Consider the following 144,179-nt stretch of genomic DNA (forward strand, 5'->3'; position numbering starts at 1 on the left):
TATATATATACCATACCCTGAGAAAAGACAAGTCGTGTTTTTCAGTCAGATATGTGATTTCCAGGTTTTCCAGAACCACGGTGCAGTTGCTGTACATTTTTACCAGGATCTGATAATGTTCATCCACTGTTCCCAGAAGGGCCAGTTTGATGTTCGTTCCCCGACACACTTAATCACACAGAGAGAAAGAAAGAACAATTCAATCCACTGGGGCCTTCATGGAAAAAAGCATAATAAAACTCAAATTCCAGTAGAAGCAAAAATGCTTTTGGTTTCTTTGTGCAATTTGTTTAAAACCTCCCAACCAAATTATTTTTGAACATATTTTCAAACACATTGGAATCAGTTTTATTCATTCAATAATACAGTAAGACTTGGGGTCAGTAAGATATTTTAAATTAAATTAAAGTAAAATAATTTTATTGAGCAAAGATGCATTAAATTGATCATAAGTGACTTTTATTAGGCTATGTTACAAAATATTTATATTTCAAAATAAATGCTGTTTTTTTTTAACTTTCTATTTATCAAAGAATTCTTTAGGGACCGTTCGGTATTTATGGAAGGGGCCACCGGAGGAAAATAGGGGAGGGTCTTTTTATTCTTTGTTGAGGGGAGGGTCATCCAACTTTTTTTAGTCTAGGGGGAGGGTCACCCAACTTTTGTGAAAACAGCAACATTTCAAAGTGGCTTGTTTGGTGCATATTTTTTTTACATGTAGCTCCATGTTGCTCTGGCGGTATCAGCCCCCCATCGCTATCAGATGGGTCTGACCCAACAAAAATCCAGTTTGGCGCTGTTTGACAGTGCGCGCGCACTAAAGTACGCGCTGCTCAGAAAAAGTGCATCATGTCAGAACAGAACGCCAATGAAATGTTTACCCGGCAAAGCTTTAAAGCACGAGCAAATAATGAACTTTTGTGATTGCGGATAATAAGTGCAGTGTCCTGTGAGTGTAAATCTACCGCTGCATTAACATGTGGATGTGAACGTACGTCGAGTTTTACAGTATTGGGACTGAGGCGCCAGAACTGCAGCTGATAGAATGTGCGCTGTAGCGCGATACTACCATATTTTAGTTTCCATTCTTATTTTGTTTCCACAATAATGTTAGTGAGTAAATCTACTGAAATTGCCACCATAACAGTGGAGTGTGATGTGTAAGATGTAGGGCCACCACATCTTTAAATTACTAAGGTAGGAATAAAATACGTAGACCTAGACCAAAAAACTAGTTGAGGATAAATTCGTTAAAATTGGGCAATTCTAGCGTTATATGGACGTGACATTTGCAGTCAAAACTTGAAATAATTCTAAGAAAATGCATTTAATACCAACATATTGAAACGTCTGTTTATATCATACTCCCTTAATAAAGGAGACAAGACATTAGAAAAATATCAGTCTACACATGCGTTTTATATTTAATATGAGGGAAATACACATGTGAGGTGACAAAAAATCTTTAACTTTTAGGTGTCAAAATATTCTTTAGTAGTTCTATGAGTTGCGCTGCGCAAACCAAAAGTAATATACCCACCGGATGAAGAAGGGTCAGCCTCCACAGAACATAAAATATTATTTTTATTAAATTTTTCGTGTTCGCTTTTATAAGGAAAAAAAACAATGTTATGGACGTGACAGTTCTCCGTTATGGACATGACCGCTCTGAGAGCGACTTTAAAACTTTCACAGAGACCTCAAACAGAAAGCACAAAGCCTTTCATTAAAGTGAATTTCGTTTTTTTATTAATTGTATCTTAATTTTAATCAATGTTTCATCATCCAAATGGCCTGGATTTAATAAATAAGAATTAAATGTAGAAAATAGATAATCATGATGACACAGAGGCGCCGGCAAGTGAACTGGAGCTCGTCTCATAAATGAACCGAAACTCAGCGTATGGTATAGCCTACTTGCCTCACAGACCTGAGAAATATATAGAAAGCTTGAAATGTCTACTTTCAAACAGAACAATTCAAATGGCACTTTAGTCCCGCTCAAAAGTTTCAGAAGATGCTGGGTCTCATGGCTTCAGCATCTTCAGTGCTTCAGCTGGGTCTGCTTCGCATGCACCGCTGCAGTACTGGTTGAAAGTGCACGTACCGCGCCGAGCGTGGACCTCCGGTCTCTTGCGCCTCAAGGTCGATCAGAAATGCATCTCAGCTCTGAAACCTTGGACAGCGACCAATTGGTACCGGTCAGGTGTAAACCTTGGGACTTCCTCAAGTGTGAAGGTAGTGTCTAACGACGCCTCAACCTCGGGATGGGGAGCGCTGCTCGAGGGCAGACCGTTCTTCGGCCAGTGGTCAGAACGGGAAAAGCTTCTACACATAAACTGCCTGGAAATGATGGCAGTCGACAACGCGCTGAGGCGCTTTTGTCCCCAGATAAAAGGACACCACGTCTTGGTCCGTTCGGACAACATGTCGGTGGTGGCTTATATAAAATCACCAAGGAGGTATCAGATCCAGAACCCTTCACTGGCTGACGGAACGCCTCCTGGTCTGGGCTCAGCACAATCTGCGCTCGCTGAGAGCAGCGCATGTGCCCGGCCACCTGAATGTGGGACCAGACAGACTGTCCAGGAACAACGTTCCGGCAGGAGAATGGTCTTTACACCCACAGACAGTCAAACTGCTATGGGAAACATTCGGCAGAGTGAAAATAGATTTGCGTCTCAAGTGAATGCTCACTGTCAGGAGTTTTTCTCCAAGAGCAGGGATGCGCTGGCCCACGTCTGGCCCCGCTGCCTGCCCTATGCGTTTCCCCCTGTCATGCTCCTACCCCAGGTGTTAGAGCGAATCAGGGAAAATGGATGCTCAGTGCTACTTGTGGCCCCATTATGGACGAACCAAGCCTGGTTTCCAGTCCTGATGCAGCTGATGAGTACCGCCCCGTGGCCGATACCGGTGAGGAGGGATCTCCTCTCGCAGGCCAACGGCTCGATCTGGCATCCTCGCACGGAGCTTTGGTCCCTACATGTGTGGGCCATCAACGGCTACCCATTAACCTCCCAGCGGGAGTGTTAAACACGATCACGCAGGCTAGAGCCCCATCTACTAGACGGCTCTATTCCTCAAAATGGTCTGTGTTCACTAGCTGGTGTACAGGTCGTGGTACTTCACCCTCAGACTGTGGGATGTCGGAGGTTCTTTTCTTTCTACAAGAGCTTCTGGATAAGGGCAGAGCCCCATCCACGCTCAAAGTTTATGTGGCGGCCATAGCAGCGTTCGCTGAACCAACGCTTGGTCAGTCACTAGGTAGGAACGATCTGGTCATTCGCTTCCTTAGAGGAGCTAAGAGGCTGAATCCTCCCAGACCTCCCTCGGTTCCCGTTTGGGACCTTTCCACGGTTCTGGAAGCCATGAAAGGTGCCCCATTTGAGCCAATCCAGTCAATAGACCTAAAACACTTGTCTCTCAAAACAGTGTTTCTTCTGGCTCTCGCGTCAGTGAAGCACATAGGGGACTTGCAAGCGCTCTCAGTGAGCGCGACGTGTATGGAGTTTGGACCTAATGACTCGAAAGTCATACTCAAACCAAAGCACGGATATGTTCCTAAATCCCTCAATACACCGTTTAGGGCACAGGTGATCTCCCTGTCGGCCCTGCTGAATCTGAAGAGGAAGGGGACGCAGGCTTTCGCAGGGGTCAGGGCGTTAAGAGCCTATGTGTCTTGCTCATCTGTTTTTAGACAAGACGGAGCAGCTCTTTGTTTTGTTCAGCGGCCGTTCTAATGGACTAGCTGCGTCAAAACAGAGTTTATCCAGATGGATAGTTGATGCTATAGCGCTAGCTTATACATCTAAGGGCCTGCAATGCCCGTTAGGTGTCAAAGCGCACTCCACGAGAGGCATGGCCTCGTCGTGGGCTTGGTCTAGTGGGATTGCCTTGCAAGATATCTGTATGGCGGCAGGCTGGGCCTCCCCGTCTACATTTATAAGGTTTTATAACCTTGAGGTTCCCGCTTTACAAGCTAAGTTGCTCTCGGTCTAATTTTTCAGTATTGCCTGCCCGATGCTATCGGCTCAGGATGCTGAAACTGCTAGAGCGTCGATCACTGATCGTCTGTATACTTCTGTGGGCAGTGCGTAAGTCCCCCATATTTATCAGTCCAGGCCGAGTTCGCCCTGGCTGTGTGGAACACTTGATATAACATGCTCTTATCAGAGCTCCATATTACAGGAATGATGCTATTCTAGCCCCCGGATTCTCTGTGAGTCCCTTGTGATTAGGCACTGTATGAGCCCCGGGCACCTGCCCTTGGGACCTTAGTGTTGAATCTCAGCACGCACAGCGTTTTACACTGTGTTCCCCTAGCGTAAGATATTACGCAAGTAGGAGAGAACCTCTCGTAAGAGAACGTACTCGGTTACTAATGTAACCTCGGTTCTCTCTAGAGAGGGAACGAGTACTTGCGTATCTTGCCGTGCATGCATCACGCTCTGGTTCGCTTCGGCGATGAAAAACTGACCAAACCAGCCTCTCGGGGCTGTATTTTTAGCCCAAGCCCCACCCGCTTTCGGCGGGACATGACGTAGTGGGCGCGAAGCACCCTCATTGGTTTTGACGTCATGAGGGGCCTCTCTCGATAGGCTGGTGCAGTTGCCGCAGAGCAGCCAATGGGCGCACGAGCTGTCTCGCCCATGTCTGCATGCTGCTGCAATGCGTTTTACATTATTGCAAAATTAAGGATAATTTTTTGGCTTCAATATCTCGTGGAAAAGAGGTTTTCCCCTAGCGTAAGATTTTACGCAAGTACTCGTTCCCTCTCTAGAGTACCGAGTACGTTTTTATGCCTTCTACATAGTTTTAATTATATCTTTTAAATTATATTAGAATACAGTTGTAAATGCAACTAAAACAAGACTAACTAGAAAAAATAGAGAGAGAAAACAAACAGACAAACAATCTTTCCACTAAAAAAAAAAAAAAACATCTTGTTGCCGACCTGACCGGCAGTCTCAACTGTACCTTTTGGACACAGGCCATCACACTTCTTACATTTCCAAACTCCACCCTCATCCACCTCATAGGTGCCAGGGCTGCATGTTCTCACACATGCCCCATGGTCTGTCACGGCATAGTTACCTGAGAAAAAAATCAAACCATCAGTCATTCCAGAGTCGTTAACCACAACCAACCAGCAACACAATCCTAATGCGTCAAATCATTCTGTCATAGTTATCCTGCTTTCTGAGATGTTATTCAGAAACCAGAGTTTGAGTTGCAGGCTCACGATCCACACCAGAGTGATTCTCTTTACCTGGATTGTGTTGTTTAGATTTTAACCCTGAACACCTAAAACATTAATCTCCAGAATGCAAGAATTCAAGACCTAACAGCTTTGAATTTGCATGAAAGATATAATTAGAATCTGATTGTGTGTTTCAAGTGAAAAAAAATAAATAAATAAATAGCAGGTTTCGAAGATTCGTGTCTCAGCCTGGCCTTACGTGGGCATTTCTTGACACAAGTTGCCCCAAAGCTGTACTTCCCGTCGGGGTTGAGAGCGAGCTGGTGGGTGTTAGGGTCGTAAAGCATGAGCGGTGGACATGCGTCCTTGCATGTCCCTTCATCCTGGAAGTCTTTACAAGCCTGCAGAAAACAAACAGCATTTCCCATGAGGCAACTAGTCTGAAATCATCTTCATTGCCCTTGAGGTTACATTTACTGCAGCTGTGCACTTCATTGGTAATGAATGTTTCACTGTAACAAATGTATATAGTACACTATAGTTCAAAAGTTTTTAACAAAAAAAATGAATATTTTGATTATTCAGCAAGGATGCTTTTTATCAAAAGCGATAGTAACAAGATTTAAATGTTACAAAATATGTGGTTACACTATATTTTACAGTATGTGTACTATAGTGTACTGGCAGTGTACTTCCCCAAGAAAGTTCTGGTAATTTAAGGTAACTATGGGTTAAGGTTAGGTTTAGGGGAAGGTTCAAGGTAAGAACCTATAGTTAAACCCAGTTATAGTTATTGCTATAAGAAGTACATAGTATGTACATGCGAAACAGGACTGTACCAAAGATTTCTATAGATTTCTATTTAAAAAAAATGCTGCTCCTTTAAATATATTAAATATCTCCTAAAATATCACGGTTTCTAAAAAAAAAATATATATATAGCAGCAGTATAGCAACTGTTTTCAACATTGATAATAACAAGAAATGTTTCTTGAGCAGCAAATCATTATATTTGAATGACTTCTGAAGGATCATGTGACACTGAAGACTGAAGAAATGATGCTGAGAAGTCAGCTTTGATCACAGGAATAAAATGCATTTTAATATATATTCAAATAGAAAACAGTTATTTTAGTTTTTATTAACACATTCAAGTGGCTGTGAATTTCTCACATGTTGAGTCATACTGCTATTGTTATTCACACTAGTTCAGTTCATAAATACCTAACCTAATTAACTAACTGTATTTACGCCCACATATAGCAGTATGTGGTAAACGAGCAAACAATGAATGGTTGGGAAATGAATCTAACGTATCTGCACATGTGTTTCTCACCAGGCAGTCGGTTGGTTTGGGTCCAGTGCAGCCAGCAGCACAATGTTCATTGCAGCAGTCCATAGGTGTGCGTCCCTTACACCTGCCCGAGCACTGCTCCGCACAGATCACCTTAGTCACTAGATTCAGAGAGAGAAGAAACTTCAGAGATGCTAACAGACAAGTAGGGGTCAAGTAGTGTTCTTCGGCAGTCGTGAAATATAAGTCAAGGATCAACTAAACAAACTAAAGAGGAGCATTTAAAAAAAAAAAAAACTACTCAAAAAGCAGAAATCCTTACAGAAATCGAAAAACTGTCAATTCACTGTATTTTGCAGTGGTATTGTGCATTACTAACCAGTACAGCATGAAACAAGATAACCCAAGTTTAAGATAACCGATAACCATAACCTCTTATTACTGAAAACATCCATAAATGTATCAGTTTTAGCCATATTCTCACAATAATTACAATTACCAAAAAAAAAAAAAAGTTTCTGACATGAGCTGTAAGTGACCAATCACAACAGACTGGGCCATCTGACCAATCAGAGCAGAGTAGACCAATCACAACAGACTGAGCTATCTGACCAATCAGAGCAGAGTAGACCAATCACAACTAGGGTGACCACCTGCTAATAAGCCCAAGGGGGGACAAGGGGTATGTTTCTGAGGGACAATGGGGGACACTGCCTGGCACGGCGGTGCCCCCACCCCACGGGCAGACTCACTGATAGTGGTTTACCCATTTCTAGCACATACCACCTTACATGGTATATTAATAATGCCCTATTCCCCTAAACATGTGTAATTGCTGATGTATGCTCATGGATAGGCCAACCAATGTGTATTTTTTTTCTAAATAAAGACTCATAATATTTTGAACATTCAATGAATTGACAGATGCACTTCCACTTACGATTTACTATTTAATTTTATTTATTTTTCATTACAATTTATTCACTTTAAATAAATTATAATATAAAATTATAGGATTAACAGGAATTGTAGTTAAACACCACAGGAACAGTTTAAAAAAAAAGTATTTAAAAAAAAATACGATTGACATCGTAGCCTATTCCCCTCCATGTCCGATTGAGAAGGACGTTTTGCAAAGGTCACAAAAAGCCCTCTCGGTATCCCCCTCAACACCTTTCAGCCACAAATATTCATTTTCCCAGTCTTTCTTGTACCCACACCTTCTCTTTATAATTGATGATGGCGGTGCCTCTCAGACTCAGTCTCTTTCTCCATTTTTCGAATTGGAAAGCGCGCATCTAAAAGTTTCTTCCCAGTGTGTCTGGTATGCGCGTGCGTGCGCTGTCATGACAACAACGAAAAAGTTGATGACAACCTAGTTAGCAGTTCAACTGAGGGGTTTGTGTGGCAACAGTAGCGTGCTGAAATGTCAAGTAATGTTCGTTTGGCTGCCTGGGGCTCGAGGATATAGAGCGACCAACCTTTTTTTTAGCAAGCATAGATTATGCGTGACACGGTCTCAATTTGCGGGACGCATGAATTGGGTTTCAAACGCTGTGCGCGCACGCGCTACGCGGGACGGGTGGTCACCCTAATCACAACAGACTGAGCTATCTGACCAATCAGAGGAGAGTAGACCAATCACAACAGACTGAGCTGTCTGGCCAATCAGAGCAGAGTAGACCAATCACAGCAGACTGAGCTATCTGACCAGTCAGAGCAGAGTAGACCAATCACAGCAGACTGAGCTGTCTGGCCAATCAGAGCAGAGTAGACCAATCACAACAGACTGAGCTATCTGACCAATCAGAGGAGAGTAGACCAATCACAACAGACTGAGCTATCTGACCAGTCAGAGCAGAGTAGACCAATCACAGCAGACTGAGCTGTCTGGCCAATCAGAGCAGAGTAGACCAATCAAGACAGACTGAGCTATCTGACCAATCAGAGGAGAGTAGACCAATCACAACAGACTGAGCTATCTGACCAGTCAGAGCAGAGTAGACCAATCACAGCAGACTGAGCTGTCTGGCCAATCAGAGCAGAGTAGACCAATCACAACAGACTGAGCTATCTGACCAGTCAGAGCAGAGTAGACCAATCACAGCAGACTGAGCTGTCTGGCCAATCAGAGCAGAGTAGACCAATCACAACAGACTGAGCTATCTGACCAATCAGAGGAGAGTAGACCAATCACAACAGACTGAGCTATCTGACCAGTCAGAGCAGAGTAGACCAATCACAGCAGACTGAGCTGTCTGGCCAATCAGAGGAGAGTAGACCAATCACAGCAGACTGAGCTGTCTGGCCAATCAGAGCAGAGTAGACCAATCAAGACAGACTGAGCTATCTGACCAATCAGAGCAGAGTAGACCAATCACAGCAGACTGAGCTGTCTGGCCAATCAGAGCAGAGTAGACCAATCACAACAGACTGAGCTATCTGACCAGTCAGAGCAGAGTAGACCAATCACAGCAGACTGAGCTGTCTGGCCAATCAGAGCAGAGTAGACCAATCAAGTCAGACTGAGCTATCTGACCAATCAGAGGAGAGTAGACCAATCACAGCAGACTGAGCTGTCTGGCCAATCAGAGCAGAGTAGACCAATCACAACAGACTGAGTCAACTGACCAATCAGAGCAGAGTAGACCAATCACAACAGACTGAGTCAACTGACCAATCAGAGCAGAGTAGACCAATCACAACAGACTGAGTCAACTGACCAATCAGAGCAGAGTAGACCAATCACAACAGACTGAGTCAACTGACCAATCAGAGCAGAGTAGACCAATCACAACAGACTGAGTCAACTGACCAATCAGAGCAGAGTAGACCAATCACAACAGACTGAGTCAACTGACCAATCAGAGCAGAGTAGACCAATCACAACAGACTGAGTCAACTGACCAATCAGAGCAGAGTAGACCAATCACAACAGACTGGGTCATCTGACCAATCAGAGCAGAGTAGGCTATCAGAAAGGCAGTGTTTATAGAGACTGAATCTTCAAATAAACTGTTTTCAGAGCCAAACTTTTGAATAGTAGTGTAAAGTATCTGTGTTCCCAGTCTCTAGCTTTTAAAAGGTTTCTGTGTTTTGATGTTGTTGTTGTGTTTTTTTAAACACTTCTACATAGAATGTTTTCACAAATTTACTAAAAAGCCTGAAAGTAGGAAAAACATTCAGATTCAGTTACTCGAGTAGTTTTTAGGACCACTGACTTGTTTGGCAGTTTTGAGGGCCAGGGCCCCAACAGGAACCATTGTGACAGCTCAGGTCACACTCCTCACCTGCGGGAGGTAGAGTAGAACATTCTTAATCAACGTGCAAAATTAATTAGTACCATTTAATATGCGTGTATATTTAAAAAAATTATAATAATCTTGAGGGACTTACAGTCTCTTGCCAAGTTGGGTGCCGGCTCTATGATTGTAGGCTGGGTCTCCATGTTCAGAATATCAGTCCACTGGATGGTCTCCACATTACATAAATAACGGTTTCTGGTAAATTGTATTCCACCCTTCAGTATTTCTAGGAGGGAAAATGACAGTGTTTGAACAATGCATTTATGTAATGCAAATATAACTTTCAGCACTAGGCATGGAGATTAATGAATGCTATTCCCTCTACAAAACAAATGTGCGAAAGACACACAGGTCAGTTAGAAGCGTTAAAGTTAAAGTGTTATTCTCATTTGGAAGAAAAAAAAAACTAGGACAAAGAACACTTTTATATAACCACATACCAGTTAAGCTAGTCAGTGGTAACTGGTTCACGCCTTGTCCGATGCTGTTGTCGGAGTTTAGTAGGACGGTCAAGGCATATCTGTCTTCATAAAGGGAGTGGCCACGAATGATGCGCAGATTCTCAAGGGGAATGCTGGGAGCTGAGTTCACCCCAATAAGAACATACCCACCAACTTCTTGGATGCTCTAAAAATCAGAAACATTACACATAAAGCTCACTAACATCCATCACTAATACTATATAAAGAGTTGTTATACTGCATAATTTAAATATTGTTGAGGCATCTGTCATGAAATACAAAATATAATAAAACATTGGTATATAGATGACTTACAATAACCAAACAGTAAGCTAACAGTAAAATAGCACTGAACGTAGTGTTTGTAAACAGATATATATATATATATATATACCATACCCTGAGAAAAGACAAGTCGTGTTTTTCAGTCAGATATGTGATTTCCAGGTTTTCCAGAACCACGGTGCAGTTGCTGTACATTTTTACCAGGATCTGATAATGATCATCCACTGTTCCCAGAAGGGCCAGTTTGATGTTCGTTCCCCGACACACTTAAACACACACAGAGAAAGAAAGAACAATTCAATCCACTGGGGCCTTCATGGAAAAAAGCATAATAAAACTCAAATTCCAGTAGAAGCAAAAATGCTTTTGGTTTCTTTGTGCAATTTGTTTAAAACCTCCCAACCAAATTATTTTTGAACATAATTTCAAACACATTGGAATCAGTTTTATTCATTCAATAATACAGTAAGACTTGGGGTCAGTAAGATATTTTAAATTAAAGTAAAATAATTTTATTGAGCAAAGATGCATTAAATTGATCATAAGTGACTTTTATTAGGCTATGTTACAAAATATTTCTATTTCAAAATAAATGCTGTTTTTTTTACTTTCTATTTATCAAAGAATTCTTTAAACACATCTATCACAGTTTCCTCAAATATATAAAAGTTTTTAATGTTGTTTATCTGTGACATTTTTAAACCATGTGCAAATTCATAAGTCAACACCATTGCTGAGTATAAAGACGGTCTCAAAATTATTAATTTTTTTTTTTAAACATTAACTGTTAAAAATAGTTATTTTATTTGTAATAATATTTCACAATATTACTGTTTTTTCCTGTATTTTTTTTTAATCAAATACAGTCTTGGTTGAGCATAAAAAGCTTTATACACAGCCCTTTAACATCAATCACAGTCTTGAGCCTTCTTGTTTATTTCACATTTGTGGAATTTTAGCCCATTTTGCAATGCAAATTTGTTCCAATTACACAAATTAGATGGAGTGTGTCTGTAGACTGCAATTTGCAGGTCAAACCACATGTTTTCACTTGAATTTAAGTCTAGGCTCTGGCCAAGCCATTTCCAAAATCTTTATTAAATACAAATAAAAGACTAAAATGATTGTAATAAATCATCTGTGAATGCAAATGCTAGAGCCGGAGCCAATCTGAGGCATGTAGGTGTCTTTTGCAGCTAATGAACCAATCAGAATTCAGTGAAGGTGGGCGTTTGTTTTAAGTGCTCTGAGCGGCAAAGGAAAGACTGCGGTGGGCCAAGATAAATAGTGCTTGTGGCAAAGAGAGAGCTCGTATGAATGCTACGAGAACTTACTCTTTCTCACACACTCATCTGGGAAAAAATAACTACTACATTTACTCATTCTGGTCTATATTGCTGCAGAGACACCATTATGAAAAAAGTAGCAATCAAAACAGATAAAAATGTGAGGCGTCAATTATTAATGACAATGACAATTAATGCAATGTCAGTGGTAGAAAGGGTTGTTGTGTGGGTGGCAATTCAGTTCTTTAATAGGCTTAGATAACAGAGGCCAAACAACTCAACTAGCCTCAGGTCAAAGTTGTTTCTAGTTTTAGGATAAGCTAGACTCCACTTTCAAGATAAATGTATGTTGAGACAGTTTATAGGAGCCAGCTTGAGACCAGGAGCTGAATAATGGAGCTTTATAGTCACACAAGTGCAAAAAGCCTCTCTCTATGAACACTGAATGGATGAACTGCACAACACATTTACAGAAACCCCTCCTTCAAGTCTTCTTAGCAAAACTAGTATTGTACCGTGAGATGAGGTGTTGACGTAGCAGGTGAGATTTATCATGGAGGATACTCGCTATTGTTGGGTTGTTGGGTCGCATTCTTTAACGTATCTGTTCTTGAGGGAAAAGCTAAAGCTTGTAAACAACTGAACGACAAAAGTCTCACATTTCATCTTGCTTAAAAAGGATTTAAAAGTGAAAGTTCACCCAAGCATAATTTTTTTTTTTTTGTAATTTACTCAACCTCATGTCATTCTTTCTTCTGCAGAACACAGACAGAAGAAATGTTTTTAAAAGAATGTTTGACCCTACAATGAAAGTAAGTGGGATCCAAAACAACATTGTGAACCCTTTGACTTTCATGGTATGTACAAAAAAAATTCTAAGGGTGCTCCAAACGCAGCGTCTACCAGGACATTTCCAGAGCACTTCATGCTTCCTTCAGCAGACCAGCTTTATGGAGATGCTGACTTCATTTCCCAGCAGGATTTGCACCGGCCCACACTGCCAAAAGAACCAAAACCTGCTTCAATGACCATGGTATCACTGTGTAATTACTGTGTGATTTCATGTAATATTCTAATTTTCTGGGATTTTGATTTTGTGGATTTTGTAAGCTGTAAGCTATAATCATCAAAATTATAACAAATAAAGGCTTGAAATATCTCACTTTGCATGTAATGAGTCTATATGATATATTAGTTTCACCTGTTAAGTTGAATTCTTGAAATAAATCAACTTTTTGATGATATTCTAATTTTATGACCAGCACCTGTATATATATATGATGAGGAATGATGTGGGATTTGCAGAAACGGCAGCTTCTCACATGAAGCCACACCCTACTGAGATGTCAAGAACGACAAGGAACGTTTATTTTTTCCAGCCTGGATTCCAAGGTCTCTTTCCATCACAGTGGCTCACTCAATAATGGAAATACTATAAACTCCATGACGTGCAGGTTCAGTGTTTCCAAACATAGACTTCCCGTGAGCTGGCAAACGGCACAGAATTAGCTTGAGAATTAACATGTGTGATAACATGCAGAGACAATAAGAAAGAAAGAAAGAAAGAAAGAAAGAAAGAAAGAAAGAAAGAAAGAAAGAAAGAAAGAGAAAGAAAGACTGTCACAGGTAATCACAGCGTTTATCTCTAAATAGATTCTGGCCATTTCAAGCTCAGTCGCTGTCATCGCAATCATCTCACAATCAAACTGTCAGAGCCGCCACACGACTGTGAACGACAAAGGAACTCAAAAACATGACACTTCTGTCACACAGCTCTTTCCTGTATAGCGGGCGTATGGAGAAACATTCAAACACTGCTTGAAGAAAACCCTCATTGTTCTCTGCCAAAGAGAGAGAGTCACTCCAGCAAAATGAGGCACTGACTTCTTCGCCAGTTTTAGGAAACTGCTCAACAGTTTATCAAAGCAGGAGGTCTGCTCGTTTGACTTTCTCCGCAGCTCTTGAAACTCCAACCGCTTCAGCAGATGTGATTCTGGGAAAAGCCAATCACCGGGGAGAGGCATCAAGACCCAGAAACAACCAGCCTTCACATGCCGAAGGCCCCTTAGTAACGGACAGTTTTTTACAATCGCCCTCCCGGGAACTCAATATGGAGCCGTGAGTGGGCTCTGGTAACTCTTGAAAGAGCGTTCAGGACGGATGATGAAAACTTAGCAGAGGTGGAGGGGGAAGTGTGCAGATATTAAAGACAGGAAATTGACGCTGGGCATTAGGTTTTGCTGAGAGAAATAACAGCCGGCCGTCTGCAAAACCGATCACTGGGTCATGCGAAGCGTGTGCAAACAATGTGGGAGCTCGGAGACAGATGAGGACAATCGGACAGCAAATCAGGATGGTGAAGAGATTGTGAGGTTTCAAGGCATTCTGCAACTCATTTTATAGTCTAAACAATAATGCGGAAATAGAATAAACATTATTGAGACAAAAAGTCATGGTGTCAGGCATGTGGAGTGAGTGGCCTATCAGTAGGTGGAGGCTTGTGTCAATGGATTGGCAAACATAAGCATTTGTAGGCAGCAAGCAAAGCTCTTGCAAATGAATCGAGAAATCAGATTGTCGCTGAGAAAAAAAACTGTCCATTTGACACTATATTTATGTAGAGATGTATAATCATTTAAAAAGTACAAATTATCCCATGGAATCTTTTTTTTTTAGATTTAAAAACCTTAAAGAGATAGTTCACCCAAAACTGAAAATTGTCATTTACTCACTCTCATGTCGTTCCAAACTTGACTTCCGTCAATCTTCAGAACACAAATTAAGATATTTTTTAATGAAATCTGAGAGATTCCTGTCCCTCCATTGAAATGCTATCACTTTGAAACTTCAAAAAGTTCATAAAGAGATTGTAAAACTAATCCACATGAAAAAGTGCTGTTGTCTAGCCGTCTGAGATTGTTAGACAATGGGACTAATTGTTGCTGAGTGCTCATGATGATGAAAACTGTCAAATGAAAAGTTTAAAAGTTTTCTCTTGTTCTTTTCTCAAAATTATGGAAAGCATTTTGAATTCGCCAAAACTACAGTTAACTCAACCTTTGGTGTCGCTAGCGCCACCAACCTGTTGAACTACAGAAAGGCTGCAGGCTCAAAGCATTCCTTTGCAATGATTTTTTATTTGCTGAGAAATTGTTAGAGTTAGAGACAGAGAGAAAGAGCTGTTATGATGTCAATTAACGGGACCAAGAAGTTCCAGCATGACAACGCGTTGAAATGATGGCTGACGGGCAGTTTAACGCAACGGTCCTCCATCTTGGAACGTCCTGAGGCGGGGGAGGAGGGTAATGGGAAAGAAGAGCAGTATCACATCTCAAATTCATCTCACAATTAGGGGAAAATACAGGGTTGATGTATTTCCAAAGATCACTGGTTAAACAATTCATGATCCCAACGGAGAACACTAATTGGCAGACCTGAGGAACAATCTGTGTTTTGAACATTAGGCGAGTCTATAATTATGCAAATGGTCTTTTTCTTTGTTAAATTTTATAAGATCTCAGCATTGGCAAGGATATCAGGGTGTTTTCCAGAGAAATCTGAATGGTTTGATGCCTGGGGCACAAGAGCGCAAAACAAATCCAGGTTGGACCTTCATGTTTAACAGTTCCAGGAGAAAAATCTGAATTTTCAGTAAATGAGAGAGACCTGAGATGAACAAATGGAGAGTTAAACCTGGATAAACGTAAAATAATTGATGAAATCTTGATGAAAAACACATCTTTATCTCTCTGTTTTGAACTTTCATCCACATAGTTTCTGTCCACGAAGACGTGGATACATTTACAAGCGACGTTTAGGCGTTGCAGTGTTGACTGTGAAAACGGCGGTATTTGAAAACGATGACACGTTTAGTCATGTGACACATATCGTACACAGATATATGGTTATACCGGCATTGTAATTGCTTGCTATATACTTTCATAGTGTTGCTAAAGAGAAATGCTCCTTTGTACAGTCTTCATATTCCTGCAAAGATGACTGAAAATTTACTCACAATTGCTGTCCTTCTGGCAAAACATGATGACAATTGTGTTTTAGACCATGTGATTTTAAGTGCAACCATGGACGTAACAGCGAGGGGTGGGATATTTTGCTAAAGTGATTGTGCCAGAAGAATAATGGGTAACACTTTACAATAAGTTTCATTTGTTAACATTAGTTAATGTATAAACATGAACTAGCCATGAGCAATACATTTGATACTGTATTTGTAAATCTTTTTTAATGTTAGATAATGTCTAGCCCAGAAATAGACGTAGAGGCTACATTTGTTGAAGTAGGCCTATACTATGAGTATAACTATATGATTTTAAACGATGCAATGGACAAAAAGCATAAATGTATCAATACAAGAATAATGTTTGAAAGGATTAATCATTGAAATAAGCAACTTGCAAATGATTAGATGAGGCCTGACTCAACAAGCTGACTCTTCGATGAAGACACACAATCGGACCGTCTCGTACATGTAATCGACACACTAAAAGTGTCAATCAAAAGATGCATTGCATGTTTTTGTGATTATATACTGTAAAACATTTATCTTGCAGACTTTTTAAATTCTGAATGTTGTTACAAGGAACTGAAAAAAGGACAGATCACACGAAAAAGAAATGTAAATGAAGTCACTTTTATATAGCGCTTTATTCAAAGCACCTTCATATATTTTTCACATTTTCAAAGCTTCACAGCTTCATATTAATAAACAGGAAATTTGTGTTAAAGTTGTTCAATTTCAACTATAAAGCAGCGGAAGAAAATTGTGTCATTATTCTGCTTAATACAGTTCAGTGTTGTTTCAATACAGTTCAATAACTGTCAGTGTTGCAAAGTTCATCAATTATGAAATTAGTTCAACTCAGCAATGATAGTGTCATTATTCAGCTCAAGTCTGTTCAAAGTTGATTCAATAACAGTGCTGTGTTGTGTTCAGACTTTAGGAATCAGATTTTTTCTCGAATCAGATCTGTTCAGGCAGAATGTCCACACTATAATTTGCAAGTGATCAAATAAGATTCACGAGTCCAGATATAACCAATCTACCGGTATCCGCATGGGTTGCTTTGGTAATGGCGTAGACATTCACACCTATGTGGCGAGGCTTTCAGAAAGAATACAGGAAAAATGGAGATTTTAAACCAAAATCTGCATGAAAAGGTAACGTCACTGATGACTGTCAAAACAGAACTAATAATGAAGGGAGGAGATTCCTCTCTTGGCACCGTGACTGTAAACCTGAATGAGTCCTAAAGAGGAAGCAGACTGTAATAAAGTGATTTGTGTCCCATCTGTCAGTATTGGCAGAGCCATGTGTTTACACACAGGACACCCCCGAGACCGTCTAAATTATATGCAGAGTGACACACACTTTAAACAAATCGAATAAATGTGACAAACTCTAACACTAACATCATAGATTAAATAAATGGCTTTAGTTAACTGGATTCACATCAAAGTAAATGTGGTGGACCAGCACATTAGCACGCATTTTAGATAACCTAATGAAGCTTCATGTAATATGAAGTCAAATATAATGTTTATTATGACTGAACTTACCTGACTACATTTTGTTAAACCGACAAAAGTCATTTTCAGGGTTGGATCAGGTAGAAATCCTTCAGTCAACACACTCAAATTAAAAACTAAATTTCATTCAAAATTCATATCCTGCTGCTGTTCACTGGAGTTTTTCAGCCACTTTGAATAAAAAAATAAAAAAAAAAGATGGAAAAGAAATAATGTAGTAAATGTTGAGATCAACATTAACTAATATTAATAAATTAGTCACGTTAACTAATGTAGTTAACTAATGTTAACCACCGAAACCTTATTGTAAGCGTCACCATATGTCATAACCGTCACCTTATGTTAATTTTTTTCATAAAAGTAATATTTTGACTTGAATAAAACCTGTCAATTTGCCACATGAAGCACATTTTAGAGTATTATTACAGCTGTTTAATCTATAGTGAAGAAGTAGTTCAAGGCAATATCCTCTTCTCTTCGCCTCAACTACCGTATATAAATCACGCCAGTTCACTAATGAACGCAAAGAAATCACAACCTTATTAAAAGTATGGGGTGGGGTTATAGAGCCTTAAAATTTGGGCTGATCCCTGTGTGAACTATGGACTCAACCTCAGGTTCCTCAAGAAGGAGTATTATTGTCTGTAAATGTCACGTTCAATAAAAACGTAATTTAAAAGACTAATCGAGTCCAAGAGTAAGTTCTCTGTGGGACAGTGAACACAAACTTCCACTGTTCCCACGCTGACTGACTGAGGTTCCTCTAAGCGCACGCACATCTCTGAAGGTATGTGCGACGATCCCATCTAGATCTACCGGAGAGCATTCAAAGATGAAGGTTTAATCTTACACAACAAGCAGTTTCATAATACTGAGTGTCTCCTACCTTTCTTTTCCGGCGTCGCACAGAGGCTCCCTGAGAGCAGAAAGGTAAAAATCAATCCCAGCTCAGTTGGTCCTGCCATTTCTTATGTTTCAAACCTCTCAGACTTCACTCCTTGCCTTCTCGTCTTCTTGAAAAAAGTCGCTCGACTTGGCTGTAAACTTTGACAGCTCCTCCTCCGCGCTCGCGAGCCTCGGCAGTCAGGGGCAGATTAAGGTGGTCAGGGGCCCCTAGGCTGCTCTTTGTGTGAGGCTCCCCCTAAAAATGTATTTAGTGCCATACATGGTCCACACGCAACTACGGTGAACTGGCATATACACATTGAGAGAGCCAACACTACAGTGTTTCCTTTACATTCCTTCAATGGCCAATTCACATCTACCCAATCACCTGCTTGTTTTTTTTTTTATTATTATTATGGGCCAATTAGGGTCTTTTTTTGTTCGCAGCGCGGTTCTGGGTTATCAACAGGCCCACCCAAAACTTTTCTAAAAAAAACAAAACAAAACCTTTTAATATATTTTAATTTTGTCAAGAGTTATAAAAAAATCGTCAATAAGCTCATAATTTGTGCTAAAATAGTCTAAATGTTTAGTTTTAAGAACAATTTAAAAAATCTGGTTATGTCCATTTTGATGTTTCTTGTGCAAGTTCAGCAGACAGTGAGGTTCGGGTTTGTTCCGATCAGAGCTCGTGAGCGGAGAGCGCATTTCTGAATATTCCGCTCCGCTCGCTCATTCCGCAGGGTCGCTCGCTCAACCCAGAAGAATAGCCTGCTGCCTGGCTCGAAAATATGTGGAATAAGGGCTGCTTCCGACTAAATGTTTTTCTAGTCGACTAGTAGTTGTTCATTTAAGCCATTCGTGGACAAATCGACCCTTTATATTAATTTAATTACAGGCTATATACCCTATGAGCGTTTACATATGAGCCGCATTCAAGCGCACGAACGCACGCATAAAGCTTGCCACAAACAACTGGTAAAAGTAATGATTATGAATGTGTCTAAAAAGCAAGGAGACATTTAATTATTTATTAATATACTGGTGTTTTCTGTGTCGCTGCAAAGATGAAGTTGACGATGCGGATTCGCCATGAACGCCAGAGAGAAATGCACATTTCAGATGACATATTCAGAGAATAGCCTATTTCTTTTGGTTTTGAATATTTTAGTTTGAAAGTAGACATTTCAAGCTTTCTATAATAGATAGCCTATATTTCTCAAATCTGTGAGGCACAATCTGAGTTTCGGCGCCCTCCAGTTCACGTGCAAAGCAAGTGATCATGTCGGCGCCTTATTGCATTGTCTGCTATATATTTGCTTCTTATTTAGTAAATACAGGCAATTGGTTGATAAAACATTGATCAAAATTAAGATACAATTTATACAAAACGAAAATATTTAAAAAAGAGACTTTCAACAAAACAAGACTCAATGAAGTGGTCAAAATCATGTTTTACCCACTCCATGTCTCTAGACATTGCGCATCTCATGATGTATAATATCTTTCTCATGCTGCATGCTCACTTTCATAATCAACATTGATTAAATAAAAAAACATAATGACGTCACATATTTTCTAACCCAGCCCTCGGCCCTGTTGCAACATTCGTTGTTCAGGTAGGCTACCTTAAAACTGTCTGAGGTGTGATTGCGATTGAAATTGCGAGATAAAGCGCCTGCTTTTATGACAAACATTTCAGTCACATGTGACCTTTCTCAATGCCAAATTCTATATAAAATTGGATCTTAAATTTCCAATAAAATAAAAGTTTAAATTTAATGTTTAAAATTTCCATCCATTTGGATTACACAGTTTTGACATAAACAAATGAATAGATTTAATGTGATACATATTTGTCAGTCATAAATGAATAATAATACTATAAGTAATAATACTATAATAACACTATAATAGTACTAATAAACCAAATGTGTTTTGGGGCAGTTTACACAAGCAGTTTTCAACTAAAACCGTATAACTTTTTATGCGTTTTGGCCGTTCATTTACACGACAACTGCGTTTTGGGCGCCTGAAAGCACAAATAAACAAGTTTTTGAAAACGATACTGTTATTGTCTCTGTGTAAACTACAGAAAAACAGGTTCGTGAAAACAGTGATGTCATGAGCATGTGTGTTACGTGTTCAGTCTATAAGTGCGTAGTGTATCTTTACAATGACATCGCCAACTACTGGCCTGGGAGCAGAATACACAGTTTTTAGTTGTTTTTCGCTGATCTGAGTGAACGAGGATCGTTTAGACAACGTTGTCGCCTGAACGCGAAAAACGCAAATGAAAAATGTTGATAATTGTAAACATGTAAACATACCCTTAAATAGCACTCAATTTTTATCATCAATAAATCCAATTTGTTTCAGTCTCATATATTTTAACTAACTGAATACTGCTTGTTCCACAGCTAGCCAGATTTCAACCATGAATTACTATTCAACCATGATTATTTAAATCAAATCAAATAGATGCAAATAATTAATAATAAACTGTCATGATTTTTTTAGTATTGATATGCATCAAATTAAGATTATTAGTTTATGTTAAAATGGTGTAATCCAAATGAATAAAATTTTTATATGCAATTCAAATACATAGGCCTAAATCTTGAATTTTAAGCCAAAGTATTTTTTGAGTGCACAGTCCTTACCTGCGTACAAGACGACTACGCATTTAAACTTCCTCACTGCTATCCATGCACACACATCACAATTGTCTGAAGCACCTACATCTCTTTTTAAAATGTTATTACATAATGTGAATCTGTCTATGTCATACTATACATAGTAATGTCCCTATGCCCTTAATGTCCTCTTGCACTGTTCCCGTTTGCACGGTTTGCCCTGAATGTTTCAGAGTATATGTATATGTTTAAATGTTTAGTTATGTTTAGATTACCTCTTTTTAGATAGGCTGTGTGTATTTATATGTGTTTATGTAACAGTATTCTTGTGAGGTACAACAATAAAACTTACTTAACTTGGATGGAGGGGAAGATGGACTGGCACATATACAAAATGTTGGACATAAGGTGATTTACATACATTTGCACAGCACAATGCACGGTAACACTTTAGAATACTGTTCATTCATTAATGAATAATTACACAGGAACAAACGAGTAACGAATTATTAACATTCTAGTAACTACTATTAACTAACAAGAAACTCTGATTAACAAATTAGTAAGTAATAGCGCTCAGATGAATGTAGTAGTTCATTATTAGCTAATCAATAACTACTATTAATCAAACTTCTGAGCGAATAGAGATAGACACGAGTGTACTGTATAAACACCTTCTGAGGGAATAGAGATAGACACGAGTGTACTGTATCAACACCTTCTTAGCGAATAGAGATAGACACGAGTGTACTGTATCAACACCTTCTTAGCGAATAGAGATAGACACGAGTGTACTGTATAAACACCTTCTTAGCGAATAGAGATAGACACGAGTGTACTGTATAAACACCTTCTGAGGGAATAGAGATAGACACGAGTGTACTGTATCAACACCTTCTTAGCGAATAGAGATAGACACGAGTGTACTGTATAAACACCTTCTTAGCGAATAGAGATAGACACGAGTGTACTGTATAAACACCTTCTTAGCGAATAGAGATAGACACGAGTGTACTGTATAAACACCTTCTGAGCGAATAGAGATAGACACGAGTGTACTGTATAAACACCTTCTGAGCGAATAGAGATAGACACGAGTGTACTGTATAAACACCTTCTTAGCGAACAGAGATAGACACGAGTGTACTGTATAAACACCTTCTTAGCGAATAGAGATAGACACGAGTGTTCTGTATAAACACCTTCTTAGCGAATAGAGATAGACACGAGTGTACTGTATAAACACCTTCTGAGCGAATAGAGATAGACACGAGTGTACTGTATAAACACCTTCTTAGCGAATAGAGATAGACACGAGTGTACTGTATAAACACCTTCTGAGCGAACAGAGATAGACACAAGTGTACTGTATAAACACCTTCTTAGCGAATAGAGATAGACACGAGTGTACTGTATAAACACCTTCTGAGCGGATAGAGATAGACACGAGTGTACTGTATAAACACCTTCTGAGCGAATAGAGATAGACACGAGTGTACTGTATAAACACCTTCTGAGCGAATAGAGATAGACACGAGTGTACTGTATAAACACCTTCTGAGCAAATAGAGATAGACACGAGTGTACTGTATAAACACCTTCTTAGCGAATAGAGATAGACACGAGTGTACTGTATCAACACCTTCTTAGCGAATAGAGATAGACACGAGTGTACTGTATAAACACCTTCTGAGCGAATAGAGATAGACACGAGTGTACTGTATAAACACCTTCTGAGCGAATAGAGATAGACACGAGTGTACTGTATAAACACCTTCTTAGCGAATAGAGATAGACACGAGTGTACTGTATAAACACCTTCTGAGCGAATAGAGATAGACACGAGTGTACTGTATAAACACCTTCTGAGCGAATAGAGATAGACACGAGTGTACTGTATAAACACCTTCTTAGCGAATAGAGATAGACACGAGTGTACTGTATAAACACCTTCTGAGCGAATAGAGATAGACACGAGTGTACTGTATAAACACCTTCTGAGCGAATAGAGATAGACACGAGTGTACTGTATAAACACCTTCTGAGCGAACAGAGATAGACACGAGTGTACTGTATAAACACCTTTTTAGCGAATAGAGATAGACACGAGTGTACTGTATAAACACCTTCTTAGCGAACAGAGATAGACACGAGTGTACTGTATAAACACCTTCTGAGCGAATAGAGATAGACACGAGTGTACTGTATCAACACCTTCTGAGCGAACAGAGATAGACACGAGTGTACTGTATAAACACCTTCTTAGCGAACAGAGATAGACACGAGTGTACTGTATAAACACCTTCTGAGCGAATAGAGATAGACACGAGTGTACTGTATCAACACCTTCTTAGCGAACAGAGATAGACACGAGTGTACTGTATAAACACCTTCTGAGCGAATAGAGATAGACACGAGTGTACTGTATAAACACCTTCTTAGCGAATAGAGATAGACACGAGTGTACTGTATAAACACCTTCTTAGCGAATAGAGATAGACACGAGTGTACTGTATAAACACCTTCTTAGCAAATAGAGATAGACACGAGTGTACTGTATAAACACCTTCTTAGCGAATAGAGATAGACACGAGTGTACTGTATAAACACCTTCTGAGCGAATAGAGATAGACACGAGTGTACTGTATAAACACCTTCTGAGCGAATAGAGATAGACACGAGTGTACTGTATAAACACCTTCTGAGCGAATAGAGATAGACACGAGTATACTGTATCAACACCTTCTGAGCGAATAGAGATAGACACGAGTGTACTGTATAAACACCTTCTGAGCGAATAGAGATAGACACGAGTGTACTGTATAAACACCTTCTGAGCGAATAGAGATAGACACGAGTGTACTGTATAAACACCTTCTGAGCGAATAGAGATAGACACGAGTGTACTGTATAAACACCTTCTTAGCGAATAGAGATAGACACGAGTGTACTGTATAAACACCTTCTGAGTGAATAGAGATAGACACGAGTGTACTGTATAAACACCTTCTTAGCGAATAGAGATAGACACGAGTGTACTGTATAAACACCTTCTGAGCGAATAGAGATAGACACGAGTGTACTGTATAAACACCTTCTGAGCGAATAGAGATAGACACGAGTGTACTGTATAAACACCTTCTTAGCGAACAGAGATAGACACGAGTGTACTGTATAAACACCTTCTGAGCGAATAGAGATAGACACGAGTGTACTGTATCAACACCTTCTTAGCGAACAGAGATAGACACGAGTGTACTGTATAAACACCTTCTGAGCGAATAGAGATAGACACGAGTGTACTGTATCAACACCTTCTTAGCGAACAGAGATAGACACGAGTGTACTGTATCAACACCTTCTTAGCGAACAGAGATAGACACGAGTGTACTGTATCAACACCTTCTTAGCGAACAGAGATAGACACGAGTGTACTGTATCAACACCTTCTGAGCGAATAGAGATAGACACGAGTGTACTGTATAAACACCTTCTGAGCGAACAGAGATAGACACGAGTGTACTGTATAAACACCTTCTTAGCGAATAGAGATAGACACGAGTGTACTGTATCAACACCTTCTGAGCGAATAGAGATAGACACGAGTGTACTGTATCAACACCTTCTTAGCGAATAGAGATAGACACGAGTGTACTGTATAAACACCTTCTGAGCGAATAGAGATAGACACGAGTGTACTGTATAAACACCTTCTTAGCGAATAGAGATAGACACGAGTGTACTGTATAAACACCTTCTTAGCGAATAGAGATAGACACGAGTGTACTGTATAAACACCTTCTTAGCAAATAGAGATAGACACGAGTGTACTGTATAAACACCTTCTTAGCGAATAGAGATAGACACGAGTGTACTGTATCAACACCTTCTGAGCGAATAGAGATAGACACGAGTGTACTGTATAAACACCTTCTGAGCGAATAGAATTAGACACGAGTGTACTGTATAAACACCTTCTGAGCGAATAGAGATAGACACGAGTGTACTGTATAAACACCTTCTGAGCGAATAGAGATAGACACGAGTGTACTGTATAAACACCTTCTTAGCGAATAGAGATAGACACGAGTGTACTGTATAAACACCTTCTGAGTGAATAGAGATAGACACGAGTGTACTGTATAAACACCTTCTTAGCGAATAGAGATAGACACGAGTGTACTGTATAAACACCTTCTTAGCAAATAGAGATAGACACGAGTGTACTGTATAAACACCTTCTGAGCGAATAGAGATAGACACGAGTGTACTGTATCAACACCTTCTTAGCGAATAGAGATAGACACGAGTGTACTGTATAAACACCTTCTGAGTGAATAGAGATAGACACGAGTGTACTGTATAAACACCTTCTTAGCGAATAGAGATAGACACGAGTGTACTGTATAAACACCTTCTTAGCAAATAGAGATAGACACGAGTGTACTGTATCAACACCTTCTTAGCGAATAGAGATAGACACGAGTGTACTGTATAAACACCTTCTGAGTGAATAGAGATAGACACGAGTGTACTGTATAAACACCTTCTTAGCGAATAGAGATAGACACGAGTGTACTGTATAAACACCTTCTTAGCAAATAGAGATAGACACGAGTGTACTGTATAAACACCTTCTGAGCGAATAGAGATAGACACGAGTGTACTGTATCAACACCTTCTTAGCGAACAGAGATAGACACGAGTGTACTGTATAAACACCTTCTGAGCGAATAGAGATAGACACGAGTGTACTGTATAAACACCTTCTTAGTGAATAGAGATAGACACGAGTGTACTGTATAAACACCTTCTGAGCGAATAGAGATAGACACGAGTATACTGTATCAACACCTTCTTAGCGAATAGAGATAGACACGAGTGTACTGTATAAACACCTTCTTAGCGAATAGAGATAGACACGAGTGTACTGTATAAACACCTTCTGAGCGAATAGAGATAGACACGAGTGTACTGTTTAAACACCTTCTTAGCGAATAGAGATAGACACGAGTGTACTGTATAAACACCTTCTTAGCGAATAGAGATAGACACGAGTGTACTGTATCAACACCTTCTTAGCGAATAGAGATAGACACGAGTGTACTGTTTAAACACCTTCTTAGCGAATAGAGATAGACACGAGTGTACTGTATAAACACCTTCTGAGCGAATAGAGATAGACACGAGTGTACTGTATAAACACCTTCTGAGCGAATAGAGATAGACACGAGTGTACTGTATCAACACCTTCTTAGCGAATAGAGATAGACACGAGTGTACTGTAACTCTATTCCCGCTGAAGCTGAGATTGGCCCTAACATTCTGCTAAACATCTCCTTTTGTGTTCCACTGAAGATAGAAAGTCATACATGTTTGAAACAACATGAGGGTGAGGAAATGCTGACAGAATTGTTATTTCTTTTGGTTAGAGTCCCTCATAAAAGTTTATCATGTGATAGCATCCATTGCATGTTCAGTAAGTTAAGCTTATACATTACAATGCCTGTTTAATAACATCGTTAAAATGTTCCTGTTTCAAAACGGGCAGTTTTGTCTGTTTTTTGGAAACGTTTTGAATGATTCCAATCTGGGAAAACTCATTAAGTTGTAATTAAAGTACTTTTTAAACACTTTGGTCCCTGTAATGTTAAGTTATTTTGTGTATTGTGTATTTGTGTAAGATCCTGTACTCTTTAATCACCTTAGTCTTGGTAATACACCGTGTTGTCATGTTTGTGTGTGTGTGTGTGTGTGTGTGTGTGTGTGTGTGTGTGTGTGTGTGTGTGTGTGTGTGTGTGTGTGTGTGTGTGTGTGTTCATGTACCATTAAACACACCGGTCCCTGTAATGTTGGATTGTGCAGTTGTGTATTGTGTTTAAGATCCAGTCCTCTTTAATCACCTTAGTCTTGGTAATACACCGTGTTGTCAGGTTTGTGTGTGTGTGTGGTCATGTACCAGTAAAACACATTTGTCCCTGTAATCCACTGAAATGACATATTTAGTGTATTGTAAAAAGAGTGTCCTCATAATCAGGTCGGGCCCCAAAAATCACAATTATGTCAGAGGCGGGAACATTTTAGGATGGGCGGGAATGTCCTTGTATACCACCAAAATATCATATGGTCATATTTTCTGTTCTGTTGTGTGTATAGAACATTTGAAGTCAGATTTGAGATCTGCAGGTTAAAACAAAATTTTTGATAGTTTTATCATCACTGTAGGGCATTGGGAAAGGGGTGTCCCCATATACCACCACCAAACTTGTTTGGGCATCAGTGTCCTTCTATACCACAAAAACAAGTATGTGTGTGTGTGTGTGTGTGTGTGTGTGTGTGTGTGTGTGTGTGTGTGTGTGTGTGTGTGTGTGTGTGTGTGTGTGTGTGTGTGTGTGTGATCTTTCAATCTGCTGTGTTTGCTGCAACATTCAATAAAGCTTCTCAACAAGTTCACTTTGTGTCTGACAACATCATTCAACTAACAGATGAAGATGCAGGTGCTTTTCAGAAGGTTGATGTAGCAGTAAATGTCAAATAAAGCTCTTGGGGTTTGAACATGGTCTCTGGAGACAGAGCTGCTCTATTCTGAGAGGATCACAATCACTCCACCCTGACAATGCAAATGGGGTTTCAGTCTCACTCTCTGATTGGTTACATGATCTGGACTGGAACACTTTCACTTCTGCTTTAGTGAAGCAGCGCAGACAAACTGATCATTTATAGGAGATTAAAAACTTTATTATATAAAAATATCATTAAAAAATATCAAGATCAAGAATCAGCCGTTCTGACACTAATTGTTACATAATCATTACATTTATAGGCGATGGTGTAAATATACTGTATATGAAAAATTATTAAAAATATAATACATGATCACAAATCAAGAATCAGCCGTTGTGACAGTAATTGTGTAAGAATGTAAAAGTTTGTGTGTCTCAAATGGAAAGCATCACGTCCAGACAGCAGAAGTGACTGAATGCAGTCTGTTCAGTTTGATTGACAGGATCATATATTACACCTAAAACATGATGATCATATTGAAACACTGACTCATTCTCTTCATAAACACAAGAGTGATGTTGATTGTAATGATATAGTGTTATTAGTGTTTGGATCAGAGGTTTGACAGTTGATGCTGGAAGGCCAAGAGAGCATTACAATAGTCCAGTCTGGAGAGAACAAGAGTTGTGTAGCTCTGATAGGAAGGGCCTGATCCTCCTAATGTTGTATAAGGCAGATCTGCAGGACCGGGCCGTTCTAGAAATGTGCTCTGTGAAGTTTAACTGATCGTCAGTCACAACTAATACTTAGTATACTAATACTATACAGTCTACAAATACTCTAATGAGAGTTAGTGGACATTGTTGTATAGTCACGTAAATCAAGAGATCACATTCAGGTAAGTCACATGTCTCTTTGCTAGCATTGCATGTACAAAAACAACTTTCTCTCCCTCTTACATGCATACCAGTTCCCCACATAATACAACAACTCAACAACTCGAGACTAAAGCCGGTGCACACTGTGCCATTTATAATAATCCTTTACGATTGTTGCTACAAACATGATCCTCGCTGTAAGCCATGTCACACTGTAAGATCTCAGTCGTCATTAATGTCAGACTGTACGACAGTCAAGACGCGTTAAAAGCGGATGCACGCAAGAAAACTTGTCCAGTCACCGTAGGTTTTCCACAGTCTGCTCGGGAACCGATGCTCTCGGGCCAGATATAGTTATTTCAGTGAGTAAACGGCTCGACGGCAGGAAGGAATAAACCAAACCATTTTTAACAACTTTTTTTTCAATAATAAAAGGTAGTTTGTCGATTCAGTTAATAATCCACATATCACATATTTTAAAACATTACATAATTCACTGAAGCCTGTTTGTCATGTATAATACACCGACCAATCGTCATCTGAACAAGAAGTTCAAATTTCATTGGACAATGTGAAGTGGAGCGGTAATTTTCCAGTCATTCATAAATCGAAATGGAGCCAAATGGAGACGTGAAAGGACTTCAACATGTTTGATAATTATGCAGCAATAGTATAATAGTACAATACTACTGGTCAAACATTTGCACACATGACTATTTTTATGTTTTTAAAGAAGTCTCTTATGCGCATCAAGCCTGCATTTATTTGATCAAAAGTACAGAAAAATATTATTACAAATTAAAATAATGGTTTTCTATTTCAATATACTTTAAAAAATATAATTTATTTCTGTGATGCAAAGCCGGATTTTCACCAGCCATAACTCCAGTCTTCAGTGTTACAAGATTTTTCAGAAATCATTCTAATATGCTGGTTTATTATCAATGTTAGAAACATTTTTTTTTTTTTTTACCTGTGATACTTTTTCAGGATTCATTGACGAATAAAAAGTTAAAAAGAATTAGTATTTAATTAAAATAGAGACAACGTTTTTATTGTCACTTTTGATCAATTTAGCACATCCTCGCTGAATAAAAATAGTCTATTAATTTATTTAAAAAAAAAATTACTGACCCCAAACTTTTGTGTAATGTGCCGGAGAAAGCAGGCGAAAGCAAGGATCTAAGCGCAAGGTTTTAATGAAATAAACATAGAACAAATAATAAAGAACTTCAGGGAAAAAGAAACAAAACCACGAGCATGACAAGACTAGAAGCAACCCTTACATGTACAACAACTGACAAAGTAACAAGTGAAACACAAGGGCTATAAATACACAGGGACAAACAAGCTAAACAAGATAACAAGGGGGTGTGGCTAATTAGAAACACCTGGGGAGACTAATCAACATGAAAAACTACATAGGACTACAAGACTGAGCACAAGACAGGAAATGACAAAAGAACACATAAAACAAGTGGAACACAAGACAAGAATCATGACAGAGCCCCCCCTTTAAGGAGTGGATTCCAGACACTCCACACAAAAAATAAATAAATAAAGGTCAAGGAGGGTGGTGGAGCAGAGGTGGAACGGGGGAGGGATGGAGGGATGGAGGGCCAGGTCTGTGGAATGGAACAGGACCTGGAGCCTGCGGCAAGACGGGAGGCCAGGGCGAAGCAGGCAGTGCAGGCGACCCGGGCGGAGCAGGCAGTGCAGGCGACCCTTCGGGCGGCCAGGGAGGAGACGACCCTTCGGGCGGCCAGGGAGGAGACGACCCTTCGGGCGGCCAGGGAGGAGACGACCCTTCGGGCGGCCAGGGAGGAGACGACCCTTCGGGCGGCCAGGGAGGAGACGACCCTTCGGGCGGCCAGGGAGGAGACGGACCTTCGGGCGGCCAGGGAGGAGACGGACCTTCGGGCGGCCAGGGCGGAGACGACCCTTCGGGCGGCCAGGGCGGAGACGACCCTTCGGGCGGCCAGGGCGGAGACGACCCTTCGGGCGGCCAGGGCGGAGACGACCCTTCGGGCGGCCACGGCGGAACAGGAGACCACCCCTCTGGCGGTCCTGGCGGATCAGACTGGTCCGGAGGTGTATTGCCCCCCCCCAAAATTTTCTTGGGGAGGCTCCCCGGTAAATAGTCCTGGACCAGCGATGAAGAGGGCCTTGAGGGCTTGGAGCTGGGCAGCAATAAGAGCTCTGAACTGGACGGAACCAGCGGCGAAGAGGGCTCTGAGCTGGACGGAACCAGCGATGAAGAGGGCTCTGTGCTGGACGGGACCAGCAGTGAAGACTCTGTGCTGGACGGGACCAGCGGTGAAGAGGGCTCGGTGCTGGACGGGACCAGCAGTGAAGACTCTGTGCTGGACGGAACCAGCGATGAAGAGGGCTCGGTGCTGGACGGGACCAGCGGTGAAGGCTCTGTATCGGCAGAAGTGACATGAACAGTCTCTGGATTGGCAGAAGCGACGTGAACAGTCTCTGGATCAGAAGAAGCGACGTGAACAGTCTCTGGATCAGCAGAAGCGACGTGAACAGTCTCTGGATCAGCAGAAGCGACGTGAACAGTCTCTGGATCAGCAGAAGCGACGTGAACAGTCTCTGGATCAGCAGAAGCGACGTGAACAGTCTCTGGATCAGCAGAAGCGACGTGAACAGTCTCTGTGGCGGCCATCTTGTCCGAAGACACAGGCTCGGCAGACGTGACGTGAACAGGCTCGGCGTCGGCCATCTTGTCTGAAGACACAGGCTCGGCAGATGTGACGTGAACAAACTCTGTGGCGGCCATCTTGTCCGAAGACACAGGCTCGGCAGACGTGACGTGAACCGGCTTGGCGTCGGCCATCTTGTCTGAAGAAACAGGCTCGGCAGACGTGGCGTGAACAGACTCTGTGGTGGCCATCTTGTCCGAAGACACAGGCTCGGCAGACGTGACGTGAACAGGCTCGGCGTCGGCCATCTTGTCCGAAGACACAGGCTCGGCAAGGTTTTAATGAAATAAACATAGAACAAATAATAAAGAACTTCAGGGAAAAAGAAACAAAACCACGAGCATGACAAGACTAGAAGCAACCCTTACATGTACAACAACTGACAAAGTAACAAGTGAAACACAAGGGCTATAAATACACAGGGACAAACAAGCTAAACAAGATAACAAGGGGGTGTGGCTAATTAGAAACACCTGGGGAGACTAATCAACATGAAAAACTACATAGGACTACAAGACTGAGCACAAGACAGGAAATGACAAAAGAACACATAAAACAAGTGGAACACAAGACAAGAATCATGACATTTTGAAAGGTAGTGTATCTTGGTACAAAATAGTTATATTTTAAATAAAGTATTAACTCTGAATCCTAAAAAAAGTATCAAAGGTTATATGTATATCTGTCACAAACTGCTCTGAGACACAAAGGTTGAGGATCCAAATGCAGTTTATCTGAGTAATCCAGAGTCGTAACCAAACACAGGTGAAGGTCATAATGGATGAAGAGTCCGGGCAGTGAGTTATGGGAAATGTAGTTTGTGAGGGAAGGACAATAGTCTGATGTGGAGTGTCCTCTGGTGTCTCTCAAGGGCACTCCAGCGGGTGACCGTTACAATATCATTATAGAAAACCATTATTTCAAAATGTAGTAATATTTCACAATATTATTTTTTTTTTCCTGTATTTTAGATGAGCATAAAGGGCTTCTTTCAAAAGCATTATAAATAGTAATGTCCAAACTTTTGTCCGGTACTATATATATATTTTTTTATTTTATTTATTTTTTTTTTATTAGGGGTGCACGATATTGACAAAATGGGATTTTGATATTTTTAAACATATGTAAAATTACAAAAGTTATGAGAAAACGCATCAAAATAGATTCATAACAAATAAAACAAGTTTTCTTACAACACACGGTTTATTTAAACTGACAGTCATACTGAACTTAAATAATAACCATGTCTGCAGAACAGGACATGTTTTACTGGTTGTATGTACACTACATTATAAAAAACAATAAATAAAGAGCAAGTCTACAGAACAGGACATGTTAGAAACAATACAAATAAATCTAAAACAAGTAAAAAGAAAATGTCATGAGAAACAGGGCCCATCAACAACCGTGTAACCTTTAGAAGGCAATTTGCACTTTCCCCGGTAACTCACAGGTAGAGACTACAGATTGCAAGTCAAAAAGACGAGCATGTCGGCCATAGCTGGTTTAAGCCGTGAACGATGAGCCGTCACAATATTTCCCCCTGTACTAAATATTCTCTGTGATGGTGAACTAGTTGCAGGGATACACAGATACTTTCTTGCCAGCTTGCGGGGGTGAAGTGGAGCTGTGACGGCATCTACCAGAACCTGTACAGCTGGTGTGGTGGTGCTGCTCTTCAGCAGACTCCCCAACGACCTCTGGGCCTTTTTTGGTGGAGGTGGAGGTGGGACTGTCTGATCCAGAAGACCACAGAATAAAAACAAATAGTACATTTGGCCCAGTAAATTTGAAATTAGATGGAATTTTTGTATCCACATTGCTCATAATTTACTTTCAAAAACATATTTTTTCAAAAAACATTTGCCTTTCTTGCGATTTCCTTCATCTCTGATTGTACCCTGGTCGTGAGAATTGGGACGCGCTTGTAAGAAAAAATGAAGTGGACGTCGAAGATCTCAAAAATGAAGTTTATTACAGTGGCAAGGTACACAAAGCACCTTGGATTCAGCGGAGTCAAACAGAATGAATCTCATCCTCTCAGCTCAAATATTTATCCTCTATTTCGTTTGTCTTCCCCCTCTACATGTAGATTAAGCACATCATCTTTCCCTTCAACATGTAAATGAAGCTCTGTTTTAAATGTAAATGAAATCAGAACAGCAAAAGGTTAAGGTGATAAAATCTATCTGAAGTGATCACATCTTTGATCTTCTGTTAAAACAGAATGGTCAAATGTTTAAGGTGACAAGCTATTTGAAGTCCCTGTAATCAAGATGGTTGTTGGTTGCCCTCTGTGATACTATTTACATATTACTGAGATTGGATGTAATTGTCTCTATATGATAATTAAGCTCTTTTAAGTGAAGGAACATTTTGATATATATATATATATATTGGAGTGGAAGTTGTTGGGAACAGACCATAATTTCTTATACACTCCTCACTGACACACTGTATTTGGTTTTGAATCTTGGATCCACAAAGGATGCCATGTCCAGCAGAACTTCTGTGGCCTGATCCCACTGGCATTCAGGTACTGGTTTATACAGTTTATACACCTAGTGTTGGAGATACCTGGTCTCCTTTGAATCTTAGCCCACAAGTTCCAGTAAGAACAAACTCCAAGTTAGGAGCAATGATATAGTCTAACATGCGTCGACCCGTGCCTTTCCTCAGACTCCCTACTTTAAACTTTAAATGAGTGCCAGAAAGGGGGGATGTTGTATTTAAAAAAAAAACATAACCATGTTATCTGTGACGTCCAAAGCTTCGTTTTCACACACAACCACGTGACTGCTTCATATTCTGATTCATAAATAGCACGAACCCCTTGTGCAGCTCCAGTGTCATTCACTTCTTTGATAAGAATAAATCATAATACGAATATTTACATATGTAGTTTTGTGTGCATGTTCAATTTCAGTATTAATCCACAGTTCACAAGCACTTCAACTGACCGTTCCACAATAACCTTCATTTATTTTGATCATATTCCTACACAATCCTTGACTATGAACTCATAAGACGTATCCCTAAATGAAGCGTATCCCTAAAAACTGTGACAGTCCCTCACTGTACAACACAACAGTGCAGAACACAATTAGCTTATTCATTTGTACATTTATTATTTTTCATACATATATTCACAGACTCATACATTTATTCACATTCATTAATACATCATGTAAGTAATGACACTATTATTAGATTAAATATTTGCATTTAGCACACGGGGAAAGATGTTGGCAGTTTATGTTAATGTCTAATGTTCAGTTCTGTTGGACATTTCGAGTTGTTTCTGTTATTGAATGTTGTGTTTGTGCTGAAGAGTAGCGCTTGTGCTCAGACTGTGGACTCTCAGTGTTTTATACTCACTAACATCTGACTTTATATAGCGATTCATTAAATACAGTGTGCATAATGATGAACAACACCGTTAATCCAACTAAACTCAGTTATTTTCAATAAACTCCATTAAGTTGTATAGATAATATTGGCAAGTTTTACAGGGACAAGCAACACTCGCGTTTTCTCCACATTTTAGTATTGTAAGAGATATTATATTATATTATTATATTACATGTTTACTTGCATCATAATGAATGAATAAAGTGTGTGAAAGGTTTGATATTGTGTAGTTTGTGATCCTCCATCAGCAGCTGCAGTTTCTCTCAGCTGTATCAGTGCAGTCACTGTGACGTCTGACTGACAGAGGTTTTTGTACGACTCTTTATCACTGTGTGAACACTCCACTGCTGTGATAACTCTGACAGTAATAATCTCCTGTATCTTCAGTCTGGACTCCACTGATGGTCAGAGTAAAATCAGTTCTGGATCCACTGCCACTGAATCTAGATGGAGTGTTTGACACTCTTTGGGTTGCAGAATGAATCAGGAGTTTAGGAGCTTCTCCAGGTTTCTGTGAGTACCAGGCCATACAAGTATATGTACCTACACAGGCATTGCTCACTATTGTGTTTGTTTTGCAGTTTATAGAGACTGATTCACCAGTTTGAACCGTTTTTTACAGAAGGAGTCTGAGTCACAGTCACCTGTCCACTGAAACCTGATAGAAATAGTGAGAGTTAGAAAAGCAGCATTCACTGTTGATGATATTATAATATTTGAATTTGACATTTTCTTGAAACATTTACCTTCAATGCACAGACAGAGAGTCCAGATGAAGATGTTGATTGTGTTCATTGCTGTAGTTTAGTCTTGTGTGATGATGAAGATTGTGTTCTGCTCTCAGTCATGAAGTGTTAAACTCACAGCACTATAAACACTCTCAGAGCACTGAAGCATGTGCTGACAATGCAAAGTGACTCTCTCTATTTAAATCATTATCCTGAAGACTGTAGATCAGTCACAAACACATTATCAAACAACTTCCTCATGTTGAGAAATGCTAAGCTATTATACACACATTTCTGAAGAGTCTATTGGCAGAATCATATATTATTGATTCAGTCATTATTAATATTTACATTGCACTTATTTAACAACTGACGAGGAAACTATTGATTTGAAGACATTGATATTAAATATTGATATATTAATTATATTAAGTTGTAAAACGTTGAATTTTAATATAGCTACCAGTCGTGCTTCATTAAGCACACACACTTCTCAAGATTTGTTAAACATCGTTTTCTTGACAGCATTGCTTTAACTGTGTACAAACATCTGTCATCTTCATTTATATAGCGCTTTTAACAATGTAGATTGTCTCAAAGCAGCTTTACAGAGATAAATGTATAATTTAACGTAAGATTGTTTTGGCTTCATAGCGGTTCTTTAATAAAGTTATTTTCCAGCTAAAGTTAGTTTTGATTGATTCGCTTCTGTCGCAACGATCATTTGTTTTTAAATTAGGGGCCGCCAAGATGACACCATTCTCTCTACACAGACTTTAAACGAGAACCTGTGAGAAACGCTGATGGCGTTTGATAGACGTTTGTTTAAAAAAAGTGTGGATTCATTCATAACCAAATGCAACATAGACATTTCCTAAATGTGTGTTTAATATTTGACGGGGGACATTTGACAGACGTACAGTATGGCAGATGAAACTCTTAAAAATACATCTTCCAGATGAAAACACATCAGATAGCCGTGTGTGTGTTGAATGTGTGTTATAATGTCATCCATTTGGCCTAAGCTTTTGTCAACACTTTACATTACACACATAAATGCGTATTTTACTAATTTACATAAAGATTTACATAACTGAAGATAATTTTTAGATTTTGTCTATGATGTAGTAGCCTTTTGATCACATAAATGACAGATCTAACATTAAATCTTGTTTGGATGTAACCGGGACCGATGAACACACACAGTCTTAGATGCAGCAATCAAAGGTTTTGAGTAAGTATGTTATGAAGGAAATATGATGCCTTGAAGAATCGCATGCGCAGGATAAGATCTGTGAAAGTGTGCATAACATTGCAAGCGTAAATTAAATTTGCATGTGCAAGAGAAGATTTGTAAAAGTGTAAATCGCATTTCAAGAGTAAGAAAAAAATGTGAAACATTTGACTAGTTTTCTTAAAGGTCCCATGACATGAAATTTTCACTTTCTGAGGTTTTTTAACATTAATATGAGTTCCCCTAGCCTGTATATGGTCCCCAAGTTTCTAGAAATTTCAGTCGGTGTAAATCGAGCTTTTGCTATCTTTCTCTGCCTTTGAGAAAATGGAGGCTTAATCAGGCTGATCTTGAATCTCCTCTTTATATCGTTATAAGGAGGAATGTTACCTCCCCTGTCTCTGCTTTGCCCGCCCAGAGAATATTTTTCGCCCATGAAAAAATAAGCTAGGAACTGTAGGAACGCGCGCGCGCGATTTTAGTTTGTCCACGAGAGATATTATGACTTTTGAGTGAGCGAAGCATAATAATTGCTCAATAATTGGATGTACAAATGAACACTGAAGGGTCAAAACAGAGCTGGGCTTGCTGAACGTCTGAAACTAAAGTCTGGATCTCTCTTTGGCTCAGCTAACGTACGCACCTCGGACAAGTAAGTCAACTAATGATATATAAGTGTGTTGCTTTACTGTTTATGGTTGCCTAGATTGTTACACGTAGAATGTGGCTGTAACATTAGCTATGCAGCTATGCAGTTTATGTGTGTGAATACACACACTGTAACGCGAGTGTTGTACATTTCTTTGTTATTTGGATAACCGTTTTCCTGTTGGTTATACGGCGCGCGCGATATCCGCATTTCAAGATCGCAGAGCTTGATGATGTAATTGTAATAAGATAAATTACAGATGTTACAGATCTCTCATGAAAAGGCAACAGTAGGTTAGCGTTAGCTACATGATAATAACTGTAAACCATCCGAATAAAGTACCGTATCCAGACATAATATTTTAAACTAACCATTCGGAAACGTCCTGCTGGAGCCACTGAGTTGCAGCTTCTCCATCTGGATCGGATTCTGGTTCGTAATGCTTGAACGACTGCGTGTTTTAGTGCCATTGCAATATATCCAACGTAAACATACATGATACCGTTGTTGCGCAGATGGTCAAGGCCACACCCACCCTACACCTTGCGCTGCCTTTCTCCTCCTCATTAACATTTAAAGCTACAGACACCGAAACGGCCCGTCTGAAGGAAGCTCATTCTGGGACTGGCTTATAGTGGCTATAATTCTGCACAGAGGCTGAATTTTTGGAAAGAGATTTCAGATACAGTACTAGGGACCACTAAGGCCTATATTAAAGCCTACAAAAGAAAGAATCCGGGCCTCCGTGCTCAGAGTCGACTGTGCAGGATCGTCTCCCGGCTGACACAGTTGGAATGTGTGGTTCGGTGAACATACTCTGTGCCTAGCCCAAGAGCACTGATGCACATTGATACTAATCATAAGCTCATTCGGTATGTGTATACTCATCCTAAATTAGTCAAAGAAATGTTATTAGCTGAGCCTTTTGTTTTCATTGTTTTTGACTTTTCTCCAAAACAGCTTCAACACTGTGATCTTTGGGGGCATCGATGGTTTCTCTAGAAAGGTATTTAAATGTGAACAAAGATATTCTGCACTGAAGTAAACCAGTTATTACTAGCAAACTTACAGTCATTGCTCAAGATCTATAACATTTATATTGCATATTGATGTCAGAATCACATATTGTAAAAACCTACTTTTTAACGCAGATCATGTATCTTGGTGTTGCAACCAACAATCTGGCTTCAACAACCCTTTACTTCTTCCAGTGCTCATGTGGCACAAAAGGGGTGGGTTTCGTTATTTTGGACTCAATGATAATTACAACACCGACTACGCCACCCTGGGAATTTCACCCAGTGAAATAATGGTCCAATAAGGACACACAGGTTCGTTCCCACAAAGATACAGCAGAGACGTGAATATAAAGAAAATAAAAGGTAACATGTCAGATGGCAGGGAGAAAACACACACACACACACACACACACACACACACACACACATTCCTGCAAACCCCACAAAGTGAGGTCTCAGTTAAAAACCTCCAAACTGAGGACATGCCTTTCCAAGGGTTTCAAGAAGAAAACAATACACTTTCTAGACACTAGTTGGCGCTGCAGAGCTATACACTCCATTAAAATATCTTTAGGAGCAAGATTTAAGAAAAAGTTTTTAACCATCATACTGAGGACCCATCACACTATGAACTATAAATTGAATATGTAGAACAGTGGTTCACAAAGTGCAGTCCTGGGCCTTCTGGGGGGCATCAGAGGCAGTTGAGTGTAATCGAGTTACAAATGTTTTGTTTGAATGAGTATTTATCTTAGAATAATTGTTTCACGATTTTAATGTAAATTTGTGAAAAAGGTCATTCTTATCAATACTGTTCATTAGCATTTTTGGGAGGTCTGTGGTGGAATTAGGTGAATTAAACACCACAAACTAGACCAACATGTTTTAAGCATATTTGCCTTTATATTCCTTGCAGAACAAAACCAAATTATTTGAGGCCTTACAATAAAACAGTTATAGCAGCTTTGATCATCAATAAAATAAAAAGATTAATATCTGGCAGCTTGCAAATAAAAAATAAATAAAATATTGGTCTTTAACCAAGGCAACAGTACATTGTGTCTCATCTCATAAGTGCAACATGTTTGGCTCACAGAATGTAAATCTATTTCATCCACAACTGAAAAGTGCTTAACAGGCATAAAACCTGACCAAGACGGCTTTGTCCCAACACAGGGAAATCCAAGGAAAGTATATATGTCCTTTACAGTGCACAGTGTGCATGGGTGAATGAACAACTTTTAAATGCTACAACTAACTGGTGCCGAACACTGACAGAACCACAGCAGAAAATCAAACTTCTCCTCCTCTCTGAAGCCGCGACCAACTTTAGCAGCATCCTTAAACATTTTGCAACAGCCTTTTCTTCTTTAATTATCTCATTGTAAACATAATACTTGACATCCTTCCAGGTGCGGTTCTTCAGTGCTGGGGACTCATGTGTGATGCACAACATGCAGGCTTCTTTCCCAGGCACTCGTCTCACAGCTATGAATTTGCCCATCCTTCTCTCCACGGCACTCTTTTCCTCCTCACTCTACGGTCTCTTGGTTACACTGGTTTTTGAGCATCTGAAAAAGGAGTGTTTCATTGAAGTTAAACGTCATATTTGCACAAATCTCTTACATTTAAGTCTCTCAATGTCAAATATTGGACTAAACTTATTTGTATACACCCCTGTAGAAACATTATGATGTCCAGGGTCTAAATTATTTGTAACTGAAATCAGGCTAACTTTGATGATAACAGTATCAAAGAAATCTGTCATGAGGTATTCTTTCATTGATTATACATGTTCCAAATATAAAATGCTAAGGCTAATATGAATAGGTATTTTTAGTTTACAAACCAAAATGTGTTAAATTGTGCGTAAACTGTGCTGTTATAGCTGACGCATCCAAAGCCCTAGCCATCATCTCTAATTAATAATAAGAAAATAGGCATATTTTGCAGTCTTAAATGTGCAATAGAAAAAAATATTACCAGTTACTCCACTTTACCTCCATATTTAACCTCTTAACCCCCGCCTTAACCGAGCGCATTTTCTCCAGTTCAATATTACCCAAATCTAAAAGCTTCTCGACTAGAGCTTACAGCCTATATGGGACAGGGTTAACGCCTCATTTGAAAGCTAAGGCCTACAAAACTAACCGCAACATTTTTGTTGCCATGTTTTTGTCACATTTTTGAAGCTTTTATGTCGTGTGTTTCGTAGTTTGTGAGTCATACTGTATCTTTGTCACCTTTTTGTCACTCTTTTGTGGCTTTTCCATCACTCTTTAGTTGTGATTTTTGTTGCTTTTTTATAGTGTTATTGTTGCTTTTACGGCGTGTTTTTAACGCTACATTTCCACTTTTTTTGTGTGTTTTCATCCTCTTTTTTGTTGCTTTTAGACTTGGGTAAAGCCAAACTGGTGAAAATGTGCTCGGTTCAGGTGGGGGTTAAGAAACAAACAAGGAAATGTTTAGCTGTTTCAATCCCTTGGAGCCAGAACTAAGCAAAGGTAAAGAGAAAAGGTAAAGGCAAAGGTAAAGAGTCTCCATTGATAAATAACACACAGGCTAACTTGGAAATGAGGTCCGATGTCCAAAGTCCTGAACCACCCCTTTAACTAAAGTAATCATACCATCAGTGCCTTTGCGTCTCTTTCTGTGTGGTTTAATCTTGGACGGCTGGTCTAGCGTGCTTTCCTCTCCGTCTCCATCAGCTCCATCAAGCTCTGAAGACAAAGACACATAATAAACTTCATTAAAATGTTGAGTTCCAACCTAAAAGCTCCGGACAGGGGCAGAATAATAAAAAAAATAACCATTTATAATAACATCTGAAAACTTTATTCACAAAGAGCAGTGAGCAGGACCAAGTCTAAACCTGGACTAAACCCAGTATTGTTTAAGTACTGGTACAAATTAAAATGAATAAAGTTATCTAAAGTAATCATACCATCAGTGCCTTTGGGTCTCTTTCTGTGTGGTTTAATCTTGGACGGCTGGTCTAGCGTCCTCTCTGTCAGAGTGTTCAGACACTGAAGACAAATACATATTCATGTTACTTATGTGGAGTGCCCACTTTAAACATTATCTTAAAGTTGTTGCACTTAATGGAAGAAGTATATTAATCCACTTATAGTTTATACAGTGCCTATGTTGTGCTATGTGTTACAGTTAACTAGTATTGCAGACAGTTACAACATAGACGCTGTTACATACTGGAGTGGCGCTCCTCTTCGCTCCTTGATTGAATCTCTGTTTGGGCTGTAAAAAAAAAAAAGAAAAAGAAGTAGTTAGAAGTCATATGATGCTTATAGAGACATGATTATTTTTATTTTTTTTAACAGTGCAGACCATAGACTGCTGAATCCAGGGTCTGAAGATTGTTTCCTTTAAGTGCTTCGGCTCCACCTTCCATTGCAAATAGAAGCTTGCCAACTTTAGCTACTTGGAAGGTTTTATCAGTCTGCCTGTAGTAGTTACAGTGTACCCTGATGTCATGTCCCATAAACTTCGCTACCTGCTCAATAATGTAGATAATAACGCTTTAGATTTTTTTCATAAATTATTGTAACCAAAGTTAAAATGCATTATAATATTTACAATTCCTTGTTACATCTAGAATTAGTTGTTTGTCATGCGTTTTAATGTATTATAATTTCTAAAGGTGTAACAATGAATAGATAATATTACAATGTATTCCATGCATTATAATGTATATAACAATGAACAATTAATCTATTAAAAAGACTTTTAAAATGCAATATGTATGAAGGCTTTTAATAAAGTGTTACTGATATTGTATACTAATTTAATCTAAAACAATGATATTATTATAATAATAACATTATTCCTTTCAACAAAAAAGGAATTCTAAACATATTTCCACACTGTGGGCCCTATCTTGCACCCAGCGCAATTGACTTTGTACACCGACGCATGTTTCATTCCTATTTTGCACCTGCCCAAAGCGTGCTTTTCCCTCCACAGAAGCACGTCGCTAAACTAGGGAATGAACTTGCGCTCCCTGGGCGGTTCAGCGCAAAAAACGAGGCATGTTCCGGCGCAAACAATCCCTGGTGCTATTTTACTGTTCCATAAAACAATTGCGCCACTGGCCAGAAAAAACCTAGTCTAAAGTCAGTGGCGCGTTGCGCATTGTTCATTATGCTATTTTAAGGGCGCATGCTTGACCATAATGTATAGCGTGCACAACGCGCATACACTTTGATTCTCTCATCTACACAGAAGCAGCCGTTTTAATTTTTGCAAATCATATTATTAAAAACGATAGATAGATAGATAGATAGATAGATAGATAGATAGATAGATAGATAGATAGATAGATAGATAGATAGATAGATAGATAGACAATTTATTATAAAAGCATACATCTAGCTTACACATTTACCCACATTATTATATGCCTGTTTAACCGAAGCTAATTTGGGTGTGTTTCTCCATCCCCAATGTCACTTCTCTCTCTTTTACGGCCGTGACGAGAGCGTTGCTCTCCTCGGCTGTGAACCGCTCCTGGCGCGCGCCTGGCAAATCCGCCGTTACAATAGCAATACGCCAAGAAAAAAGCGCGTCTGCTCTTAAAGGGAATGTGAGATGTCGCTCTGATTGGTTTATTTCACGTTACGCCCAAACCACACCTATGAATAATGAAGCTACTTCAGACCAACCCCTTTTAGATTTGCGACGGGCGCAAGAGTCATTTATCCCGCCGGGAAAATAGCAACAGCGCCGAGACCCGCCCACAAAGTTACTTGCGCTTTGACACTTGCGTTTCAGATCGTTAAAATAGGGCCCTGTGTCTCACTATGAGTAATCAGTTTATTACAGGTTTGTTTCTCCTTTTTAGTTAATCTTTTATTGTAGAAATTGAAATGATAAATTTTGCTCTTTTGCTCATGTTTTATAATATAAACACAATTTCTGTATGATTCAGTTGTGTTTTAACTCTGTTTGAAATTGAGTTACAATGTAAGATATTTATGTTCAGACTGAATAATTGGAATTAAAACAGTCAGAAATCTAAAATGCATTATAATATTTGCTATTTCATTGTTTCATCTCAAAAGGGTTGTTCTTCATAAAGGTGGATCAATGAATAGATAATATGTGTTATAACTGCTGTTACACTTATTGATTAGATCATACATGCATTTTAATGTATATAGCAGTGCATAATTAATGCATTAAAATACTTTTATAATGCGATATGTATGAAAGCTTTAAATAAAGTGTTACTGATATTGTTTTATAATGATTACATCTAAAACTAGAGCAGCATTATTCCTCTGCTGTGAATGTGCAGTGCAGTGTGTTGTGTGTTGTGTGTGTGTGAATGTGTTGTGTTTGTCTCCTGCAGCTGGTCCCACAGTGAAGCCCTCAGTGTCTCTGCTGCCGCCCTCTTCTCTGCAGATCTCTGGAGACTCAGCCGCACTGCTCTGCCTGCTCAGCTCTTACTCTCCACAGGGGGCGCTGGTGAGCTGGACACTGGACGGGTCAGAGGTCACCGAGGGGGTTCTGACCATAGACATAATATACATAGACGCCCTATTGGCCGCTTTGGAACGTTGCTGCGATATGTCAACGCGTCCGCCATTTTGTGGAGGGCAAGACTGCGCTGTAATCAAATGCAAGTAAACTGGTGAGCTGCGGTTTTTCTGTATAAAAACCAAAAAAAATTACATTTATCAACCGATTTCAGTGGTTTGTATGTGGTGTACAAAAAAGTTCCATCTGTAGTTAGTTAAACTCTTGATAGTTAGACTTATAATTATTTTTATTTTTTTTAATAAGGAATGGCCAAAGCTCAGGCTTGTCATGTATTTAGCTTTTCATTCTTGGATAAGAATTGTGAACACCCCCATACTGAGATATAATTTAATTTTCACATTAAATTAAATAAAGTTTTCTTATTGTGGGAAAAGCATATTCTGTCATTGACTGGATTTTAGCAATAACAAAGATAACTGATGGATCCTTTATGGTAATACATATGATATGGTACAACTACAGTGCAATGTAAATAGTAAATATAAGATAAAGTGAGAGGTAGGCTAATAGTAAATAGTTTAGTCAATAAAATAAACAAACAGTATACAGTAAATAAAATAGTAATGAAAAGTATAATTATATAATATCATAAGTACTAATATAATAATAATAATAATAATAATAATATATTGATAATAGCATATAGTTTATGTATAATACTATAATAATAGCAATAGAATATGAAATATCAATTACAGAATATAGACAATAAAAAATAAGTTAAATAGTTACTATGAATAGTAAAATAATTTAACAGCATAACTATAATAGATTGATAATCGCAAGTGGTATATTATAATAACAATAATAAATAATGTAAATGTATACATTTTAAAATATTATTACATAGGCTATATAAAATAAAATGACGCAACCCTGTCTCTTTTTGTTAAATTTCAGTTTTTAAAAGGTATAAGAAGCTATACAAGTCAAGAAATAAAGTAAACGATCCAGTCAAACATACAGCAGGCTACACTGTTAAAGTTAAATAGCCTAAATATATAAAGTTATGAAACTTCACTTTGCCCTCAGCCAAAACAATCTGCCAAGGAACAAATTATAGATTAATGAAACCAAAGATCGCCCGTTAGATAAACACAAGACGAATTATTCTCACTAGACTGACAGCGACGAACGTCAGAACTCAGAAGCACTATAGCCGAGGCAAGGCTGTTCTCGGCGGGGTACATGAGCGCTGAGCGCCCGCGGTGATCGCTGGATCTCACAACTCCGAAACCGTCAGATAACATTTTTAAAAAGGCGCTATCTTTATAAATAAACCACAGATTTGAGCTTTAAACAACTACATTGTCGACTGAAAAACTCTTAAAACTACATTTCGTGACACAATAACAGTAGTATTTTTAAATTTCGCGGCCTTTCTTCTCTGAAAATAAAAATAGTAAATGAAATGCAACCAGAAACAAATTTTCAGTTTTGCTTGTGAAAGGTAATTCCCTGAGACCTGTGTTCAATTGTGTGGCGATTTGTAAAGCCCCAAGCAGCACAAGAAATAGGCATTTTTCTCAATTCTCGTTATGAGAGGTATGGGAAGGTTGCCCTCCGCAGTATGGCGGCGCCGTTGACGTACGATCCAGCGGCCAATAGGGCGTCTATGTATATTATGTCTATGCACCTAAGCGAGTGACGTCATTCCTTATGGTACGCAGCATGTATCCATGGCAACGCTCAGCTGCGTAGTGACAGTTATAACGGTCCTCCTCAGACGCAGCCTTGTGTTTTCTCTTTCGTCTGTCTAAAAGGTATTTTTAATTTTTAAATTAGTATACATTAGTTACCGTAACCACTGTCCATCTTTAAATTATATGAAAATGTTACCTTTTAAAACGTTTGCTTAAGTTGTCTGCCGTGTACCGCTGCTAACCGTAACTTATGCTAACACTACGAAGCTAACGTTATATGATGAGATGAGACGGCGTTATATTTCACATATATGGATATATTATATAGACATATACAATCATAATACTACTGAATATGTTAATTTTGTTGCTTTAGGTAGATGCCAAGGGGAAGAATTGCCGGACTCCACAGCTGACGGACAAACACACACACAGCTGCCAGCGCGTTTGAGGCACACACACACACACACACACACTGAAAGAGCACAACACCTTGTCCAAATAAAATACATTTACTTTGTTCCTTACAACGTGTGTGTTTTCTTTGGTTAGCCAGAAGTAGAATAAAATAAAATGATATTCAGGGGACTAAACGCGAAAGTCCCCTAAATGTTCCGAATGGCCGCTGGTGGTCCTGTGAATGTCCTCTTGAACATACGGAGGACGTCTTCGCAAACGTCTGCGGGACATCAAGCGGACTCCACATGGGGACGTTCGGGGGGACGTTCGCACAGGCCATTTAGGGGACGTTCTGGGGACCTTTTTTTGTTAGCTGGGTATATAGCAACGTACCTGAAAGCAACTCCGCCAGAAACCTGTTACAATGCCATCGCCACCAGCCCCGCCATAAATAAACTATAAATGAAGCACATTACTAAAGTAATCTGTGTATTTACACTGCAGAAAGAGAGTGTAAACATACCTTAAGGGGACCGAGAACCGAAAGAAAATGCCAGGAAGTGAAGAACCCAGACCTACGAGGACCTGTAAACCCGTCAAAATAAGGGTCCTTAAATATTACGGCCGCTTCCCCCTTATTGGAGTATCAAAGCCCCACTCAACAAGGACCAATCGGCAGGCCAAATCACTTATCCGGCCACATTCGGTAAACATTGATATTGTGTAGTTTGTGATCCTCCATCAGCAGCTGCAGTTTCTCTCAGCTGTATCAGTGCAGTCACTGTGACGTCTGACTGACAGAGGTTTTTGTACGACTCTTTATCACTGTGTGAACACTCCTTTACTGTTGATATAGTGATAACTCTGACAGTAATAATCTCCTGTATCTTCAGTCTGGACTCCACTGATGGTCAGAGTAAAATCACTGCCATAGTTAGATCCACTGCCACTGAATCTAGATGGAGTTCCAGTATAAAGGCTTCTTATGTCATAAATCAGGAGTTTAGGAGCTTCTCCAGGTTTCTGCTGATACCAAGACACACAGTCACTACAGCCAGAAATCAGGTTTTGACTGGTTTTACAGTTGATTGAAACAGTTTCTCCTTGTTTGACGGGTTTTATTGCTGGATTCTGAGTCACTGTCACTTGTCCCCAGATCTCTGAAATTAGACATTTTAGTCATTAATATGATTGTAAATGAGATGTGATTGTTAATTTTGCAAGATTTTTATACAAGATATTTACCCTGAATGCAGAGAGTCAGAGTCCAGATGAAGATGTTGATTGTGTTCATTGCTGTAGTTTAGTCTTGTGTGATGATGAAGATTGTGTTCTGCTCTCAGTCATGAAGTGTTAAACTCACAGCACTATAAACACTCTCAGAGCACTGAAGCATGTGCTGACAATGCAAAGAAGTGGGCAGGATTTACAACAGCTTGTGCTGAGAACAAACTCATAAACTCTACATAGAAGATTTTACTTTCAGAATAATGTTATTGAACCATTTAGTGATTAATTGCACATCTTTATTAATTGTTAAATATTTGTGTTTATGATTGTCAGGCTGATAAGACACTAGGTTTTGTCTGGAGAATCATGAATGTAGATCATTTTAAACATATGTCATACGCAGCAGTTTCTCTGAGTACAGTTCTGTGCTACACCTTTAAAAGCATGTTAACAATGAGAAATCAAGAACTAAATACATCAGTTTTACTATATTTAGACTCATAATAAAAAAGTCCATTATGGTCTATTTTTCCCCACATTTTCATGAATCATGAGTCTGTTCAGAAAGTATCAGGACTGATTGTGAATCTCTAATCAGAGTTCATGGTGTCACTCCATCTATCATGAAGCCTCATGTGTGTCTGAAATCATCAAATGGAGAAGAAACAGGCTGTTAAAGATGGAGACATATTAGAGCTTGTTCACGTTTCATGATCTTGTGTGGAGATTCATAACCAGTCCAGATACTTTTAGAACAGACCTTGAATATGAAAACATGCAAAATACCTTTTATATTTTCATTGTTGACACTTTCTATTGACTTTGGCTCTAATATTCAATAAACTCATTATTTGAAGAGATTTTCACTGAAGATTGAAGTCTGAAGCTGCAGGTTTTTCTGTGAATCATGATGATTGATCTGCATATGAAGAACAGAAGCATCATTATGAGAAACTCCACAACATCATCCATGATCAAAGAGGTCAAAGGTCACCTCAGAGGTCACAGCTCATCAAATATATTTCTTTAAACAGTGTTATATCAGAAAGCATTTAGTCAAATCTGAATGAGTGAGTGTTGAGAAGAGCTGAGGATCTTCTAATATCAGTGTGTTGAAGTGTTGTTTCTCTCTCTCTGCTGGAGTGTGTGTTCACTCGAGTGGAATAGAGGTTTTTGTACGAGCGTTTCATTAGATTGTATCACTGTGGTACACATTCGGTGGAGGAACTAAACTGGTGATCGGTAAGTCTGTCTATTTAATCAACTAATAAAAAAATACAATTTAGATTTCAGAAAGTGTTTTACAGTGGAAACAAGAACAACATTTATTAATAATAATGATTATTAGATATTGTGGTAAAACTTTACTTAAAGCCTTTATGTATAATGCATTATAAAGCTATCAATAACGTATGTTATAATGTCATATATGTTTTCATAAATAACTGTCACCAAAGTTAAAATGTTTTATAATATTTGCACTTTCCTTGTTACATCTAGAATTGGTTGTTTGTCATGAGTTTTAGTGTATTATATTTTTTTTTTTTTTTATATATAAATATAAAATGTAAATAAAATTCTAAACATATTTCCACACTGTGTCTCACTATGAGTTTATTCAGTTTATTACAGGTTTGTTTTTCCTTCATTTATTTCTACACTGAGTTCATATTTAGTTCATCTTTTATTGTAGAAATCATACATGGAAAAAAGAGATTTGACATCAGAATGTAAATGTTGCTCCTTTCTGTAGTTCAGTCAATGATACTGAATCTCTTTTGCTCATGTTGTGCTTATAATTCAGTGTTTTGTTCATTCTGTATGATTCAATTGTGTTTTAACTCTGTTTGAAATTGAGTTACATTTTCAGTTCAGGCGAATATCTCAAAATGTAAGATATTTATGTTCAGAGTGAATAATTGCTGGAATTAAAGCAGTCAGATCGGCCTGATAATAGATAATATGTGTTATAACTGCTGTTACACTTATTGATGAGATCATACATGCATTTTAATGTATATAGCAGTGCATAATTAATGCATCAAAATTATTTTATTATGCAATATGTATGAAAGCTTTAAACAAAGTGTGTTGCGTGTGTGTGTGTGTGTGTGTGTGTGTGTGTGTGTGTGTGTGTGTGTGTGTGTGTGTGAATGTGTTGTGTTTGTCTCCTGCAGCTGGTCCCACAGTGAAGCCCTCAGTGTCTCTGCTGCCGCCCTCTTCTCTGCAGATCTCTGGAGACTCAGCCGCACTGCTCTGCCTGCTCAGCTCTTACTCTCCACAGGGGGCGCTGGTGAGCTGGACACTGGACGGGTCAGAGGTCACCGAGGGGGTTCTGACCAGCGCAGAGAGCCAGCAGGACGGCCGCTACAGCCGCAGTAGCGTCCTGACCCTCAGCAAAGCACGCTGGGAAGAGGGAGAGCTGTACGTCTGCAGAGTAACACATGATGGAGCTCCTCATGAGGTCTCGTTCCACAAGAGCTCTGAGTGCTGATGTTTCTCTCCTGAAGATGAGCCGTATCTGAGTGTCCTGTGTCAGGCAGGATTCACATGAGTCTAGTGCTGCAGCTGTAGTGATTTACAACTCAATACTGAAACTGAGTGTGTGTGTGTGTGTGTGTGTGTGTGATCTTTCAATCTGCTGTGTTTGCTGCAACATTCAATAAAGCTTCTCAACAAGTTCACTTTGTGTCTGACAACATCATTCAACTAACAGATGAAGATGCAGGTGCTTTTCAGAAGGTTGATGTAGCAGTAAATGTCAAATAAAGCTCTTGGGGTTTGAACATGGTCTCTGGAGACAGAGCTGCTCTATTCTGAGAGGATCACAATCACTCCACCCTGACAATGCAAATGGGGTTTCAGTCTCACTCTCTGATTGGTTACATGATCTGGACTGGAACACTTTCACTTCTGCTTTAGTGAAGCAGCACAGACAAACTGATCATTACATTTATAGGAGATTAAACATTTTATTATATGAAAATATAATAAAAAAGATAAAAAATCAGCCGTTCTGACACTAATTGTTACATAATCATTACATTTATAGACAATGGTGTAAATATATATGAAAATGTTATGAAAATCATAACTAATACATGATCACAAATCAAGAATCAGTGTGTTGTTAATAAATGTTAATATCATAGTGTATTTGTTCATTGTTCATACATGTTTATATTAAAGTGTATTTGTTAATTTTATAATAAAACTCTTGGTTGAGTTTGTGTTTCACTGCCAGTTTCTGCCCAGCCGACTCTCAGCCAGATCTGTCTTACAGTGCCTGGGCCAGACCTGGGCCATATCAGTCAATAAGAGTCACTTTACAGGGTGTGGGCCACATCTGGGCCAGAGGAAGCTCTGTGTGTCCATGTTCAGTGTGTTGGGCCAGTTTTGGGCCGGGGACCCAGCCAGAAGTGGAGGTGGGCCAGGCAAAGTTTGCTATCTGGCCTGCTGTTATCAACTCAAGAGTGAACCAGAATCATGTTGCTCTAGTGATGGAGAAACAAAGCTTTTCGAAACCATTGAACCGATTGATTTGCATAATGATTCACTGTATTGAAGCTCTGGAAACGCCACACGCTGGTCAGAACAGCGGAAACTCAGCATAAAAACACCTTTTACACACCAAATGCAAATGTTTTTATTTAAAGTCTAATCTATTCAATGCAATTACCAAATCATCTAATACCAGTAAATATTAAATGTCTTTATAATATGTGTGTGACACATTCTACGCCTGCTGTTTCCATCCTATCACCACTAGAGGTCACCTGTTCACGATTAAGACTTTTTCACTTTGTAATGTCTGTATATATCCTTAACAGGCATCTATTAATACTTTAAAGACGATCACTCGTGAGTTCTCTCTGTGTTCGGTTTATTAGTTTTTTCAGCATGAACAACCACTCTAAACATCCCGTGTCTCTTCTTCAGCTCCCCATAACAACACTAGATCATTGCCAGTCGAACAATGACACCTTTTGGTCATTACCTGTCATTACATCTCCCCCCTAAAAGATGTTGCCCTTCTTAGTTAACATGAACGGTTAAGCAATAACATCACTCTGGCTTAACAATATTTTGTTTTGTAAAAACACAACTGTCTTGTTAACTTCCCACCTCAACGGTGTCTAATGAAAATAAACATTACTACTGTTCTTACAAATAACAGTGCATTTCCTAAACAATAACTCAGCACTATTTTTTTTTCAAAGTCCATACACCCCATTTTCTTGATGGGATTTACCCTCCCCCTCCTCAAACCCAAAGTCCATAATCACAAGTCCAGTTTGTCTGGGGCTTTGCTCACTCTACCAGAGCGAGTAATGGTCACAGTCCCTTGGGTGGGTGTGGGAGTGTTTAGTGTCTCACCACTGTGTGTGTCCACAGTGTTCCTGTTCTCTGGAACAACCTGGTCAGGGCTCTCAGTGACAGGTGTGAATGTTTTGGGTATGCCCTGCAGGTGTCGCCGGTTCCTCCTGTAACGGTCCCCTCGTGCCGTCTCCACGATATAGGACCTTGGAGTAGAACTGGAGCTGCGCACGACCGCAGGCATTGTCCACTGTTTCTGTCCATCCAACTTTGTTAGCACCTGATCCCCCGGGTTCAGTGGGGGTAGAGTCCTTACTCCGTTCCTGCGGTTATAGTAATAGGCTTGCCTTTGCTTGGCTGCAGCGTCAGCCTGTCTGATCACATCCTCATTAGGCCAGTTCGGTTTCAGATTGTCCTGCAGGGTAGGCAAGGTGGTCCTGATTTTCCTGCCCATTAGCAGTTCAGCAGGACTGACTCCTGTCGACGAAGTGGGTGTGGCTCTGTACACCATCAGGGCAAGGAGAGGGTCCTGCTGTCTCAGTATAGATTTCGCTATCTGAACTGCCCTCTCTGCCTGCCCATTACTTTGAGGGTAGTGTGGGCTGGAAGTTACATGAACGAAGCCATATTCCTTGCTAAACTCCCTCATCTCTGCTGAAGATAGCTGGGGCCCATTATCGCTCACTATCACTTCCGGAATGCCAAAACGAGCAAATGTGGCTTTCAGCTTTGCTATAACTTGGCTAGTAGTGGTTGTAGGGAGATTCAAAATCTCCAGGTATCTAGAGTAATAATCTGATACTACTAAGTAGTTTTGCTTCTTACTCTCACACAGGTCTATAGCCACTTTCTGCCATGGCCTACAGGGCAGCTCGCTTGATATTAACGGCTCCTTCCTCTGTGTGTTTCTAATTTCTCTGCAAAATGTACACTGCTGTACTGTTTTTACTATCTCATCAGACATTCCAGGCCACCATACAGATTGATAAGCTCTTTCTCTGCACTTTACCAGGCCTTGGTGTCCGTCATGGATTCTCTCTAAGATGACCTTCCTCATTTCTGTTGGAATGACAATGCGGTTGCCTCTAATGACCAAACCATCTATCTCAGATAATTCTCCTCTCACTTGGTAGAAGTCTTTGACTACCTCAGGCACCTTTGCAGTATAATCAGGCCATCCTTTCCGGATGAAGCCTATGACCGTCTGGAGCTGACTATCATTTTCAGTGTGCTGTCTTAGCTCTGCCATCCGGTGAGGTGTGGCTGGGACCTGACTCATGACAGCCTCGATGTGTGCTGCCACCTCCACATGACAGACCCCATCCCCACAGCATGGCTCTGGGCTCCTAGACAGTGCATCCGCCACTGCTAATGTTTTGCCTGGTGCATGTTCAGCTATGGCATTGAAGCGCATTAATCTCCTTAATAGCCTCTGGCACCTGATTGGGACACAGTCTAAGTCTTTACTGTTCATGAGAGGTACCAATGGTTTGTGATCGGTAACCAGTCTAAAGCCATCAAGTCCATAGAGGTATTTATCAAACCGTTCACAGGACCACACGCTAGCCAAGCACTCCTTCTCGATTTGCGCATACCTTTTCTCCGCGTCACTTAATCGTCTTGAGCAGTAAGCCACGGGCTTCCAGTTATCTCCGTGCTGCTGGAGAAGAACGCCGCCCAGCCCGTAGCTGCTGGCGTCTGCTGACACTATGGTGGGCTTGTTGGCATCGTAGAAGGTAAGTACCGGAGCTGTGGCTAGTGCAGTCTTTAGGTTCCTGAACGCCTCGCACTGAGCAGGTCCCCACATCCACTCCTTGTCTCCTTTCAGTAGTTCGTACAGTGGGTGGGCCACTGTTGATAACTCCGGAATGAACTTGGCTAAATAATTAACCATTCCTAAGAATCTTTTGAGCTCAGTAGCATTTTGTGGCTGTGGAAAGTTTCCTATCCCCGCGACTTTATTTGGGTCTGCCCTGACACCTGCCTCGTCGATTAGATGACCCAAAAAGCGAACCTGTCTCTGCTTGAACTTACACTTTGCCTGGTTTAACTTGAGTCCAGCTGCTTCAATGACCTTTAACACCTCAGCCAGTCGTCGGTCATGTTGCTCCTCTGTCTCTGCATGAATCAAAATATCATCCATAAAGATCTCTGTCCCTTCCAGGCCAGCCAGAGTTTCTGACATTTTTCTCTGGAAAATTTCGGGAGCACTTGTTATTCCAAAAGGAAGACGGCGGAAAGCATATCTCCCAAACGGAGTGATGAAAGTGGTGAGCATCCTGCTCTCCTCGTGTAGAGGGATCTGATAAAATCCACTTGCTGCGTCCAGTGACGTAAACACTTTTGAACCAGCTAGCTTTGGCATTATTTCCTCTACTGTGGGCAGGACATACTTCTCCCGTTTCACAGCTCTGTTCAATTTCCTGAGATCTGCACAGAGGCGGACCTCCTTCTTATTGGGTTTAAGCACCGGGACCATAGCAGCGCACCACTCTGTCGGCTGTGTTACTTTCTCAATTATTCCCTCATCCTCCATGCGCTGCAGTTCCTTTTTTACCAGTGGTACTAGTGGCAGGGGTATCCGCCTGGCTGTCGGCACTGCATATGGCTGGGCATCATCGCGCAGGGCTATTCTGACTGGCTCTGTTTTCAATAATCCGCTTGATCCAAACACACCACTAACCTCATCCATTCTCTTCACTAGTCCCATTTCCACTGCCTCATCGCGGCCCAGTAAACAGCTTTTTCCATCTGTCACGTACACCTTTAGGGAGTACTTTCTCTCCTTATAGCTGGTGGTACCCTGGAACATGCCTATGCAGCTGAGATCGCCCCCTGGGCTAACAAAATGTGTGTCTGGAGGTTCTAGTTTTATTTTAGGAGTCATCTTTTTAAATGTATTTCTATCGATAATGGTAGCGTCGGCTCCTGTATCAATTTTAAAGGTTACTACCACATTATTTACAGGTAAGCCTACAGTCCATGTATCAACATTATCTTCCTTATCCACTGCTCCTAGGAAGTATGTCTGTCCAGGCTGTTCGCTTGTGACTTCTCTCACTGCTTTAGAATGACATTTGCGCTCCCAATGTCCTCCTTTGTGACACTTATTACACTTGCTTTTTAATGCAGGACAATGCCTTTCATCAGAATGTTGTGGCTTACCGCACCTCCCACACTCCTCTTTTGTGTTGGGTCCATGGCTGTTGTTCTCACGTCGCTGACACTTTTTCCTATACTGTCCCACCTTCCCTTTGACAGCATTTACATTGTCCAGCTGAGCGTCTGGTCGATTGGTTTGAAGATTAACCTGCCGCGTTATTGCCTCTGTCTGACGCACACTTTCTTTTTTTTTTTGTGATCAATTATTTATTTATTTTCTTACAATCATTATTTACACAATGGAGAGGAAACACCTTCACGAAACCTTAGGCTGATTGCATCATCACTGAAAATAAAACAGAGCACAATTAAAGTATTGCTTATTCTGTTGTCTGTGTCTCTGTTTCTCTTTCCCTCTCCATATCCTACCCATCCCAAACCCACCCTCCAACCCTTAACAAGATTCGGTCAAGGTATTGAACAATTAACAACAACGAAGAGAAAAAAAAAAAAAATTAAAAAAAAAAAAAAAATAAGAAGGGAACACACGCACACCCACACACACACACCTCTCAACCCTTTTCCATTACCACCCATCCATCCTTTCTCCATTATTATGATATCCACATAACATCATAGAACACAGCGCAGGATATTGGACATTGCGTATATCAAACAAATATATCATAATTGAAAGTATCAAGCGCGTCCTGAATTCTTCCTTCATATTATAAAATTCACAGAAATCAATACAATATTCTGGATAATAATAACAGAACTAAATGAAGTGCATGTACAACATGGAGCTGAACATTTAAACATTACACATTGTATAAAAAAAAAATAAAAAAAAAAAAAAACACAACAGTTGGGCAGCATATATAAAACAAATCAGAAATAAACAATTAAGAAAAGAAAGAATCCGACCTTATCTACATCATTTCATTTATTTTCTCTAATAGCTCTGACCAACAGTCAATATTAGAGGTTTTGGCATAATGCAAACGTGCTGTAGAGAGCTCTAGCTGAACAATATCCCGATAAGAAGCAAGCCATTTCCTCACGGACAATGTATGTGGTGGTTTCCAACGACAAACTATCATCCTTTTGGCGGCTGTCAACCCAGCCAGAAGGAAACGCCTATTATTGATGGTAAGCTTTAGAGACGATGTGTCGTTAAGGAGAAGCAAGCATGGTGAAGGAGGGATGGGTTTTTTGATAATACTGGACATGATGGATGAAACACTATGCCAAAAACTATTGACCTCTGGACACTGCCACACCATATGATAATAAGTAGCATTTATTTTATCTGGACAAAAATCACAATATGGGTTATCTCTGAGTTTCATTTGCTGTAATCTTCGCGGAGTTAAGTAAAACCTATGGATCAATCTGTAATGTATCATTTGATGATCAAGGTTTCTAGATGATAGAGATATATTTGTCCAAATCACACACCAATCTGGATCCTGGGAGATGTTAATGTCTGTCTTCCAGAGTCTGAAAAATAATAAAGGCTTATATGAAGCTTTAGTTATAAACTTGTATATCTCTGAAACAATGCCACTAATTTTACCTTTAGTTTCAAAGATTACGTGAAGGGGATGATTCCCCAACTCAATACCCCAAGGAACACCCTGAGCGCGCATTGCTGCACGTAGTTGTAAATAAAAATAAAAAGTGCCTGATAAATTATAAGCTCTCTCTAAATCATGGAATGCACGAAGACCCTGTTCCCCTAAGATATCCTTAAGGACACAGACCCCTCTATTGCTCCACTGGGGGAAGATGATTGGTTTCTTCTCTATTAAGAGTGAATAATTGTTGAAGATAGGGGACTGAGCGAAGAAAGTGTTTGGGATTTTAGCAAATCGGTGGACTTTACGCCATACCATCAAAAGATAAGAAATTATTGGTCCAAAATTGCGTTTAACTATACTATGGGGTATATTGGAATATACCAGGCTAGACAGACAATGTGGATGTATTAGACGTTCTTCAATAGGACGCCATGACACCAGAATATCTGGATTCAACCATGTAGCAAGAGAACGTAAAACAAAGCTCCAGGAATACCATTCAAAGTTAGGCAAATTAACACCTCCTGATAATCTATGTCTTTGTAAAGTAGATGCTTTGATTCTAGGTTTTTTTCTATTCCATAAATAGGAGCTAACGGTTGAATGTAGCTTATTCCAGTAACCGCCTGGTGGAGCTAGGGGGATCATACTGCTCACAAAATTAACACGAGGCAATATATTCATCTTAACAACTGAGAGTCTAGACTGAAAGGAAGTAGGGAGCATCCCCCATCTATTCAGGTCATCCTCCACATTTTTTAAAACTTTATTGTAGTTCTCAGCAGTTAACATATTGAGTGAGGGACTAATTGACACTCCTAGATATATAAAACTACTGACAACAGGAATATTGAAAAGTGGTATCTGATCGTCCAATCCCCCCAGCAGCATTAAAGCCGATTTTGTCCAGTTTATTTTGTAGCCTGAAATACTGCTAAAATTCTCGAAAATTTTAAGAAGATGTGGAAGGGATTTAGAAGGATTTTTTGTAAAAATTAAAATGTCATCTGCATACAAAGAAATACAATGTGGAGTGTCTTGAATAATGATTGGTTCTAAAGCCTCCGACTGCCGTATTGCCTGAGCAACAGGTTCCAAAGATAAAGAAAATAAAAGTGGAGATAAAGGGCAACCCTGACGGGACGATCTTGTGACTGGGAACCTAACTGAACAGTTGCTGCCCGTTATAACGACTGCAGAGGGGTTGGTATACAATAACTTTATCATAGAGATAAAGCTATCACTGAAGCCCATGACTTGAAGGACAGACCACAAATAACACCATTCCAGTCGATCAAAAGCCTTCTCAGCGTCTAATGAGAGAATGGCATTTTGATCTTCTGAATTGGAGGCAAAATCTATAATATGAAGCAAGCGACGGACATTATCCGATGCTAGTCTAGACTTGATAAATCCAGTTTGGTCATAATGAACTAAATGAGGCATGTAGCACTCTAAACGTGTAGCTAAGACCTTAGCGTAAAGCTTGACCTCACAATTCAAAAGACTTAAGGGCCGATAAGAGGAACAGTCGTGAGATGGTTTATCCTTCTTAAGTAATAACGATATTATTGCAATATTTGAACTGGCAGAAAATGAGCCTCTATTAATAGAGAAGTTAAGCATATTCAGCAATAGAGGACCAAGCTGGGGCCAATAGGCCTCGAACAGTTCTGGTGGCAACCCATCCAGGCCCGGAGACCTACCTCTACTCATTGCTTTAATCGCTAATCTCAATTCTTCCAACTGAATGGGTGCCTCTAAGGAACATACAGCTTCAGAAGGCAATTTAGGTAATTGTAATGATTCAAGGAATTCAAAGCAGGCTTTGTCATCATGAGGTACCTCTGACGTGTAAAGACTTTGATAAAATAATTGAAAAGTACTATTAATGCATACCAGGTCAGATGTTATTTCCCCCTCTTTAGTCCTTATAGCTGATATCTTTGCTAAATCATCATTTTTCCTTAATTTGTAAGCAAGCAAACGGCTGGGACGAGCACTACTATGATAGTGATTTTGCCTAGTGCGATGGATAGTAAATTCTGCTTCTCTTATTAACAAACTGCTAAGTTCATCGACTAATTTCTGTCTCTTACAGATGTTTTCTGGAGAAGGATTACTTAGCATTTCATGTTCGAGAGCTGCAATTTCAGACTCCAAGCAATTTATACGAAACTTTTTGGATTTATTGAGATAGGATGCAAAAGATATAGTTTTGTTCCTAATGCACCCTTTAACCGCATCCCATAACACTCGTGGATCATCGACTGATGGACCATTTATTTTAATAAATTCCTCCAACTCAGCCCCCAGCTCGCTTATAAATACATCATTCTGGAGCAAAGACGTATTAAAACGCCAACGAACTGCCCTAGATTGACCAACTCTTAATGAAAAACTACATAGAACAGCCCTGTGATCAGATAAAGCTATTGGGGTCATTTCAGTGCTACAGATATCATTGAAAAGAGTTTTAGACGAGAGGATGTAATCTATTCTTGAAAAAGATTTATGACGAGATGAAAAAAAGGAAAATTCTCTGGAATAAGGATTCATCATTCGCCATGTATCAGTCATACCATAGTCAGTAGACAGTTTTTTTAATGCAATAGATGCCAGTCGCTGATCTCTGCTTTCTGTTACCCCTGTTCTATCAATATCGTGCAGCCATACAGCATTAAAGTCACCCCCTATTAACAGTTGGTACTCTGGAAGATCTGTTAATATAGAAGCCAATGTATTATAAAAGTGCTGATCAAAACAATTCGGAGCGTAAACGCTCATCAATGCAATTTTAGTACCATTGAAAGCTATTTTACAGAAAGTAATTCGACCATCATCGGATCCCCCTGTGCCCAGAATAGTATAATTTAGATTACATTTTGCAACTATACAAACACCTTTGCTCTTCTTGGTGTAGCAAGAGGAAGCGACCACATGATAGTACTTATTCTTAAATCTATGTACATCAGCTTCAAGTAAATGAGATTCTTGAATAAAAGCAAAGTGGATATTCTTTCTAAAAAGAAACTTCAGAGTGCTTATGCGCTTCTGGGGAGAATTAAGGCCTCGTGCATTCCATGACATAACATTTATTCTACTCATATTTAATCACATTGTAGTTTTGTAAATATAAAGAAGCAAAACAAGGACAATATTTACTAAGGAACAAAGTTTTGGTAAGGTCAATGCCCAAATCGGCACATCCATCCACCACACACACACACACACACACACACACAAAAGGAATCACAAAAATAATAATAATAATAATAATAATAATAATAAGACAGGGAAAAAAGTAGAAAAAAAAACATAACAACCACATAAACAAGCAAAAAATGCTCAGCCTTGACCATCCAAAGTCCTCTCAAAAAAGGAGGAAAACTACCCACCCTCCCAAAAAATATACCAGTCATCTTGGTAGAACAGTCATAGCCCCCCACCCATCCTCCAACAAAATATAAAGTTTGCCTTTGAGCTGCGGATCAGAGCGCCACACTTTAGTAAATCAAGCAAATAGTTATCCTCAAGCCATTTCTTCCTCAGCACTTAACAGAGTAGCTTGCTGTTCACTTAACATGCCATAAGAGTGCAAGTAAATTAACTACTAACTATAAAAAATAACAACATATGAACAGCTCATATCAAAATATAATACAGAAAAGAAAATACACAGAAATAAACACCATGTAGCTCAGCCTGAGCGGTTCCTAGGAACTTTTGTCGAAATAAGCTTCTAACATCAATCTTACCCTTCGAAGCTTTTCACCAAACCAATAGTTTTAGTCCTTCAAGGAAACAACGAACTTTTCAGCCTCACTCGCCTCCTGGAAAGTATAAGTATCTTTCCCCCGCGAGAGCTTGATTGTAGCTGGGTAGAGAAGAAAAGTCTTGAATCCATGAGTACGGGCCTCATACATGATCTTATAGCACGGCTTCCGACGTCTTGTTGTAGCCTCGCTGTAATCTGCAGTAAACGTCAATAGGTCGCCATCCACTTCAGGGGGGCTTTTCCTCGCCTCGCCAAGCAGGCGATCTCGATCTGTGAAGCGGAGGCACTTAATCATAAGCGGACGAGGACGTGCCTTAACAGATCCATGCGTAGGAGGTTTCCCAAGGCGATGGCACCTCATCAACTCAGGCATAGAGGATTCGAGGACAGGAAACCATTCCGCAATCTTCTCCATCAGGTAAACGCGGGCATTCGCCCCCTCAGCTCCTTCTTTGAGGTTGAATACAAGCAGGTTATCCCGGCGTGCTCTGTCCTCCATCTCAGTTAATTTAGCTTCGAAGGTTTGTAGATTCTTCACACATAAGGCAGACGATTTTTCCACATTGGCAGTACGCTCCCGAAGGTTCACTGATTCAGTACGAATGGACCTTATCTCTTCCGTATGCCGCGAAAGGGTTGCGTGCATATTATCAAGTCGTTTCTCGAGTCTATTGAAACGAGCTTCTGATTTCTCGTCGGCCTCATTGAAGTATTTCGCCATGGTCGCCTCCATTACTTTTACCAGAGCCGCATTTTGAACACCGAGCTCTCCCTGAAGTTCATCCATCACGCTTCTCTGGGCAGCAATGGTTTGTCTTGTTTTTCGCATTTACTCCTGGTTATGCTTTGTAATTAACGTTCATTCATAAATAGTGGAGAACTGACCGCACACACAATAAATTGTCTTACATTTGTGGAAGGTGGACGCCAAGGTGTACTATGCTGCCGCCATGACACCGGAAGCCCCCCTGACGCACCTTTCAATCACTTGAGTCAGCGTCAGGTCTGCTTTGAGCTGGAACTGGCGTGAAAGTTCCTTGTCTGCTATTCCCACCACAAGACGATCCCTTATGTGTTCATCTCTTGTAGTCCCGAATTGACAGTGCTCTGCTAACTCATATAATGTCCTAATGTACATTTCTGCCGTTTCTCCGGATTGCTGACTCCGTTGGTAGAAACATGCGCGCTCGTGTATGATGTTGCGTCGTGGAATAAAGTAGTCGTCAAATTTTTTTATGACCACTTCAAATTTCTTCTTGTCATCTTCCTCTGCAAACTCAAATGAACTGAATATCTTTTCAGCTTCACTGCCCATCGCGTAGATCAGCGAACTTACTTGAGTCTCGCCATCATCTTTGTTTAACTTTGTGGCTAACCGATAGCGGCAAAATCTCTGTTTCCACTCTGGCCATTCGGTTGGGCTCTCAAACTTAAACTCGCTCGGTGGGCTAAACTTCGCCATGTCTTCTATAATGTTACCGACACACAGCTTATTCTGACACCATGTAATGTCTGTATATATCCTTAACAGGCATCTATTAATACTTTAAAGACGATCACTCGTGAGTTCTCTCTGTGTTCGGTTTATTAGTTTTTTCAGCATGAACAACCACTCTAAACATCCCGTGTCTCTTCTTCAGCTCCCCATAACAACACTAGATCATTGCCAGTCGAACAATGACACCTTTTGGTCATTACCTGTCATTACACACTTCACACACAGTTACAGGTTACTTTGGACTACATTTCCCATACTTCATTGCTTCATTGATTATTTCCACACCTGTAGTCAATATCAGGGACTATAAATTACTGATACATGAGCTCACTGGTGGCTGAGTATTGGTTAACTATTGTGAACTTTACTGAGTGTTCATTTCTGTGTCTGCCTGCCCGTCCGTTTTGTGACCTGTCTGTTTTGGATATCTCCCTGTCTGCTGCCTGCCTCTGATACCTCTGCTTTGTCCTTCGACTCTGAGTGTTTGCTGCCTGTCCTGATCATCTGCCTGGTTTTGTACTACTCTCTGCCTGTTTTGAACGCATCTCGCTGATTAAAAGCTTTGCACATGGATCCGCACGCCTCTTGCATCTGTCCCATCGTAACAATGTGTTAGTTTATTAAATTGAAGGGCTTGTTTTGATTGTTTTATGGAGAGCTTGGTAATCAGGGGTGCGTTCTCCGAAACTACCTTAACGCTACGTCGTTCTTAAGTTGTACCTTAAGAAGTACCTTATCGTTAATACGTGGTTTCCGAAACCTTCTTAGTTAAGTATACCTTCTGTAAGTCATACGTTCGTAAGGTTGGTCTGGAGCGCTCTTAGCTATACCTTATCGCTGCTGACGGTTCATACCGCTAGTGGCCACCACTACGCAAAAAGCTTTTTTACATCGCAGTTTAATTACACATAGAAAATTTTATATGAACATTTAATATAAAATCTGATTTAGTATTAAAATTACATTTTTACTTTACTTTAAAATTTTACACATAAAATACTTAAGTTGTTATAGCCTACACCCAGTCAGTGTATGGAAGTGTTTTCATTAATAAAGTTTCCATACACTAATGGTTGTTAGCTTTTTTAATTACTATCCTAAGGCACATCAGCTGGCGAACCATTTGACAGAAAAGGCTTAGGAGTCTATATAAAGAAAGATGAGTTTACACAAACTTTATAGCTATGGCAGCGAGACAGCGAGTACTTGTTTTAAATCAAAGACGGCGCCGTCCGCGGAGCCAGTTAGTGTATGTCAACTACATGGCTGGTGGATAATCAGCATACGTTGTGGAGAACATTAACACACTTATGGCCGTGAGGGTTTGGGATTGCACACTTGCTAAATTATAAACACATACTCATATTTATTTCTGCATGTACATATTTCAATGAGCCCCGATAAATGCAGTTTGTACTATTTCTAAAACGCTTCTTTATAAATAACATTGTTTTCTCAATACTTTACCTATACCGCTGTGAAGGAAAGAGCGCACAATCGATCATCGAGGCATCGATATCAACCTATTCAGCGCCTCCACCATGGACAGCGCCTGCTAAGGTCGAACTTAAGAAGGTTTACCTTAAGCAACATCCTAAGGTATAGTTCGGAGAACACACGTAGGAAAGGTATACCTGTAGTTAAGGTGTACCTTTTGAGTCTTCGTAGCGCACTAAGAGACAACGTTATCGGAGAACGCACCCCAGACCAATTAGACACTTTTAACTACAACTCCTTTTTTATTATAAAAATGTGTCAATAAACATTAATATTTAAAAACTGATCTGAGATCAGGTAAAATGAAATAGACAGTGGTTCATGGGTTCACAGAGATCATCGCCCCCTAGTGACGAACCAGTGACATTTGGAAACAGTAATGACATGAAGCTAGTGCTGCCAGATTTGGGCAGTTTTGAGTTTGATTGTTCTGGTAAAAATTGGTTAGGCGGTTTTCAAACACATACATTTTATAGACTAATTGGTTAATAACCAAAACTCAAGTGTGCATGTAGTCCATAAAATCAGTCATCATGATGTGTAAATACACCGGCCCACTGCAGATCTGATTCAGCCAATCAGAGATCAGCAATCAGACGTGATCATTCATGACTGACGGGTTTTAGTGAGATAATTTGTAGCTGTATATTCGAGTGATCAGTGTGTCAAAGTGGCATAAATATACAGTTGTATCTACAGTAAAGAGTGTGAGAGTGACCCAACTCTCTAAACGTGGATTACACCTGGTGGGACTCGAAGGCTCTTCATGAATATAACTGTAACTCTGAGAGCACAGTTGAATGACTTCATTGAAATGGAGTATGGGACTATGACTCCTGTCCATCATCATGTGCACACTGGCCTGATCAGGACATCTGCAACTTCTAAACCGTCCAGACTGCGCTCTACTCGTCCCGACCGCTGCTGGAAGAGGTTTCAATCATTCATCAGTTTTGGCTGTGCTAATTTCTGTTATGATCTACAATGTGCACTTCAAGAAAGATGTACTCGTTCTGTTTAAAGTTAAAGCGCAACACAAAGCTAAGCTCATTATTATTATACTAGTTATTTTTATGAACACGAATTTAATGTGTGTGTGGCTTTTAAAGTCTGTTAATTTCTAGAAATGAAGTTCAGCCGCAGGGGAACCGCCTAACTCATCTGCAAACTCGACTGGAAGAAACAAGCGTCTTTTAGAGGAAATGTTCTCTTTTATAGAGATATTATCTTGCTAGAGAATATTCTCCTTTGGAAATAAAGGAAGTGTTGAAGAGCCCAGAGAAACTCTCTTGCTGACAGATAGGGAACTCAGTAATATTAAAGATCTGTCCTCTAGTGGTGAAGGATGGAAGTGCAATTAAAGTGATTGACTTTCCTACAGTTAGATTACATTGTAGTGGCAAGTTTTACAGGAACAAGCTCCACTCACATTTTCTCCACATTTGTGTCCGGTTTAGTAAGTGATATAAGATTGTGTTTCATGTTTACTTACATCATAATAAATGAATAAAGTTAAAGGTTCCGAAATCTCGCCTGAAAACAAAGGGAGATCGAGCCTTCTCAGTGGCGACACCGAGGCTTTGGAATAGTCTCCCTGTTTACATTAAGTCCTGCGATTCCACTGAAGGTTTTAAGTCTATGTTGAAGACCTATTTATTTTCTGTTGCTTTTAACTGTTCTTAGCTATATGTGGTACTGAATGATCTGTGTCTATTGATGTTTGTTTTAATGTTACTGAAATGTGGAATCTGTAAAGCACTTTGGTCAACTCGTGTTGTTTTTAAATGTGCTGTAGAAATAATTCTTTGATTGATTTGATTGCTAAAGTGTGTGAAAGGTTTGATATTGTGTAGTTTGTGATTCTCCATCAGCAGCTGCAGTTTCTCTCAGCTGTATCAGTGCAGTCACTGTGACGTCTGACTGACAGAGGTTTTTGTACAACTCTTTATCACTGTGTGAACACATCACCACTGCTGTGATAACTCTGACAGTAATAATCTCCTGTATCTTCAGTCTGGACTCCACTGATGGTCAGAGTAAAATCACTGCCAGATCCACTGCCACTGAATCTAGATGGAGTTCCAGTATAACGGGTTGTTGCCCAATATATGAGGAGTTTAGGAGCTTCTCCAGGTTTCTGTGAGTACCAGGCTAAGTCATTACCACCATTCACTCTACTGCTGGTTTTACAGTTTATTCTGACTTCTTCTCCTGGTTGAACTGCTGGTATTGATGGACTCTGAGTTACAGTGATCTGTCCTCTACACTCTGAAAGAAAACACAAACACAAATTAAAATGATATATATGATGATATACAGTATATGATACAAATAAACATTTCACATTTTAAGAGAGGTAATAAATTTTGTAAAAACTGTATTACACGAACCTTGAATAAACAGTGCAATGGTCCAGATGAAGATGTTGATTGTGTTCATTGCTGTAGTTTAGTCTTGTGTGATGATGAAGATTGTGTTCTGCTCTCAGTCATGAAGTGTTAAACTCACAGCACTATAAACACTCTCAGAGCACTGAAGCATGTGCTGACAATGCAAAGTGACTCTCTCTATTTAAATCATTATCCTGAAGACTGTAGATCAGTCACAAACAGTGCAGTGTCTGTAAACAGGAATTGGTAAAATGCAAGCGTGCTCAAAGAAAACAAATGAAAACAGACAAATAAAGATTTATTCAATAAATAAATAAAATGCACATACATAGATAAACAAAACAGATGAATACAAATAAATACAATGTACATTGGAATTTAAAGTTAAAATGCAATAAATGTATTATTGTAATATATAAAATGTCATATTATTATTATTATTTACAGTGTGTGTTTGTATAAATAAATCATTGTATATTTGTACATTGTACTAATGTAGTGTTTAACCAGAAGGAATAATTGAGGGTGCCACATTTGCAAGGGCACAACACACATGGACTACTTTGTCTAAAACTGTTAACCCTTTGGGGTGTTCAGCTTCACACATCTGGATACCAATAGTACTTTGTAGTATAGTGTATCGGTTTCTTGTTTCACCGATAACTCTCTCTACATGGATTCTTACTGCGGCAAGTCCAGGTGTGGACTCCAGCTCTACTGGGCTCAATTGTTTCCTTCCTTTAGTGAAAGCTGGGATCTTCAGCTCAGCATTATACAAGCTAATAGATTCTGCCACGTTAAACCCTCGATCGGCCAGTAGTTCATCACCTGCACTGATGCATTACAGAAACCCAGAATTTTCCGTGACACGTTTGTCTGATGTTCTGCCTCCCCATCCCTTAGATATGAATATGACTGTTCCTTGTGGGGATATGCCAATTAGGTATTTCATGGTGTGATGATGTTTATAGGTCGAATATGTTTGTGCTCTTGCTTCTAGGTTTTTGAGTTGTTCTATAAAAATTTCGAAACAATCAATTATGCAGGCACATATAGGGTAAGTTTGTCTCAATATCATGGGCATTGACAGCCGAAGCTCTTCTCTCTGTGGACAAAATAAAAATGAAGGGACAAGCTTTGCATGTAGCATGTCAAGGGTAGTTTTAAAAGTTCTGCTTGCTGTCGCTATCGAAGTTTGGAAGAGAACACTAAGTAGAGCAAAGACAGGTTCATTTTCATCCTCATAAGAGTTAATGTTCTTTCATACTTTATAGGTTTTTAGAGTTCATCAATAATTGATGTCTTCATGTTTAGGATAAACTGCATGTTTATGGTGGAGTCAGGGCTGTTTCAAAGAGTTGATTCAATGACTAAATTGGTTCATTGATTTCGTTCCTAGATGCAGAGAGTGTCTGCCAGACCAGTGGTTCTGTGAAACCTGCGATACCAAGAATCACAGGAGATGGCCACTCCACGATAGGGAGTCAGTCCTCATTATGATAAACCAACAAAAATATACTTATTTGAACTATGCTGGTGTGATTCTACTCAAGATGTAGCCCAATTGTCTTAAAGTGTGCCAGCTGATTGTTTCTAAAAGCTCAGGTATCCATGGGTTTGTTTTCTTATAACCCAAGGGCGTTATGACATGCACCAGCCATTGTTTGCATGCCAAACATGCCATCAGCAGTGGGCTCCAGAGTTCATGGACCTCATAAACAGTGGATACTGGCCAGCTTCCTCCAGCTCTTCTGCTTTGTATTCCCTCAACCTTTTCAGCAGTTTAAGAGAACTGAAAGTCATTGCGCCGGCACTGTCCAGACAAGCCTTTGCAAAGCTGCTGGAGCATCGTACAAAGTGTGGTGGACGGGTAAGTGTTCACCATATTATAGAATAGTTTAACATATGCAGACATCTCCGAAGTAACAATTAATATAATGCATCTTTCAGTCAGGACCAGTGTGCAGGGACACGTTGCAGCGCAGCTTCCTGAATTTTCCTATTGTGCTTTTGAGGAAGATAACTTGTCCTGCGGTGCACCTTTCACCTGCCCCGCTTGCACCCCAAACATGCTGGCAATCTCTGTGGATGGCAACAGGAAGCTATACCGGTTTCTCCGAAACGGAAGGTGATATGATTTCCTTCCAGTACACAGTAGATTGATCTGGATTTTTTTGATATTCAATATTCAACATGGATAAATGTTCTGTTTCATTTCTTCCTCAGCTCCGACTCCGCTCCGACTCCTCGTTTTTTGATGGGGCATTTATCGCAGAAGACACATCTGTGTCTGCATTTGTTGATGTCTTGCATATCACCCTGTAGCCCAAGACTGGTTGCCCACTGAAGCTAAGCAGGGCTGAGCCTGGTTAGTACCTGAATGGGAGACCTCCTGAGAAAACCAGGTTGCTGCTGGAAGAGGTGTTAGTGAGGCCAGCAGGGGGTGCTCACCCTGTGGTCTGTGTGGGTCCTAATGCCCCAGTATAGTGACGGTGACACTATACTGTTAAAGAGCACCGTCCTTCGGATGAGACGTTAAACCGAGGTCCTGACTCTCTGTGGTCATTAAAAGTCCCAGGATGTCCTTCGAAAAAGAGTAGGGGTGTAACCCCGGCATCCTGGCCAAATTTGCCCCTTGGCCTCTGTCCATCATGGCCTCCTAATCATCCCCAAATACTGATTGGCTTCATCACTGTCTCCTCTCCACCAGTAAGCTGGTGTGTGGTGAGCGTTCTGGCGCAATATGGCTGCCGTCGCATCATCCAAGTGGATGCTGCACATTGGTGGTGGTTGAGGAAATTCCCCCCTTCCATATGTAAAGCGCTTTGAGGTCTCAGAAAAATATATATAAATGTAACAAATTATAAATTAATTATTATAAAGCTGTGAAACAGGCAGGTTTCAAATTATTTGTTAATTACATTACTATGCTTTTACAGCCCAGATTTTCTTTGCATTGGTGAAAAACTGCCCTCAACTTCAAAATACAAGGTGTATATACAGTATGTTTATGGTGTGTTTCATTTACATCACAGCTACCTGGACAAGGCAGATGTGGGAGCTCCTCGTGGACAGCAGCGAAGGAGACGTCTAGGAGGACCTTCAAGTTGGACGAAGAGGGCATGGAGGTTGCGGTGTGTCGCCATGGTTTCCTCCTTAACCCTCTGGGGACCAAAAACGCGCCCGCGCGTTTTGCTCGTTTTTTTTTTTTAGCAATGAAAATAAACACTAAATGCTCTGTTAATTTTGATCTTTCATTTTCGTGTAATACATCAATCGATCCTGTTCAGTTTCTATTTTTTTTCTGTATACTCACAATAAAAATAAAGTGTTTTGCTTTTTGACAAATAAAGAAAAATTAAGATGATGCGATTTCTGCCTTCTCTCTGTCAGTAAACTCCCATTTGAAACGCGTTCGAAAATGATCTATAACTCCGCGAAAATTCAGTCAAACAGGCAAACAGACCCACGGGCATAAAGCTTGAGATCGCAGCTTTTAAATGAAGTCATTTATATAAAAAACAAATATTCTCAGCTTCTGTAATCTGTACAAAAAGAGAGCGACTCCAGTCGAGCTCATTACGAGCCATTCAAAAGTAATTTGACCACGCCCCGGAGAGCGCGTGCTATTCAAACGCAAATTCTGAGAACCATTTCAGTCTGTGAAACGCCCACATCAGCTGTAAACAAAGCGCGTCGCGAGTGAGACATTATAGCCTTTATGGAGAAAAGTTTCCACAGTGCTGATATGAGGAGCAATATCTCCTGATATGAGGAGCAGATCGCGCTGAGGAGTGAGGTAGGCTGTTTTCTTTTCTCAAGTGTGGAATAACGTTATGGAATAACGTTAGTGTAGGCCTATAAACCGCAAAAAGATGAATCGCATTTCTATAATATGACTCGCGTTTCTGTGAGATGAATGAAGGGTACATATTTGTAAAGAGTGTTTAGCCTGAATATGAATCGCACGTCTGTGTGTGAAAGAATAAACTGCTTTGCCATAGCCTACTGAGATGAGTAAAAATCGACTGAAATATGTTGAAATAAAATGTATTTGTATAAGCAACGTAAATTAACATTTATATGCCCTGATATTTCAATAAAACAACGTTAGTTAGGCGTTAGTCACACTATTTTTGTCAAAAATAAAGTCATAGACTAAGATGTTAGATGTTCCAATGTTGGCTATATTCAAACTAATGAATACATATGATAAAATGCAGGCCTATAATCTTTTTTTTCTTTCTTTTTTTTTTTTTTTTTTTACAAAGAAAGAGTAGCCTACACTTGAAATATTGTTGAAATTGTAATTATTTTTGTAATTGTAACATTTTTAATAAAATAGCTAAACATATTTACAAGATAGATGTAAGCGAAATCTTAAATGGTCAATATAAGTATTCTTCTAAATACATTGTCCTTGCATTGTGGCTCAGTCAGTGTCACACCTGAATGAATGACTATTCAGAGTCATTATGCAGAGTGGGTGGGACATCCCAGGTGTAAACTACTCCTTCACGCCCCCCTCGCATATTGGCTTTCCAAGCAAAACCTGTTTTACACCATTTAAATCAATGTATTTTTTTTTGTGAACGATAAAGCAAGACTATTTTCACATAATTTTGAAGCCAGTACTCAAAGGTACAACATCAATTAGACAAAAGTCTTGTGGACACATATTTAATATGTGTTTTGTGGTCTTAATTCAGCCACTTTCATTTTTATTTTTTCCAATAACCACGCATAAACATTATTCTCTTAAAAATACAAACATCTACATACACGTTGCCCGCATATTTTGGTAGCCCTGTTTGTGCTATATAGAGTGATTTTACACCTTTGCCATTAACATGTTTATAAATAACTGAAAAAAGTACAAATGTCAGAGCATGTCAGAACATCTCAAGGACCCCAAAAACACCTTGGTCCCCAGAGGGTTAAAGCACTTAATATGTTCAGAGGTGAGATTATAATAAATTGTTTGCTGTTAAATGTAACTTTGTATTGTTGTTATTTGTATGTCGCTTTGGACAAAAGCTAAATACCACAATCATATGGAGAAGCATCTCAATTATCACTATTAGTTCAGCTTATACCACTGCTTGGTTGAGTTTCCCATTATGATGCTCTCTTTAGAATGTACAATAATAGGATATTTGCATTTCTAATACAATTTGTAAATCCCTAGGTGAAATCTTTGCCTACCCCATGTATCTGCACAAGGGGTTAATGAGTTCAAAGCCAAGGTTTATCGCCATGGATGTAAGTATAAATACTGGCCATATTTACACAAATCAGCAAACATCTTTCCTGATCTCCAGGGGCTAACATCGATTAGGCCTTTCCTAAGCGTCATGCACACTACAGCACATTCCACTAAGTGTGAGGTATGTTCAGTCCCTCTGCTGCGCGTCAGGGTCCGGTTTGCCTTGTTACTTATTATCCGATAATGACCGGCGGACATTACATTATCCCTTACATGTCTTCTTACTTCTAGACTACATGGAGTGGCAAAAACCAAGAAGGAGCAGGGTCACCTGAGGGGGAGGAGATTGAACAGGTGAACTGCTACCTCTCCCGCTGTGCCTTAACAGCTAAATACATGTCGAAAGGAGGTGATTGTAGTATTTCTCTTCTAATGCAATTTTTTACTGCTTATTGCATGACATTCACTCAACATTTACTCTCAACAGCACGTGTGGACATGCTTACAATCCATGCTATGGCCTGGAACTACAAAAAAATCACAACACTACATCGGGCATTGTCTGCAAGATATGTGAAGGTGTGTTCTCTGTAAATGGTTTCAATTTGTGGTTATTGTGTAGCTTTGTGTAACTGCATTGTTTAACTGTCGCATTAGACTTGCCAGAGGCTTCAGGAGGAGACTGCAAGTCTAGCGGAGCTTAAAGAAAGCTTGGCTTGCACCGATGAAGCAGTGTGGGTGTCTGATGTGAGGGAATGGGCAGCTGGTGGTAAGTTTGAACCAATAACATGTTTCACTTTGTGCTTCTTCATTGGTGGCGATCATTTAGATCATGCTATTTAAGCTGCCTACTGGTTACTATACTGCTTGCCACTATCTCTGTAAGCCTTTTTTGGCACCCACCCCCTTCCAACTCGTCCTTCTTTACACTATTGTGTTTTTGTGTTGTGTTTCCAGACACAACAGGTACTTCCCTAGAGCAGTCCATTGAGGGACGTTACCTTAACGTGAGGCAGCGGAAGCAGGCTCTATACCGTCAAAATGGTATAATTACATTGTTAATAGATAATTGCTCACTGTATTTTTGGTCACTATTTTTACCTTCTGCTTCATGTCTTTACAGATAGTGGCAAGTTCCATCACCGCCTGCGGAGGAAAATTGCTGAGAGCAAGAGACTGCTATTGAAAGACATAGAGACCTATAACACTCATGAGCCTGCCATGCCAATTGATGTTAAAGGACAAGTTCGGTATTTTACACTTAAAGCCCTGTTTACAGATCGTTTCTGATGAAATAGAACGGTTAAGATTAAAATTTGGACACATGCTGCTGTCCCGAGAATTTTAGGTTTCTTTCGCTTTCCCCAAAACCTCTAGAATGGGTGTATAGGTGCACTGGAACAATCCTTCATAAAACGCATTAAACTTTCGTTTACAAAGAGATGAAACTCACTGAGTGGTCAGGGGTGTTCACTGATATGCTCACACAAAAATCGCTGCAAAAGATGCTTTCCAACAGGTTTTATCGTAGTTTTTGTCTCCTCCATTGACTTGTATTGAATGTGCTGTGTGAGGTACGGTATTACTCCGCCGCTTCTTCTTCTGCTTCTTCTGTGTATTCAATGAAATGCCAGCGGTTTGCTTGCAATTGGCAAAGGTGCATTATCGCCACCAACTGGGCTGGAGTGTCTATTATTCAAGCTCTCAACGGAAGAATGTACGGGTGTGAGACGTTTGGAAAAATAGATCCACAGTTTTACAACGAATGGTAAAACACCTGTTGGAAAGCATCTTTTGCAGCGATTTTTGTGTGAGCATATCAGTGAACACCCCTGACCACTCGGTGAGTTTCATCTCTTTGTAAACCATAGTTTAATGCGTTTTATGAAGGATTGTTCCAGTGCACCTATACACCCATTCTGGAGGTTTTGGGGAAAGCGAAATAAACCTAAAATTCTCGGGACAGCAGCATGTGTCCAAATTTTTATCTTAACCGTTCTATTTCATCAGATACGATCTGTAAACAGGGCTTTAAGTGTAAAATACCGAACTTGTCCTTTAATGAAGTGGAGCAGTCGCTATCAGGAGACAACCCATCCCCAACATGGCCGTGGGAGGAGGTTCATGGCAGTGGTAAGTGGAGTTTCCTGAGGCCTCTGATTTATTTTGTAAAGACTCAAGTCAAAATTATTATTTATACATTTTCTTTACCTCTGTTGTAGCACAAATCGAAGACAAGTAAAAAAAAAAAAAATAATTATTGTAAAAACTGTATTACACAAACCTTGAGCAATCAGTGTGAGAGTCCAGATGAAGATGTTGATTGTGTTCATTGCTGTAGTTTAGTCTTGTGTGATGATGAAGATTGTGTTCTGTTCTGCTCTCAGTCATGAAGTGTTAAAGGTCCCATTCTTCGTGATCCCATGTTTCAAACTTTAGTTAGTGTGTAATGTTGTTGTTAGAGTATAAATAATATCTGTAAAATTATAAAGCTCAAAGTTCAATGCCAAGCGAGATATTTTATTTAACAGAAGTCGCCTACAAAAAAAGGCCGGTTTGGACTACATGCCTCTACTTCCTTCTTTAATGATGTCACTAGAACCGTAACCTCCGCCCACAGGAACACAGGCGTATTGATGGCGAAATGTCAACAGGCGTGGTTGATGTTTATCTATAATCGGATACCGCAAAAGTTTAATTCGAAGTTGTTAGTTTGCTCTGTCCATTTCACCACGGACTGTTTTTCTAAACTGGGACAATATCAAGCAGGCTTCTCTCAGCGTTTCATACTGACGAAGGGGACTATTTCAACTATATTCCAGCAAGCCGTAAGTAGTGATTTACTACGGAAGTAGCGATCAACTTCACATCGTTTCTCTTAGTAGGATGAAAATAATCTTACTTAAACTGTGATTAATATACAGAAAGCGATCAAAGAACAATCCCTTATTAATCGCCCAAGTTGTCAATCACACAGCGCGAGTTTATCTGGACACTTGCCAACACTCGTTATGAAATCAATGACGCTGTTACACTGCACAACGAAGCTCTTACTGTACTTACCTCATGTTTGCATTGGTGAAATCATTAGTGAGTGCAGAAACTGCGTTGCAATGATAAGATCTTTCACGCGATCAACAGGCTGTCATCTGCTCAGTGCTCATCACTGCAACCTTTTATGTGATGGGAATAGATTTAAATACTTAAAAAACTTCTCACGATTCGTTAATCCCGATAGCTGTAATAGTAAAAACGTATAATAGCTGTAATAGTAAAAGTTTTCCAGATAGTTCCACATGTAATGCCAGATATTTCATATGCAAGCATGTCAGCCAATCACAGCAGAGGGCGTTTACACTGAAGTCTCACAGCAGACACGCCCCTTCAAACAGAGCGTTCAAATCAGAGGATGAAATCAGGCTTGGAAATATGCCTTTTATTTCTAAATTATAACAACTTTTGATTTAAAAAACATACTAACATTATAAGGGCACCCCAGGAAACTTTAGGATAATGGTCCTTCGTTAAAAGGATAGTTTTAGGATAAATTTCTGTCATCATTTATTTCGTTTTGGGGCACAATTCACTTCCATATTTTTTTCCCCTCAACTATTGAAGTGAATGGTGCCTCAAAACTGTTTGGTTAAAAACATTATTAAACATATATTATTTTGCATTCAGCAGAACAAATAAATTGATACAGGTTTAGAACAACTTGAGGGCTAGTAAATGATGACAGAATTTTCATTTTTATTGAGTGAACTGTGCCTTTTCTAGGTAACTATGCAGGAAGTAAAGCAGGACAAATGAGTAGATCTACAGTATCACTACAGCTACTACCGTTAACTAACATGGAAAAAATAATAACTAATCAGTACGTAATTGTAAATGTAGGACTGAGATATTTTTTATTAGATAATCAATAATTACTGAATGAGATTGGCCTCATTAAGAACTAATAATTATGATAATTTTATGAAATACTTTTCTATTAAGTTAATTACTAATCACAACATTAACCTGTGTCTGAGACAAAACCACTATCACACTTTCATATTCAGTGTAAAAAAGACAAGTGATTATGTCTCAGACACAGATTAATGTTGTGATTAGTAATTCATTTAATAAAAAAAAGTATTCATAAAATTGTCATAATTATTAGTTCTTAATGAGGCCAATCTCATTCACTAATTATTAGTTACCTAATAAAAAATATATCAGTCCTTCATTTATTATTACTTACTGCGTAGAAATTCTTGTTTCCATATTAGTTATTAATCCTGCATAGTTAAGTAAAATGACGGACCATTATTCAAAAGTGTTTTCATATATTTATCTGCCAAAACAATCCAAAAATTGTGTTTGACCAGGACTGCTTAAATTCCATTAAAGATCATTTGATCTTCTAGAATTTAAGCAGTCCTGGTCAAACACAATTTTTTTTTTTTATTTTGGCAGATGAAATATAATGGTACATGGCTAGTTACAGCTACAAGGAAGTGAAAAACTATATCATTTTGTGATTTAGTTAAACAGACAAGTAAACATTTTAAACTTTAAATTAACAGAACAAAACAATATGTGGAGAATCAAAGAGGTACTTACCGTTGTATGAGTTCCAGTGTTGCACAGGCATTCTCCTGGTATTCGATGTTGGAAACGTAGAAGCAGCTGAAGAATACAGATAAGGCATCTACAAATCCCAGGTGCTCATCCAAAACATAGGCCACCTTTCCCTCAATGCTTATCATCTAGTGATGTAGTAGTCGAGTCCGGTCTCGAGACCGATTTCTGCTTTCTCGGACTCGTCTCGGCCTTGTTCCTTCAAAGACTCGGTCTTGACGCGGTCTCGGACCACAGTGGGAGGAGAAGGACTTGTAATTTCAGACCGAGTCCTCGAGATTTTTTTTCCCAACGCATTTTTTTTGTTCATATAAATAAAATAAAAACACACAACACATAACAACAATAATGATAAAATGCAATGTTGATGGGTATTATTTGAAAATAATAATATTTGACTTGATTTGGAAATATTTGACTGCATGTCCTAACTATGATTAAAAATGTCAGGGTGGGCTTAACATGTTGATGACAGAGCAGCACTGTTGAAGCAGTTTAGAAAAATAGGCAGAAGATGATGCATGTGGTAGGGATTTTTTTAATGATAGTAAAAGCACAGTCCATATTAAGACTTTAAGACTGCTCCTCTAAACAATTCCTGATCTAGCTTAGTATGTAGGCCTAACTGTTGATTATTAACTGGGGTGATATTAAATCATGAATATGAAAACTGACATGTTTTTATGGTTTTGGTCTCGACTCCTAAAGACTCAGTCTCGACTCGGACTCGACTGTATTTGAAAACCAGCGGACTCGGTCTCGTCTCGGTCTCGACCCTTCAAAGACTCGGTCTCGACTCGGACTCGACCCTTCAAAGACTCGGTCTTGACTCGGACTCGACCCTTCAAAGACTCGGTCTCGTCTCGGTCTCGACCCTTCAAAGACTCGGTCTCGTCTCGGTCTCGACCCTTCAAAGACTCGGTCTTGACTCGGACTCGACCCTTCAAAGACTCGGTCTTGACTCGGTCTCGACCCTTCAAAGACTCGGTCTTGACTCGGACTCGGCCCTTCAAAGACTCGGTCTCGTCTCGGTCTCGACCCTTCAAAGACTCGGTCTCGTCTCGGTCTCGACCCTTCAAAGACTCGGTCTTGACTCGGACTCGGCCCTTCAAAGACTCGGTCTCGTCTCGGTCTCGACCCTTCAAAGACTCGGTCTTGACTCGGACTCGACCCTTCAAAGACTCGGTCTCGTCTCGGTCTCGACCCTTCAAAGACTCGGTCTTGAATCGGACTCGGCATAGGCGGTCTCGTCCCCATCACTATTACCATCCACTTTGTGGAAGAGAGAAATGTCTTCCCTAAATAAATAAAAAAAATATTTGTTGCAGCTGTCTTAAAACACAAAAATACCTATTATTACTACATGTTTAAAATGCAGCTTAAAATAACATTTCATGTAATTCACAATACTATTACCCACTTACATCAGCCAAAATGAAGATGGAATCCTCTTTTTCAAGGAAGTGCTTCATCAAAAGAAGCACTGTTGCTATGCTGGTCCGGCTATGCTGCATGGTCGCTGTGTCGCTCTCAATGTCCTGGAGAAGACACTGAATGTCTCTGTTCTGAGTCTGTCTTTGGAAGAAATCTATGATCCTCTTCCCCTTGGTTTGAAGAGCCTGTCCTACTCGATCACAGATATCAATATCTGTGAGAGTTTTGAAATGGGCACAGAGTCCTCTTTTTGTAAAGAGGAAAGGCCACTGTTCTTCAGTCTCATTTGTACTAGGGGGAGGGTTTGTACTGTTTATCATGTGACGCTGATAGATGTATGTCAGTCTCATTGAATTGTCAATATCTGGAGTGTCCACAACTCTGGGGCCAGCAGACTGAAATATGGTGACCATATTTTTTCTTCGGTCTTCTAAGGAGTCAACTGACTCTCCTTCTGGGAGACATTTCGGCTGCCAATTTGTGCAGCCATAGCTGTCTACTTTGCACCGTACTGTTTTGGTGGTAGTGCCAATTTCTGTCGTTGTTCTCGTTCTCCGTATTCTCTCAGTTACATTGTTGCGGATAACATGCTCAACTCTTGTTTTCAGTTGATTAACAAGAGAATAGTAAACTATTCCCAACTGTTCACCTTTCCTCATTTGTGTCTGCAAAGTTTAAAGGATGAAAGGATTTCGCTATCTCCACGCAGGCAGCCCTGTTGGGATTTGGACAGTGTTTCTGCACGGCAGCCACCGCAGTTCTCACCATTGCTCGTCTCTCTGCAGGGTTAGCCCTGTGCCCTCTTAATATTCCCTGTGAGAGTGAAGCAAGCATCTTGTCCCATGGCTGACCCATGAGTTCTGTGTGTTTGTAAAAGATAATCCATTAGAGTGGGGTCGTGTATGAGGAGGTGTAAATTGGGAATGTCCATCTGTTGGCTTTGGGTCCAAGGATGAAAAAGGCACTGTTTTTTCATTTGGCACACAGTTGACATCAGTGTCAGCTTTACCATTCAGTTCTAGTAGAGAAGAAATACATTAACAGATATTTACAAGTGCATTTTATTTACAGTATATACATTTTACAGATAAGAGAACTTAAAATTGTTTTATTAGTGATTCTCAACTCTGCTTTACTTTTTTAAACATTATAACATCTATGGTTATTTTGGTATATTCATGGTATATGGTATATTGTATATGGTATATTCAGGCTGTTGTGCCCAAACAGGCGCTAGGAGGCGCCTTCTGGCCCATATCTATCTGCGTCTCATATTGACGATAAAGGGTGCCATGTGCGTTTGATGCAGACGAAATGTCAACAGCGTCAGTATTATGACGCCTTGGGATGAGAACGGGCTGGTTTATCCAGTAGTTTAACCCAGTGTTTCTCAACTCCAGTCCTGGGGACCCACATCGCAGAATGTTTTAGTTTTAGATTAGTCCAACTAATAAAGACACCTGATTCAGCTCATGTGCTTCTGAGCATGTAGATCTCCCTTAACAGTGCATCGGTGAAGTCCTGCAGGGGAGAAAGGCTCTTGTTGAAGAACGTCAGTGTCCTGCCATGTCAGTACCAAGTGCCTGTGGTTCTTGTCGGTCGAGAGAACCGTACATATTTCATAGTGCCCTAAACATGTAATTTATTTAAACATTTTAATAAATTATTGTTAAATTGTTAAATTGTATAAGTTTCAATTTCAACAACTAAAATGTTCACTTTAATTTAATTTAACCATTAAAATGGGAGTCCAATTTTTTTTTAAATGGAATACAGAAAAATCAAAATAGAAAAAAATGAATTTGGAATGTGGGAAAAGATCAAACAGATTTCATAGGCCCTACAAGCAGCTTTTTGGTGCATTACTGCCACTTTCTGCTCCGGACGGTGACATCACGTATGTGGCGGGAATTTGGTGGATTTTGTTTTTCAACTTTAAATTTCTTTTCATGTAAATTACTATATGTAAATATATAGAAAAACAAAAACAAATTGCTGCATTTCTCATTAATTCTTTATACTGTATTACAGTCAGTAAAATGAAAAGATCCTTTTCTTATCATATAATGAATATTAATGTGAAAAAAATCATTCAAACTTTAAAGATAAAAGTTCATCATTTGTGTAATGCTCCTGTTGTTAGTGTTTATTAGTTCAGTGTGTTATGAATGACGTATGTTTTCTGAATGTGAATTGTTGCCAGTGTTATGGAGGAATGAGCTTATTTTGAGACGTATATGAAGTGTTTTGTTGGTCTGAGTGAGATTAACTCTTTGGCCAAGATTCATGTTGGTAATGCAGACTGAATGAAGAGTTTTGAAAACGTGGCTTCAGCATTAAACAATGCTTGGTAGCAATTAAAAAAAACTGTGATCAAATAAACACTACCACATATGTATCAGGGTTAAATGCCCTTGCTGAAGTTGTCTTTAAATGTGTGAAGGTGTTGTGCTGTTTTTTCTTTCCTCCTGCCACATGTAAGCAGTGTCACATGATCAAGAGTGCCGTTATACTGAATATCAGCACGCCTGTGATTCTACCATAGACATGAAGAGCAGCACGACTGTGAATGTGATATTACTTTATATAACAATTCTATAAGCAACAACTCTCTAACTTTCCTTTCAGACCAAATCTGATTAGTTAGTATGTATATTATTTCCACGACCACTGATGAAAGAAACCACTGAGATCAATCCTGGAGTGAGAAAACACAGTAAAAACAGCTGGTGTTTCTGCTTCACTCCGCATCGCTCTCATACTGTGATCTGAAACACTGACAATAAAACATCCCAGTGCCATAATCAATATCAGCTCTAACTCTTATTTCATATCAAATACATTACTACTGATAAATGTATATTTTTTAAGTTTTTAGAAACTTGGCTAAACATTGATATTGTGTAGTTTGTGATCCTCCATCAGCAGCTGCAGTTTCTCTCAGCTGTATCAGTGCAGTCACTGTGACGTCTGACTGACAGAGGTTTTTGTACGACTCTTTATCACTGTGTGAACCATCTAGTGCTGCCCGGCCAGTATAAACTCTGACAGTAATAATCTCCTGTATCTTCAGTCTGGACTCCACTGATGGTCAGAGTAAAATCACTGCCAGATCCACTGCCACTGAATCTAGATGGAGTTCCAGTATTACGGGTTGATGTCACATATATGAGGAGTTTAGGAGCTTCTCCAGGTTTCTGTGAGTACCAGGCTAAGTAATATTGATTACCACTATACCAATACACATCACTGCTGGTTTTACAGTTTATTCTGACTACTTCTCCTGGTTGAACTGCTGTTATTGATGGACTCTGAGTTACAGTGATCTGTCCTCTACACTCTGAAAGAAAACACAAACAAACATGAAATTTATATATGATGATATACATTATAAATATATATATTTCACCTTTTTAGTGAACTAATAATCATTACAAAAACTGTATTACACAAACCTTGAATAAACAGTGCAATGGTCCAGATGAAGATGTTGATTGTGTTCATTGCTGTAGTTTAGTCTTGTGTGATGATGAAGATTGTGTTCTGCTCTCAGTCATGAAGTGTTAAACTCACAGCACTATAAACACTCTCAGAGCACTGAAGCATGTGCTGACAATGCAAAGAAGTGGGCAGGATTTACAACAGCTTGTGCTGATAACAAACTAATATACACTAGAGTTACAGAATCATGACTTTATTTAGTATTTTTATTGTGACTCCTGAGACACTGAGGATGTGCAGATGAACGTCCATCTCTGTGTCCATATTCAGTCATGTGACCATCATCACTGCTACACTTCCACTAGATGAAGCGCCATCACTAAAGTAAGATCATGAATCATGAGTCTGTTCAGAAAGTATCAGGACTGATTGTGAATCTCTAATCAGAGTTCATGGTGTCACTCCATCTATCATGAAGCCTCATGTGTGTCTGAAATCATCAAATGGAGAAGAAACAGGCTGTTAAAGATGGAGACATATTAGAGCTTGTTCACGTTTCATGATCTTGTGTGGAGATTCATAACCAGTCCAGATACTTTTAGAACAGACCTTGAATATGAAAACATGCTTGACTGTGTAGAACATGCAAAATACCTTTTATATTTTCATTGTTGACACTTTCTATTGACTTTGGCTCTAATATTCAATAAACTCATTATTTGAAGAGATTTTCACTGAAGATTGAAGTCTGAAGCTGCAGGTTTTTCTGTGAATCATGATGATTGATCTGCATATGAAGAACAGAAGCATCATTATGAGAAACTCCACAACATCATCCATGATCAAAGAGGTCAAAGGTCACCTCAGAGGTCACAGCTCATCAAATATATTTCTTTAAACAGTGTTATATCAGAAAGCATTTAGTCAAATCTGAATGAGTGAGTGTTGAGAAGAGCTGAGGATCTTCTAATATCAGTGTGTTGAAGTGTTGTTTCTCTCTCTCTGCTGGAGTGTGTGTTCACTCGAGTGGAATAGAGGTTTTTGTACGAGCGTTTCATTAGATTGTATCACTGTGGAGGACTTTCGGTGGAGGAACTAAACTGGTGATCAAATGTAAGTCTATTTAATTACATATTAAATAAAAATACAATTTACAGTTTTATAGTTGAAAAAAGAACAACATTTATTAATAATTATGAATATTAGATATTGTGGTGATACTTTACTTAAAGTCTTTATGTATAATGTTTTATAAAGCTATCAATAGCGTATGTTATAATGTCATTTATGTTTTCATAAATAACTGTAACCAAAGTTCAAATGTTTTATAATATTTGCAAATTCCTTGTTACATCTAGAATTGGTTGTTTGTCATGAGTTTTAGTGTATTATAATTTTTTGGAGGTGTAACAATGAATAGATAATATTATAATGTGTTAAAACCTTGGTTACAATTATTGAAGAGATTATACATGCATCATAATGTGTAAAACAATATATAATTAATGCATTAAAATACTTTTTATAATGGAATATGAATAAAGGCTTTAATTAAAGTGTTACTGATATTTTTGTATAATTATTTAATCTAAAACAATGATATTAATATAAGAATTGCATTATTTCTTTCAACAACAAAAAAAAAAAAAGAAATAAAATTCTAAACATATTTCCACACTGTGTCTCACTATGAGTTTATTCAGTTTATTACAGGTTTGTTTTCCTTCATTTATTTCTACACTGAGTTCATATTTAGTTCATCTTTTATTGTAGAAATCATACATGGAAAAAGAGATTTGACATCAGAATGTAAATGTTGCTGCTTTCTGTCGTTCAGTCAATGATACTGAATCTCTTTTGCTCATGTTGTGCTTATAATTCAGTGTTTTGTTCATTCTGTGTGATTCAATTGTGTTTTAACTCTGTTTGAAATTGAGTTACATTTTCAGTTCAGGTGAATATCTCAAAATGTAAGATATTAATGTTCAGAGTGAATAATTGCTGGAATTAAAGCAGTCAGATCGGCCCGATAATAGATAATATGTGTTAATAACTGCTGTTACACTTATTGATGAGATCATACATGCATTTTAATGTATATAGCAGTGCATAATTAATGCATTAAACTACTTTTATAATGCAATATGTATGAAAGCTTTAAACAAAGTGTGTGTGTGTGTGTGTGTGTGTGTGTGTGTGTGTGTGTGTGTGTGTGTGTGTGTGTGTGTGTGTGTGTGTGTGTGTGTGTGTGTGTGTGTGTGTGAATGTGTTGTGTTTGTCTCCTGCAGCTGGTCCCACAGTGAAGCCCTCAGTGTCACTGCTGCCGCCCTCTTCTCTGCAGATCTCTGGAGACTCAGCCGCACTGCTCTGCCTGCTCAGCTCTTACTCTCCACAGGGGGCGCTGGTGAGCTGGACACTGGACGGGTCAGAGGTCACCGAGGGGGTTCTGACCAGCGCAGAGAGCCAGCAGGACGGCCGCTACAGCCGCAGTAGCGTCCTGACCCTCAGCAAAGCACGCTGGGAAGCGGGAGAGCTGTACGTCTGCAGAGTAACACATGATGGAGCTCCTCATGAGGTCTCGTTCCACAAGAGCTCTGAGTGCTGATGTTTCTCTCCTGAAGATGAGCCGTATCTGAGTGTCCTGTGTCAGGCAGGATTCACATGAGTCTAGTGCTGCAGCTGTAGTGATTTACAACTCAATACTGAAAGAGTGTGTGTGTGTGTGTGTGATCTTTCAATCTGCTGTGTTTGCTGCAACATTCAATAAAGCTTCTCAACAAGTTCACTTTGTGTCTGACAACATCATTCAACTAACAGATGAAGATGCAGGTGCTTTTCAGAAGGTTGATGTAGCAGTAAATGTCAAATAAAGCTCTTGGGGTTTGAACATGGTCTCTGGAGACAGAGCTGCTCTATTCTGAGAGGATCACAATCACTCCACCCTGACAATGCAAATGGGGTTTCAGTCTCACTCTCTGATTGGTTACATGATCTGGACTGGAACACTTTCACTTCTGCTTTAGTGAAGCAGCGCAGACAAACTGATCATTTATAGGAGATTAAAAAGTTTATCATATAAAAACATCATAAAAAAATAAAGAATAAGCACTTCTGACACTAATTGTTACATAATCATTACATTTATAGACAATGGTGTAAATATATATGAAAATGTTATGAAAATCATAACTAATACATGATCACAAATCAAGAATCAGTGTGTTGTTAATAAATGTTAATATCATAGTGTATTTGTTCATTGTTCATACATGTTTATATTAAAGTGTATTTGTTAATTTTATAATAAAAACTCTTGGTTGAGTTTGTGTTTCACTGCCAGTTTCTGCCCAGCCGACTCTCAGCCAGATCTGTCTTACAGTGCCTGGGCCAGACCTGGGCCATATCAGTCAATAAGAGTCACTTTACAGGGTGTGGGCCACATCTGGGCCAGAGGAAGCTCTGTGTGTCCATGTTCAGTGTGTTGGGCCAGTTTTAGGCCGGGGACCCAGCCAGAAGTGGAGGTGGGCCAGGCAAAGTTTGCTCTCTGGCCTGCTGTTATCAACTCAAGAGTGAACCAGAATCATGTTGCTCTAGTGATGGAGAAACAAAGCTTTTAGAAACCATTGAACCGATTGATTTGCATAATGATTCACTGTATTGAAGCTCTGGAAACGCCACACGCTGGTCAGAACAGCGGAAACTCAGCATAAAAACACCTTTTACACACCAAATGCAAATGTTTTAATTTAAAGTCTAATCTATTCAATGCAATTACCAAATCATCTAATACCAGTAAATATGAAATGTCTTTATAATATGTGTTAGTTTATTAAATTGAAGGGCTTGTTTTGTTTGTTTTATGGAGAGCTTGGTAATCCGACCAATTAGACACTTTTAACTACAACTCCTTTTTTATTATAAAAATGTGTCAATAAACATTAATATTAAAAAAACTGATCTGAGATCAGGTAAAATGAAATAGCCAGTGGTTCATGGGTTCACAGAGATCATCGCCCCCTAGTGACGAACCAGTGACATTTGGAAACAGTAACGACATGAAGCCAGTGCTGCCAGATTTGGGCAGTTTTGAGTTTGATTGTTCTGGTAAAAATTGGTTTGGCGGTTTTCAAATACCTACATTTTATAGACTAATTGGTTAATAAACAAAACTCAAGTGTGCATGTAGTCCATAAAATCAGTCATCATGATGTGTAAATACACCGGCCCACTGCAGATCTGATTCAGCCAATCAGAGATCAGCAATCAGACGTGATCATTCATGACTGACGGGGTTTTAGTGAGATCATTTGTAGCTGTATATTCGAGTGATCAGTATGTCAAAGTGGCATAAATATACAGTTGTATCTACAGTAAAGAGTGTGAGAGTGACCCAACTCTCTAAACGTGGATTACACCTGGTGGGACTCGAAGGCTCTTTATGAATATAACTGTAACTCTGAGAGCACAGTTGAATGACTTCATTGAAATGGAGTATGGGACTATGACTCCTGTCCATCATCATGTGCACACTGGCCTGATCAGGACATCTGCAACTTCTAAACCGTCCAGACTGCGCTCTACTCGTCCCGACCGCTGCTGGAAGAGGTTTCAATCATTCATCAGTTTTGGCTGTGCTAATTTCTGTTATGATCTACAATGTGCACTTCAAGAAAGACGTACTCGTTCGTTTTAAAGTTAAAGCGCAACACAAAGCTAAGCTCATTATTATTACTGTAGTTATTTTTCTGAATACGAATGACACATTTTCGGCTTTTAATGTGTGTGTGGCTTTTAAAGTCTGTTAATTTCTAGAAATGAAGTTCACCTACAGGGGAACCGCCTAACTCATCTGCAAACTCGACCGGAAGAAACAAGCGTCTTTTAGAGGAAATGTTCTCTTTTATACAGAGATGGGAAGTAACGAAGCACAAATGGAAGGAAGAGATGATTGGTTCACGAGCAGCTTTAACTGAGGCTCAACTACAGAGATCTGTCAGACACATTAAAGAGCCACAATGCAGTATTTATTGTTTAAATTTCTTTAAAAAATGACTAAATTTTAAAGGTGAGACTTCGTTTCATTTCAAAAGTAACCTGGTCTGTCCTGTCTCAGTGTGTTGTCAGTGTCCTCTCTGCTCCGCGATGTGTGTTTAAGTGTGTGAGAACATGGTGTGGCGTGAGAGATAGAGCAACAGTAACTAAAGGGAACAGAAGGGAATGGTTTGGGACCGTTAGCAAACCGGTCTTTGCGAACGGTCAATTGGATGGGAATATACGTTGCACTTGACACACCACTACAAGACGACTCGACAGATTCAGAGGCATTCATTCGGTGAAGAATCATTACATACATGTAGATTCCTTTAAATGTTAAGGGGAAGATTAAAGAAGAGAAACTGGATCTGTGAATTCTCAGTGAATCACAATTGAATTCATATCTTGCCACTCAGCCAGAATCTTATTAACCTGGAGTCAGTCTCTGTCACAATAATCATATATGTAATGTGATGTTTTAGGCCTATTGGCAGACATCCATTTAAAATGTAGGCAATGGCATATAAAGAGCCTTTTTTCCAAATCCACTTCAGTTTCTCAGCTTGCACTCTAACATTAGTGTGGTCCAGGTAGCTTTGATATTGTGTAGTTTGTGATCCTCCATCAGCAGCTGCAGTTTCTCTCAGCTGTATCAGTGCAGTCACTGTGACGTCTGACTGACAGAGGTTTTTGTACGACTCTTTATCACTGTGTGAACACTGGACCACTGTGTACACTCTTACAGTAATAATCTCCTGTATCTTCAGTCTGGACTCCACTGATGGTCAGAGTAAAATCTCGTCCAGTATTTGCTGTTCCACTGCCACTGAATCTAGATGGAGTTCCAGTATTACGGGTGCTTATATATTTAATCAGGAGTTTAGGAGCTTCTCCAGGTTTCTGCTGATACCAGTATAAGTGGGTGCTGAATATTCCTACATCTATATGACACTCTATTGTTGCTGTTTGACTCTGTTGGACAGTTTTAACTTCAGGTTGAGTCAGAGTCACTCCTCTGGATTCTGAAGAAGAGAAAAGAAAAACTATTAGTGTTTAAAACTATTATCATCATATACTTTTACAAAAACACCAAATCTAGAGTCAGTTTTTACATCTTACCTTGAATAAACAGTGCAATGGTCCAGATGAAGATGTTGATTGTGTTCATTGCTGTAGTTTAGTCTTGTGTGATGATGAAGATTGTGTTCTGCTCTCAGTCATGAAGTGTTAAACTCACAGCAGTATAAACACTCTCAGAGCACTGAAGCATGTGCTGACAATGCAAAGTGACTCTCTCTATTTAAATCATTATCCTGAAGACTGTAGATCAGTCACAAACACATTATCAAACAACTTCCTCATGTTGAGAATACACACATTATATATGTATATATATATGTATATATGAATATACACACATTTCTGAAGAGTATAATGTCAGAATCATACATATTATTGATTCAGACATTATTACTATTTACATTGCACTTATTAACAACTGATGAGGAAACTACTGATTTGAAGACATTCATATATTTATTAATCCTCTACTGAAAACATTTTGATGGCACATGATAAAAATGATTCCACATCATTTCTTGGCTCATTTGGGAACATTTTATTGATTTATTGATCATTTTCCCTCCCCCTCTCCAGTTCTTCTCTGCTGGGAAACAGATTCAGATATCTTTATTAGTCCCCAAGGGGGCAATTCAGTTCTACAGCCAACCCATCCAATAAGGGTTAAGTTAAAATTATTAGCACACAATAAATATAAGAATTATAAAGTAAAAAATGTATACAAAACGATCACACCCTGACACCCACACACAGCACAACACACACATTCACCTGCCAGTGACAGAACAGCAGTGGAGTACAATAGCCATTGTGTGTAGTTATGAGTTATCATTTAAAAATCTTATAGCAGAGGGAATGAATGAGTTTGCATAGCGATTCGTTTTCCTTATTGGCACATAATACCGCCGACCTGAGACCTGCATGAGAACAAATCCATTCCTGAGCACATGATCTGGTTGGCACAGTATTCCATCTGCTTTTTGGATCACTCTTTTTTTCCAGAGAGAACAAAGATCATTTAATTGGGTACCAGTGATTTTTGAGCATACTTTAACAATGTCGCTCAAACTCTTTTTGTCTTTCACAGCTAAACCATTAAACCAACCCAAGAAAGAAAAAGTTAATAGACTCTCAATGAATGCCTGATAGAATGTACATAAGATTCTTTTACAAACCCCAAAGGAGTTCAGCTTCCTCAGTAGGTATATTCTTTGGTTTGCTCGCTTAATAATACTATCAGTGTTCTCTCTGAATTTCAATTGTGAGTCAAATACTGTGCCCAAATACTTGTATGTTTGTACCACCTGAACACCCTCATTGTGTATTACACTCGGTTTTGGTTTGTCACTAACCTTCCTAAAATCTATAATCAATTCTTTAGTCTTTGACACATTTAAGTCAAGGAGACTGTCATCGCACCATCTAGCAAACTCCTCAAGGGCACTGCTATGATCAGGTTGGTTCATAAAAGGGACCAACAGGGCTGTGTCATCTAAAAACTTCACTAAATAGCTGTTCTCCCAAGATGACCAGCAGTTGTCAGTGTATAATATGAAAAGCAGCCATATCACCCTGTAGCCCAAGACTGGTTGCCCACTGAAGCTAAGCGGGGCTGAGCCTGGTTAGTACCTGGATGGGAGACCTCCTGAGAAAACCAGGTTGCTGCTGGAAGAGGTGTTAGTGAGGCCAGCAGGGGGCGCTCACCCTGTGGTCTGTGTGGGTCCTAACGCCCCAGTGTAGTGATGGGGACACTATACTGTCAATGAGCACCGTCCTTCGGATGAGACGTTAAACCGAGGTCCTGACTCTCTGTGGTCATTAAAAATCCCAGGATGTCCTTCGAAAAAGAGTAGGGGGGTAACCCCGGCATCCTGGCCAAATCTGCCCCTTGGCCTCTGTCCATCATGGCCTCCTAATCATCCCCATATACTGATTGGCTTCATCACTGTCTCCTCTCCACCAGTAAGCTGGTGTGTGGTGGGCGTTCTGGCGCAATATGGCTGCCGTCGCATCATCCAAGTGGATGCTGCACATTGGTGGTGGTTGAGGAGATTCCCCCCTTCCATATGTGAAGCGCTTTGAGGACCCTGAAAAGCGCTATATAAATGTAACGAACTAAAAGAAGGGGGTAGAGCACACAGCCCTGAGGAGAGCCTGTGTTTGATACGATAACAGATGACATATTTGCATTTACATAGACCTGCTGCCTTCTATTTGTTAAAAAGTTTAAGATGAGTAATAGGATCTGCTCAGGTAACTTAAAATATGAGGCTAATCGTTCAATCAGAATGTGATTTGATTAAAAGCTGAACTAAAGTCAGCAAATAAAATTCTTACATGTGATGCAGGTTTCTCAATATGTTTATACACCTTGTCAAGGATAAAAAGCTTTGCATCCTCTACACCCTTGCCCGCTTGATATGCGAACTGAAGTGGATCTATTTTGTCTACAGTTAGGGGGATGATTGTATCCTTCAAGATCTTTTCAAAACATTTCATAACCAGGGAAGTTAATGCAATTGGTCTAAATTCATTGAGGTCTTTAGGAAATTTTGTTTTTGGGATGGGTATTACTGTTGATGTTTTCCATAAATCAGGTATATCCCCACTATCAGCACATTTTTGAAAGATAACTGTAAAAGCCTCACTGAGCTGCTCGGCACAATAATGGAGTGTACGCCCACAGATGGCGTCAGGACAGGCAGCCTTACCTATTTTTGTACTTTTAAAAAGTGTTGTGACTTTTTCCTGTTGTATTTTTATCCCTCTCTGAGGCTTCCACGTCTCTCTCAATGTGACTAGACTATCTGAGAAGGACCTTTCGAACCTGCAGAAAAATTTATTAAAAATATCTGGCAAATCGCCGTCATCTATACCATTCAATTTTAATGGTTGCCTTGTTCTACACACAGGCTGATTAATGGCTGCCATGGTTTTAACCCCTTACCAGTCAGGGATCACTGGTGATCCCAGATTATTTTAGTTCAAAATATGTTTGAGCTTATATATCTCAATATTAATAACAGTCTGGTTAATTTTGAGTCTTGAACTATAAACTCTCAAGTGTTGGCTTTCTAAATGTATGTGTTTTATGTTTCTATTCAGAATTACTTATGAGCAGTAACCTTTTTATTTTGGGCATTTCATGTATGCAGCACTTGCCAAAATTGGGGGTGATGGGGAAGGGGTTGCCTTGCCAGGCTGCCTTTAGATCCCCACTATTATATTGATTTTCAATTTTATACTTGTATTGGCTTTTTGCTTTCCTTATTTCATTTTTGACTTCTCTTGAGACAGCTTTTTTCTCTACCAGGTCCCCTAAATAGAATGTCTTTTTTTTCCTGTTGATAACACTTTTCAGTTCCTTCGTTACCCAAGGCTTGTTATTAGGATAAATGACCACTTTTTTAGATGGAATAATCCTATCAACACAATATTTGACATATGCAGACATTGTTTCCGTGAGTTCATTAATATCATTACAAGTGTCACAAAAACAAGTCCAATCAGTACATCCAGACACCCCTGTAGAGAGAAAATGCTGTCTTCTGTCCAAAGTTTTATGTTTTTTCCTCACGCTCAAGGTATCTGAACGCGGGCTTATACACAGGCATCAAATAAATACTGTTGTGGTAGGAGGCACCAAGTGGCGGCATAGCCATAGATCTATAGGCTCCATTTACTGAGCCATAACATAGATCTAAAGTGGTGTTCCTCTGCGTTGTAGAACAGGTTATATACTGTTCATATGATCTTAAGGTCTTGTCTAAAGTACAGTGGCTAAAATCTCCTATAAAAAACTTGGGGGCCTCTGGGAAAATAGAGTCCAGTCTGTGAGTGACATCTGCGATCACTTGCGCTGCAATTGAAGCATTGGCTCGCGGATGAATATACACAAGCGTATAAAACAGCTGTTGGAACTCTCGAGGTAGATAGAACGGCCGGAGAGACACAGTCAACAATTCAATATCCGAAGTGCATATTCTTTCTCTCACTACCACAGTGTTACAGTACCTTTTATTTACGTTTAGGCACACTCCTCCTCCCCGACTTTTCCCAGTTGTCATCGGGTCTTGGTCCAGGCGAATTGGGCTACCAAACCCACTCATAATCAGGTCCTCGTCCCAGTCTGACTCCCTTAGCCATGTTTCCGAGAAGGCGAGAAGACAAGTGTCTCTTATGCCGGGTTTGCACTTGATCCAAGCTTCCAGCTCATCTGTCTTGTGTCTTAATGACTGCACGTGTGACAACAGGATTGTGGGGAGTGGGGGTAGCCTACGGCGGTTGTCGAGCCTGAGGTTTTTAAATCTCCGATGCAGGCCTCCTCTTCTCCCTCTTTTCCGATGTTTGCTCCGTGCATGCAATCTGCACAACTCCGCCGGAATATGAGGTGTACAGAGGTGTACGTTACACTTTTTGCACATCACTTTGGGTGTTCCTGTGCACCCAGAACCCTGAATCTTCCTTTCTTGTCACACATTATTTACCATTGTGAGGTATTGTCCAAGACATCCTTGAAAAGTACTCCTTATCGCACAACGTTGCCCTGAGGCAACACAAAGAAAAACTGAATTTCTGAACATGCAAAATAAAAAAACTTCATAAATCCTGCCAAAAGGCTTCTCTACACCTTCATACACACACATATTTGTTATGTACAGGCAGGGCTTAATTTGAGCCGGAACACGCCGGAACACGTTGGATCTGGAACCTTTTTTTATTGGATCCGGCACCTCCTGTGTCACTATGGAAAATGAATTGCCTAAATGAAAAAAATAAAAAAATTACTGTTTGTGTATATTCTGAAATTAAAATAAGCATTGCCCTGATGTACAGCACAGCGTTGTGTAGTTTTTTTTTAGTCAGAGAAGCATGGGCGGCGCTAGGGAGGGGCTAGCAGGTGCTTCAGCACTCCCAAGAAAGACCAAAGCACCCCCAAAAATAATTTCTGGAAGCAATTATATTCAGGCTGCATTCTATGGAAGCCCTGAACCACATTTTGAAGAAAAAAAAAAACTTATCTTGTTATTTCGAGATATTAAGTCGTTATTTCATATCTCGTTATTTCGACAAGAAGTCGTTATTTCGACATAATATCTTGTTATTTCGACATAATAAGGGGACATTCTAATCTACATTAAGCCACATTAAGCGTTCTTATAATGTTTTTCTATAGGAGGAAAATGCTTAACGTGTAATTGCGTTCATATTCTGGGCTCATCTGATTTTTTGTACATGGCATAGCCTACTTTGTTATGATTTTAGTATCATAATGATTAATAAATGCACGCACAGTTATCCGTGAACTTGATTTGAACAAATGCCTTTCAACTTGTGTGTGCAAAATTCCGAATTAAATGAATTTGCAGCAATTTGTACAAATAGAGAGTCTGTAGGCCTACTATATGTGTTGTAGCCATTAAATAAGCGCATTTAGTTTCATATTTGTTAAAATTATTTTTTATTTTTTAGTTATTTTTTTCCATTTATGTTGATTTATGAAAAGTGAACAGCACGAGTAAGATAGGATGCGCAAAATGATACATGGAGTGGGTCAGACATGATTTTGACCACTTAATTAATTTTTGTTTTGTAGAAAGCCTTTCTTTAAAGTGAATTTCGTTTAGTATAAATTGTATCTTAATTTTAATCAATTTTTCATCAACCAATTGCCTGTATTTAATGAATAAGCAACAAATATATAACAGACAATATAATAATGGAGGCGCCCGCGCGGTCACTTGCATTGCACGTTAACTGGAGCGCATCTCATCCTAACTTAACGAAACTCGGTGTATGCCTCACACAGACATGAGAAATACATCAAATAGCCTACACAAAGCTTGAAATGTTTTCAAACTAAATAATTCAAAACGAAAAAAGAAAAAGGCTACTCTCTGATTATGTAATCCATTATGTGCATTTCTCTCTATAGGCGCGTTCACTACGGAGATGGCGATCGTCAACTTAATCTTTGCAGCCGACACTGTCAGAAAACACTAGTTTATTAATAAAAATCAATACACGCGTCACCGGATTTACAAATGCACATCTTGATTGTTGCACGCACACATATTATGTCGAAATAACGAGATATGTTGAAATAACATTATTATTTTTAATAGCCTACATCTTTTAGAATATTTGATTGAATGCTGGATGTTGCACTTGTTCAATTTAATAAAATTAAAACTTAAATTATGATCATTAAAATAATTGAATATTAAATATTTAGTGGCCAAGTTTTGCGCAGCTCCCCCTGTCAATGATCTAGCACCCCCTCAGCACATGCGTTAAAAATTCTCTGGCGCCGCCCCTGCAGAGAAGCTACGTAGGCAGTGTAAAGTTTTTTTGTTCCGTTACCTCCAACCCCCGTTTTGAGTCGCCGGATCCACCCCTCCTCTGCGCTCCGGGACCTCCCAGTTGACAAATTAAGCACTGTGTACAGGTCATGTCATTTTATATAAGACTATTAAAGCAAATAATCTTCTCGCGACCATGTGTCAGAAAAGGACTGTGCTTGATAGCGACTCCCAAACCTTATTGGCCTGTTCTTTGATAATCTTTTAACCCTTCTAATTGGTTGCAATCATTTAAAGAAACATGTACTGAACATGATGTACTGAGGGCTTAAGAACACTTTATATAAAATATATAGTTTAAGAAACATGTTGAACTATAAAACTGGTAGAAATTCAAAGCCATAAATCTAAATGAAATAGTAGACTCACTTTTTTGCTTTGCATAAAGTTCAAATGTTGCTAATCTTTAAACCCCCTTAAATAACAGTCAAAGATTTGCTGTCCTACAGGTGAACGAGGAGTTCTGGAGATGTCCTGTGGTTCCCCTGGACGTTTATGTCACAGCTGGACAAGCACAGCCCAAAGCTCCTCGAGCTCTTCAGTGCCAAGAGGAGCAACTGGTCAACGCATCAATAACTTGTTGATGGAGCTGATACAGACTGGGTTAAAGGGGTTACAAAGTTAAAAGGTACAATATTAATCAATTGAGTAGTTTGATTTTCAATTATCTTGATTATCTGGGTGGATTTTTGTTTGTTTGTTAATTAGACAGATTTTTTTTCTAAATAGTCTCAATTGTTATTACTATTATTATATTATAATGGATAATAAAGATAAACTAATACAGACCTACAGTAATGATGGCATTACAGGGTTGGAGTGAATTTACCAACACAAATAATGTATTGATTATTGTTGTATTAACTAGGACCCGAGTGCCAGTGCAGTGAAGAAGAGAGATGTCCCTCTGAGATGAGACGCCTCTTTGAGTGTATGGGAGAGAGTGGACAGGAGCTCATCTCTGATTACTGGGTCGGTCTGGTGAACTGGTTTAAATTGTGCTGACTGTTAATGTGAACTGACTGAACCAGCATTTGGCAGGTAGTGCTGGAGGACTTATTTTTCATCAACTAATGAGATTGTTTGTCTTAAATACTTTATCTTTTATCTCAAAGGCGGCTGCAGAGACCACTGTTCATGAGGACCTGAACATGAAGAATATGAGCATCTATGTCTGCCGTGAGCCAGATGCAGTAGGAATCATCATTGAGGGAATACCAGTCCTTACTAATCTTGGAAATCTTCCTTGATGACTTTGAGACTAAGAGGTCTAGTGTGCTGGAATATATCAAATAATAGAGTTTTTGCACCTTTTGTTGATTTGTAGTTTAATTCTTATAAATTATTTATTTCAACATTTATTTATTTTATATTTATGTTAACATTCATCAGTATTCATGTTATATTATAGTAAGTTGTAATTCATATGAATGATCTATCTAAAATCTCTCCTAGGGAACCAGCGGAGCCTGAGCCGGCCCTGCATTTGAGGGAGAGACACACATGAGTGACAAACTAATAGTCAATGAACAATGAACTGGTTAATTCATTTTAGCATAAAGAAAATCTTATATCATATATTTACCTTTAAGGTCTTTAGAAATTTTGAACTAAACATTGACATTGTGTAGTTTGTGATCCTCCATCAGCAGCTGCAGTTTCTCTCAGCTGTATCAGTGCAGTCACTGTGACGTCTGACTGACAGAGGTTTTTGTACGACTCTTTATCACTGTGTGAACACCCAGCTACTGATATAGTGTTGACTCTGACAGTAATAATCTCCTGTATCTTCAGTCTGGACTCCACTGATGGTCAGAGTAAAATCACTGCCAGATCCACTGCCACTGAATCTAGATGGAGTTCCAGTATAACGGCTTGATGTCAGATATATGAGGAGTTTAGGAGCTTCTCCAGGTTTCTGTGAGTACCAGTGTAAGTAATGACCATATGAACTATGATAATACACATCACTGCTGGTTTTACAGTTTATTCTGACTTCTTCTCCTGGTTGAACTGCTGGTATTGATGGACTCTGAGTTACAGTGATCTGTCCTCTACACTCTGAAAGAAAACACAAACAAAAATGAAAATGATATATGATGATATACAGTATATGATAAAAATATGATACAAAAATACATTTCACATTTTAAGATAATTAATAATCATTATAAAAACTGTATTACACAGACCTTGAATAAACAGTGCAATGGTCCAGATGAAGATGTTGATTGTGTTCATTGCTGTAGTTTAGTCTTGTGTGATGATGAAGATTGTGTTCTGCTCTCAGTCATGAAGTGTTAAACTCACAGCACTATAAACACTCTCAGAGCACTGAAGCATGTGCTGACAATGCAAAGAAGTGGGCAGGATTTACAACAGCTTGTGCTGATAACAAACTAATATACACTAGAGTTACAGAATCATGACTTTATTTAGTATTTTTATTGTGACTCCTGACACACTGAGGATGTGCAGATGAACGTCCATCTCTGTGTCCATATTCAGTCATGTGACCATCATCACTGCTACACTTCCACTAGATGAACCGCCATCACTAAAGTAAGATCATGAATCATGAGTCTGTTCAGAAAGTATCAGGACTGATTGTGAATCTCTAATCAGAGTTCATGGTGTCACTCCATCTATCATGAAGCCTCATGTGTGTCTGAAATCATCAAATGGAGAAGAAACAGACTGTTAAAGATGGAGACATATTAGAGCTTGTTCACGTTTCATGATCTTGTGTGGAGATTCATAACCAGTCCAGATACTTTTAGAACAGACCTTGAATATGAAAACATGCTTGACTGTGTAGAACATGCAAAATACCTTTTATATTTTCATTGTTGACACTTTCTATTGACTTTGGCTCTAATATTCAATAAACTCATTATTTGAAGAGATTTTCACTGAAGATTGAAGTCTGAAGCTGCAGGTTTTTCTGTGAATCATGATGATTGATCTGCATATGAAGAACAGAAGCATCATTATGAGAAACTCCACAACATCATCCATGATCAAAGAGGTCAAAGGTCACCTCAGAGGTCACAGCTCATCAAATATATTTCTTTAAACAGTGTTATATCAGAAAGCATTTAGTCAAATCTGAATGAGTGAGTGTTGAGAAGAGCTGAGGATCTTCTAATATCAGTGTGTTGAAGTGTTGTTTCTCTCTCTCTGCTGGAGTGTGTGTTCACTCGAGTGGAATAGAGGTTTTTGTACGAGCGTTTCATTAGATGTTGCTGCTTTCTGTAGTTCAGTCAATGATACTGAATCTCTTTTGCTCATGTTGTGCTTATAATTCAGTGTTTTGTTCATTCTGTGTGATTCAATTGTGTTTTAACTCTGTTTGAAATTGAGTTACATTTTCAGTTCAGGTGAATATCTCAAAATGTAAGATATTTATGTTCAGAGTGAATAATTGCTGGAATTAAAGCAGTCAGATCGGCCTGATAATAGATAATATGTGTTATAACTGCTGTTACACTTATTGATGAGATCATACATGCATTGTATGTATATAGCAGTGCATAATTAATGCATTAAAATACTTTTATAATGCAATATGAAAGCTTTAAATAAAGTGTTACTGATATTGTTTTATAATGATTGAATCTAAAACTAGAGCAGCATTATTCCTATGCTGTGAATGTGCAGTGCAGTGTGTTGTGTGTGTGTGTGTGTGTGTGTGAATGTGTTGTGTTTGTCTCCTGCAGCTGGTCCCACAGTGAAGCCCTCAGTGTCTCTGCTGCCGCCCTCTTCTCTGCAGATCTCTGGAGACTCAGCCGCACTGCTCTGCCTGCTCAGCTCTTACTCTCCACAGGGGGCGCTGGTGAGCTGGACACTGGACGGGTCAGAGGTCACCGAGGGGGTTCTGACCAGCGCAGAGAGCCAGCAGGACGGCCGCTACAGCCGCAGTAGCGTCCTGACCCTCAGCAAAGCACGCTGGGAAGCGGGAGAGCTGTACGTCTGCAGAGTAACACATGATGGAGCTCCTCATGAGGTCTCGTTCCACAAGAGCTCTGAGTGCTGATGTTTCTCTCCTGAAGATGAGCCGTATCTGAGTGTCCTGTGTCAGGCAGGATTCACATGAGTCTAGTGCTGCAGCTGTAGTGATTTACAACTCAATACTGAAAGAGTGTGTGTGTGTGTGTGTGTGTGTGTGTGTGTGTGTGTGTGTGTGTGTGTGTGTGTGTGCCCTTGTTTATATTACATTGTGGGGACCAAATGTCCCCATAAGAATAGTAAAACCTGAGATCACCTACATTGTGGGGACCAGCCAGCGGTCCCCACTTTTCAAAAGGCTTATAAATCACACAGGATGAGTTGTTTTGAGAAAGTAAAAATGCTGAATGTTTCCTGTGATGGGTAGGTTTAGGGTTAGTGTAAGGGGACAGAATATACAGTTTGTACGGTATAAAAACCATTACGTCTATGGAGAGTCCCCACAAAGATAGTGAACCAGACATGTGTGTGTGTGTGTGTGTGTGTGTGTGTGTGTGTGTGTGTGTGTGTGTGTGTGTGTGTGTGTGTGATCTTTCAATCTGCTGTGTTTGCTGCAACATTCAATAAAGCTTCTCAACAAGTTCACTTTGTGTCTGACAACATCATTCAACTAACAGATGAAGATGCAGGTGCTTTTCAGAAGGTTGATGTAGCAGTAAATGTCAAATAAAGCTCTTGGGGTTTGAACATGGTCTCTGGAGACAGAGCTGCTCTATTCTGAGAGGATCACAATCACTCCACCCTGACAATGCAAATGGGGTTTCAGTCTCACTCTCTGATTGGTTACATGATCTGGACTGGAACACTTTCACTTCTGCAAAAGCAGGTTATGGTGTTCTAAATATAAAAATATAATTTAAATAATTTAAAAAACATGATCACAAATGAAGAATCAGCCGTTGTGACAGTAATTGTGTAAGAATGTAAAAGTTTGTGTGTCTCAGATGGAAAGCATCACGTCCAGACAGCAGAAGTGACTGAATGCAGTCTGTTCAGTTTGATTGACAGGATCATATATTACACCTAACACATGATGATCATATTGAAACACTGACTCATTCTCTTCATAAACACAAGAGTGATGTTGATTGTAATGATATAATGTTATTAGTGTGTGTGCTGTGATCAGTGTGTGTGTGTGTGTGTGTGTGTGTGTGTGTGTGTGTGTGTGTGTGTGTGTGTGTGTGTGTGTGTGTGTGTGATTGTGTTGTATGAGCAGCTGCAGTTTCTCTCAGCTGTATCAGTGCAGTCACTGTTGAAGAATTGAAAATAATATGATATTTGAAATGAACAACGACTTTACTGTTAACTTTTGCTTTACTGTTTTCTACCATAAGGACCATTTGGAGTTCGCTGATAGTGATCAAGGCCTGTAGGCCAAGATGTGTGACTTCGGGGATCGATGAATTGTCACACCTTTAGTAAGGTGGGGGAAGTTGTAATGATCTGATTGGTCAGTTTGAACGTCTCACATTTGGGTTACAGTCACATGGTCAGAGAAGGGATAAAAGAAGATTGCAACTGTTACTCTCTTTCTTTGCCTCCTTTTTTTGTATTTTTTTTTTTACCAGTTTCACTTCTACTGAAAAGATAATGATGAAAATACCTTTATGAAAAAGAAGTTTATTCAACTGTGCTATTAATATACTTCTTTTAAACTGAAAATAATAATAGTATACTTTCAGTGTAATTGTTATGTACTTCTCAGAAATACACTTAAAATTGTTCTTAAGTATACTTGAAAAGTCAAGAGTATTTGGACTATATATGTATTCAATCTTTTGATCAGGATATACTTAAAAGTATAATTAAGTATTATAAGTACACTTGGCTTGTAGTTGTGTTTAATCTTTTGATTGAGTAACCTACTAATTATTATTTTGTTCATACAGTTTTACATACCGCCTTATAAACTTACATTGTTTTAAAATATTGATTTATGAAGAAAATTGATTTGTTCCTGATTCTGAGTATCTGAACTCTTGAGTAGAATGGTAACACTGGTATTTTGTACACAGGAATTTACTTTACAGTGCTTTTCTAAACCCTTCACACAACAACACACCTACATCACACAATGATGTAATAATGTCAAAATGCTAAAAACCTTTTTCTACATATACTAACTCTATCAAAACACAGCAAACTCAAATCAAAATTGAATAATTCTGTCAAAACTCTGGCATTATCCAACATGATCATACAGTCAAAATAGCGTAATGACTGTCAAAACACTAACAGTTTTTGGCATTATGAAAACTGCATTACTTGTCATGTTTCAGTTCTACTGTACCGGCAAACAATACGAAATCCATAGTTTTTTTCACCGAAGCGATTAATATCTTGCATGGAGAAACCAATGTGCACATGGGCTGGCTTGTACTAACACTCAACATCATGGTTTCCAAGCTAATTCGAGTCAAGATATCCATGAAACTCTGCAAGAGTCTGGAAGATGCAATCCTCACGAGTGTGATCGAGCACTTCGGGGACATGCTGAATGATCCTGAGCTGATTACAGCTGCAATCCTGCTTCCAAAGTTTAGAACTTAATGGACAACTGATGTTGCCATCCTCAAACTCGGTTTGCTGACATATGGATGTAAAACTAAAATAAGAGCAGTGACATACAAGTTACAAGTGATGCCACTTCACCAGAGGAGGAGGATTTCTTCAAGCCATTGATTGGTTGGAACACTGTTTGTTTTGGTTTTGAGTGGTAGTGAAAGCAACTGTTTTTGTGTGCAGATCTCGGAGCCTAGGCTGCCTACAGAGACGCGCTTTTTTGATGGCATGCTTATGGGGCGGGCAGCTAGCGGATCGTTAGGAAAGATTAGATGAATGTGATCTCTTTTTTTTGGGCCTGAAATCACTGATACAACCTTAAAGGCTCAACACTGCCCTGCGTCTGCTGCCGGTGAGCGCCTTAGCACTGCTGGCCTCATGTTCAGTCCAAAAACAGCTAGAATAAATTACAAGAACTTTGAGAACCAACTTTTGTTGAAGTTGAATACAAATATTGCCCTCCTCTGAGACTGAGAGGTACATCAAATCAAAGTCAGCTCTGAATATCTGAATATTTTACTTTTGTTTTATTTGTTCGTCGTACTGTAAAGTCCTTTTAGAAAATTTTTTTTTGAGTTTAGCTGAGATGACTTGTTTGATCCGTGTTTTGTGCTGCCATGTTTAAGAAGATGTTGTGTTGATCTTGATTTAATGAAATACTGAGGTGTTCAATTTAATTTCTCTTTCAGTTTTGTTATGACTTTACTTTTTAAGGCACATGACTATTAACTAGTGGTCGACCGATATATCGCCAAGGCCGATAAGTTTTTCTGATTGGCCGATGTGTTGGAAGCGGGACTTTTATTTTGACGGGTGGCGCTGAGAACACCAGTGCCTGAGAAGAGAACAGCACATTGTTGCCAACTTAGCGAATTTGTCGCTATTTTTAGAGACTTTTCAGACCCCTTTAGCGTCATTTTTTCAAAAAAGCGACTAACGACTTTTTGGACAAACCTTAGGAACTTTCCAAATATCGCCAGTACTGCAAGCGTGAGGTCTTCCCCGCTGCAGCCACATCTCTCTGCGTCTGCTCTGTTCAGTGAGAGCTGAGAGGACTGTGACTGCACGCCAGCTGACATAGACATGAATGAGCTGCGCATGTGCACACTGTGTTAGCAGTGATCACATATCAGCTGCCTTCTCCTTTGTTTTTAATTCAAACCATTTAATTTGGCCGTTTTTTTCCCCCTCAAACTCATATACACATATAAAAACGCATAAACACAATATAAATTCAACTTTATTAAACATATGAACATAATATAAATCTAAAAGGCGGATATATACACAAGCAAATATAAATACAAATACACAGCTAGAACTGAATTTAAGGGGTGGCTGAAGCCCTATGTGGGCAATGACACAAGGGCTTACTGTCTATACTGCAAGACAGAATTTTGTGCCAAGTTGTCCGATGTTAAAAAGCATGCCTCAACTCAAAAGCACAATGAAAAGTCCAAGGCCTTCAATCAACCCAAGCAAAAAACGTTAACATTTGCTCCAAAAAATGCAGACTCTTGCAAACATGCAGAGGCAACCATGGCAATGGCGATTGCAGAGCATTGTTCCATTCTTTCATGTGACCACATTGGTAAGGCATGCAAAGCTGCTTTTTCCGATTCTACTGTACGGAAGATTCTACTGTTTCTGATTCAATTGTACGGAAATGATAAATGGGGTGTTGGCCCCATATTTCATTGAAAGACTGGTGGCTCCAAATACAGCCTCCTCCTTGATGAGAGAACCGATGTAGGTGTCTCAAAATACGTTGGAATCGTGATTCGGTATTTTAGTGAGGAGACAGCAGATGTGGTGGCCACCTACCTAGGCCTTGTTGAGCTGGAGAGAGGGGATGCTAGATCAATAGCCAGAGCAGTTCTAGCTTTTCTTGGGAAGTGTGGCCTCAAGGAGGAGAACTTGCTTGGCATTGGCACAGATAATGCATCTGTAATGACAGGAGTGTACAATGGTGTAATTCTTAGGGAGGAGGAAGGCTTACGGTTTCTCTCATTGAATATCCAGTTTTGCAGCACAGTTCCATCTCTTGTCCTTCCCTTATTACACTGTACAACATTTCTAGCCTCCCCAACTCAAAATGTTCTAGTGACTGGTCACATCTAAATTGTTCAATTGGCCCAAGTGAAATTCTGTAAACATTCTTTAATATTGGCTCAATGAGAAATAATATGTTGAACCAATAAAAAAAAAAAAAAAAAAGAAAGTTTACCAAGGTATTACATCGTTATATATTAAACACTCAAGCCATTCTGCCAGTTTATTATGACCGCCGCTAGCGTAGCTAGCGAAAGCGGTCATATAGGGATTGTCAAAGTTTTTTTTTTTTTTTTTTTTTGTCACCTACTGAATTTTCCGTCAACGATACCAGGGACACCGAAGCACCGGGGAACATGAAATTTGGTGGGCATGTAGCCCCACTAGACTTTTACGGAAAAATTTCGTTTGGTCCCCGGGGGCCACTCCCCCCCCCGAGCTGGGGCCCCCCAAACCCCAAAAATGCAGTTTTTCCTACATAACTACCTGAACCGTGGCACCGAGGATGACGAATTTTTTATGGTATGTTGGTCTTAAGGGCCCACATCAACCTAGCCCATAATCGATTGTCAAAGTTTTTTTTTTTTTTTTTTTTCGTCACCTACTGAATTTTCCGTCAACGATACCAGGGACACCGAAACACCGGGGAACATGAAATTTTGTGGGCATGTAGCCCCACTAGACTTTTACGGAGAAATTTCGTTTGGTCCCCGGGGGCCACTCCCCCCCCGAGCTGGGCCCCCCCAAACCCCAAAAATGCAGTTTTTCCTACATAACTACCTGAACCGTGGCACCGAGGATGAAGAAATTTTTATGGTATGTTGGTGTTAAGGGCCCACATCAACCTAGCCCATAATCACTCATTTGTGATTTACGCCACTCCCATAAAAAATTAAAATGCAATATTATTCTACTTTAATCGCCCCTATCTTCAGTTGAGATGTTCAGAACTGCACCATATTTCATGTGTATGATTAACTTGACATCCTCTGGGGGTATGCTAAGTTTCGTAGAATTTCATCCATGGGGGGGTATAAAATAAATTCATTTATGTGCACATTTAGTGACTGTACACTCATCGGCCTGTAGATGGTGGTGTTGAGCGAAGGGTTGCTGGTTTAGGATGATACTGTCACACACACACATGCAGGAATACAAACAAATGCAAGCATGCACACACACTGACACCCACACGCACAGACACACACCCATACACACACATACAAATCCACATGCACAGACACACACACACAAACACACACGCGCACACACATGTACGCAGGCACACATACACGCACAGACACACACACACACACAGACACACACATACACAAACACACACACATACACACAGACATGCACATACTACTACTTTTTTTAGGTCTATACATAAACACGCAATACAGCCAAATTGCTCCACGTAATTTATTTTTGTGGAAAGCCAGTGCAGGCCTGAGCGGCGGTCATATTTTGTACCGCCCTGCGGTACATCTAGTTTAATAATATAATAGTTTATTTAATACATTTTATTAAATCTACAACAGTATCAGGGCTGCCAACTCTCACGCATTGAGCGTGAGACTCACGCAATTGACACTTTTCACACGCTCTCACGCCACACATCCATTTTCTCACGCACAGAAAAATTGCGGAGCAAAGGGGTACTTTTAATATTAAACTAATTCTCAGCTCTTAGATTCCGTCAATTTTATTACGAAATTCAGACAAAAATACGTTTGGCGCTTGTAAATGTGACGTGACAGATCGCTGAGCGCCACGATCAGTTCAAATGCACGTGAACCGATCATCTGTTACTTTTTTATTTAAAGATACAGTACAACTTACCGAAAGTATACATAATATCGACCACTCGTGGATTTTTCAACCACTGAAAGAGGTCAATATATAACAGCAGGAGAACAATTATGTCACATAACGTTACATTTACCTCAGGAAAGCCATTTAATGACCATGTTAATTGAATAGAAAAAATAGCTAGAGAGGAGATTTTGCTGAGCACTATATTACATATTTATTATATTTTTACTTATGCCATTAAATAATTGTTATTATAACAAAAACTGCATTATATTTAATTTGTTATTTTTAACCTTTAATAATACCAGCAGATTAGGCCTTCTATGTTTACAGCATTAGGTGAGATTATTTTTTTAAATAAAATTTAAAATAAACATGTATCCAAATGAGTCAATATTGATTCAAAATCGGAATCAAATCACAAGAATGGAATTGAAATCTTGAAATGTTTGTCAAGCAATAATAAAAACTGTATAGCCTACTACCAGTCATTGTACAATGTAAACATTGTAACATGTTGTCACTAAACTTCATGAAATTCTATTTAGTTACCAAATTTTTTTTGGTAACTAAATAGCAACCCCCCCCCCCCCCCCCCCAAAAAAAAAATCTCACTCCAAGCTAAACTCAAAAGTTGGCAGCCCTGCAGTATTGTGAAAATACCTTAAAATGGTAAATACATTGAAATTAGATACATAGTAGACCTAAACAATAAAAAAAATCATGCATTTAACTTCAGGATTCTGATAAGATACACAAAGCTGATGAATTGGACCTTACATTAACAAAACACAATTATCTGAAAAACATCAAGTATCTGCAAAAACATAAAAAATACCATAAAATGTAAGTAACTGGGAAGTGTGCTCAACCAGTGTTTAGAGAAAGGTCACTTACATTTTAGTATTGAGGTACTTTAAAGGTGCAGTGTGTGATTTTTAGCGGCATCTAGTGGTGAAATTTGCGAATTGCAATCGGTCAATAATTCGCGGCCTTTCCTTGAAATTTCAAACTCGAATGAGAGGCTACGGTGGCCGACGTAGGAAGCCGCGTCTTTTTCTGCTGCTTCTCATTCAAGTTAGTGATGAAACGCGTCTGTCTGTTCGCTGTCGGCTACGGTAGAAACATGACGTCACGATATGGCGACCTTCATAGAAGGGGTGGCCTCGGTTATGTACATATAAATGACTCATTCTAAGGTAATAAAAACATAACGGTTCATTAAGTAAGGTCTTTATACACCACTGAAAACATAGTTATTGATCTTATATTGCATTTCTGTCAATAGATCCTCAGAAATATCACACATTGCACCTTTAAAGGCAGGGTAGGTAGGATTTTTCTAAAAAAAAAACATTCCAAATTTGTTTAAACTGTCTTTATATACCAATACATAATTAAAATGTAAGTACTCTGAAAAAGAAAATATAAAAATCGAGTGACTGTAGACCTTTTAATCTGCAATAAACACAGCTTTTTATTTCCATTCACTCCACCCCCTCCCTTCTGAGCTCCTTCCAAAGCCACGCCCCCAAAACACATGAACGCGCGACGCCAAACGCTCAGGCTGGAACAAGACGCATTTATTACCTGAGACGAGTGGAGAGGAAGGAGCGCAGTACATACAGTGACATCATGTCAGAATCACATGTAATAAAATACCTAACTTTATCACTATGAATTCTTTTAGTACTCACTATCAAGATAGCATATCGATAATGGTAAAGTTTCATTCGGTAACGAGCTATATTTATAAGGCAAAACTAAAAACAGGTTGCATTGATACACGTTTTTCCATTACCATCAGTTACACTGTGATGAAGGTGAATTTCGTGTAAGATTCATAACATATACGGTGTTTTGCATGTAAGAGTTTCCATGATGAAAACATTGTTGACTCTAATGAAGACTAACGTACACTCCGAGTCCGGAGACAAGTACCGCATCGTCGGTTCGAGGACAGGTCCGGGGTTGAGGGCGAAGCAGAGGAGGTCGTTCAAGAGTGCGGGCAGGGTCCGAGGAAGTAGTTTTTGCCTTGTTTGCCTTAGCTGACTGCATATGCAGGTGCTTTGAGCTGAATATTTCCGGGAACGGTGACATGTGATGAGTGCACGCAGGGCAGCGCGTGCAGTGGGGCTCGGGGCGGGCACGAGACATGAAGGCATCTGATTGGTTCTTTACATTCGCACCGAATGGCAGTGATTGGTCAGAGTTTTTCCTGTCCTGCAGCTGCTACAGAGGTCAGATTTTTTTCATTCCTTTTTCTGAACACATAATGTATTGACTACTCTCAGGATGGAAGGACCATTTCACCCAGTATAAAAAAAAGTGTTTCTGAACAGGATTACCTACCCTACCTTTAAGTTCATGAAACTGCAGCTCAAGTTTAAACATTAAACATCTACAAATATTTGCTAAAGTGCAAAAACGTCAAAAACACCATAAAATGCAAGTAACTGGAGAGGGTTACTTCAAATGCTCAGTGTAACAATTGTTGTATTCTCACAAGAGGTACTTTGAGTTCATGAAACTGCATCTTAACAATTATTTCAATTTATTACTTACAAATATTTGAAAGACTGCAAAAGTCACACACACAAAAAGGAAGTACTTCAGGTTTACTTGTGTTTAGTTTAGTGTAATTTTATCAGAATTTTTGTATTCTCACAGGAGGTACTTTGAGCTCATGATGTTCTCTTAAATGGTGAAGAAATGTTGATTGAGAGCAAATGTCCTTCACAGGTGTCACAAGAAAAGGTGGCATTCTCCTTAATGCCAGTCTTTGGATGTACCCTCCACATGTGTGTTTTTAAAGCCCCAATTGTTTTGAAAATACAAACACATTCTGGGTGTAAATGGGCTTAACTGAGTTAACTAAGTTGCTTTAACTGACCAATGGTAAGTTCTGTAGTGCATGAAAAGTCAGTCTTGGTGCTGTGATGAAAGCTTGCAGAAGCGACACTGCATGGACTTATGGACTTTGTGCTGAAAACCTGCTAAATAAATAAATAACAAAGCCTCCTTGCATCAAATAGCTGACGACAAGTGACAGAACAGAAGTTTTTTACATAACACTGCAAAATTTGATTAATTTATGTCTTTAAATCACATGCAGAAATACTTTTAACCTGTTTGTTTTAGCGGTCTCATGGCGGCTCTCAATAAAGCAACTTAACACAAATTACATGTCATAAGAGCTAACAGTATTTGACACACATATGGAATGAACAAATAACAACTCTTGTTAAATACTCACTGTGAAAGTCGCAGTGGTTCCGTTTTCTTCACTAAATGATGCCTGATGAGTCAGACCTAACGATGCTGGGTTACACTGAGAAAAAAAAAAAGTTATAACAGAAAGGTATACTTAGTGTCTCATACATTTAAAGGGATACTCCACTTTTTTCGGAAGTATGCTCATTTTACAACTCCCCCAGAGTTACACAGTTGAGTTTTACCGTTTTCGAATCCATTCAGCCGATCTCCGGGTCTGGCGGTACCACTTTTAGCATAGCTTAGCATAGATCATTGATTCTGATGAGTCCAGTAGCATTTCTTTCAAAATGACCAACGAGTTTCAATATTTTTCCTATTTTAACCTTGACTCTTCTGCAGTTACATCGTGTACTAAGATCGACGGAAAATGAAAAGTTGCGATTTTCTAGGCTGATATGGCTAGGAACTATACTCTCATTCCTGCGTAATAATCAAGGAACTGTGTAGCCGTACCATGAGTCCAGCAGGCGTAATGATATGAGTCCAGCAGGCGTAATGATATGATGCAGCGCCTGATAATAGTCCCCAGCTCCGTAGCCTATTATCAGGCGGCAGGCGCTGCGTCATATCATTACGCCTGCTGGACTCATGGTACGGCTACACAGTTCCTTGATTATTAAACTTATTAGAGCTGAACTACAATCTGAACATATTACTGCCTTGGATAACTTCCCTAATCCCTAAAAAAATAGCATTACATGTAATATTCACAAAGTTGTATCCTTCATTGTGTACATATATTGCATATACATGTTCCCTTATGAATGTGAAGATATGTATCTATATATGTGTGTTTATGCTGCATGAATAAATATATCTGCAATATATTACACATGCATGCAGTACCATATCTGATATACATCTATATATTATGAAGTGTACTAAATATAAAATTACGTACATTATGATACATTAGTAAATATATTGTCACATATTTTTCAATACGAATAGCGGCAATTCCTTATGTATTATTCAATATATTGTTATATATTAACAATATATTATTCTGTATATTTTCAAATATCCTGTTAAACCATGTTGATCATTCATATATGAAATATATTTTCTTTTCATAAGGGAATATACATCAGAAAAGCCTTTTTTGTTTGTTTGTTTTGTATCTTTAGGTTCTGTGTTTAAAATGACATTTATCCCTTTTCCACCAAGGCAGAGCTGGTGCTGGTTCGGAGCCAGAGCCTAGTTTCAAATCGGTTCTTTGTTTTTCCACCGCCAAAGCACCAGCTCCGAACCAGTAAAACTGGTTCTTAAGTAGCACCAAATCATTGCAGGGTCTAGAACGGAGCCAAGAAAGAACCGCTTGCGTCGGGGGCTGGGGGCGGGGTTACCGTGACCAACAAGACGAATAGAAACTTGTGACCGCCATTTTTAAATAGCAGCTAGTCGAGCTAATAGCAGATTGATTATAATATCCGTCTATGTAAGTTACGGCGAGATGTATTTTTGCAAACCCATGAGCATCCATAGTATTGCACCGTCCGTTATTGTTGATGGCTTGTTCGAGATGCATCGGAGCGGCGAGGACCGATCGGAGCTGCGGGAGTGTTTGGAGAGCATACGACTCCTTGTGCTTTTGGATCACTATCGCAGTGCTTTGATGTCATGCGGCGATCGATCTGCGAGAAGCCGATGCATCTCGAACAAGCCTGGCGTGTTTGTGTTTGGCGCTACCGCACTAGCGGTTGCTGGGCAACATGAGACGTATACAGTGACGTAAGATCTGGCTCTGTTGTGGCTCTCTAGCCGGTGGAAAGGCAAACCGGTTCTTAGTAAGCTCGTCAGTCGAACCAACTCTGAACCAGCTTTGGCTCTGGCTCTGAACCAGCACCCGGTTCTTGTTGGTGGAAAAGGGTAGATTGTAAACACTAAGCAAACCAGGACTAAATGTCTGGACCAAAAGAACCAAGAAAACAGAACTACGAGTGTGAACACACGCCCACTGTAAAAAATATTTTCATGATTTGTTATCACAACTAACAATCTTTTGTCAAATCAACTCAGATAATTAATGTGGTTCAGATAACATAATATTTTGAGTTTCTATTTATTAAACCTTTAAACCCTGTCTTAATTAAAATTCAATGAACTCAAAATGTAAAGGCAACCAGGTAACTTACTTTTTTAAGTTAAACCAACAATAATTTTTTACAGTGCAAGGGGTGTCTGGCAGGTGTCCTATAGCAGTCCACCAAGGTTCAATTGAAATGTTGCAAACTTTTCTCCACTGTTCCAGTCAGAGAAGGGCCCCGCCATAAAACTGGGCCCTGCAATGCCCTAATATGCTGTACAACATCGTAAGCAACTATGAACACAAGTTCTGTTGTTACCTGCATAGTTCAACCAATTTTTTTATCTGAAACCATAGTATCATGACATCACAAAGTTGTGGTTGAAACTACAGCTCTCGATCTGTGGTTAAAAACCTAGTTTCATGTTAAAATAGGGCATGGCCTCTTTTTGTGAAGAAGTCTTCAGATGCCGTATTCGTTATTTACATCAGACTCCCTAAGTTGTGTCTGAGTGCTTTACTTCCTCTGAACATGAAAGCTATGAGCTCTGGACATCTGAGAACAACAAGAAGCTTATGACATTTTTCTTTACCGACACCTGCGTCATTACTGATCTGGAAAATAATAACTTGATGAGGTTTATTGACAAAATCAAGACCTGAAAAAGGACGATGAACAGTCTTTTCTTCCCTTCAGTGAAAAGGAGGAAAGTTAGGCCTACATCAGGGCAACCTCTGAGTCTGCATCAGCAAACTCCAGGGGTGTCACTAGATCCTGTGCCCCAGTAAAATATAGCCTATAACTGATCAATCCTTCCTTTTGTGTCAATGGAGATTACCATATATTGACCTACGAATCATTTCTTCTGATAACATTTCAGCAATCAATCATATGTGTGTTAGTGACAGGCAATCCGGCTCTTTTTCGTGAGCCGGCTAGTTTGACTCACAAACGGCTCTTTAAAAAAATATATGTTTTAACTCGCTGAAAGTCCACCGCACAAATGTGCAACGTGAATATTCACATTTTTAATTGTCCATAACAACCCAAAAACGTGTCTGCTTGCCTTGCACATCTAATTAATGGGCAAAGTTACAGTATGACTGACTATTCTTCTTACCTTCTTTTTTAATTTTTTATGTGGATGTTATTGAGCTTGTAGAAGTTTAGCTCTTGCGTTCTTCTGAACATCTTGCGCTGCCATTGCCTGATATCATTTCTGAGTCATATCAGACCATAATCTATCTCTCTTTTAAATGCCTATTCCACGAGTGGTAGGCTACGATTGGCTGTTTTAAAATATAACTAATATCGAAACAAAATAACAAAACAACCCAGGCAGTCTCATCTACGAGACGTTAAGGCCTCCTCCAATAGTAGGCTACTGACAGCTGGGCTCATAGCTTGCAGGTTTGCTTAGTGGCAAACTTTTTTCATTTGACTGGTTCAACCGCCACACGCCCTTCGTTCACCTACAAGAGCCGGCTCTTAGATCCGGCTCATTCGCGAACGACCCATCACTAATGTGTGTCTTCTATCAGCTGTTTAGAATCAGAATTAGTGATGCCAGATTCGCGAATCCAATCTTTTAAACATGTTTGCAAAAAGGTCTGAAATTGTTTGCTATTCTGTTGATTCATTAGGACAGCTATTTCTTACACTGAAATAGCAATGTTATATTGGTCCGTGTATTTGGATATTTACTTACAAGTTGCAATCAATTGTAGGACGTCTTCTCGTTTGTCATCGACGACGCAGCTCTTTAATGCGCGTGAACGACTCTATAGCCTACAGGACAGGTAAAGACAATTTATATCCAAAACGGTATTTTTAAAAAGTATCAAAATATGGGAACAGATATATTCACTTTAGTACTGATGAAAGGAACGCCTTTCAGGCGCCACCTGGTGGACATTTCATAAAGAAACTGTCATAGCCAGTCATAACTGAAACTTTTTTGTTAATATATGAGTAAATTACGTTGTGCAGTTAACTCCAACATGAAGATGATTACCTTTCTCCACTAAAAACTGTACAATACATACTACAACAGAAATGCAAACAAAGTTACTTTGTATTCATGTGAAGTTTTGAAAGTAAAGACATTGTCTACTTGCATAACAATTTAAATAACATAATTATTTATCTTAGTTCATATTATCCTCCTGAGACCCTGAAAAAAAAAGTTAATTAGTTTCCCTTTAGGCTTGGGGAATTTACAGTTAAAGACCCAAGGACCAGATAAGATTAATTAAGAACCGGAGTAAGAAATGCAGTCAATTTAAGACAAGAGTCAGAATTGTAATAAATTAAAGACAAATTTGACTGAAGATAGTTTGCAGGTTCATCAGGCAGAAGTCAGCTTCAAGACTCACAAGGAGTTCGCAGGCCGCCCTTGTTACGGATCTATGAGTAAGAACTCAAGCGCAAAATGAGTGTTAAATGATTTTATTGAAAGACAGTTGACAAGACGAGAGATGGTGGGTGAGGAGGTGATAAGTGTCAAAACAGTAGGCAAGAACAAAGCACAATGACAGGCAAGCTGAGAGGGTGGCAGCTGAGACCAGCCCAAGGTGAACACACTGGAGTTCTGAGGTAGATGTGCAGCACAAGGTCAGTGGATGCAGTAAGAGCCAGACAGGATAATACAGCACACGTATGGACTCACAGGACACGATCAGTCACTGCACCGGTCTCGCTGCTTGGTAGAGAGAGGAAGAAGCCAGCTTGCAGGATAGGGAATACAACAAACACAAGACAAGGTATCTAGGCACTATCCACAACTGGAACCATGAGCAATAAGTAACAGGTAGCACAACACACTTAATGATAACGAACTGGCAAAACATGAGGGCAAGAGAACACATATAAAGGGAGCTGAGAACAAGAGGAACAGGTGAGCACATTCAGACAAGAAATAGGTGAACACACTCAGGCAAACGAGGACTCAACAAGGGAGCAGAGAACATGAGGAACAGGTGACAACACTCAGACAAACAAGGACTCAGGGCGTGGTACAGGGAAACAAGGAGGCAGGAACAGAGTAGCACAAGCACAACACAAACGTTAGCTGTGTCCCAAAGTGAAGGCTGCATCCTCCGAAGGCCGTATTTGAAGGCCGATTGCGTCACCGTGGCGCGACGAAGGACGTCCCAATTCAAAGGCTGCATCCTTGGAAGGTCGCATTTGAAGGCCGATTGCGTCACCGCGGCTTGATGAAGGCTGTCCCAATTCAATTCTCCATCCTTCGAAGGCCGTATTCGAAGGCCGGTTGCGTCATCGCGCCGCGACGAAGGCTTCCCTGATTCAAAAGCGACGCCAAATGCACCCTTCGTTTCCCCGTGAAAAGAAGGATACATAAATGGACACTAAAGGCCATTGCACACTGAGTCCGAAATTTTCGTATGCGTTTTTTCGTGTTCGTCAGCAGTAAAATTCGTCACGCACAGAAACCTTGCACACTGAGTCCGATGCGTATTTATTAAACCTTTGCGGAAAAAAACGCAAAAAATACTAAATGGATTCGTCAAGCAGTGAGGATGAATTTGTTGCCCTCTTTCTTCTTAAAAAGAGAAAAAGAAAGAGGAAATATTGGGTCCATCCAATCCTGAGATTGCGCCAAGAGGAAGGAGAGTTTCACCTCCTTATCAAGGAGTTGCGAAATTATCCCAAACGATTCAAAATTTACCTCAGAATGTCAGTGGAACAGTTTGATGCTTTGCTAGCGATACTGGAGCCACATATTAAAAATAAGACCACCAATTTCCGTGAACCAATCGATCCTGAACAGAAACTGGCAGTATGTCTATGGACGGACACACACACACACACACACACACACACACACACGCGGCCGGCAGAAGCGCTGGGCAGACAGAACAGCTGTATACAGGTTATATTTTATTCAGTGTCTTTGTAATCCGCATTTTGTTTTTCATACAGTACTTGTGCTGCGAGACGAAGTGTATCAACTTGTCAGACGTCATTCTGGATTTTGTCGTTCGCTTGTACGGTGGCTCTGAATTTTCAAAAAACCTCACAAAACACTGGCTGTGGATGCGAAAAACGCAGAAAATCGAACCCAATCCGATTTTTTTTTTTACGGACGAAAGTTTCGTAGACAGTGTGCAAGCATGATTGACATAACGTGAGGTCGAATTTTTTTTTTTACATGCGAAAATTTCGGATGCGAATTTCGGACTCAGTGTGCAATGGCCTTTAGCGGCCTATTCTACCCCATAAGTCATTGCGCGCCGTTGACGGCAGCATTTATTTATTTATTTTTAAAGGCGGCCGAGACTAGAGATCGGTGGTGGACAGCAAATTCACATTTAAATGTAATTGTATTATGTTTTCATTTACTCAAATAGCTAGCGAAACCAGAGTTAAATTTTCTTATAAACTTCTTCTTAACTCCTCATTTATCAGGTAGTTTTAGGCCAAACTTGTGGTAATAACGTTATTAGTTTAACGACCTATTTGTAATATTTGCACTTGTGTATTATAAGAAATATCACTCACCCAATAAAGCCCAAAACAATAAGAAAAGCAGTAGATAAGGCAATGGGGTTTCACTTTGATGTGTTTTTGTAGTGCTGTCATGCAAGCTATGTGGTTTTAACCAAATTTTAGTATACAGAAATATGATTTCTTAAGTATTTTGTATGCATGTATTTATGTGTCATATTTTGCAGTGTTAACAATGCACTTAAGATTGCTCCTCTGTGTTAAGTACCCTTTTCTGCTTTTTTAGAACAATTTTGGTGCATTGCACCAACCCCCCTGTCCTCATGGCCTCAATCCCTGAGGACACACCAGGGCCGAGTTCAGTAGTGGGTGCCCACGGTGAGGAGGAGCCAGGGGCAGCACCAGCACAAAGGCGGCGAGACAGGACGAGTTTTTGGACTTGATCAGAGAAGAAATGCAACTACAGAGGGAGGCAGAGGCGAGGAGTGCACAGGAAAGAAGGAAGAGGATGGACAGGCTGTTTTCTCTTCTTGAGAGAATGATTGAAAAATATACAGTATATATTTTCTACATATTCTTGTTTAACTTTTTTCACTTTTATTTTTTAAAAGAAAAATTATGTACATTTATTTTTATGCAACTTTAATTGTGTAAATAAAAGAGAATGAATTGTTCTGGACATTGTTTATTTTTGTAATGACAGTAATACTTTCTGCATGAAACAAATTCTATATCTTTTTATTTTTTCAAATAAAATTGGTAAATGAAAATCATTTGTTCTTTAGGCTACATTAAAGTACTTTTTCCAACTATTTACAAAATACGTTAAACATATCAAAATCAACATAAACATTTAATTTTACAATACATAAAATAAGAAAAAAATGATGTAGACTCTATTGAGCTGAGCTGCTGGACCAGGATGGGCTGCCCCTGGTAATGCCTCCTGCTGGTGGGACATCATCTGGGATGGTCTCCAGAGTGTTTGAGTGCATATTTCCACTATCCACTAAGTTGTCTACCAACAGGTTTGCAGGGCTGATTCAATCGATGGCTTTCTGAAAAAAGTACTTTTAATAACTTCTGCATTTATATTAGGCTACTACTGCATTACTGCGTAGGCTATGTTGCATTTTGGCTATGTTGCATTTTACCTCTGTATATTTTCAATATACAGTAATATCTGGTTGTTACATTATATACTTTTGTGTAGTGTAATGTAATCACATTGTGATGTGAGGGAAAAAAGTACTTCAGGTTACTTCACATTTGTAAGTGAATACTAACGAAATATGCAGTTCCGAAAATTAAAGTAACAAAATGTAGGCTTATTGTCACAATATTAACAAATTGTTGCTAACTACAGCAGCGTCCCATATCAAAGGGCGCATCTGAAGCGTTCGGACCGGTCTAGCCTATGAAGGATTGTTCTTGTCGCCTGGCAACCGTGACAGCTGCAGATGACGAGCGCGAGAAATACTGGACTTTTTATATTAAATTGGTTAAACCGAAAATACATGATCCGGCAGCGCCGGGGCACACCATGACCTCCAGTAAAATATAAAACATAAAAATGATAATAGCCAATTCTGGCTCCATAGCTGTTTACTCAGTTATCAAAATGAATGATCAGGAAAGCAGCTGTCCTCTCGCACCGTTGCTTGGCGCCAGGAGCGGTGATCGGGAACACCTGGTTGCACAATTAGGAAATCCTAGGAAGGCTACATGGTGCGTCCTTCAGAGGACGCATAGGCTGCATCCTTGAAGTCTGCGTCCTTCGAAGGATGCAGCCTTCAACATTGGGACACAGCTATAGAGACATGAAACAAAGACAACACAGACAAAGCTGCCAGGGCAGAACCCTGACAGGCCTGTTACAGTTACAAAGATCCTTCAACGAGGTCTAAGCTACGTCCTTGCTTGCTTCATGGTTGAATGATTCTGATTGGCTATAAGAAATAGATATACACAGTAATTTTCCACACATGGACAGATAGACTGAAGCATATCTCCATCGATTATGCGGCTGACACTCAGACCCTGAATTTAGGCACGTCTTGACCTTCCAGGTTTCAGATCTGCGTTGCTTGGCGCTAACATGTCGAAGAAAACAAGTCAGTCAATCTCCAATACTGCCACTTGTTCCTTAACGTGTAACCAAGAATACTAATACACAGACACACAGCTTCTTCAAGGTTGGATTTGGCCAGGCTCTATTTACAGGAGTCTTCTCAAAACATCAAGATAACATGTTCTTTCTCTCAATGAGAGGGCACATTAATATAGAACAGTAAAGTAAATGATTTAACTAAGAAATGGTCACTTAAACTATTGGTTCCAATGACCCTTGTGACCTATAGTCATCATCGTGAGCTAGAAGAACAGATTTCATTCATTTCATTTTATTTATTTTTAGAGCACATTTAAAAACAACCCTAGGTCGACCAAAGTGCTGTACATAAACAACAAAGGGATAAATACAACTACACAATATGTTTTAGACTAACAACATCTGTTCAAAGAAATAAGATTTAAGCATCGATTTAAAAACAAAAAAAAGATGTTGCTGTTCGGATGGCTACGGGGAGCTTGTTCCAGAGTGTTGGACCAGCAATTGAAAAGGCTCGATCACCACGGTGTTTCAATCTGGACCTAGGGATGGACAGCATTCCTAAATGTCCCGATCTGAGTGGGCGCGAAGAGTTGTGTGAGTGCACCAACTCAGCAAGATAGACGGGTGCAAGATTATGTAAAGATTTAAAAACTAGGGTTAAAATTTTGAATTCTACTCTGGATTTGACCGGCAGCCATTTCAAGGAAACTAAAATTGGAGTGATGTGCTGATACTTACGTGAGCTTGTCAGAAGCCTGGCAGCTGCGTTTTGGACCATTTGAAATCGCTCCATAGATGACCGATTTATCCCAAAATAGAGCGAATTGCAATAGTCCAAACGGGAAGTGATGAATGCATGGATCATTTTTTCAACATTTTTTTCGAGATAGAAACGATTTAACTTTAGCTAGGCGACAAAGATGGAAAAAACACAACTTAACTACTGCATTGATCTGCTTATCAAACTTAAGGCTGGAATCAAATCGAAAACCTACATTTTTTGCACACGGTGTGACCCGTTGGGTTAAATAACCAAGGTCATAGGTGCTGGCATTAAAAGCATCACTAGGCCCAAACAGAATCACTTCTGTTTTGTCTTCATTTAATGTCAAGAAATTATTTGTTAACCATAATTTAAGTTCCTGAATACAATCAATCAGAGCTCCCATTGCATGTTTGTCATTAGGTTTTAAAGGGAGATACAACTGGGCATCATCAGCATATAAATGAAAAGAAATCCCATATTTGTGAAAGATTGAACCCAAGGGCAGCAAATATATCATAAATAAAATCGGAGCAAGAATGGAACCCTGAGGGACACCACAAGTCAAAGGAGCAGTTGAGGATGTGTGTTGTCCAATACGAACAGAAATCTTACGGTCACTTAAGTAGGCCCGGAACCATTCAAGAGTGGTACCTGTAAGGCCAATGCAGTTTTTTAAACGAGAAATGAGTATGTTATGGTCTACCATATCAAAGGCAGAGCTGAGATCTAGTAAGACCAAAGCTACAGCATTTCCGGTATCAGTAGCCAATAGAATATCATTTGAAACTTTTAGTAGAGCAGATTCAGTACTGTGTAATTTTCTGAAACCAGATTGAAAAATTTCATACATATGATTTGTACTAAGAAAAGCCTGTAATTGAGATAACACCACTTTCTCCAACATTTTTGCCATAAATGGTAACTTAGAGATTGGTCTAAAATGTGCCAAGACTGATTTGTCTAAGTTTGGGGCCTTTAACATTGGAGTGATTGATGCATGTTTAAGACTATCGGGGACCATTCCAGTACTCAAACTCAAGTTAACAAAGAATAACACATCATCACCAACAGTATTTACAACTTGCTTTAAAAAGTGTGCAGGCATGACATCAAGAGGAGAGACAGTGGGTCTTAAATGTTCAATTATATTTTTGCAGGTAGGGAGAGTAATAGGATCAAAGGAAGACCAAGTAGCAAGGCTCCGTGGTACATCATATATGTCAGAATTTGAAAGAGAATTTTGTGGTCTCAGCCTAATGACTTTCTCAACAAAAAATTGTAAAAAATTCTCACATGTAGTTTCAGACTCATCTATAAAAACATTTACCACCGGATTTAAAACAGAATCAACAGTAGAATATAATATTTTCGAGCTATGACAATTGTTATTTATAACCTCTGACAAATATTTAGCTTTTGCAACCTTGACCGCTTTCTGAAATACTGATAGAGAATCCCTCATAAGTTCATAAGAAACCTGCAACCTATCCTTATGCCATTTGCGTTCATACCTCCTACAAGTTTTCCTAAGTGAGCGAATCGAGTCATTTAACCATGGTTGATGTTTTTTCCTCGGCCGCTTGGCCTTCATAGGAGCAACGGAATTCAGGATGTTTTGACAGGTATTGTTAAAAAAACAGAGGTACTCATCAGCATTTTTCATTCTGAGCGGTGAATCCGTTAAGCCAGGGAAATGAACTGCTGCATAAGATATAGCAAACTCCTCGGCAGCATTCGCCGTGAAGTGACGAGTCCATCGGACTGGTAGGGCAGTAATCTCAGATCGACCAGGAAAGATTCGTTTCGTTTAGCTTTATTGTCCCCCATGGGGCAATTTGGTTTACAGCAGCAGTTACATAAAACATACAGAACACATAATAATACAATATGTTTACTCAATCATTTAAAAAACTAATTGCTCTTGGGATCATAGACTTTTTAAATCTGTTAGTCTTACACCGTGGAACATTATAGCGGCGCCCAGAATTGAGCATTAAAAACTCTTGACACAAGGGGTGGGAAGGATCAGCGATAATAGCCTTAGCCTTCTTCACACATCTAACCTTGTACACCTCACTGAGGTCGTTTACGGCAGTTCCAGCTATTTTCCTACACACTTTGACTACAGCAGTCAGACTGTTCTTTTGCTTCTCCAAGAGGGAACCATACCAACAAATAAATGAAAAAGTAAGAATTGATTCAATAAAACAAGAGTAAAACATTTTCATAAAAACAGTATCCAAGTTAAAATTTCTAAGTTTACGGAGAAAATACATACGTTGATGAGCCTTTTTGCAAACTGGATCTACTTGTGACTCAAAGCGCAGCTTATTATCAATGACTATCCCCAGGTATTTGTAGGTCTCTACCTGCTTCACAACTTGACTGTTGATAAGAGCTGGAGTAAGAGGCACAGATGACCTACCAAAGTTAATAAGCATTTCTTTAGTTTTGTTTACATTTATTTTGAGAAAGGAAGATTCACACCATTCAACAAAGTCTGGTAAAACAGGGCCGTGCCCAAAGTTTTTCTGACTTAACAGTGAAACGATGACAGAGTCACCTGCAAATTTAACAACATGGTGACCTGGGTAGCTACTCTGACAGTCATTAGTATATAAAATAAATAAAAGTGGTGACAGGACACAGCCCTGTGGAGATCCGACTGATGATGAAAGAACATCCGAATGGACCCCGTTCACCCTAACACGCTGGGGCCGCTCTGTTAAAAAGTCCATCAGCCAACTGATCAGGCCAGGATCGATATTAAAATTTTGTTTTAGTTTATCAGCTAAAACATAAGGCTTAATGCAGTTGAACGCGGAAGAAAAATCAACGAAAAGCAAACGGACCAGAGAACCTGCCCCCTCGAGATGTTTTAAAACCAAGTTTAAAAGTGTTCCTGTAGCATCATCCACACCCCGACCTGGCCTATACGCAAACTGTAAAGGGTCTAATTTGTCCTGCACAGAGTTCATTATGGCAGTCTTCACAAGTTTTTCAAATGATTTCATCACCAAAGAAGTGAGTGCTATAGGTCTAAAGTCGTTCAATAGCTTGGGGGCTTTTATTTTTGGGACTGGAACGATTATAGAGTCCTTCCAGAGACGGGGGACCATATGCAACTGTAATGATAATTGAAAGATATAAGTAAAAATGTCAGCCAGCTGCACAACACAGTTTTTAAGAAGTCGTCCTCCAATAAGATCAGGACCAGGGCTTTTCCGCTCTTTAACTGATCTAAAAACTTTGATAACAGCACATTTGTCAATATGGACATTAGGGGAAGTACAAGCAGAGTCATTAAAAACAGACACCTCATTACAAAATTTATGCTCATTATAACGATTAAAAAAAACATTAAATTCATTTGAAAGTTGAAGGTCATTTGTCCCATTAAGTGAAACTACGCTCTTCTTTGTTGGCATACCCATCATATTTTTTTACACCTTCCTAAGCAGGGCGTGCATTCCCTGCACTCAATAAGTTTACAACTTTATCTTTATAAGCAAACTTTGCAAGTTTAAGTTCTCTCTTAAAGGGATAGTTCACTTTGAAATAAATTTTTGATATGTTTTAGCTTACCTCAAGGGCATCCAAGATGTAGGTGTCTATGTTTCTGCAGTAGTTTCAATTTTGATATTTTTAGGTCAAACCGTTCTTGTCTGTCAGTCATATAATGCAGGTCGATGGTCATTGTCTCAAAACACAAGCACAGAGTCCAAATTAAAACAATTCCCCATCGTCCAAATGAAACAATTCCCCATCATAAGTACACATTGATGGCCTAAGACACGAAACGAGCGGTTTGTGTGAGAAAACGAACAGTATTTATATCGTTGTTATCTCTTGAAAACAGCACACGTCCAAATGATCTGACGGCGCGGGCGGGTATAGATATATACATAGATGTCGCCTTGGCTACGGTTTCGTTCCAATGAACTGCAGTAGCGAAGGCGACATCTAGTGTATACATCTATACCCGCCCGCGGGCGGGTATAGATATATACACTAGATGTCGCTTGGCTACGGTTTCGTTCCAATGAACTGCAGTAGCCAACGCGACATCTATTTGACTAGGTAGCATCTACCTCAGGAGCGTGGAGGGGGGGGGGTAATGTTACAATCACCCCAGACTCCACCTTCACCCAATCACAACGCACCTCCTCTCCTGAATACTGATCACACACACCTGCACGTTATCCATTCATCAATCTCCCTCAGCATTTAAACCCCGTTCTCACTCTCACTCATTGTCCGGTATCGTTTGCATATAGACGCTTCGCTGAATGCTTACCTCCAGGACTCCTCACTCTACTTACCTGTTCCGTGGCTTCCCTCCCAGTCTTCCTGTTTACCTCGTGGGTCTTCGTCTCCTGTGTTCTCCAGTGTCTCCTCCAGTTCCGGTAATCCCTCTCCGCTCTCCATCTACAAGAAAGACACCCTTAATCATCCAAGTCATCATCATCAGGACTGTATTCAGATCTACTCACCTTCATCGGCACTCGGTTCACTCATCTGGTTGTTTACAATAAACTCTCATTACTTCATCCGTGTGTCTGCCCCTTCTGTGTTGTAACAATATATAATTATAAAGATGTATTTCTTAAAAAGACGACAATTGCTTAAAATATTCTGTCATTGAAGGTCGTTCAAAAAAGAGAGGATCATTCAAAATTCAAGGGTCTACTTTTCTGTGGAGCTTAGAGTTAGGATTTGGATGTTTGTATGTAAACATTATTTGTCAGTAGGCTATGTTTTTGACTGTATTTTAACTGTCTTGTCTGTTCTCTTTGTCCACAGGTGTGTGCTTTGCAATTTAAGAAGACCCCTATCCATCTGCAATTTAAGAAGACCCCTATCCATCTTGACGATTGATGAATTGTAAATCTAATCTATTTATCTAAATACTATACCTTGGTCCAATACTGACCCACTGAGAACATTTTAAACAGATTATTATTAAATCTGCAATTTTGAACAGATTATTGTCCATCTGCAAGTTGTTAAGAATTGTGAATATACATGGCATTTTAGATGGCATTTCAATTTAGGTAATAGACCAATTGAACTTGGGAATTTCCATCTTTAGAAATGGGTTTCTCTTGCAAACGGTGTTGTTTCTCTGCAGAGACTATTACCGTATTCATCAGGCATGTAAAAGAACACAGGAATCTTGCCAACTTTAGATTTTCTTGTGGGCTTGTCACATGCCCTTGTAGCTTTAGGACTGCCACTGCCCTTCAGGTTCATATGTATCGCAACCACTCCAAGCGTAAACCAGATGTCAACAGATCTCACAGGTGTATTGATATGACCTGCCATGCTGAGGGATGTGATTTCACTTCCACAAACTTTTCGAATTTATGTGAACATTTAAAATGGCACATTAGAGATGGCAAGAAAATTCAATGTCCTTTTGAAAATTGCAAAAAGAATTTCAGAGTGAGGTCTTCTTTCCTCTCGCATGTGAGCAGAAAGCATTCAGTTGCACCAGTTGTCTCTGCAGATAGTGTGACTGATGATGATACCGGTACTCCTGATGCTGTTGATGAGAATGATGGGGGCCACAGTGCAGAGATTGCTGAGGTTGGGGAGAGTTCCTCAAACAAAGTAGACGGAGATGTATTCATGACAAACTTAGCCCTCTTCTATCTTAGAATGCAAGCTAAGATGCTTTTGCCAGCCACCACAATCTCAGCTTTAATTGGAGAGTTCCAAGAACTACACACAAATGGGATGGCACATGTACTGACTATAGTCAGTCAAGAACTAGAAAAACTTAAAATACCGAGAGATAGAATACATGAAATTGTGGATGGGTTATCAAAAGAAAATTTACTAAAGATGTACAACGAGAGTGTGTTTCGATCAGATCAAACTAGAAAAACCTTTTTCAAGAACAATTTCTGTTATGTTGAGCCAACTCAGGTTTATCTTGGTGTTGATCCTAATGGTAAGGAACGTTTCTGCCAGTATGTGCCAGTTAAAGACACTCTTAAAGCACTGCTGAGCCATCCATCAGTTCGGGAACAATACAACGCTACAAAGATGTACCCTCTGGGAAATCCGCATGTGTTTGGGGATGTGCATGATGGTAGAAACTGTAGAGAGAACACCCTCTTGCAGAATGTTCCTTCCTCTGTCTCGATCATCCTTTATCAGGATGCTTTTGAGGTTGCAAACCCCCTTGGATCAGGCAAGAAGAAGCACAAGCTTCTGGCTGTATACCTGACATTGGGTGAGATACTGCCACATAATAGATCTGCTATAGACCCCATGCAGTTGGTAATGCTTTGCAGGGATGTGGATAGCCACCATTTTGGCCTTGACAAAATATTTTCTCCCCTAGTAAATGATCTAAGGGAGATTGAGGAATCTGGCTTTGTGTTAGACAATGGTGAAACGTTGCAGGGGACAGTGATAGCAATTGCAGGCGATAACCTAGGGTCACATTCTCTTGGGGGGTTCACTGAAAACTTCAGCAGAAGCAAACACTTTTGTCGATACTGTCTTATAGATCGAGAAAGTTTCGAAAGGGATCCCACAAAGCTTGGTCCATTAAGGACAAAAGAAACCTATGCAAACTGTCTTGAGGAGTTGTCCAAGGGCCAGGAAGTCATGATAGCAGGCCTGAAGTTTGACTCAATTTTCAACCGACTGAAACATTTTCATGTCTGTCAACCAGGACTCCCACCTTGCCTGGGGCACGATCTGTTTGAAGGGATTGTGTCAGCTGATCTTGCAATGTATATCAAGAACCTGGTGTCTGTTGGGAAACATTTTTCATATGTTCAGTTGAATAGGAGCATATCTCAGCTGAAGTTCCACGGCAGTGATGCTAGTAGCCGGCCATGTGAAGTGAAGTCAGATAGATTAAACTTGGGAGGTAGTGCTGCCCAGAACTGGTGCTTATTGCGGCTCCTCCCTATTCTTGTTGGTAATCGGATCAAGGCAAGGCAAGGCAAGGCAAGGCAAGGCAAGTTTATTTATATAGCACATTTCATACACAATGGCAATTCAAAGTGCTTTACATAGAAGAAATTAAAATAATAAAAAGAAATAAGAATAATTAAAACAGTTTAGAAGAATACAAAATAAAATACAGTACAAACAGTCGGACGAACATTGGCACAGTGCTCATTCAGTAAATGCATATTAAACAGAAGTGTTTTGAGTCTGGATTTGAATGTGACTACTGTAGGAGCACGTCTGATCTCCTCTGGAAGCTGGTTCCAGCTGCGGCTGGCATAATAGCTAAAAGCGGACTCACCATGCTTAGAGTGAACCCTTGGTATTTCTAGCTGATATGATCCTAATGCATCAAATACAGACATTAGAGAATACAGGAGAAGAACATTTCAGGAATCACACTGGGAACTTCTATAACAAAGTAAAATCTCATAAGCTTAGAGTAGTAATTCAACTCTTATTATATATAGAAGGAAAAAATTTAGAAGATATTTCTGATATTTAGGAAAAAGGAAAGGAAAGGAAAAATATTGATTAATACCTTGATTATAATCACTCATTACATATACACGGAAGCAGCAGTTTATTCCAAAATCCACCCCTTCACTTCAATAATGATCTTAATGATCTTTTAATCTTTATTTAATTTATACAATGAAGTTTATATGCAGTAGAGGTCTACACGGAGCACCCGAGACCCGACCCGGGACCCGTACGGGTTCGGGTTCGGGTCTATATTTTAAATGGTCAGCCGGGTCCGGATCGGGTCCCAATCTATTACTTCGTGTCCCGGGTCTGTTTAAAGGAACACGCCGACTTTTTGGGACTTTAGTTTATTCCCTGTATCCCCCAGAGTTAGTTAAGTCCATACATAACCTTCTCATCTCCGTGCGTGCCGTAACTCTGTCTGACGCACCCACCGCTAGCCTAGCTTAGCACAAAGACTGGAGGTAAACGGCTCCAGCTAGCATACTGCTCCCAATAAGTGACAAAATAACGGCAACATTTTCCTATTTACATGTTGTGATGTGTATAGTCACAGCGTGTACAAATAACAAGACACAGCCAACCGTATACACACTGGGAACTATATTCTCAGAAGGCGAAGCACTGCTACTTCTGCACAGTGATTTACTCGCAGCGCCTGAGAAGCCCCGTGGTGAAGAGCAGATTGTTCGCTCAGAGTTGGAGTAAATCACTCCGCAGAAGTACCTGTGCTTCGCCTTCAGAGATATAGTTCCCAGTATGTATACATTTAATCCCAGTATATGTTCCCAGTATATGTCTTGTTTAATCTTAAAGTTTTGGTGGTCAGACTCGGTGCAGAGAGCACAGAGATGATAGCAAATAAATAATGCTAACGTCAGTGGCCATGACACTAAGCGAGCAATCGTTATTATAGTTCAAAAGGGCAAACAGTCAAAGTTAACTCGGGTCGAAATGCAAATCTGCAAAGTTGCATTTGTCATCTGTCACCGTGACATCAAGTGCACTTTTGAAGCTGAAATAATAAGTGGATTAAGCTTGGAATAACGAGAGGAATAACATGGATACAACTTTCTTGTCGGAGAATTGTGATGCATCACAGTCAGTCAGGTGGAAGGAAGGGAGACGACGACTACTAAAATTAGGTAAGACAAAAAGTTTTATTTTTCGCAACTTGTGTGGAATATGTGACAATTGGGTTCTGTCGGGTCTGTGTCTTCCCGCCGGGTTCGGGTTCAGCTTTCAAATAATAGACGGGTCCAGGTTGGGTCCGGGTAGTACATTTATGGCATTTCTCGGATCTACACGGGTCCGGCCCAGCTTTTGAAATAATAGACGGGTCCGGGTCGGTTCGGTGTAGCACATTACGGGTCTCTTCGGGTTCGGGCACGAATTTTTGGATCCGTGTAGACCTCTAATATGCAGTGTTATTTTTTATATTTGATTACTTCATTAAATTTCTGTACCTGAACACTAAAGTTAGACACCTGATCAACCCGAAAAGCATTGCTTATTTTATTTGTATCTTTGCTCTATTGTATTTATTTGTGCTCTTATTTTCTTTGTTTTTATTTGACAACTGACCATATGCACGTAACATTCGTAGTAACATCTGCATAATATAAGCCAGCCGGAAAACTTCCGGTGAAATGTCACTTGTTGATGTGTCGGTATCTTCAATGTTCTGAGGAAGCTTTAACAGCATCAATAGTGTAATACTTAGTTTATAATCAGAATATAGTCACTTATATAGTCAGACGTAGCATTAATTTAGTTATTCAAATGAATAAAAAGCCTCAATTGTCCAATGTTTTACTGAACATAGCACATACCGAACTATACCGAGACCGTGACCCTAAAACCGTGATAAAAACCAGAACCGTGAGTAATCTGAGCCATTACACCCCTACTGTACTCAACGATTACTGTAAGCACATCTAAAATACATTCCTCTTGTGAATTTCTGCTTTTTGTTTGCATTCCTTCTCTTGGTTTTATCCTTGTGTTTGCTGGATTTACGGGGTACAGGGGATGAAGAGGACTGAGATGAGGATGAGGATGATGAGACACAGGAGGACGAGGAGTCAACTTTGCAATGTTTTTTTTTCCTCTTCTCTTTTCCTTTTTTCCCTTTCCGTGTGAAGGTCATCTTCCGTGACCCTAACCCTAACCCTAACCCTAACCCTAACCCTAACCCCAGACTGTGATACAGCATCATCAAATTTGGATTTGCAGGAAGCTCCCATCATGTCTTCCTTTGCTGACAAGGCTGATAAGGAATACAAACCAAATCATATTAAGATTACATTTAATTTCTTCCACATTTACCAGCTTTGATGTCATTGTTAAATGTAAATATTCTGCTACCTTTGTTAACGAACACCACAAGATCTAACTTTAAAACAAGAACAGATAGGCCTCAGACTACAGTACACTGTAGCCTTTTATGCCAGGATATGTTATAATGTAGACTCTGTACATTTTCCACAGTAAAAAGTTCATTAATAGCACTTGTTTAACACTTGTATGAGATGAAGACTCCAATCATGCCAGTGGCTTGACATGTCAAAAGCTATTCTTAATGTGCAAGAGGTGAAAGTGCTATGACCATTTACTGTACAGTAGCAAATATGAGCAGACGCATTTATTCAAAGCAGATTAAAAATGAGGAACATCAAATACTTTCTCATAAGAGCCAACAGTATTTGTAGTACACATTACTAACTTATAACGGTTGTAAGGTATTGGTCAGACTGCGACGTAGGAAATCTCTCTCACTTTCGATGTCCTTCCATTTATCCTCAAGGAACTTCATTTTAGCTTAAAATGCATTTTCTTCCTTCATTTATTGTAGGGAATCCTGCTGAGTTGGTGCTGTTACTGATGCTCCTGGTGGAATATAGAAAAAACACTGTTGCACTTTAACACTATCTATCTAAATAGCTATATTATATCTATATTAGTAAACTAGAACATTTACTAGCCAATGGTGATGCTATTGCCAAGGTGTGAGGTAATGCATGATGCATAATTAATTCTCAAGTCAAGATCATGGTAATACAGTAATGACTCAAGTATTACCAAATCGTTTAGAAGGAATTACTAAGAAATGTATTTTAGTTTAATAACAGAAAAAAGGTAAAATTTAAAGATTGTGCAAGCTTTGATTAAGGAGATCCCATTAATGCAGTAACAATACATAATAGGGGTGTGAAGAGATCTCGCGATATTAAAACATGACATTAAAACGTGATATTTCTAGTTGAAGTGAAAAGCTGTCCCGTCAAACCCCTAATATTTCATGATTAATATCATGTGTTTAATATGATGGTTTCATTCTAAATATGGTGATTATCTATATGATGGACACCCAACTTCAATTATATTAAACATCTGAATCTAGTCATGCCAACAAATGGAAATTATTTTTAATTGCCTTTAACAAAATATGAACAAGCCTTTGACTCAAAATATCACATTTTCACCTGCATCGTGAAACACGGATGTTTAGGAAAGAGCAGCAGAATGGTTTTGTGGTTTAGCAATATCAGCACTAACTCTTATTTCATATCAAATAAATTACTATTGATTAATGTATATTTTTAAAGTCTTTAGAAACTTTGAACTAAACATTGATATTGTGTAGTTTGTGATCCTCCATCAGCAGCTGCAGTTTCTCTCAGCTGTATCAGTGCAGTCACTGTGACGTCTGACTGACAGAAGTTTTTGTACGACTCTTTATCACTGTGTGAACACAGCTTTACTGTTGATCCAGTGTCTACTCTGACAGTAATAATCTCCTGTATCTTCAGTCTGGACTCCACTGATGGTCAGAGTAAAATCACTGCCAGATCCACTGCCACTGAATCTAGATGGAGTTCCAGTATAACGGGTGTTTATATAATAAATCAGGAGTTTAGGAGCTTCTCCAGGTTTCTGCTGATACCAGTGTAAGTAGCTGCTGTATATTCCTACATCTATATTACACTCTATTGTTGCTGTTTGACTCAGTTGGACAGTTTTAACTTCAGGTTGAGTCAGAGTCACTCCTCTGGATTCTGAAGAAGAGAAAAGAAAAACTATTAGTGTTTAAAACTGTTATCATCATATACTTTTACAAAAACACCAAAACCAGAGTCAGTTTTTACATCTTACCTTGAATAAACAGTGCAATGGTCCAGATGAAGATGTTGATTGTGTTCATTGCTGTAGTTTAGTCTTGTGTGATGATGAAGATTGTGTTCTGCTCTCAGTCATGAAGTGTTAAACTCACAGCACTATAAACACTCTCAGAGCACTGAAGCATGTGCTGACAATGCAAAGTGACTCTCTCTATTTAAATCATTATCCTGAAGACTGTAGATCAGTCACAAACACTTTTCGGTTCCACTTTACAATAAGGTTCATTAGTTAACATTAGTTAATTACATTAACATTTTCCCTCTCCCCCCCCTTTTTTTTTGCAACAATGGTACAGAATCATAGAGAAAATCATCATGATACTCAGAGAGCAATAAAAAAAATCACAAATACACATTAATATATATGAAATATACAGGCATAGGTTTGTATCATGACTGATATATTTGATTTGATACAGGCATAGGTTTGTATCATGTCGTATCATGTACTTGATGTAATGAGATTTCACTCCGAGTGAAGCAGTTCTTCTCTGCTGTGAATCAGAGGTGTACGTTACACTTTTTGCACATCACTTTGGGTGTTCCTGTGCACCCAGAACCCTGAATCTTCCCTTCTTGTCACACATTATTTGCCATTGTGAGGTATTGTCCAAGACATCCTTGAAAAGTACTCCTTATCGCACAACGTTGCCCTGAGGCAACAATAAGAAAAACTTCATAAATCCTGCCAAAAGGCTTCTCTACACCTTCAAACACACACATATTTTTTATGTACAGTTCATGTCATTTTATATAAGACTATTAAAGCAAATAATCTTGCCTTCTTCTCACAGCATGTGCTCCTGTGACCATGTGTCAGAAAAGGACTGTGCTTGATAGCGACTCCTAAACCTTATTGGCCTGTTCTTTGATACTCTTTTAACCCTTCTAACTGGCTGCAATCATTTAAAGAAACATGTACTGAACATGATGTACTGAGGGCTTAAGAAAACTTTATATAAAATATATATTATGAAACATGTTGAACTCTAAAACTGGTAGAAATTCAAAGCCATAAATCTAAACAAGTTGTTTTCCAAATGTGAGGCTGATATCTCAGAAATCTGCTTTCAGTGAGAGTTAGTTCGGGCGCAGTCCTGGATCTGTGATTTGCAGTAGAGTTTTTCTCTCTCAAATATTACAAGCACACACACACTCTTACACACTTATTACACACATACAAACCTCACTCTGACATCCATACCAACACACCCACACAATTATCACTGCATAATTTATCCAACTGGCTCAATAATATGCCGAAGCAGAAAACAGGAATAAAGTGAGTATTTGCTTTATAGGCCAAACCTGAGAAAATGGCCCCATCTGGTAAAAAAGCCTTTGGTTTGAAGCCTCGCCAACAGAATGAAAGCCTGTTAACAAAGATTGCATAATTTTACAGTTAAATGGCCCTGGAGTAGTTCTTATGCTATAGCTTGTGTCAAGATGATTGATGGCTTCCGGTTGACCTTGACCTTTCCGGTCGCCCTTCCGGCCTGTATTGTTCTGGATTGACCTATTGCCCCTGCCTATCCCTTCGATCATGTGTTTTGACAGGTGGCCTTCCGGTGTCTTTCCGGCATATGTTGTTATGGTTTGCCCTATTGACCTTGCTTTGATCATGTGGTTTCGACAGCAGCTTTTGCCCTATTTGAACCTTTTTAGCCCTAGATCATGTGATTTTGACAGAAAGTTTGAAGGCTCTGTTATATATATATAGGATATGTGTCAGCATTCCTCCGCATTCCTGAGCACATTGTGGACCCCTGTGGAAAGTGAGAAGAAAAAGATTGTTTTTCCTGAATGCCCCACCAGCCAGAGTAGTGTGTGTGTGTGTGTGTGTGTGTGTGTGTGTGTGTGTGTGTGTGTGTGTGTGTTGTTTGTGTTTGTGCGCGCGTCCTCTGACATGATCCCCTCCACATTCCTGAGGTAACAGCGAAAGTGAGGAAAAAGAGAGTTGCCCTAATCATGTTTTATATTTCACACAAATAATATACAATCATATCTTACTAAAAATCTACTGAAACCATTTAATTCAGTTTTAGATTACAAAAGAATAAAAAATCATATTACATAAACATTCCGTTCTTTAGTCCTATAAGTGTATAAAATAAAATAGTTATCTTGCTAATTTAACTAAAGTTGAAAACCATTCAGTTCTTTATAAAAGTATATAATGAAATGCTTATAAAATAAATATCTTATTGATCCAATTGTTTTAGATAAACAAAAGAATAAAAATCATATTACATAAAACATTCCGTTCTTTATAAGTGTAGTAAATTAAATGGTTATTGTCCTGATGTTTCACCTCAGAGATTAAGATATAACCATCTGTTACATGGTGTCAGAAGTGGTTTCTACAACCTGAAAAGAATGAAACAAAGAAATTTAAACAGTGCATGAGTGCAATTGAGGACTGGCCTGTGAAAAGAAAAGAAAAGGAACAGCGGAGCAGTGCGCCGGAGATTAAGAGTGAGTGAACACAGTCAAAATATGGATCGGATATTTTCGCTGACACCTCCGGGAAGTTTCAATTTTGACGAGCCCAGTTCATGGCCACAGTGGATGCGCCGCTTTGAGCGATTCAGAGTAGCATCGGGCCTTGCAGAAAAACCCTCCGCCTATCAGGTAAACTCTCTTCTTTACATTATGGGGGAGAAAAGTGACGATATATTAAATACGTTACCCCTAAGCGAAGAAGAGAAAAAGAGTTATGAAGAAGTCAAGAAGGCTTTAAGTGAGCACTTTATTGGCAGACATAATGTTATTTTTGAGAGAGCGAAATTCAACAGCAGATTTCAACAGCCTGGTGAATCAGCAGAGAGTTTTATCACGGACGTGTATAAGCTCGCGGAACACTGCAGATATGGCGATCTCCATGAGGAAATGATCAGAGACCGTATTGTAGTGGGCATAAGAGATGCAAAGCTTTCAGAAAGACTGCAACTAGATCCAAATTTGACATTGGATAAAACGATAACTCAGGTCAGACAAAATGAGGAAATAAAACGTCAGCAGCCAATAATAAGACGAGAAAAGTCTGAAGTGAAAGAAGTGAACGTTGATGCAGTCGTGAAAAAGAGAACATCTAAAGCAAGAATGACATCGCAGAAAGCAGAGGGGACAGCTCAGAGAACACAAAGTTTTTATAATGCAGCTCATAAAATAAAACAGATGGATTCCTGCAAGAGATGCGGGAAAAGTCCACAGCACCCGTGGAAAGCCTGTCCAGCCAGAGAATCGGAATGCAGAAAATGTAGAAAGAAAGGACATTTTGCTGCAGTATGCCGGTCAGTTCAAAGACTTGAAGCGATAGTCGACAGTTCATATGAGTCTGCTTTCTTGGGAACAATCCAGACCCAAAAACAAGAGAATATGTGGCAACAGAAAATCCTGGTGAATAAAGAACCAATCACCTTTAAAATAGATACAGGTGCAGCAGACACAGCGATTCCAGCATCTATGTATTCAGCTGAAAAGCAAGGGAAACTCAAAGATTCCAAAAAGATGATCTTGGGACCTAACAGTACTCCTTTGAAAGTGATGGGTATGTTCAGCGCATGCCTGCAGAAGGACAAAAAGAGAATCCGGCAAGATATATATGTTGTAACGGATTTAGTAATGCCGCTGCTGGGACTGCCTGCAATCCAAAGCTTACAGTTACTGCAACAGGTAGCCCACCTACATGAATCTGGAGAACAATACAAGGCAATGTTCCCCAAAGTTTTCTCGGGACTCGGAAAATTAGAGGGCAGCTACAAAATCAAACTGTCGGAAGGAGCCGTTCCGTATGCACTATCAGCCCCACGACGAGTACCGCTGCCACTCCTGGAGAAAGTAAAACTGGAACTCCACAGAATGGAAGAAATGGGAGTCATTCGACGAATCGAAGAGCCTACTCCCTGGTGTGCGGGAATGGTTGTCGTGCCAAAACCGAATGGCAATATCAGGATTTGCGTCGATCTCACAAGGTTGAATGAGAATGTGTGCAGAGAAAGACACATACTGCCAGCTGTGGATGAGACTTTAGCGCAACTAGAGGGAGCAGCTGTGTTCTCGAAATTAGATGCCACATCTGGGTTCTGGCAAATACCCTTACACGAAGACTCAGAGCCACTAACAACATTCATTACACCCTTTGGGAGATACTGCTTCCGGCGTCTTCCTTTTGGGATATCTTCGGCCCCGGAGCATTTCCAGCTCAGAATCTCGCAGATCATTGCAGGAACGACTGGAGCTCTCTTTGCCATGCAGACGATGTCCTGGTGTTTGGAAAAGAAAAAAAAGAACACAATGAGAGACTGTGTGAGGTGCTGATGAAGTTTGAAAAAGCAGGACTGACGCTGAATGAGAAGTGTGTCTTTGCTGTTGACAGAGTGAAGTTCCTAGGCCATACAATAAGCGCTCAAGGGATCGAAGCAGACCAGGACAAGATTAAAGCCATCCTCAACATGCCTGAGCCACAGAATGTGGAAGGAGTGAGACGTTTCATGGGAATGGTTAACTACGTCGGGAAGTTTTCACCTCATCTGCCGACTCTCACAAAGCCACTGAGAGATCTGTTAAGGAATGACAGCACCTGGACATGGGATGCACAGCAGAAAGAAGCATTTGCTAAAGTAAAGACAGAACTCAGCTCACCAGCTATACTGGCACAGTATAGTCCGAACAACGAGACTGTAGTTTCAGCCGATGCTTCATCCTATGGTCTTGGCGGGGTGCTTATGCAGAAACAAAAAAACGGTGAGTGGAGGCCTGTCGTATATATCTCAAGAAGTCTAACACCCACAGAGACACGATATGCACAAATCGAAAAAGAAGCTCTTGCGACAACATGGGCATGTGAGCGACTCTCAACATGTGAGCATATTTGCTTGGATTGGAATTTACGGTGCATACCGACCACAAACGCCTAATATCACTTCTGGGCAACAGACCAATTGATGATTTACCTCCAAGAATTCTTCGGTTCAGACTGAGGCTGCTCCGATATAAGTACAACATCATGTATGTCCCAGGAAAACAACTGGTCACTGCAGATGCGTTGTCACGAGCGCCATCGGGACCTGAAAAATCAACAGAAAACGAAACATTGGAGGATGAGTGCAGAGTATTTGTGGACCTCATAGTTCAACAAATCCCTGCAACAAAAACAAAACTGAAACAGATTCAGGAAATGCAGAATGAGGATCTAACCTGCCAACAACTAAAACGGTATACACAAAAAGGCTGGCCAGAACATCAGAAAACAGTGTCGGAACATCTCATGCCATACTGGTCTCATAGAACAGATATCCATGTAGCGAATGGGGTTCTACTGAAAGGAGAACGGATTCTGATTCCAAAACTCATGCAGCGAGAGATGCTTGAAAGACTTCATCATGGTCATCAAGGAATGACGAAGTGCATTGCAAGAGCACAGCAATCTATATGGTGGCCAGGTGTTATAAGAGACATAAGAGAGTTAGTGGAGAGATGCGACATCTGCTGTCAGCATTCACAGCAGAAAACAGAGCAATTGATGCCAACACCTCTACCAGCGAGACCCTGGCAACGAGTCGCAGCTGATATCTTTCAATGGGAAGGAGGCCATTATCTGGTGGTGGTTGACTATTTCTCGAGATACATTGAGGTTGCAAACTTGCCAAAACTCATAACAGCAACAACAGTGGAGAGGCTGAAGGTCATCTTTGCTAGGTTTGGAATCCCTGAAACACTGGTGACCGATAACGGTCCACAGTTTGCATCTTGTGAGTTTGCAGAGTTTTCTCAAGACTATGACTTTGAACATGTCACAAGCAGTCCACGATACCCTCAGAGCAATGGAGAGGCAGAGCGAGCGGTGCGTACAGTAAAACAAATGCTGAGAAAGAACCAAGACCCTCAGAGAGCTCTTTTGGCTTACAGATCGACTCCATTAGCTCATGGGATCTCACCTGCAGAACTCTTGATGCGGAGGAGAATAAGGTCAACAGTCCCAGTTCCACCTAAATCTCTCACACCAAGATGGCCTGACCTGAAAGTGTTCAGAAGGAAAGATAGTGTGTTAAAAGAGAAACAACAAGAAACATTCAGGTCTAGACACAGAGCGAAAAATCTACCAGTCATCATTCCTGGACAGAAAGTGTGGATCAGGACATCGAAGACCACTGGAACGGTCCAGGAAGAAGCATCAACGCCCAGATCGTATCAGGTAGAAACTGAGATGGGAACACTGAGAAGGAATAGAGCTCATCTTACAGTTCTTCCAGAACCTGCTCAGCAAGTTGTCAACGGTCCAGTGACAAGGTCGGGTAGGATTTCCCGTCCACCAGAAAGAATGGACTTATAAACTGATTTAGCATAGGAAGACCTGCTGTCAAGAAAAGGGCAGAATAATCCCTTCAGTAGAGTCAGGAATGTCCAGGCAGTCTACCCTGGCTTCCAGTTTAGGAAAGAAAGTTTAATGTTATGTTATTGAGATGTTTGTTCCCTGAGAAAAGAAAATATGCAACCATGGGAATATATGTATGTAGAATAATAATAAGAGATGTTGAGACTAAAGGGGGGGGGGGGGGGGGGTGTAGTGTAACCAACGGGACACTAGAGGGCACTCCAGTGCAGTAAAGGTTATAGAAGGTTGTATAGGAGAAAATAAAAAATAAATGGATGTTCAGTAACTGAGCTGTTTGCGTGTCCTGATGTTTCACCTCAGAGATTAAGATATAACCATCTGTTACAGTTATCTTGCTAATTTAACTAAAGTTGAAAAACATTCTGTTCTTTAAAAGTATATAAAATAAAAAAAATCTACTGAAATTTCAGTTTTAGATAAAAATAAAATTCATCTAAGTCTGCTGACTGAAGATTTCATGAAGCACCAGCCAAATGGTGTGTGTGTGTGTATGTGTGTGTGTATGTGTGTATGCATGTGTGTGTGTATATATATATATATATATATATATATATATATATATATATATATATATATATATATACATATATATGTGTGTGTGTGTGTGTGTGTGTGTGTGTATATATATATATATATTTTTTTTTTTTTTTTTTGAAAGAGTAGATCTAGTTTAAACTTCCTTTCCCAAATATGCGCTTCACACTCCATTTCAGTAGGTGGCGGGAATGCACCTTTTAAGTTGGTTTGCCAACCGCCATTAAATCCTAGAAGAAGAAGAAGAAGTAGGGACAGGCGATATTTTTGGTACAATTTTAACGATACCAATACCGCTTATTTTTTTAATTGTACATGTGATTTTTTAGATTTTTTTTATAATGTCAATTGTGTGTAAAATTTGATCATTACACTTACATGCAAATTACATCCACATGACACATACTGGCCATTAATAAATTTATTACAAAAGCAAATTTGACAACAAATAAATAAACATGTTTAAAATAATACAATTTTTTACAAAATAATATTGATTAAATAAAATATACATTCTAACATAAATATTAATAAAATAAAATACTAACAACATAAATTATGCATATTTGCATTCATTTTCAACTTCATACATATTTTTCCTATTTAGCAATATTCAGATAGACATTTAAATTTCAATGTCTTTTTATTTTTAATTGCTGATACAGTTTTTCTAATCTTTAAGCTTCAGATTGGTGTTAAGGAAAAGCAACATGTTAACATGTTTGGGTTTAAGCCGATTTGGCCTCTGACTAATTGTCTCTCCTGCCTTAGTAAACAGCCTCTCTGCTGGAACAGAGGTTGCCACAATTCCAAGGTATTTTTTTGTGAGGTTTCTGAGCAGTGGAAATGTGCTCTCATATTTTTTCCACCATAGCAAAAGGTCCTCACCCTTTTCTTTCATATATCTGCGCATCTGAATGTATGCATCTGTATTTGCTGTGTGATTCCCCTGGAAAGCCAATATACGTGTGTCAAACTCCTGCCATAATCCTCCCTTGTATGTTGAACAGTCAGCATCCCTTTCAGTGTCTGCAGCAGATGACTCTTGTGACACTGTCGAGGCTGTTCCTGTAGAGGTGCTTGATACTGAGGGTTCACTGCTTGTAGCCTGTCTGCCCAGAGCTTGCATCTCACCGATGAGCCGCGATTTGATGGTTTCCACATTTCCAGTCTCACAAAATGGAATGTTTCTGAACCTAATGTCCAAAAAGGTGCTGGCTGCAAGAGTATAGTTGTGCTCAATGTTTTCAAAGCGTCGTTTGCATTGTGTTGTAAGCTGTAAAGCTAGAGTATTACCATTCTGCCCAGCAGACATGGTTGCATTATGGAGAAGCGAGACCAGATGTATGACTTTTGAAATGGTTACATACTGCTCTGCTGAAACGTCCTTAGTGGCCTCCTCAAAGGGCCTGAGAGCTTCAATGGCTTGGCTGAGATGGGACCATTCCTCATCATTCAAGCACAAGGTGTTTCTCCCAAGAAGACAAAGTGCTGCTATAACCGCTTGTCTTTGCTTTGACAGTCTCTCCAACACCGAACTCCACCGAGTCTCTACTGCTTGGGTTAGTCTGTGCTCTGGCAGTTGCAATTGTACTTGCACTTCTTTTAGCTTGTCAGATGCTTTGGTGCTATGGTGGAGGAACCGAACAATAGCACCACACTTCTCTAGAATGGACTCTAAACTCGTATCGGCCTTAATGGAGTCTTTCACGATTAAGTTAAGGGTGTGTGAAAAACAGGGAATGTGTTTCCAGTGGGTTTTCCGCACAGCTGAGACCATATTAGCGCCGTTGTCAGTAATAACAGCAGACCTTACTGGTAGCGCCCCAGTCATCAGATATTTTTGTGAGGAGCTCAGATATGTTGTCCTGTGTGCTGCACAGATACATGGACTGTCTCAAGAGCACAAGCCTGCATCTCCCAATTCTGGTCAATAAAAATGTCCTGATACAGTCAAATATGCTTCAGTTGTTCTTGATGTCCACATGTCACTTGTTAAAACCACACTGCTTGCCGAGTCTAATGAGTATTTCAGTCATGTTTTGACTTGCTCATATAGCTTTGTAATTTCACTTGACATAAAGGATTTCCTACCTGGGATATTGTATCGGGGATCAACCACCTTCATGAAATTACAGAAACCTGCATCCTAAACCATTGAAACTGGTTGCAAGTCAGTAACAATCCTCTTGGTTAGGCTCCTTGTGATGTCTTGGGCTCTTTGGGAATCACCTGAAAAGGATAAAGGTTTGCAATGACTAAAGGGAAGCTGAATATATGTATGATTTCTGAATGATCATGTTACTGAAGACCTGAGTATTGGCTGCTGAGAATTCAGATTTGCATCACAGGAATAAATTACATTTTAAAATATATTTAAAATAAATAAAGAAACTGTAATTTTAAATTGTAATAATATATGTATTACTGTGTTTACTATATTTTTGATCAAATATATGCAACAATTGTGAACATAACTATTATTAAAATTAAAAATAATATTACAGACCCCAGTAGTATATGTGTATATATAATATAACATGTGGGTTGCCCGAAGGCTAATGTATATATTAGGTTTTTACCCTAATGTAGCCTAATGAAAGAGAGAGAAGGAGATGATAACTCTGTAGTGCCTGGATTGGGTCTCCCTGAAAACCCTCCTGCAGCGTCTTCTGTCGGACAGAGGGTGGAGCGGGAGACACTGTTGGCAGCTTGTTTTTGTTCAGTCTCTTTATACGTTTCAGGGTGTGTTGTTTTTGAATGTTTAAAGAGGTTACTTGTGTTGCTGCTGTGTGAAACTTTCTTGACACAAATATTGCATCTTGCAATATTTTTGTCTGCCATTGAAAAGTAGCACCACATTACACTTAGCTTTCTTACTGCCATAGTACCATTCTGTTTATGCGGAAGTGTGCAACTAGTGTGCGATACGTGCCGTCTACATGACGTGTATGTGTGGGCAGGGCACGTCGCTCGCTTCTCTCACGGGCCAGCTAAAGATGTCAGGGAGGGGTGTTTTCTATTTAGCACAAAATAAGTACCAAAAACACTTAGTGATGCAGAAATTATTAATATAATTTCAATATCAATATTTTTGTAAAGGTATCGATACGTAAACTACTTTTGCCATATTGCTGTATCTTAGCTTGCTACATTTCCCAGGGTGAAGCTTCAGTGTAGTGAAGCTTCATTTAATGTACAGTAACTAGCAGTAGCTAGCTTAGCTCTCTACATTTCCAGCTTGCCCAACACTGTTAAAATCCTTAACATTAATGTCATAATTGAATTTTTTTTTTTTTTTTTTTTTTTTTGTATGAGATTTTACAAATTTATCTTGCAATAATTACTTTTTTTCTCATGTGGAGGGAAAGGGCTTCCATATACTAGACATGTTTGGGTCAGCGCCGGGTAATGTCGCACGTAAGAAGGGATATCTTAAGCAGCTTCCTAAGTGTGGCAATCTGGATTTAAAATGTTTACTAAAATGCCAATTACGGCACTAAACCGACTACGCCACCCCGGAAATGGGCCGGGGACCCAGTCACATAAACTGTAAAGCACACAGATTCGCAGTGGCTGAGTCAGAGATCAAACAATGGATGAACAATTCACAAATTTTATTCAATACTTCGTACGATAGAATACAAACTAGTACCTTTTTAACATACAAACATTAAAAACAAGGGAAAGTGTATCAATCATGCAGCACGATACACGGACACACACACACACACACACACACACACACACACACACTTTACCACTTCAGAATTGGGGAGTTCGTCTTGCCTATCCAATAAACACAGCAACTACTTGTGCGCTCACGCCACACCAAATTCACCCGCTGTGAACACTGCAGATCAATAGCCGAACCACCACCACACACAGAGGACTCTGGCAAATCTGGAACCCCAATTCTGAGTGGGAGAGAAGACAATGAGATACAAACAAACATACAAATACACCTTCCATGTAATGATCTATCAGTTACACTTGTCACATGCTGCCATAAGAATCGGTTTATCAAAATGATGCAATCGTTCACTGGCTGATACTGGTTACTCTGTCAGCCCAGCGTCGTCCTATAAAAACGTATTCTCACACTACAATACTCAAAAGCACATTCACAAACAACCGACATTCAAAGAGACAATATACACAATAAAACACAATAGTAGTGACAAAGAAAATCAGTAGCTTCTCGCCACTGCAAATCACTCCGTCTCAACGTCAATTCTGGAGAAGACTAAATTTAGATGCGTCATTACGGCTGTGAACGCGCTCTCTTTCAGGTAGTCGAGGACAACCTCGTTCCTTAAAATGAGATAGTCAGGTAGTTAGACTAGAAGTACCGATAAGCAACAGATGCGTCGTTCCGGTCGTCAAGGAGACCCTCGTTCGCTAAAAGGAGATCGTCAAGCTATTAGAGTAAAAGTACGGATCGGCAGTGAATGAGTCATTCCAGTAAAAGGCAAAGGAAGGTCGAAGACAGCTTGCAGAGGAGAATCCAACTCCGTTCCGAAGCACTCCAGCTCGAATAATGACTACCAGCTGCAGGCAATCCCGAATTCACCGGACCAGCAATGTGTCGCATAAAGCCTAACAGCGCCCACGAAGCCTGCTGCAACACCTGGCCTCCCGTGTCACTGTTAAAATATAATACACGTTTCAATTTAAGAAATCACTGTCCTGTGAACCCAACATTAAAGTAAGTGTAACATACCTGCATATGGTAACTCACACGGCCCAGTGCACTCGATAGCATGCCAATTATGGCCTCACATTGACAAATAGTTGTTCGACATGTCTAACGTACTCCTCAGCCACACACTGTTAAATCAGATGAGTCTCAAATTACCCTTACACACGAAACGTTCATAAAGAGAATGCCACTAGTAGCTCTTACCTCCCGGACAAACGGCGCGCCTGAAATGACGTCAATCCCAGGACCAAGAAAGACGCGCTTAGGGAGATGTCAATCTCATCCTTTATACTCATTGAACGTACCGTATCCGCCCCTAATCACTACCGTAATTGATCACATCACCACATAAGGTATGGTTCGGGGAACACACTTAGAAACATAAACACCTTTGGTAAGATATATCTTTCGAGCTCTCTTAGCGCGCTAAACACTGACAATAAAACATCCCAGTGCCATAATCAATATCAGCTCTAACTCTTATTTCATATCAAAATATATTACCACTGATGCATGTATATTTTTTAAGTCTTTAGATACTTTGGTAAACATTGATATTGTGTAGTTTGTGATCCTCCATCAGCAGCTGCAGTTTCTCTCAGCTGTATCAGTGCAGTCACTGTGACGTCTGACTGACAGAGGTTTTTGTACGACTCTTTATCACTGTGTGAACACATAGCTACTACTGATATAGTGTGCACTCTGACAGTAATAATCTCCTGTATCTTCAGTCTGGACTCCACTGATGGTCAGAGTAAAATCTCATCCAGTATTTGCTGTTCCACTGCCACTGAATCTAGATGGAGTTCCAGTATAACGGCTGCGTATTCAATAAATCAGGAGTTTAGGAGCTTCTCCAGGTTTCTGCTGATACCAGGCTAAACGATCGCTGTATATTCCTACATCTATATTACACTCTATTGTTGCTGTTTGACTCTGTTGGACAGTTTTAACTTCAGGTTGAGTCAGAGTAACTCCTCTGGATTCTGAAGAAGAGAAAAGAAAAACTATTAGTGTTTAAAACTATTATCATCATATACTTTAACAAAAACACCAAAACCAGAGTCAGTTTTTACATCTTACCTTGAATAAACAGTGCAATGGTCCAGATGAAGATGTTGATTGTGTTCATTGCTGTAGTTTAGTCTTGTGTGATGATGAAGAGTGTGTTCTGTTCTGCTCTCAGTCATGAAGTGTTAAACTCACAGCACTATAAACACTCTCAGAGCACTGAAGCATGTGCTGACAATGCAAAGTGACTCTCTCTATTTAAATCATTATCCTGAAGACTGTAGATCAGTCACAAACACATTATCAAACAACTTCCTCATGTTTAGAAATGCTAAGCTATTATACACACATTTCTGAAGAGTCTATTGACAGAATCATACATATTATTGATTCAGTCATTATTAATATTTACATTGCACTTATTTAACAACTGATGAGGAAACTATTGATTTGAAGACATTCATATATATATTATCCCTCTGCAAAACATTTTGATGGCACATGATAAAAATTATTCCACATCCTTTCTTGGCTCATTTGGGAATGACCTGCACAACCATTTCTAGGGTTTACAAAGAATGGTGTGAAAAGGGAAAAACATCCAGTATGCGGCAGTCCTGTGGGCGAAAATGCCTTATTGATGCTAGAGGTCAGAGGAGAATGGGCCGACTGATTCATGCTGATAGAAGAGCAACTTTGACTGATATAACCACTCGTTACAACCGAGGTATGCAGCAAAGCATTTGTGGAGCCACAACACGCACAACCTTGAGGCGGATGGGCTACAACAGCAGAAGACCCCACCGGGTACCACTCATCTCCACTACAAATAGGAAAAAGAGGCTACAATTTGCACAAAATTGGACAGTTGAAGACTGGAAAAATGTTGCCTGGTCTGATGAGTCTCGATTTCTGTTGAGACATTCAGATGGTAGAGTCAGAATTTGGCGTAAACAGAATGAGAACATGGATCCATCATGCCTTGTTACCACTGTGCAGGATGGTGGTGGTGGTGTAATGGTGTGGGGGATGTTTTCTTGGCACACTTTAGGCCCCTTAGTGCCAATTGGGCATCGTTTAAATGCCACGGCCTTCCTGAGCATTGTTTCTGACCATGTCCATCCCTTTATGACCACCATGTACCCATCCTCTGATGGCTACTTCCAGCAGGATAATGCACCATGTCACAAAGCTCGAATCATTTCAAATTGGTTTCTTGAACATGACAATGAGTTCACTGTACTAAAATGGCCCCCACAGTCACCAGATCTCAACCCAATAGAGCATCTTTGGGATGTGGTGGAACGGGAGCTTCATGCCCTGGATGTGCATCTCACAAATCTTCATCAACTGCAAGATGCTATCCTATCAATATGGGCCAACATTTCTAAAGAATGCTTTCAGCACCTTGTTGAATCAATGCCATGTAGAATTAAGGCCATTCTGAAGGCGAAAGGGGGTCAAACACAGTATTGGTATGGTGTTCCTAATAATATATATATATATGTGTGTGTATATATTTATACACAAATATTTTATATACATTTTTTTTTTGTTTGTTTGTTTGTTTGTTTTTCACAAATTGTGCTTGCAAATTGTATAATATCCAAGGTAAACATGTCTAGTAATTGTGCAGTTAATTCTCATACTGTATTTTCAGTTTTGGAATATTTATCCTCTCCCCAAATTTGTTACTAATAAAACACAATACAAATTATTTAAAGAAAAAAAAAATTATATTTACCTTTTAATAGTTTGTTTACATCTACCTTGTAAATATATATTTTTTTATTAAAAAGGTTACAATTACAACAACAATTCAAGTGTAATCTTACATTATATTCTACAGTAAAAACTGTACCCAAATCTAGTCAACAAAATGTTGTCTTTCATACTTCGCCTGACTGTAACGTTGTTTTTATGAAATATTAGGGCATATAAATGTTAATTTGCAGTTTAATACGTTGCTTATACAAATAGCCTACATTTTATTTCAACATATTTCAGTCGATTTTTACTCATCTCAGTATAGCATCTCAGTACAGCAAACTGTGCTAAAACATCATCATTCATTCACACACGCGATTTAAATTTAAACTGTCTTTTGCGAGCTGTGGTAAACAGCGCACATCTCTGCCGTTCATTCATTCATAAACAGAAACCCGATTCACGTGAGAAGGGAAAAAACTTACTACTGTATTCCTCAGCTCGCTCCTTGATATACCCGCACTTCTGAGGTACATTTTCCATTATTATTATTCATCACAGCGCTGCGAGACGGTGTAAACAAGTAATGATCTGAATAAACTTGTGTTTTCTCGAGCTGATATGGGGGCGTTCACAGAGGATTGCGCAGATTGCCTCAGTCATTTGCGTTTGAATAGCGCACGCTCTCCGTGGGCGGGTCACATTACATTTGAATCAGCTGTAATGAGGTCGACTGAAATCGCTCTCTTTTAATACAGATTTCACAAGATGAGAATATTTGTTTTTTATATAAATTACTTCATATAAAAGAAGATAATTCAAGCTTCATGCTTGTGTGTCTGTATGCCTGTTTGACTGAGTATTCGCTTAGTTATTGTTCATTTTCGGACGCGTTTCATAATGGACTACACTGACAGAGAGAACTGATCACGTTTATTTTTCTTTATTTGGCAAAAAGCACAAGATTTTGTTTTTATTGTGAGTATACACAAAAACAATACACATTTAACAGAATCGATTGATGTATGAAACTCCTATGGAAAATCAAAGTCAACAGAGTATTTATGAGTTTCTTTTACACTGATAAAAAAAAAGCGAGCTGGTATCGCCGGCGATACCGCCGACTTCAGGGGGTTAAATCTCGCAGCACAAAAAATTAACAAATGCAGCACCGTTTGCAATTGGTCTGCAAGAGTACGTGCTATAGTTGTTTAGATGAAGAGGTCCCACATGGCAAAGGTCATTCTGAAGGAAAAGCTGCAATTACTGAGCAAGTGCACATGAATTTCTGTTTTTATTAGACTTTAAAGTAAAATGTTAATATTTTCAGATTTTAGCAAAATAGTTAATATGATTATATAATGTTTTGTTACATTTTATTCTAACAAAAATGTGCATTTTTTCACAGACCTCGCTCAGCACGCACTAATTGTTGATGTAAAGACACGATGGAATTCTCTTTATCTGATGATTGAGAGGTTATATGAGCAGTTCCCTGCTATTCAAGCAGTAATAATGGACCCATGGATAAAAAAACAATCTAAGAAGGAAAAGTAAGTTCTTGTAATGTTTCCTGTCCTGTGTTTCCCTTGTCTTGTGTGCACTTTTGTTATTTCCTGTTCTGTGTCATGTTTTGTAGTCCTTTGTAGTTTTTCTTGCTTATTAGTTCTCCCAGGTGTTTCTAATTAGCCACACCCCCTTGTTATCTTGTTTAGCTTGTTTGTCTGTGTATTTAAACCTCTGTGCTTCAGTTGTTGGTTGTCGGTCGTTGTTTAATGTAGCTGTTACCTGTTCATGTCCTGAGTTCCGTGTTCCGCCTGGATTACCTGTTTGTTTTATTAAATGTATGCTTGCATATGGATTCTCTCTCTGCTTCATCCTTGCCTCAGCGTGACAGAACGACCGACCAAACGATGAATCCAGCAGCATTAAATGAGTCTCTTCGCGTCATGCCTGCAAAGCCAGAGTCTCTTCGCGTCATGCCTGCAAAGCCTGAGTCTCTTCACGTCATGCCTGATTTTCACAGTCTGACCCGGGAGTTTGCTGGACAGATCGCGGCCTTGGCCCTGGATAGCCTCGATCTGTTCCAGTTCACCTGGGGATTTGTTCCTCTTGCTGCCTCTTGCTCTCTGGGTGACGAGGCAATTAAGGTGTGTTACCGGCTGGGGGCTAGGGAGGTTGACCCGAGGGAGCTTCCCGATCTCTCCGGTCTGGATTGGAAAGAGGCACTCTCCAGATGTCTGGAGAGCTTCCTCCCGTGGCACGCAAGGTCAACACCTGATCTTCACGTCCCGTCCAGTTCAGCCGCATCTTCGCCGCCACTGGTCCCGTCAAGCTCAGAGCGCACTTCTGCTGATCCAGAGACTGTTCACGTCACTTCTGCTGATCCAGAGACTGTTCACGTCGCTTCTGCCGATCCAGAGACTGTTCACGTCGCTTCTGCCGATCCAGAGACTGTTCACGTCGCTTCTGCCGATCCAGAGACTGTTCACGTCGCTTCTGCCGATCCAGAGACTGTTCACGTCGCTTCTGCCGATCCAGAGACTGTTCACGTCGCTTCTGCCGATCCAGAGACTGTTCACGTCGCTTTTGCTGATCCAGAGCTTCACGCCAGTCCAGCCAAGCCTGCACTTCACGCCAGCCCAGAGTCTCCTTCGCCACTGGTCCCGCCCAGCTCAGAGTCTTCTTCATCGCTGGTTCCGCCCAGCTCAGAGCCTTCTTCGCCGCTGGATCTGCCCAGCACAAAGCCCTCTTTGCTGGATCTGCCCAGCACAGAGCCCTCACCGCTGGATCTGCCCAGTACAGAGCTTTCATCGCTGCCCAGCACAGAGCTCTCATCACTGCCCAGCACAGAGCCCTCTTCGCCGCTGGTCCTGCCCAGCTCAAAG

General features: G+C 39.6%; 1 protein-coding gene and 1 gene segment (V, D, J or C); one reads left to right on the forward strand and one right to left on the reverse strand.

Annotated features, from left to right (window-relative positions):
* Positions 1-18,452, reverse strand: part of LOC311283110 (uncharacterized protein) — a 790,474-nt gene extending 772,022 nt beyond the window's left edge. The window contains exons 1-9 of the mRNA XM_084397300.1: positions 18,265-18,452; positions 10,660-10,811; positions 10,240-10,426; positions 9,891-10,025; positions 9,716-9,784; positions 6,537-6,655; positions 5,460-5,601; positions 4,978-5,094; positions 17-168 (exon numbers count right to left, since the gene is read on the reverse strand). Coding sequence (XP_084253426.1) covers positions 17-168; positions 4,978-5,094; positions 5,460-5,601; positions 6,537-6,655; positions 9,716-9,784; positions 9,891-10,025; positions 10,240-10,426; positions 10,660-10,811; positions 18,265-18,343 — 1,152 coding nt within the window. The 5' untranslated portion in view covers positions 18,344-18,452. The remainder of the gene's footprint in view (positions 1-16; positions 169-4,977; positions 5,095-5,459; positions 5,602-6,536; positions 6,656-9,715; positions 9,785-9,890; positions 10,026-10,239; positions 10,427-10,659; positions 10,812-18,264) is intronic.
* Positions 18,453-42,850: 24,398 nt separating this feature from the next.
* On the forward strand, positions 42,851-96,801 carry LOC311283340 (immunoglobulin lambda constant 7-like). The segment is given in 5 exons: positions 42,851-42,872; positions 43,402-43,517; positions 48,058-48,106; positions 95,929-96,360; positions 96,678-96,801.
* Positions 96,802-144,179: the final 47,378 nt, after the last annotated feature.

This window comes from Rutilus rutilus, assembly GCF_951802725.1.
Source record: "Rutilus rutilus genome assembly, chromosome: 23".
Lineage (NCBI taxonomy): Eukaryota > Metazoa > Chordata > Actinopteri > Cypriniformes > Leuciscidae > Rutilus > Rutilus rutilus.